This window comes from Oncorhynchus mykiss, chromosome 25 (assembly GCF_057628025.1).
Source record: "Oncorhynchus mykiss isolate SJ-2025 chromosome 25, ASM5762802v1, whole genome shotgun sequence".
Lineage (NCBI taxonomy): Eukaryota > Metazoa > Chordata > Actinopteri > Salmoniformes > Salmonidae > Oncorhynchus > Oncorhynchus mykiss.
In genome coordinates, this window is record NC_143046.1 from 19,861,716 (window position 1) to 20,005,894 (window position 144,179).

The window sequence follows — 144,179 nt, forward strand, 5'->3', positions numbered from 1 at the left end:
ACAAACCAAGAAATGTAATCATCTGCTTCGCTTCAAGTCCTTAGGAACTGTGCAGTATTGTGTTTTTGTATGTATTATTTATTACATTGTTAGCCTATAAAACCTTAAGTGTTATTACATACAGCCGGGAAAAACTATTTGATATCAGAGAGACGTCAACTTACCAGCACAACCAGCACTACGACCAGGAATACGACTTTCCCAAAGCAGATCCTTTGTCTGCACCTCCCAGGGCATTTAAGCTGATTCCAGAGGCCCCCCAAAACAACGCCGTCGGAGGAGAGGGTGCCGGAGCTGTCTTCTAGTAAGAGTTCTGATGCGCACACACCACGCACCACTTCCGAGAATATTACTCACTAATGTTCAGTCCCTAGTTAACAAAGTTGACGAAATTAGGGCAAGAGTTGCTTTCCAAAGATATATCCTGGATTGCGATATACAGTGCCTTGCGAAAGTATTCGGCCCCCTTGAACTTTGCGATCATTTGCCACATTTCAGGCTTCAAACATAAAGATATAAAACTGTATTTTTTTGTGAAGAATCAACAACAAGTGGGACACAATCATGAAGTGGAACGACATTTATTGGATATTTCAAACTTTTTTAACAAATCAAAAACTGAAAAATTGGGCGTGCAAAATTATTCAGCCCCCTTAAGTTAATACTTTGTAGCGCCACCTTTTGCTGCGATTACAGCTGTAAGTCGCTTGGGGTATGTCTCTATCAGTTTTGCACATCGAGAGACTGACATTTTTTCCCATTCCTCCTTGCAAAACAGCTCGAGCTCAGTGAGGTTGGATGGAGAGCATTAGTGAACAGCAGTTTTCAGTTCTTTCCACAGATTCTCGATTGGATTCAGGTCTGGACTTTGACTTGGCCATTCTAACACCTGGATATGTTTATTTTTGAACCATTCCATTGTAGATTTTGCTTTATGTTTTGGATCATTGTCTTGTTGGAAGACAAATCTCCGTCCCAGTCTCAGGTCTTTTGCAGACTCCATCAGGTTTTCTTCCAGAATGGTCATGTATTTGGCTCCATCCATCTTCCCATCAATTTTAACCATATTCCCTGTCCCTGCTGAAGAAAAGCAGGCCCAAACCATGATGCTGCCACCACCATGTTTGACAGTGGGGATGGTGTGTTCAGCTGTGTTGCTTTTACGGCAAACATGACGTTTTGCATTGTTGCCAAAAAGTTCAATTTTGGTTTCATCTGACCAGAGCACCTTCTTCCACATGTTTGGTGTGTCTCCCAGGTGGCTTGTGGCAAACTTTAAACGACACTTTTTATGGATATCTTTAAGAAATGGCTTTCTTCTTGCCACTCTTCCATAAAGGCCAGATTTGTGCAATATACGACTGATTGTTGTCCAATGGACAGAGTCTCCCACCTCAGCTGTAGATCTCTGCAATTCATCCAGAGTGATCATGGGCCTCTTGGCTGCATCTCTGATCAGTCTTCTCCTTGTATGAGCTGAAAGTTTAGAGGGACGGCCAGGTCTTGGTAGATTTGCAGTGGTCTGATACTCCTTCCATTTCAATATTATCGCTTGCACAGTGCTCCTTGGGATGTTTAAAGCTTGGGAAATATTTTTGTATCCAAATCCAGCTTTAAACTTCTTCACAACAGTATCTCGGACCTGCCTGGTGTGTTCCTTGTTCTTCATGATGCTCTCTGCGCTTTTAACGGACCTCTGAGACTATCACAGTGCAGGTGCATTTATACGGAGACTTGATTACACACAGGTGGATTGTATTTATCATCATTAGTCATTTAGGTCAACATTGTATCATTCAGAGATCCTCACTGAACTTCTGGAGAGAGTTTGCTGCACTGAAAGTAAAGGGGCTGAATAATTTTGCACGCCCAATTTTTCAGTTTTTGATTTGTTAAAAAAGTTTGAAATATCCAATAAATGTCGTTCCACTTCATGATTGTGTCCCACTTGTTGTTGATTCTTCACAAAAAAATACAGTTTTATATCTTTATGTTTGAAGTCTGAAATGTGGCAAAAGGTCGCAAAGTTCAAGGGGGCCGAATACTTTCGCAAGGCACTGTACTCTGTTTCACGGAGACATTGCTAGTTGTGGACATGCTGCCGGGGTCCGTACAACCAATGGGATTTTCAGTGCATCGCGCCGACAGGAACAAGACGGCCATCAAGGAACTTCACTGGACTTTATGCAAACTGGAAACCATATATCATGAGGCTGCATTTATTGTAGCTGGGGATTAAAACAAAGCTAATATGAGAACAAGTCTACCTAAATTCTATCAGCATATCGATTGCAGTACACGAGCGAATAACACACCCGACCACTGCTACTCTAACTTACAAGGCCCTCCCCCACCCTCCTTTTGGCAAATCTGACCATGACTCCATCTAGTTGCTCCCCTCCTATAGGCAGAAACTAAAACAGGAAGCGTCCGTGCTTAGGTCTATCAAACGCTGGTCTGACCAATCGGATTCCACGCTTCAAGATTGCTTCGAACATGTGGACTGGGATATGTTCCGGGTAGCCTCAGACAATAACATTGACGTATACGCTGACTTGGTGAGCGAGTTTTATAAGGAAGTGTATAGGATATATTGTACCCACTGTGACTATTAAAACCTTCCATAACCAGAAACTGTGGATTGAACACAGCATTTGCGCAAAACTGAAAGCAGGTACCACCATGGCAAGGCGACTGGAAACATGACCAAATACAAACACTATAGTTATTCCCTCCATAAGGCAATCAAACAAGCAAAGCGTCAGTATAGAGACAAAGTAGAGTCGCAATTCAACGGCTCAAACACGAGACATATCTGGCAGGGTCTACAGACAATCATGGACAATCACATCAACGTCTTGCTCCCAGACAAATTAAACAACTTCTTTGCGCGCTTTGAGGAAAATACAGTACCACTGACACGGCCTGCTACCAAAGACTGTGGGCTCTCCATCTCTGTGGCCAACGTGAGTAAAATATTTAAACGTGTTAACCCTCGCAAGGTTGCCGGCCCAGACAGCATCCCCAGCCCGATCCACAGAGCATACGCAGACGAGCTGGCTGGTGTGTTTACGGACATATTCATTCAATCGCTATCCCAGTCTGTTGTCCCCACATCCTTCAAGATGGCCACCATTGTTCCTGTTCCCAAGAAAGCTAATGTAACTGAACTAAATGACTCACTTCTGTAATCATGAAGTGCTTTGAGAGACTAGTCAAGGATCATATCACCTCCACCCTACCTGTTACCCTGGACTCACTCCAATTTGCTTACCGCCCCAATAGGTCCACAGACGATGCAACTACACACTGCCCTATCCCATCTGGACAAGAGGAATACCTATTTAAGAATGCTATTCATTGACTACAGCTCAGCATTCAACACCATAGTACCCTCCAAACTCATCATTAAGCTTGAGACCTTGGGTCTCGACCCCGCCCTGTGCAACTGGTTCCTGGACTTCCTGACGGGCCGCCCCTAGGTGGCGAAGGTAGGAAAAAAACATCTCCACTCCGCTGATCCTCAACAATGAGGCCCCACAAGGGTGTCCCCTGAAAACCCTCACTAACTTTTCAGGTGCACAATTGAGAGCATCCTGATGGGCTGTATCACCGCCTGGTATGGCAATTGCACCGGCCACAAACGCAGGGCTCTCCAGAAGGTGGTGCGATCTGCACAACGCATCACCGGGGGCAAACCAGCTGCCCTCCAGGACACCTACTACACCCGATGTCACAGTAGGGCAAAAAGATAATCAAGGACAACAACCACCCGAGCCACTACCTGTTCACCCTGCTTCCATCCAGAAGGTGAGGTCAGTATAGGTGCATCAAAGATTGGACAGAGAGATTGAAAAACAGCTTCTATCTCAGGGCCATCAGATAGTTAAACATCCACCACTAGCACAGAGAGGTGGCTGCCTACCTACAGACTTGGTCACTTTAATAAATGGAACACTAGTCACTTTAATAGTGTTTACATATCTCGCATTACTCATCTCACATGTACAGTTGAAGTCAGAAGTTTACATACACTTAAGTTGGAGTCATTAAAACTCGTTTTTCAACCAATCCACACCTTTTCGGGCTAGGGTGCAGTATTTTCACGTCCGGATGAAAAGCGTGCCCAAAGTTAACAGAAGCTAGGACATGCATATAATTGGTATAGTTAGATAGAACACACACTAAAGTTTCTAAAATTGTTTGAATAATGTCTGTGAGTATAACAGAACTGATATGGCAGGTGAAAACCTGAGAAAAATCCATTCAGGATTTAGGTTACTCTCTTTTCAATGAGGTTTCTATGGGGACCTAGATTTCTGTGGCACTTGCTTGCAGTTTATATTGCTTCCACTGGATGTCAACAGTCTTTAGAAATTGGTTGATGTTTCTCCTTTGAGAAATGAAGAAGTAGGGCTGTTCAGAACGAGGATCGAGTGTAGTGTACTGTTTGTTAGAGGCGCATGACCTGAAAGCACGCTCCACTTTGTTTTTATCCGCTATTAACGCAGTTTATCCCGTCTTAAATTTGATCGATTATTTACGTAAAAAAATACCTAAAGTTGTATTAGGAAAGTTGTTTGAAATGTTTGGAACAAGTTTACAGGTAACTTATTAGATATTTTGTAGTCATGTAGCGTGAGTTGGAACCGGTGTTTTTCTGGATCAAACACACCAAATAAATGGACATTTTGGAGATATAACGACCAAATTAATCAAACAAAAGGACCATTTTTGATGTTTATGGGACATATTGGAGTGCTAACAAAATAATATCTTCAAAGGTAAGGCATGAATTATATAGTTATTTCTGCGTTTTGTGTCGCGCCTGGCAGGTTGAAATAGGAATGTCATGTGTTTGTTTGGTGGTGTGCTATCCTCAGATAATCGCACGGTTTGCTTTCGCCGTAAATCCTTTTTGAAATCTGACACGTTGGCTGGATTAACAACAAGTGTAGCTTTAATTTGGTGTATTGTATGTGGGATTTCATGAAAGTTTATTATTTATAGTAATTTAATTTGAATTTGGCGCTCTGCCATTTCAGCGGATGTTGTCGAGGGGTTCCGCTAGCGGAATGTCTAGCTGTAACAAGTTTTAACAAACTATAGTTTTGGAAAGTCGGTTAGGACATCTACTTTGTGCATAACACAAGTAATTCTTCCAAAAATAGTTTACAGACAGATTATTTCATTTATAATTCACTGTATCACACAATTCCAGAAAATGAGACTTTAGAAGCTTCTGATAGACTAATTGATGTAATTTGAGTCAATTGGATGTGTACCTGTGGATGTATTTCAAGGCCTACCTTCAAACTCAGTGCTCTTTGCTTGACATCATGGGAAAATCAAAAGAAATCAGCCAAGACCTCAGAAAAAAAGTGTAGACGTCCACAAGTCTGGTTCATCCTTGGGAGCAATTTGCAAACACCTGAAGGTACCACATTCATCTGTACAAACAATAGTACAAACACCATGGGACCACACAGCTGTCATACCGCTCAGGAAGGAGACGTGTTCTGTCTCCTAGCGATTAACGTACTTTGGTGCAAAAAGTGCAAATCAATCCCAGAACAGATGCTGGAGGAAACAGGTACAAAGTATATATATATCCACAGTAAAAACAAGTCCTCTATTGACATAACCTGAAAGGCCGCTCAGCAAGGAAGAAGCCACTGCTCCAAAACCGCCATAAAAAAAGCCAGACTACGGTTTGCCACTGCACATGGGGACAAAGATTGTACTTTTTAGAGAAATGTCCTTTCGTCTGATGAAACAAAAATAGAACTGTTTGGTCATAATGACCATTGTTATTATGGCCAAACGGGGGAGGCTTGCAAGCCAAAGAACACCATCCCAACTGTGAAGAACAGGGGTGGCAGCATCATGTTGTGGGGGTGCTTTGCTGCAGGAGGGACTGGTGAACTTCACAAAATAGATGGCTTCATGAGGGAGGAAAAGTATGTGGATATATTGAAGCAACAACAAGACATCAGTCAGGAAGTTAAAACTTGGTAGCAAATGGGTCTTCCAGGTGGACAACTCCCAAAGTTGTGGCAAAATGGCAACAACAACAAAGTCATGGTATTTTAGTGGCCATTACAAAGCCCTGACCTCAATCCTATAGAAAATTTGTGGGCAGATCTGAAAAAGTATGTGAGAGCAAGGAGGCCTACAAACCTGATTCATTTTCACCAGCTCTGTCAGAAGGAATGGGCCAAAATCCACACAACGTATTTTGGGAAGCTTGTAGAAGGCTACCTGAAATGTTTGACCCAAGTTAAACAATTTAAAGGTAATGCTACCAAATACTATTTTTAAAAATTTTTTAAACTAGGCAAGTCAGTTAAAAACAAATTCTTATTTACAATGACTATGAACAGTGGGTTAACTGCCTGTTCAGAGGCAGAACGACAGATTTGTACCTTGTCAGCTCGGGGATTTGAACTTGCAACCTTCCAGTTACTAGTCCAACACTCTTACCACTAGGCTACCCTGCCGCCCCAGTAATTGAGTGTTTGTAAACTTCTGACCCACTTGGAATGTGATGAAAGAAATAAAAGCTGAAATAAATCATTCTCTCTACTCTTATTCTGACATTTCACATTCTTAAAATAAAGTGGTGATCCTAACTGACCTAAGACAGGTAATTTTTACTAGGATTAAATGTCAGGAATTGTGAAAAACTGAGTTTAAATGTATTTTGCTAAGGTGTATGTAAACTTCCGACTTCAACTGTATATACTTTATACTGTCTCTTTCACTATCTATTCTTTACTATCTATTGCATCCTAGCTGCTATGTCACTGCCCAACCATATATTTTATACTTATATATTCTCATCTTATTCCTTTACTAGATTGTGTGTGTTAGGTTTTGTTGTGGAATTTGTTAGATATTAGGTTTTGTTGTGGAATTGTTAGATATTACCTGTTAGATACTGCTGCACTGTCGGATCTAGAAGCATAAACATTTCGCTACATTCACAATAAAATCTGCTAACCATGTGTATGCGACCAATACAATTTGATTTGATTTGACACCGTTCTTCCTGATATCAGTGAACCCCCCCGGTCATTCTTGTTATCAGGGAACACTCTCTGTTCTTCCTGTTATCAGAGAACACTCTGTTCTTCCTGTTATCAGGGAACACTCTGTTCTTCCTGTTATCAGGGAACACTCTCTGCTCTTCCTGTTGTCAGGGAAGCACCAAACTCACCATCAAGGATTTACACAGTGGGAGGTCAAACAAGGAACTGACCGCTCTGATTTCCTTTGGGCTAAATGTGATGCGTAGGAGATTTAAAAAATGAAATGCACTTTTACTGTCTGGGCCTCTGTGACCTGAGTTTGTGTGTGGGCTTGTGTGAGTGTGTCAGTGTGTGAGTGTGCAATTAATGTGTGTGTGTGTGTGTGTGTTGCTGAGTGCTCCTTCTCCCATGCTCATTAACTCTCTCCTCCATCTCCCTCTGGGAGCAGACGGTGGTGTGGTTCTTGATGACTACTGGGAGAGAGAGAGATAAAGATAAAAGGTTATTCCTATTATACAGGAGGGGACATCAAAGACACTACCACTCCCTGCATTTCAGAGTGGTTTCATTCTCTCATTGTATTTGCTAATCCTAAAAAGTGGACTTGTCCACTAACAATGTGGCTGGGGAATCGTTTGAAGTTTCAATTGAGGCACTCAGACATGTACGAGGGCGATAGCACCGCAAGGAAAGCATCGCTTTCCCCAAAAATCTTCCGTGTCATTAACATGACTACGAGGATAGGAAACCTACAGTACCGCACAATTTCTTCCAGTCTTTGAAAGAGAGACTTGCAGTGAAGTCACTCTTCTCCCATATACGTCACACAGTGCTTCCAGGCCCTTTGAGTCTCTCTCTCTCTGGGCAGGTTTTTAGAGTATTTTTTAGCTGTAGCTCCATGGTAGTCAGGTAGAAGCAGCATTGCTCATTAAAGGGTAATGGAAACACTAAGATTTAGAACGTGAAGTATTAGTGGATTGAGTACATCTCTTTCCTTAGATTTACTTCTTAAAGTGTTTCCATTCTCCTTTAATAGCTGTATCTCAGTCTTGTTTCATGCCATCCAGCCACCCAGTCAGCTCCAACAGATAGATTACTGTCCCCTCGACAGGCAGGCGGGCGGGCGGGCGGGCGGGCGGGCGGACGGACGGACGGACTGACTGACACCTGCGAGGGTAAAAAATAAAAACGCCCTGTTAAGAACTATTTTTATTTTTTTTAAATATTTTTTATATATATTGACTTTCAACGCATAAAGGCATAAAATGTTTTGGGTGTTTAGAATTTCAAAACAAGAGTCATATACATTTAAAATTCTTTGTGTTGCAGAAGTCAAGGGCAAAATGCAGGAAATTTTAGGTGAAAGGTGCAGTGAAAATGTGTTGTTTTAACTTAAATAATATGTCACTGGGATACACACATTATCATCTTGACACTGCCTACAGACAGACAGACAGACTGCCTGCCTGCCTGCCTGCCTGCCTGCCTGCCTGCCCGCCCGCCCGCCCGCCCGCCCGCCCGCCCGCCCGCCCGCCCGCCCGCCCTGCCTGCCCTGCCTGCCTGCCTGCCTGCCTGGATAGGGAAAAGGGTGCCAATTGAGATTCACACATAGAGAGAGAGGCCCTGTCTGTCTGTCTGTCGGTCGGTCGAGGGGACAGTAATCTATCTGTTGGAGCTACAAAAGTAGTGCACTATACATTGAATAGTAGTCCAGTATGGTGCAATTTGGGATACAGACTCTCATTCACCCAGGGGAGGGGGATAAAGGAAAATCCACTGGACCGGGGAGAGGGGGGATCGGAGGGCTGCCCAGAGAGCCTCCCAAGCAGAGGGCGAGGGATCGGAGGGCTGCCCAGAGTGCAGAGAGCCTCCCAGGCAGAGGGCGAGGGTTCGGAGGGTTTCCCAGAGAGCCTCCCAGGCAGTGCACGTCTGGCAGGGTGACGGGCTAATGACAGGCCAGCAGGACAAGGCTGAGCTACTGCCTCATATCATAATAAGGCCTGCTGTTGGAGTTGCATGGATCTCCTGTCCCTACTCCGACTGGGCACTCGGCTGGGCTCCTAAACAGCGGTCCTCCTTGCATCACGGTAATTGTCCTGTGTAAACAGAAACAGCAGCTCCCCCACTCTTCCACTTCCTTCTCCTCTACCTCCCTCCTACTCTTCTTCCCCCTCTCCCACACACACACACACACAAGGCCCTCTCCTATTGTCTCCTTCATGCCCAGAGGTGAGAGGTTGGAAGTAATTGGATAGGTATCCATTGGAAACAGGCTGTGGTGTTGTGCCCATGCCCACATGGGATGCCCGCCCCCTCCCTGGAGCGCTAAGGCAGCAGGCTGTCTCCTCAACACCCTGGAACTATTGCAGCGTTTCCCTATTGTACCTGAGGGCTTAGTATACTGGTTACACAGACACACACCGGTACACACACACACCGGTACACACACACACACACACATGCCGGTACACACACACACACCGGTACACACACACACACCGGTATACACACACCAGTACACACACACACACCGGTATACACACACACACACCGGTACACACACACACACACCGGTACACACACACACACACACACACACACACACACACACACACACACACACACACACACACACACACACACACACACACACAGTATTTACAAAGTCAATCTTTTGAGAAGGAGATTTCAGCATAGCCCTTCCAAATCTGACTGAGGGTTTCTGTAAATTACTGCCTTTTCCACAAAACTTTTTAGGCCGAAATAAATCCCAGGAGGTTTCACACTGTGCTGAGGAATACCTGATGCGTTTGCCAACAAAGCACAAGCTCTAATTCGCTCATTTCTCACACATAACCGTGCATACATTCACACTCTACAGTCAAACCACCTTTGTACTGTTGTTGGTTTGTTGCATTGGTTGTTTGTTCGACCATTGCAGCAGTCAGCTCTTCTCTCCCACTGTTTTGTCCTCTTACCAAGGATGAGGGATGTAATGCAGTCTCAGTGTTTCCCTCTATTTTCATGCTAAATTCTTGCCACCTCTGAAAAATAAATATTAGATATAAAAATATATACACACACACCACCGGTCAAAAGTTATGGAACACCTACTCAAGCACTTGTTGACAGATTTTCCTTAATTCTGCGGTCCAACTCATCCCAAACCATCTCAATTGGGTCAGGTTATTGTGGAGGCCAGGTCATCTGATGCAGCACTCCATCACTCTCCTTATTGGTCAAATAGCCCTTACACAGCCTGCAGGTGTGTTGGGTCATTGTCCTATTGAAAAACAAATTATATTCCCACTAAGCGCAAACCAGATGTGATGGCGTATTGCTGCAGAATGCTGTGGTAGCCATGCTGGTTAAGTTTGCATTGAATTCTAAATAAATCACAAACAGTGTCACCAGCAAAGCACCCCCACACCATCACAACTCCTCCATGCTTCACGGTGGGAACCACACATGCAGAGACCATCCGTTCACCTACTCTGCGTCTCACAAAGACACAGCAGTTGGAACAAAAATCTAAACTTTGGACTCATCAGAACAAAAGACAGATTTCTACCGGTCTAATGTCCATTGCTCGTGTTTCTTGGCCCAAGCAAGTCTCTTCTTATTATTGATGTCCTTTAGTAGTGGTTACTTTGAAGAATCTCAAATATAAAATATATTTTGATTTGTTTAACACTTTTTGGTTGCTACATAATTCCATATGCGTTATTTCATAGTTTTGATGTCTTCACTATTATTTTACAATGTAGAAAACAGTAAATATAAAGAAAAACCCTTGAATGAGTGTGTCCAACATTTTGTCTGGTACTGGTACACTACCGTTCAAAGGTTTGGGGTCACTTAGAAATGTCCTTGTTTTCCGGGAAAACATACATGAAATGAGTTGGAAAATGAATAGGAAATAGTCAAGACATTGACAATGTTATAAATAATTATTTTTAATTTAAATAATAATTGTGTCCTTCAAACTTTGCTTTCATCAAATAATCCTCCATTTGCAGCAATTACAGCCTTGCAGACCTTTGGCATTCTAGTTGTCAATTTGTTGAGGTAATCTGAAGAGATTTGACCCCATGCTTCCTGAAGCACCTCCGACAAGTTGGATTGGCTTGATGGGCACTTCTTACGTACCATGCGGTCAAGCTGCTCCCACAACAGCTCAATAGGTTTGAGATCCGGTGATTGTGCTGGCCACTCCATTGTAGACAGAATACCAGCTGACTGCTTCTTCCCTAAATAGTTATTGCATAGTTTGGAGCTGTGCTTTGGGTCATTGTCCTGTTGTAGGAGGAAATTGGCTCCAATTAAGCGCAGTCAACAGGGTATGGCATGGCGTTGCAAAATGGAGTCATATCCTTCCTTCTTCAAGATCCCTTTTATCCTCTACAAATCTCCCACTTTACCACCCCCAAACATCACATTGCCTCCACCATGATTGACAGATGACGTCAAGCACTCCTCCAGCATCTTTTCATTTTTTTTGTCTCACGAATGTTCTTCTTTGTGATCCGAACACCTCAAACTTAGATTTGTCTGTCCATAACACTCTTTTCCAATCTTCCTTTGTCCAGGTGTCTGTGTTCTTTCGCCCATATTAACCTTTTATTTTTATTGGCCAGTCTGAAATATGGCTTTTTCTTTGCAACTCTGCCTAGAGGGCCAGCATCCCGGAGTCGCGTCTTCACTGTTGACGTTGAGACTGGTGTTTTGCGGGTACTGTTTAATGAAGCTACCAGTTGAGGACTTGTGAGGCATCTGTTTCTCAAACTAGACACTAATGTACTTGTCCTCTTGCTCAGTTGTGCACCGGGGCCTCCCACTCCTCTTTCTATTCTGGTTAGCGCCAGTTTGCACTGTTCTGTGAAGGGAGTAGTACACAGTGTTGTACGAGATCTTTAGTTTCTTGTCAATTTTTTGCATGGAATAGCCTTCATTTCTCATAACAAGAATAGACTGACAAGTTTCAGAGGAAAGTTATTTGTTTCTGGCCATTTTGAGCCTGTAATCGAACCCAGAAATACTGATGCTCCAGATAGTCAACTAGTCTAAAGTGTAATGAACACGATGGGAGACAGAGAGCTGGTTTCAAGTGCAGGGTGCAGCAAGTTTTTATTTGTAAAGGACCACAGTAGGAGGCAGGTAGCTGGGTCCAGGGACAGCCAGAAGGTCATACACAGGGGGTCCAAAAAGGCAACAGTACAGGCAGGGAAATGTCGTCCGGGAGATCAGGCAATAGGTTGAGAACAGGAAAACCGATAGGCTAAAGTACAGGCAGGGAAGAGGCAAAAGGCATCGTTAGTGAGGCAGGCAACAATTATCATACACGGGAGGAGTCAATTATTGGGCAAACCAGCGCTCTGAATAGAAGCGTGTCACAAAACAAACAATACCTCACAATGATTGGGTGCAAAGAACTGAACTAAATAGTCTGTGATAATGACATACAGGTGTGTGAACAGGTGATCAGAATTCAGGTGATTGGGATCTGGAGAGTGAGCTGCGTCCGGGGGATCTACGTGTTTGAGAGTGTGAGTTGGAAGCAGACATTACATAAAGAAGGCCAGTTGTATTGCTTCTTTAATCAGAACACGTGTTCAGCTGTGCAAGCATTATTGCAAAATGGTTTTCTAATGATCAGTTAGCCTTTTAAAATGATAAACTTGGATTAGCTAACACAACGTGCCATTGGAACACATGAGTGACGGTTGCTAATAATGGGACAGAAATACTTCTCAGTTTCATCAGCTGTCCGGGTAGCTGGTCTCAGATGATCCCGCAGGTAAAGAAGCTGGATGTGTAGGTCCTGGACTGGCATGGTTACATGTGGTTTGCAGTTGTGAGGCTGGTTGGACATACTGCCAAATTAAAAAAAAAAATATTGGAAGATGCTTATGGTAGAGAAATTAACATTCAATTCTCTGGAAACAGCTCTGGTGGACATTCCTGCAGTCAGCATGCCAATTGCACGCTCCCTCAAAACTTGAGACATCTGTGTCATTAATTTTATTGTCCCCAGCACAAGGTGTAATGATCATGCTGTTTAATCAGTTTCATGATATGTCACACCTGTCAGGTGGATGGATTATCTTGGCAAAGGAGAAATGTTCACTAACAGGGATGTAAACAAATTTGTGCACCAAATTTGAGCAAAATAATATTTTTGTGCATATGGAAAAATTATTGGATCTTTTATTTCAGTTGTTCCGTTTATATTTTTGCAGAGACACGCTTTTAAATGGATAGTAGTTGGCTCAATGACCGGACGTCTACGGGAACAGCTAGCATGTCATTGCGCTAATGCTGGTAGCAATGCAACCCCCCCCCTCCCTCCCCCACCCTTGCCACCACTGCGGAAAAAATCTTGGTGGAAACACTGCAGTCTGATTGTGCTCTGCCATGGCTGTGCCAGTTAAATAAGGACCCACACAATTAGGCCCCTCCCCGCCCTGGGCCCTGTAATGAATCCCCTCACTGATGAGTAATGTGTTGGCCTGTCTGTCGCTTGGCTAATAGAGCTTTGTCTCTTCTAGCTCTGCACCGGGGAAAATGAATGGCTGACAAATGAGCCGCGTCCTCTGGCAGAGCCCGGTCCCTCTGTGTGTTTAGTTCCCAGGACAGGGATGGGGGACCAGCCATGGGCATGAGGCAGGCCCAGTGCTAGGTGCGTAGGTCTGCAGGTAGCAGACCTAGGCCGCCAGGCCCAGTGCTGCACTGGCTGTGTTGGGCTTAGAAATGTTCCCTGATGCCCTTTTTACTTCCACTATTCCCATCCATATGGGCTGCCACACTTCATCAACAGATATCATTTTTAGGCTAGCACCGGTTGGCTGGTACTGACTGCCATTCACTAAGGTGTGTCAGCATTAGGGCTAATACCCCTTTTGTCAGCAGAAACTAATTGGTGCTGATTCATTTGTTTTGTCCATCATTACCAGAATGTATATCCTATACTGTTGGAGAACAAGCAATGTACTGTTTAGAAAATAATATGCTGTAATTCCTTCTTTATCTAGAATACCTGGATGTTGTGTTGTTATAATAATGAGTGTGAGCTCTTTCGTTTTTGTATTGGTCACTAATGACAGGTCACGTCCACCATGTTCATGCTGCTCCAATATGAGGCACCTGAGAGCTCCATATGGACCCCAGGGGAGCTGCCCAGACCACTGATCCTGTCTTCTGTCACTACAGCAACAGCCGTGGCCATTAGCACAGCCTTAATTACACAGCAGTCAGTGAGTCTTGATGCCCTCCGCCCCCCTCTCCTCCCCCTTCCCCTCCACAACCCCCTGTCGCTGCAGCCTGTTGTCTATCTCATGCTCAGCCCCCACATCCACAACAATCCATCACACAGGCTTGGCATGGGGAGAGCTCATGGATAGGCGGGCCACTGTCTCTCTCCTACCAACCTGGAGAACATCAGCTCTGTCACAACCTCAGGATCTGAGTTTCTATTTACATGTGAGCCTCTGCCACTGGCATGCTACAGAGAGAGAGAGAGAGGACGTATAATGACGTCGTAGTCCTTATGATGAAAAGAAACAGAACAGGAGGATGAGAAGAAAAGAGAGAAAAAAGCACAGCCATCAACAAACATAGTTCTCCTCCGTAGGGGTCTGGGTAATGAGTGGGCTGGTAGCAGGAGGTGGTGGTGTTCTGCCGTACCGCTGAGTGTAAATCCATCAACCTTGGAGACAACATCATGTGAAGACATTCAAATGGCGAGTGTGTGTGACATCTAGGTACTGTAGCGATGCATGCCATTCGTCACACCTGGAGAGACATGCTTCTGACAACCAATCCAAACCCGGCGCTTTACGAATTCTTGTTTTTTCTTTCTGTTTCGTGTTGGATCAATTTCTTCCTCCATATATTATTAATTTGATACAATTTGTAATTCTGAGCAGGCAATACATTTCAAATGAATTCAATCGGAGAATCAGACTTGTAGATCTGTAGATCCCCCCCCCTCCCCCCACACACACACATGCACACACACAAATATCAGCCATTGGAAGAGGAGGATCTTGAATTCTAGAAAACCGGCACCAATTTGCAGTGCATTATGAAATGTCTCCTCATAGAGACATTTAAGGCCGTATTTAAGCTTGCATTGTTTTTTTTTACCTTGTAGCAGCACTAAGCAAGTTTAACTAATGGCCTCAGATGACTAGCAATGGACATCAAACCAGCAACAAGATGAGCCTGGTGGAGAGAGGCTTTACCCCAGGGTATCGGGGCACTGTAACAGCATCGCTAATTGCCCCTCAGGCAGCCTCTGCGCAGGGAACCTCTTTTGAATAAATATGTTGAAACACTAAACAATGTAGCCAACTAAGATGTGTGTATAAAAGACACACACAGCCAGAGACAAATACAACCGCTTCTCTCCAGGTGATATTGATTTGACCTGCTGTGAGTACATGGGAATATCACCAGCATAGTGCTTGATGCTTTTAGCACCCTGCCTATGAATGTGTCCTGTATGAGTAACTTAAGTGCTCCCTCTATCCTCCAGTTCAGGGATGCTAGATGTGCTGCATGCTAGTTTATTAAAGGTACATTGCTTGATGACTATGTGGGGAATGAAAGAGGCCATATTCTATACTGTCATTCAGAAATATGCATTCAGCTTGAAGATCCCCTTTCCCTTGAATCATTGAATGATTCATGTTGTGAAAGTTTATTTGTGTTAAAGAATATTTGTGACCACGCTATATCTCAACATCTTCTGTTTGCGGAGATACATGACATTTCATCCCAACAAGGACATATTTTAGATTACAGTAACAAAACCTGATTTAATAAGATGGCGAAGGCTTCAGCTTTTCTGCTTGCTATTCACCGCACATTCCAATGCAACACAAACTGCTGCATCGCCAGATGGAATTTACACATTGTAATCAATGGTTTATTCCTGTTGAGGAGACGTGGTTGAGCCTGATATTGCCCTCCTGCTGGGAGTGAAGGAACGCCATCGATAATGCTCCGGCTCCAGTCTGAATGAGGTAACAAACGGGAGCGCAGTTCCACACTGGGATTAGGAACCATGACTCAGGCACACTAGAGAGAGGAACGGGAATGGGGCTGCCTCAAACTGACTGACTCACAGCCCCATGCAGATGTAGATTCACTGGCCAACGTGCAGTGAAAGTCCATGAAATTATGTTTGTCCCACTACTGCTAGCCCCATTGCGTCTTTTCTCTTTGTTCAGCAGCGTAGGGCCTTGAAATAAACCAGTGATCAATGTTCATCTTCTGGCATATTGGCATACAAGTTTGTCCGTTTTAATGAACTCGCTCTGGCAGTTCTATTAAATCAGAGGCGATTATTATCTTGGCTTTTTATGATTTGGTTCATTGGACCGCAGAATGAACTCTATATTAAATAGCATTCATTGAACATTTCCTATTTGTGCCAGTAACCATTATATTCAGTGTTCCAACACAGTCTACTGATGTCTTCCATTGCATGAAGATTCATCAGGGCCCTTATGAGAAAGAGATTAAAAGTTATTCACAACAGATTATGGGGTAGTTGGTTGATAGAAACCCTCTCCTCTCTGGTTTATGAGAATACTTTTGCTAACGTATGCTCTTCTATAAACACATCCACCACTGTCTCTAACATCACATGGGAGGTGAACTTTCTGAGAGCCATAGACAGAATGTGTTTAGTCACTGTATGTAGTCACATCATGAGTCAATTAATGCTCTTATTTAAGTTAAAAGACAGGCCATTTTGTAGTTATATCACACCTGTAAATGCCCATCAGGGAGCAAGCCTATGATATGGCTTGTCATGATACAGGGTTGCTTTCCCAGTTAGGGGACATTTACTGTGATCCTAACCTCCCGGTGTCATCGCTCCAAACAGAACCCTCGTAATGAGAATACGCCCAACAACAAAGATACATCTCCTGTATTTGCAGAGTGGGCGTGTGTCATACCTTTTAACTGGGATGCCTGGGTGGCTTTGATCCCCCAGAAATCAGTGGGGTTTGTTGAGCTGAATGCGGTGCGGGGAGGTTGAGCGGGCCACTAATGCGCTTTGTGTTTATGGGGCTGCTGCCATGTACTGTGCTGATGCATACTGGAGACTTGCCTGTGCCTCTGGGTGGAAGACACACTTCCCAGGCTGCACAATGGATTGGTTATGCATGATTTAAGAGATTTGGGGGATGCTCTGTGCAGATGGAAAGCTGCCTTTCTTTTCCCTGTTGAGGCTGTAAATCACCACTGGAAACGCCTCTTTGGAAAACAGCTGACCTCCACCACTCTCTGTCTGTCAGTGAATTCATTCCTCATTCAAGTTACTCACAACTGATTAGTATGCACAACTACAGTGACATGTTCTGTTCTTGAACACTGAGCGTTAATTGCTTATACTTGTGCCATGGCATTGATACATCAAGTATTTTTGGGCGCTGCAGTTCCTCTTGCAGTTCCTACTTCTCTTTTTTGATGCGTCTATCACCCTCGCTGGTCTTGTTGCCTTATTGGAAACCAACCCAGTAAGGACCTGGTGTCCTTTACGATTAAGAGCAGTGGTCTGGTGCTCCGGTCTCTCCTCTGTAGACTTTGATAATAAGTAATGTCCCCTCCTTAGTAACCTAACACAGTAAGGGGCTCTCCTCTCCTCTTCACTAACCTAACACAATAAGGGCATTGGTCATCTGAGAGAGCTGGCATCTGCTGTTGTCTGCCATCACTACAGGGGGTAGGGAGAGGGCACAGGCATGGCACCCCAGGAGTTGGGGGGGGGGGGGGGTGACTCTCACAGTGCAGCTGTTCTATTATCTCCCCCCTATGACGCAAGGACAAGACTCTGTCATGACCCCCCCCCCCCCCCCCCCCCTCGTGACCTGATAGTGCCCCCCCCAGTTCTGATGGAGTGGCAGATGATGGCCCAGATCCCTGCTCCCTGCATGGGAAAAATACATCCTACTGACACAGACCTCCTCTGGGGAGATGGCATAATGACATAGTCCCTTGTCTGAGGATGCTGTTCTGCTCCTCCCAACATGACTCACATAGAAGGAGGGGGAGCAGAGAGATGGAGGTAAAATGAGAGAGGAAGGGGGAGAAGGGATATACTGTATAGAGAGACGGAGGTATAGAGGGAGACATTTTAGCTCAAATATACAGTACCAGTCAAAAGTTTGGACACACCTACCCATTCAAGGGTTTTTCTTTTTTTGTACTATTTTCTAAATTGTAGAATAATAGTGAGACATCAAAACTATGAAATAACACATATGGAATTATATAGTAACCAAAAAAGTGTTAAATAAAACAAAATCTAGAAATCTATATATCTATATATTTTAGATTTTAGATTCTTCAATGTAGCCACACTTTGCCTTGATGACAGCTTTGCACACTCTTGTAATTGTCTCTGCCAACTTCACCTGGGATTCTTTTTCAACAGTCTTAAAGGAGTTCCCACATACGCTGAACACTTGTTGGCTGCTTTTCCTTCACTCTGTAGTCCAACTCATCCCAAAGCATCTCAATTGGGTTGAGGTCTGGTGATTGTGGAGGCCAGATCATCTGATGCAGCACTCCATTGGTCTCCTTCTTGATCAAATAGCCCTCACACAGCCAGGAGCTATGTTGGGTCATTGTCTCATTGAAAAACAAATGATAGCCCCACTAAGCGCAAACCAGATGGGATGGCGTATTGCTGCAGAATGCTGTGGTAGCAGTGCTGGTTAATTGTGCCTTGATTTCTAAATAAATCACAAACAGTGTCACCAGCAAAGCACCCGCACAACATCACACCTCCTCCTCCATGCTTCACAGCGGGAACCACACATGCAAACATTATCCGTTCACCTACTCTGCCTCAGAAAGACACGGCGGTTGGAACCCAAAATGGAACCCAAAAATCTCAAATTTGGACTCATCAGACCCAAGGACAGATTTCCACTCGTCTAATGTCCATTGCTCGTGTTTCTTGGCCCAAGCAAGTTTCTTCTTCTTATTGGTGTCCTTTAGTAGTGGCTTTTTTGCAACAATTTGACCATGAAGGCCTGATTCATGCAGTCTCCTCTGAACAGTTGATGTTGAGATGTGTCTGTTACTTGAACTCTGTGAAGCATTTATTTGGGCTGCAATTTCTGAAGTTGGAAACTCTAATGAACTTATCCTCTGCAGCAGAAATAAATCTGGGTCTTCCTTCCTCTTCCTTTCCTGTGGCGGTCCTCATGAGAGTCAGTTTCATCATAGCACTTGATGGGTTTTTACAACTGCACTTGAAGTAACTTTCAAAGTTCTTGACATTTTTTCAGATTGACTGACCTTCATGTCTTAAAGTAATGATGGACTGTCATTTCTCTTTGCTTATTTGAGCTGTTCTTGCCATAATATGGACTTGATATTTTACCAAATAGGGCTATCTTCTGTATACGACCCCTAACTTGTCACAACACAACTGATTGGCTCAAACGTGATGAGTTTCATAGCCTTTTGTAGAGTAACTTAGATACTTTTCAAAATAATCAAACAAGCCATACTTGTTGCCTTACCTTCTCTGCTATGCAATCTGCTTTCCGAGCTGGTCATGGGTGCACCTCAGCCACGCTCAAGGTCCTAAACGATGTCATGACCTCCACCGATAAGAGACAATACTGTGCAGCTATATTCATAGACCTGGCCAAGGCTTTCGACTCTGTCAATCACCACATTCTTATCGGCAGACTCAACAGTCTTGGTTTCTCAAATGACTGCCTCGCCTGGTTCACCAACTACTTCTCAGACAGAGTTCAGTGTTTCAAAACGGAGGGCCTGTTGTCCGGACCTCTGGTAGTCTCTATAGGGGGGCCGACTCACTTCTCTGTATACATCAATGACGTCGCTCTTTCTGCTGGTGATTCTCTGATCCACCTCTACGCAGACGATACCATTTGGTATACTTCTGGCCCTTCTTTGGACACTGTGTTAACTAACTTCCAGAAGAGCTTCAATGCCATACAACTCTCGTTACATGGCCTCCAACTGCTCTTAAATGCAAGTAAAACTAAATGCATACTCTTCATCCGATCGCTACCAACACCTGCCCGCCCGTCCAGCATCACTACTCTGGACGGTTCTGACTTAGATGTGGACATCCTCAAATACCTAGGTGTCTGGTTAGACTGTAAACTCTCCTTCCAGACTCATATTAAGCATCTCCAACCCAAATTTAAATCTAGAATCTACTTCCTATATCGCAACAAAGCATCCTTCACTCATGCTGCCAAACATACCCTAGTAAAACTGACTATCCTATCCTATCCTACTGATCCTTGACTTCGGCAATGTCATTTACAAAATAGCCTCCAACACTCTACTCTGCAAATTGGATGCAGTATATCACAGTGCCTTCTGTTTTGTCACCAAAGCCCCATATACTACCCACCACTGCGACCTGTATGCTCTCGTTGGCTGGCCCTCGCTTCATATTCGTCGCCAAACCCACTGGCTCCAGGTAAGGATAAGTCTTTGCTAGGTAAAGCCCCGCCTTATCTCAGCTCATTGGTCACCATAGCAGCACCCACCCATAGCACGAACTCCAGCAGGTATATTTCACTGGTCACCCCCAAAGCCAATTCCTAATTTGGCCACCTTTCCTTCCAGTTCTCTGCTGCCAATGACTGGAACGAATTGCAAAAATCACTGAAGCTGAAAATCACTGATACTCATATCTCTCTCACTAAATTTAAGCACCAGCTGTTAGCTCACAGATCACTGTACCTGTACATAGCCCATCTTGTAAATAGCCCATACAACTACCTCATCCCCATACTGTTATTTTTGTTGTTGTTGCTCTTTAGACCCCAGTATCTCTACTTGCACATTCATCTTCTGCACATTTATCACTCCAGTGTTTAATTGCTAAATTGTAATTATTTCACCTCTTTATTGTCTTACCTCCCTTATCTTACCTCATTTGCACACACTGTATATAGACTTTTTTTTCTATTGTGTTATTGACTGTATGTTTGTTTATTCCATGTGTAACTCTGTGTTGTTGTTTGTGTGGCACTGCTTTGCTTTATCTTGGCCAGGTCGCAGTTGTAAATGAGAACTTGTTCTCAACTAGCCTACCTGGTTAAATAAAGGTGAAAAATAAGTAATGCCTCTACTTAAACCACGTACTATGTTTGTAGCCTGAAGATCGAGTTTCTTCCTTTTTAATGAAAATTGTACTTTAAAGGGATTCTTTACACAAATTAAGTCATTTAGCTACAAATATAGGCTATGAAGTCAAGGAATTTGGATGCATTGTACTGTTTCACTGAAAGAGCAGGGAAGCCTTGAATGCTTTCTCACAGTACATGGCATGTGCTTGTGTACGTGTGTGTGCGTATTCCAAATGACACAGTCTCCCCAGAGGAATTGGGGTAAATCAAATTACAGTGAAAAAAGAGAGCCTGGTTGAAGTTTGAGCCTGTGAAATAAAAACATTAATCTTAATAAGCTTCCCTGAGGAAATCGCACAAGATTGCTGTGTGTTATTATATTTGATTACAGCATTGTGCGTTAGTGTAAAAAGCTCCCCTCTATTCTGTGTGGGCATGTGGAAAGAAATGGGTCTCTCTGGCTTCTGAATGCAGTGGATAATCTGGGCACAAACAAGCCGGTGTTTGAATGAATTACTCACAGCACTCAATGAAAGCTGAGTGCCATTTGAGTGACTGGTCTTGGCTGGGAGACTTGAACTCACTAGAGCCAGGCATGTGGATGCTATGCTATTAGGCTCAGTCCATAGGGTTAGGTGAATAGTACACCTGCTGCATCAGACAGACCAGTGGTATTAGGCATCCTTATCAATGTTAAATTGAGCATAACTTGATATTACAAATAAAAAAATCGTGACAGAGAGTGTGACAGAGAGATCATTGGAGACACTTTGGGATTGAAGGGCTAAGATTTTGTCCAATTTATCTCCTTGGTTGCTGAATTCTATAAGGCTCAGGACACTCGTGACAATCCTTGTGCGCTTCTCTGTGAAGAAGAGCAATGGAATAGCCAAGTTACAATTTCCCATCTCAGACGGCTAAGCTCTTGATCTGTCTGCAGAACCCTTACCTCTGAGGCTTTGATCTTTGCTCTTTTGGCTGAGTTAAAAGAAAAAGAAACACTAATGAAACCAGTTCACTTGGCCCTTTTTCTGCCAAGCAGGGAAAGAAAAAAAACGTATATTCTGTTCCGTTTCAAGGGCCCCAATGTCCTAGGCTGTTATGGAATACTAAAGTGTGTCCCACTCCCCTCCCTCCCCAGCCCTCCTTTTGGACTGAACGTCTGTATGGAAGCCAGAATTTAAATGTCTCGACTGTCACTGACTAAGTGACCTTTTCTAATGGCAACACAATGAGTTTAGCTCTTCTTAACCACACAATGAGTTGGAACACGACACCTGCTCGGTATATGAAGAACAAACTGACATAGGAAAGAGTGAAGTACACCTTGGCTTTAATTGCTCATACATACATGTTGGTGATAAGCACATGGCACATTAGGTAGTCAGGGAGTAGTGTGTTCCTCTCAGGTGCATTGCCAGCCCGGAAATCCGTTTATCATGCTGACTAGCAGCCAGGCTCCTAAAAAACAAACAAAGCTATCTCACAGGAGACTAATTTACCATGAAACCCAGTCCTGAAACTCACCTCATTCATTCTAGCACATTTCACTGACACAAAATGAAGGATTGCACTAAAACAAGTGTGCTCTCTACAGGACTACCAAGGGTAAGAGGTATCAGCTTCTGATTGAATCATGCTGGTGGATGACTAATGATATGACCAGGGCTGGCATTTGTAGTCTTGTGCCTCTATTGCAACATTCATTCTTATTTAATATGGACCCACAACACAGAGACATGTTTCTACTGCTATGTAGGCTAAGAGGTTACTCTGTCCGATCCAGTCTACCCCAAACTAAGAAACATATAGTGTCAGAGGAAGGCCCTAAAAATTGCCAAAATTGCATCCTAAGTCATAGACTGTTCTTTCTGCTATGGCACAGCAAGCGATACCGATAAACCAAGTCTGGAACCAACAGGACCCTGAACAGCATCTACCACCAAACCTTAAGACTGCTCAACAGTTAACTATATAGCTACCCGGAACCAAGAGGACCCTGAGTTTTTCCTAGCCACCGTGCTTCTATACCTGCATTGCTTGCTGTTTGGGGTTTTTGGCTGGGTTTCTGTACGGTACTTTGAGATATCAGCTGGTGTAAGAAGGACTTTATAAATACATTTGATTTGATTCTACCCCCAAGCCTTAAGACTGCTCAACAGTTAACCATATAGCTACCTGGAACATCTGCATTGACCCTTGACTGTTTTGACTCATCACTCACACTGCTGCTACAGTTTATTATATATCCTGTTGCCCAGTTACTTTATCCCCCTACCTACTGTATATGTTCATAGCTACCTCAGCTACCTTTTATTCCTGCACATCCACTAGTAATGGCAACCCATGTATATATCCAATCGTTACTCATTCTGCATTTATTCCTTGTGTTATTATTTTTCTATTATTTCTATTTTTTTTCTCTGCGTTGTTGGGAATGACCGTAAGTAAGCATTTCACTGTTAGTCTACACCTGTTGTTTATGAAGCATGTGATAGTTTGATTTGATAGTGCCACCCATGAAATGCACACTTGCTTAAGTTAAGTAACTGAGTCACTGAGTTCTGTATTCATTGGATGTCGTCTGAGATGGCTGGGGATATCTGTCTCAGGTGGACTGGGTTCTGGAGCAGAGAACTCATTCCTCTTCAGTACCTGTAGGGAGTGGATGTGGTTAAGACCAACAATCCAGGAAGACTCCATCATAGGGGGAACAAGGGTCCTGTCAATAACTTAGACACTTTTATGTTGTAGACTGTAAATACTGTATATAGAGTGGCTTGCGAAAGTATTCACCCCGCTTGGCATTTTTCCTATTATGTTGCCTTAGGGGTGGTTTGTATCATTTGATGTACACAACATGCCTACCACTTCGAAGATGGAAAATATTTTTTATTGTGAAACAAACAAGAAATAAGACAAAAAAACAGAACTTGAGAGTACATAAGTATTCACCCCCCAAAGTCAATACTTTGTAGAGCCACCTTTTGCAGCAATTATAGCTGCAAGCCTCTTGGGGTATGTCTCTTTAAGCTTGGCACATCTTGCCACTGAGGTGTTTGCCCATTCTTCAAGGCAATACTGCTCTATTCTCTCAAGATGGATGGGTTCCGCTGGTGTACAGCTATCTTTAAATCATACCACAGATTCTCAATTAGATTGAGGTCTGGGCTTTGATTAGGCCATTCCAAGACATTTAAATGTTTCCCCTTAAACCACCCAAGTGTTGCTTTAGCAGCATGCTTAGGGTCATTGTCTTGCTGGAAGGTGAACCTCTGTCCCAGTCTCAAATCTCTGAAAGACTGAAACAGGTTTCCTTTAAGAATTTCCCTGTATTTAGCGCCATCCATCATTCCTTCGATTCGGACCAGTTACCCAGTCCCTGCCGATGAAAAACATCCCCACAGCATGATGCTGCCATCACCATGCCTCACTGTGAGGATGGTGTTCTCAGGGTGATGAGAGGTTTGGGTTTGGGTTTGGAGTGTATGGCTTAAAGTGGTCCTATGGACAGATACTCCAATCTCCGTTGTGGAGCTTTGCAGCTCCTTCAGGATTATCTTTGGTCTCTTTGTTGTCTCTCTGATTAATGCTCTCCTTGCCGGGACTGTGAGTTTTGGTGGGCGGCCCTCTCTTGGCAGGTTTGTTGTGGTGCCATATTCTTTCAGTTTTTTAAGAATGGATTTAATGGTGCTCCGTGGGATGTTCAAAGGTTCTTATATTTTTTTTATAACCCAACCCTGATCTGTACTTCTCCACAACTTTCTCCCTGACCTGTTTGGAGAACTCTAAGCTCTTCATGGTGCCGCTTGCTTGGTGGTGACCCTTGCTTTGTGTTGTTGCAGATTCTGGGGCCTTTCAGAACAAGTGTATATGTACTGAGATCATGTGACCGATCATGTGACACTTAGATTGCACACAGGTGGACTTGATTTAACTAATTATGTGACTTCTGAAGGTAATTGGTTGAACCAGATCTTATTTAGACGCTTAATAGCAAAGGGTGAATGAATATGCACGCACCACTTTTCCATTTTTATTTATTTTAATTTTTTTGAAACAAGTTACTTTTTTTTCACTTCACCAATTTGGACTATATTGTGTATGACATGAAATCCCCCCAAAATCCATTTAAATGACAGGTTGTAATGCAACAAAATAGGAAAAACGCCAAGGGGATGCCAAGGGGATGAATACTTTCGCAAGGGACTGTACATATATTTAATCTCACAGCCTCAATGTGTTCCTGTATACCTCCATAAAACTATATACAGTTGAAGTTGGAAGTTTACATACACCTTAGCCAAATACATTTAATCTCAGTTCTTCACAATTCCTGACCTAGTAAAGATTCTCAGTCTTTGGTCAGTTAGGATCACCACTTTATTTTAAGAATGTGAAATGACAGAATAATAGAACAGATAATTATTTATTTCAGCTTCAATTTTTTTTCCATTACATTCCCAGTGGGTCTGAAGTTTAAGTACACTCAAATAGTATTAGGTAGCATTGCCTTTAAATTGTTCGGTTCAAATGTTTCGGGTAACCTTCCACAAGCTTCCCACAATAAATTGGGTGAATTTTGGCCCATTCCTCATGACAGAGCTGGTGTAATTGAGTCAGGTTTGTAGGCCTCTTTGCTCGCACACACTTTTTCAGTTCTGCCCACAAATTTTCTATAGGATTGAGGTCAGGACTTTGTGATGGCCACTCCAATACCTTGACTTTGTTGTCCTTAAGCCATTTTGCCACAACTTTGGAAGTATGCTTGGGGTCGTTGTCCATTTGGAAGACCCAAATGGACACTGACCCAAATGGACAATGTCATCCAAGCTTTAACTTCCTTACTGATGTCTTGAGATGTTGCTTCAATATGTCCACATAATTTTCCTTTCCTCATGATGCTATCTATTTTGTGAAGTGCACCAGTCCCTCCTGCAGCAAAGCACACCCACAACATGATGCTGCCACACCCATGCATCACATTTGGGAAGGTGTTATTTAGCTTGCAAGCCTCCCCCTTTTCCCTCCAAACATAACGATGGTCATTATGGCGAAACAGTTCTATTTTTGTTTCATCAGACCAGAGGACATTCCTCAAAAAAGTATGATATTTGTCCCCATGTGCAGCTGCAAACCGTAGTTTTGGTGCAGTGGCTTCTTCAGTCTTTCAGGTTCTGTCAATATAGGATTCCTTTTACTGTGAATATAGATACTTTTGTACGTGTTTCCTCCAGCATCTTCACACGGTCTTTTGCTGTTGTTCTGGGATTGATTTGCACTTTTCGCAACCAAAGTATGTTCATCTCTAGGAGACAGAGCGCTCCTCCTTGAGCGGTATGATGGCTTTCTGGTCCCATGGTGTTTATACTTGCGTACAATTGTCTGTACAGATGAATGTGGTACCTTCAGGCATTTGGAAATTGCTCCCAAGGATGAGATCTACAATGTTGTCTTGGCTGATTCCTTTTGATTTTCCCATGATGTCAAGCAAAGAGGCACTGAGTTTAAAGGTAGGCCTTGAAATACATCCACAGGTACACCTCCAATTGACTCAAATGATGTCAATTAGCCTATCAGAAGCTTCTAAAGCCATGACATCATTTTCTGGAAGTTTCCAAGTTGTTTAAAGGCACAGTCAACTTAGTGTATGTAAACTTCTGACCCAATGGAATTGTGATACAGTGAATTATAAGGGAAATAATCTGTCTGTAAACAATTTTTGGAAAAATTACTAGATGTAGATGTCCTAACCAACTTGTCAAAACTATAGTTTGTTAACAATACATTTGTGGAGTGGTTTGAAAACGAGCTGTAATGACTCCAACCTAAGTGTATGTAAACTTACGACTTCAGCTGTACCTGTAGGTGGCATTCTGGACAAAACCATAGTGGTTTCCTTGAGAGGAAAGCTGTATTCATACTGCAGCAATATAAGCTACTGTGCTTTTCAAATCAAATTAGCAAAACACTGCTCTGAATAATTAGCCTAATGAAAACAATTTCACAGGCCTTAACATCAATAAACAGAGGTTTGTCAACAGCGGCCATGGCACAGCATGTAATTACACCTTTTATCAGGTTCTAAGTATCTCCTTTCGCTCAATGACTTCACCCCTCACCCCTATTCCACAGCTCAAGACAGTATTCCTGTACTCTGAGAGAGAGAGAGAGAGAGAGCGAGAGAGAGAGACAAAAGGAGGAGGAAGATGGAGAGAGACATAGAGACAAAAGGAAGAGGAAGATGGAGAGAGACAGATGGAGTTGAGAAGTGAAATGGGTGTAGACAGAGAGCAAAAGAGAAAGAGAGAGAGAGACAGATCAATAGAGAGGGAGGGGTAAGAGCTGTCTAGTTAAGCAGTCATCCTCCTATAGCTGAACACCCAGATAGATCTCCCCAGCTGGACCTGGTGGATCACGTAGATCCCATCCACAGCTGTAGTATATATCTTCTACTAACATACATAGTTCATGGGGAACAAAATGAGGCCCGGCCAAAAGCAGCTTGTGACATGATAGAGAGATGAAACAGATTGACTGGTGAACTGCCCTGGGGCGACTGACATGCTGATAACCAACATGGTGTCCACACTGAGAAAGATGTAGAGGAAAACACAGTGATGGATCGGCAACGCATAAAGGGAATGAGGAATGAGTGGGGATAGACATCAACAAGGTTGTTGGACGCTATAAACGCACAGTGAATATGTAGCTTGCTCATAATTCTTACTGCAAAGCAAAGACTGTCAACAAGGTATTTCAGTAAATACGTGACAAAAGCTATTATCCGCAATGTCTTCTTCACATCTGGAATATATGAAGACCCTGGGGTGTTACTGGGTCTAAAACCAGCTAATTGAACTACATTTCAGGCCCGTCCTGACTATATTTAGCCGAAACGTAGGTTGATGCCATACTGTTCCAGGACAAGTTCTGCCTTTGTAAACAGCTGACAGGAAGATTAACCTCTTTCACAGCAAAAAGTCTCACTATGAGCCCTGCTGCCAGGAGAGCTGAGGGATCCTGGGTCCTATACGCTGCTACACCTCCCCACAATTAATGTATTCAGGTCATTAATTAAGTACAACAGAGGTCTTATGAATATGGCTTAGGTCGAAGGTCAACACTCTTGTCAGTTGATAATGATTTGGATACTCCTGAGGCACTGAGGGTATAGGTTCCAGAAGACAGCAGCAGTTAGTGTAGCAGAGTCAAGAAGGCACCTTTACTCTCCTCAACTCCACAAGGCCTCCTGGTGGGGTGGATATGTTGTCAGCCCCGTCTAATGAAGAGTAACGCACGCACGCATGCACACACACAGACATACACACACACACACTCATTTAACCTGTGTATGTAAGAGTTCTCATTCACGGTAGATATCTCATAGGTGGTTTCCTCATGACATCGTAGACGGTGCACTTTTATATTGAATAACGCTTACAGGTGATGTTACGCCTTGGTAACTCTTATCTCCTCAAAATACACGTAATGGTCGCTCGCCAGATTGTGTTTTACGTTTTCCAACGGCAGGCCTCAAAATAAATTGATAGTAAGATGTGTAGCTTTTCTGTTCTGTCGCACACCAGCAGGCTTTTTGCTGTGCTCAAGTGCATAGGGAAGAGTTTTAATCCCTATTTCTGTTTTAATCTTTGCTGTGGTAGCTACCTTGGCTCCTGCTGGATTTAAAGGCTCGCTGCAGCTCCATTCAGCCTGGTTTCCCACCACCTGCTGGCATGTCTCCTTCCTGCTAGCAGAGCAGAGCACTGAGCTCCTCACATTACATAATGAACAACACATCCCAGCTAGCATAATGACTACTCTCAGAGAAGAACACATCCCAGCTAGCGTAATGACTACTCACAGAGAACAACACATCCCAGCTAGCGTAATGACAACTCACAGAGAACATCACATCCCAGCTAGCATAATGACTACTCACAGAGAACAACACATTCCAGCTAGCGTAATGACTACTCACAGAGAACAATAAATCCCAGCTAGCGTAATGACTACACACAGAGAACAACACATCCCAGCTAGCGTAATGACTACACACAGAGAACAACACATCCCAGCTTGCGTAATGACTACACACCGAGAACAACACATCCAAGCTAGCGTAATGACAACTCACAGAGAACATCATATCCCAGCTAGCATAATGACTACTCACAGAGAACACATCCCAGCTAGCGTAATGACTACTCACAGAGAACAACACATTCCAGCTAGCGTAATGACTACTCACAGAGAACAATAAATCCCAGCTAGCGTAATGACTACACACAGAGAACAACACATCCCAGCTTGCGTAATGACTACACACCGAGAACAACACATCCAAGCTAGCGTAATGACTACACACAGAGAACAACATAAACAAACAAGGGGAGGCTGAATTAATCCGCTTTGATCTACACCCAAACAATATTCTATCTGAGGAATAGAATTGTGGAATCAATTTATGGCTGCTTTGGAGCTTGTTGTTCTTTGGGTAGGAGGCGATCTTTATCTGTTGTTTATGATCTTCATGACTCTATTGATCTGGCTACAGCCACGCCAACAGTGGAGGGGAGCCAGTGTGCAAATAGAGCTAGCTTTTGCCCATCTCTCTTTAAAAGATGGCAGTGGTAATCAAACTGGCTGCTCTCTCTGTCTCTCTGCAGCACTATAGCTGCACTGCATCTCTGCTGCTGCCTCCTCTTTCTGTTTGCCCCTCCTCCTTTTGGTTTGTCTCTGCTTATCACTGTGTTTCTTCCTTAACGAACAGTGCTCAGCTCCCCTGGCTCTTATGACACTTGGGCATTAATTTGATGAATGTTTTAATCCTCAGTGACTAGGCGCCGCAGGCACAAAAGGAAGGCGGCCCTCCTGCAGCCATCCATCACGTTGCTGCTGCCTCGCTCCCGGCTGATGCTAGATGCTGCTTCTGTTTATGGGCCCGTCGGGCCGGCAGTACTCAGCACCAGGACGGTGACAGTCCTAAAAGACCGGCTTTCTGTTTGGAGAACGTGTGTTCCCAGATTCCAGACAGTCGGCTTTATGACGGGAGACAGCAGATGATGTCCCAGGGTGACAATAGCCATTGTAATTGCATCAAAACACATTAGTTCTAATTAAGATTTGAGCGTCACAGAATGCGCAAAGACCCCTGGTCATTAAGGCTCTCTAGATGGAGCTTTTTGTTCTTCATTAAAATAATTTGAATCTGATACATGCATCAATCTGAACAATGATTCGCTCAAATATAATAGTCTGTGTTTGTCTATTTATTTAACTAGGCAAGTCAGTTAAGAACAAATTCTTATTTTCAACGACAGCCTAGTAACAGTGGCAAGGCCTTGTTCAGGGGCAGAACGACAGATTTTTTACCTTGTCAGCCCAGGGATTCGATCTTGCAACCTTTCAGTTCCAAGTCCAACGCTCTAACCACTAGGCTACCTGCTACCCATTTTGACTTATAGAAGGAATTTATTGGTTGGTTAATAAATCTTTCTATTACTTAATTCATCACTGCCAATGCTCTTTCTCTTTTACTGCATCCCGTTTCTGAAATATGAGAAGAAGAAATATGTAGAGTTATAGGAGGTTGGTGGCACCTTAATTAGGGAGGACAGGCTCGTGGTAATGGCTGGAGCAGTATTAATGGAATGATATCAAATACATCAAACACATGGTTTTGGTTTCCATGTGTTTGATGCCATTCCATTTGCTCCGGCCATTATTATGATCCATCCTCCCCTCAGCAGTATGTGTTTGACTTGCGGCTGTCGCAGGGCTGACAAGTGTTGACTGCTCCCTCACTGAATGATCTCTCAGTGGTTCCTCTCACAGTCAGTTGTGGTGTAGATAAGATCAGTTCTGGGTCACCTGATCCAAGCCTCAAGTAGTGTTTCCCTTCCCAACATGATTTCTCCAGACACTGTAGATAGAACAGTAGGTCTGACAAGTGCACCATTCTCTTAATCAGAGACTGGTAGCAGCACGGTGGTGAGGGGCCTTGTGGGCCAGGATCGTGCACGTTTTAGTGATGCTTTTCAATGAAGCTATTGAAGACCTGGGGTAGGGAGTTAAACAAACCCCTCATGAAGGAAGTGCCCAAAATCCCAATGATGACAAGATCTACAGTAGAAAGGATATGGGCTTCAGCCCAATTTAGGCAGTTTCGATACCATCCCCTCCCAACAATGATGAAACGATGAAATAACGACTTTGAACAACAAGAAGGAATCGGACAAAGCATCCTATGGCAATTGGGTTGGATGGGCTCTGTGCTCAGCTGCCTTGCACACACATCCATTTTTCAAATCAACCTGAAGATGTTTCTGCCCAGCGGCCTAACCTCCAGACAGCCACCGGTGCCCCTGCATGTTATGGAGCATCATGGGAGCCTTAGGAGCACTAATGGCTTGTGACACAGAGCTCTGGGAGGCCTCACCCCGAGCCTCAGGGGACCGACCCCTCTCCTCTCCTCCTCTCCTCTCCTCTCCTCTCCTCTCCTCTCCTCTCCTCTCCTCTCCTCTCCTCCCTCCCTCCCTCCCTCCCTCCCTCCCTCCCTCCCTCCCTCCCTCCCTCCCTCCCTCCCTCCCTCCCTCCCTCCCTCCCTCCCTCCCTCAGTCAAACCGTCTCCATGTCCTTCACATGGAAGAATAAAGCACAAACAAACTCAGGTGTCGAGGAAGATTAACTGCAAGATCAAGGAGAAAATAAAACATACAAACCCCAGAAGCAGGGGAGGGGATTTCTCTCCTCTCCTCTCCAGATTTCCCCTGAAGGAGAAGGAATTAATATTTCATGTCCAAGACAGGGGAGGGCTTTCATACAAAATACATACTTCAGGATATAAACAATGATAAACTGCAGTAATGAAGAGTCTGATCTCTCACAGTGGTGGGCCATGATATGGACGCAGCCACCTAATTGTCTGCATTACTGTGTGTTTTAAAGGACAGCTCGTCCTCACACTGTTTCAATGAGTTGATAAAGAATGTCTCTGTCAATTGGCAACTGACTGTGTCTTATACTGTAGATCAATGTTGAGAACAGCCACAGAGCTGCCTCCATTTCCAACACAGCCCACTCTTCCTCCACATTGTGTGAATAATTACACTTGATTTAATTTAGAGTTGGAAAGAAGCCCGAGTGCCACAAAGACAGCATTTTCTGCATTCATTTGAATTCAGTAATTTCAATGGAAACTCATACTCAATCCATATTGATTAAAACGTTAATAGACAGTGTATTGGTGGAGAGCACCCTAGTCATGCTTGCTTCAGCCCATCATTCAACCCCCCCCCCCCCCCCCCCGCCTCCTCCAGTGAAATAGAGCCAGTGTCATCGCTCAGGGAGAGAAAGACTCTGCTCTGAATGCTCTTGGCATGTAACATAAAGGATTACCCAACCAACCTCGCTAATTTTCAGCCGCTGCAGAGGAAAAGATTACTTCTCCAACGAGAACAATGGCCAAGTATGGACCTTGAGAATAAATCTGAAAAAATACTTTGAATGCGAGCACGATTCTGATCTTCGAGCTTTTGATGTTGTTGAAAATACAGTGCAGCAACTACCTGTACTGGAACATTGATTTCTCTGTTGACCCCTCAGGTGGGAAACTAAACGTCCCAATTTAGCAGTCTGGGCTGTTGGGAGATGGATTACGTGACATTTCGAATATATTGATTGCTTCCTGTAAAACAAGCGGGAGCAGTGAGATAAGCATGCCAGGGAGGCAGTGTGACAGAGGCTACCTGGAACGCTCCAAGCATCATCCATACGCCAAACATTCTGAGTTACCAAGTCACCAAGGTCACTGTGATTACATGTCAGTATCTTCCGTCATACGATTAGCTAGCTGTGTTAGCAGTACTGAGCATACTGATCAGCTCCCCAGACTGTCGACTGTGCAGAGCTACTGCGGGTCTCACCATGTGTCTGCTAACACAAGGTGTGTAAGGGTCTATATGGATACAGTACCTGAATGTGTGAAACACTGAGTGAATAAATGAAACTAATGTGTGCAAGCACAATATCTAATGTGAAGTAGTCCAACTGGGTGCTACAAGTCTGTGTGATGCTTCAAGGTGTGCTATTCCCCACCACATTATATGGAGCTCCAGAATGACACAGCAGAGAACTAACCCAGTTAATGGTCAGTTCTGGTTAAATAGAACCACATTCAGTAACAAGCAACGCTGGAGGATGTACAGCTAACCCAAAGCAACCTTTCTGGCAAATATAGTAGTGAAGGGTCTTTTGGCACATTTAGTGAAACATATGATGGAAGCTTACAAGACAGTGATGGAGAGATCTGTCTATGTCCAGGGTCTGTTAACTAATATGTTTTGGGGGTGTTCGTGTCAGGATCCTCAGAAGATAGAAGTCTGAGCTCAGAAAGAGTGTTCCCTTCAGTCAAACTTCGTGTTCTGTATGTGGGCTTCTCCCCGGTGAAGGGAAAGCTTTGACGGGGGCCGTGCCACCTGTAAAGATGGTCCTGAACTCTTTCATTGATCTGAACCTTTTAGAAATCCTTGTTCAGCTGCTTCTACGCCACCCGTCCCTTTCCTTCCTTCCTCACTGACAACATCTCTCTGTCTACCTGTCAGTGGACTCAAGGAGTGAGGAGCATGGAGGTGCAGAGGTATCTCAAAGGTTAGGCCTCGTCTCTGATACATGAACCAAACTCATTGGATCTCCCCATCAATCCCCTTTCCACCTCCCCAAAAATGAGCATTTCCCACAGCCAGCCTTGGATAATAGACCTCTTTCATCTGGGCTCGTTGTTAAAGTCAGATTATACATATATATTGTGCCACTCTGAGGCTCTGCTTGCACAGCAGAAAGGAGAGAGGGAAGCCTGCAGCACTCAGAAATGCCTGTGTCCTCATGCCACAATATCAAACGCTATCCATTATTCATCCGATTCCATTTAAACGTGTCCCCATCAGAGGCGTGCATTGATTGCCATGCCAGCCACCACTGCTAAACTTCAGGTAATTATGGCGAATGGGGAATCTGGGAGAGATCCGGTTTCACAGAGCTGCTGTTATTTTGGGTGTTTTATGTCATTGTCTCCCCTGAGTGCCACTGATTATACGATAGAGATTAACATTTGAAGGCATTATCAATTCCCTAATTATAATTACGGGAAGAAGGGAGAGAGTCAGATAAGAAGCTATGAAGTGGAAAATCCCTTTTCCTCTATAAAAACAGAAGAGCTCTGGCACAGGGAGAATATCAAGGTGTATGCAGAAAGATATTCATGTGTTTATGACTGTCAGTAAATTCATTGAATTTATTGAATCCATGAAAGAAAAGCCTTAGCTACCTAAAACGGATTTCATGAGTCGTGCCTCAGCGTTTCTTTTGCTGGAACCTTCACTGCTTTTGTAGTAGAATGGGCTTCTATGGGCCCACAATGATGAATTGTACCTGAGTGCTTTGGTTACCATAGTAACGCTTTATCCCCATTATGGCCGGGAAAGGGCAAAGAAAAAAATTCTGTTTTAGACACCTCTGGATAAATGGAAAAAAAATCCCCTATATTCAAAGGAAAGCCTTTGTATGACACCTTGGGTCATGACACTGGCTATACATTTAATACAGCAACACATTCATCTGGTTAGTAATTTTTTACCCGGTCTTAAACTAAACACATCTATGCACAGACAGTGTATTGTTAATTAGTGTTAGTCTGGATCCACAGCAGTGAATGCCTCCCAGCAGCCCAGAGGCAGAGCTAGAGGAAGTGTGGGGGGGGGGGGGGGGGTATATATAGAAAGGTTTACTGTGGTAAGTGAGCCCATGAGCCTAGCAGTAGCACCACCAGCCATGTTTCACCTCACTTGTACCGCCCAGACAAAACTCATGGGGGTTAGCTAGCACCAAGAAACAGGGAGGCCATGGAAAGGGAGTGTGTACAAAACAGGGAGGTCAGGGATTGTGTGTTATATATATGCCATTTAGTTTTTATACAAAGCGACTTACTTAGTCATGCAAGCATACATTTTACGTATGGGTGGTCCCAGGAATTGAACCCACTATCCTGGCATTGCAAGCACTATGTTCTACCAAGCAAGCTACAGAAGACCCCCATTCTCAATTTAAATCAAACATCTGCATTTCCATTTCCTAATATTCCCTCAACACAAAAAAGCTAGATGGTCTTTCAGGGAAGGAGTGTGTGTTTCAGGGAAAGAAAGTGTGCATTTCAGACAAGCCCTGAAACCTCTTTGCAAAAGCCATGACAATGTTTTCATTAACTCACCCAGTGTAAATCAGCAGGTTCCCCCTCTGTTCCCCCTAGTTCCTGCATGGTCAGCTGTTCAGAGTGCACAGTGCCTCAGCGTGCCAGGAAACACTGCTCAGCTTTTGTCATAGGGTGTGTCTATTATAGTGCAAAAGTTTTGACCAGGGCTGGTTTCCCAATAGACATCTTAAGGCTAAGTTAATTGTTAGAACCTTCATATGAACCTCCAAGCCTTTTCCCAAAACCATCGTTATTAAGGGATCGTACCATTTTTTTCAATTTTCACCTAAAATGACATACCCACATCTGACTGCCTGTAGCTCAGGACCTGAAGCAAGGATATGCATGTTATTGATACCATTTGAAAGGAAACACTTTGATGTTTGTGGAAATGTGAAATTAATGTAGGTGAATATAACACTTTAAATCTGGTAAACAATAATACAATCAAAAAAACATGCGTTTTTTTTTTCTTCATCATCTTTGAATTGTTGCCGAATTGGTGCAGAATTGGTCAATTGATACATTTTCAAGTACATAACTATAGAGAACATACATTTTATATTACCATATCATTTTTGTAAGTTTACACACTCCCAGGAATGTCCTACATGATGGATCATTAGCTTATACACCAACTTTCACACATCTAGATGGCAGGGTGGGTGTGGAGCCAGATACAGCAGGGGTTCAAACTGTAGAAACCAGTTCCTACATTTCAATATAAAAAAATATTTTTTCAAACAAAACAACACTACATTTTATCTCTGGGACCCTCAGAATGACAAATCAGAGCAGGATTACTGAATGTAAGTACATTATTTACTTTCAAAGGTGAATGTATCAAATCAGTTGCCGTGATAATTTTTTTGTTGTTGTTGTCACTCTCCTCAAACAATACCATGGTATTTTTTCACTATTATAGCTACTGTAAATTGGACAGTGCAGTTAGATTAACAATAATTTAACCCATATAAGACATGTCTATGTTCTGGAAAATGTTCTTGTTACTTACAATGCCATGCTAATCATATTAGCGCACGTTAGCTCAACTGCCCCGGTGGAGGGACACCGATCTCGTAGAGGTTTTAACGTTGCACTTGAAAATGCTTGAAATCTTATTCCAGCCTCAGGCCACTCGTAGAACTGCTAAGTGCGTCGTTAGATCCTTTCTTCTCTCTCCCGCGTCACTTTATACACAAGATCTTCATTAAACATAGAATCACATGATTTATCCGTCTCTCTGTTACCAGCGATAACTTCAGAACAAAGTTTATTACAAATACAAAGTTACCAATGTCTTTGCAATTGATACAAACAAGCGACGTATAAAAAAAATGCTTAAAATGAAAACCTAAATGACTGCAGTAAAATATAAAATCTAAACAGTAGGTTATAAGCCTATTTCAATAATATTGAAATACATTTCATGTTCATTTAATTTGTTCTATTTTGCTACTTGTAGGCTACTGTATTTAATGTGTCTCAATATATTTCATTATGTGTAGCCCATGTGCATAATGATGCGCCAAATCTGTGATTTTTTATTTATTACATATTTTTTATTAAATAGGCTTATTTTTTATTGGGTAAGCAGTAGAATAAGCTGCCTCAATATTTGCAGCCATATGTGGTAATACAGTATCTCTCTAGGAGCTGATCCGTCGTCATATTGTGAAATTCTTCTAACGTTAAGGAAAGATTTGAATGGAGAAAGCTGATCCAGAGCAGCGCTCCCTGTTTTTTCCGATCCTATCAGTATGGACACATGCTCCAACGACACACTTTGCGACCATTCTCTCTGTGTGGTGTTTTGGGAAAAGCATGTTACATCTTCAGCCGTTGTAAGATTAAAACAATCGTAAGCCTAAATTCCATCACGATGGGGAAACCGGGCCCAAGGCCCAAAGGGAATATGCACTATACAGTATGGAATAGTCAGCGCCATTTGGGAGTCATCCTCCTTCTCTGCCTCTATTTCCCTTCAGGAGGGAACCTACTGTCTCACTCGTCTCTCCCGTGGGTTCCAGTCCCCTGGCTGGGGTTATCGAGAAGGGGCAGGCAGTGTCTCAATGGCCAGTGGGTGGTGGGGAGCGAGTGGAGGGAGGGAAGCCGTAGAGGCAATGTAGTTAATCAAGTAGACAGCTGCTTCACTTGTCATGTTCTCCTGCACACACTCCGGCCATCACTTCATTATACTGGCCAGCCAGTGTGGGCGTGTGGGATGAATGATCTGTTACAACTGTGACTACCTACTGTTATATCAGAGTACTACGCAGTGCTATATTAAAACGCAACATGCAACAATCCCGGTATTTTTGTGCATTCAAATTGCCGTCGATAAAATGCAATGGTGTTCGTTATGCCCGCTGAAGTCAGTTACGATGTCGAACTTCAGTCCGGAATTTAGACCTTGGTGAGGACGACAAGCACAGACATGAGCTTCCATGAGACGGTTTCTGACAGTTTGTGCAGAAATTCTTTGGATGTGCAAAACCACAGTTTCATCAGCTGTCCGGGTGGCTGGTCTCAGACAATCCTGCATGTTAAGAAGCCGGATGTGGCATGGTTACACGTGGTCTGCGGTTGTGAGGCCATGTTGGACGTACTGCCAAATTCTCTAAAACGAAGTTGGAGGTGGCTTATGTTAGAGAAATTAAATGAAATTAAACATTAAATTCTCTGGCAACAGCTCTGGTGGACATTCCTGTATTCAGCGTGCCAATTGCACGCTCCTTCAAAACTTGAGACATCTGTGGCATTGTTATGTGTGACTGGCCTTTTATTGTTCCAAGCTCAATGTGCACCTGTGTAATGATCATGCTGTATTATCAGCTTCTTGATATGCCACAACTGTCAGGTGAATGGAGTGTCTTGGCAAAGGATAAATGCTCAAGAACAGGGATGTAAACAAATGTGTGCACAACATTTGAGAGAAATAAGCTTTTTGTGCGTATGGCACATTTCTGGGATCTTTTAATTCAACTCATGAAACATGGAACTTTAAATGTTGCGTTCATATTTTTTTCAGTGTGGCTTACAAAAAAGTGAATGGTGTCCTGTTGCTGTTGGGCAAGTTGGACATGGTTAGAGTTGAAGATTCATTATTGTAATATGGTTGAGAATGAAGTAGAAGTTTGGAAGTTCAGGGATGAGTTTTTGGTTTATTTATTCCTTATTGGTTTTATTATTCCTTATGAAATCCACATCACACATCACAATATATTGAAAAACTTGCCAAATAAATGTTTTTATTTAAGTGATAATGCCCGATAAGCTGGTGTTTGGAGGATATATTGGCCTGGGTGTACTTTTGCAACAGTTAATAGGGATCCTAATAAAATACCAAATACCAAACCGTGCCGATATATCCTCAAAACACCGTCTTCAAGGGCATTATAACTTTTATACAACGGCTTACCAACATATTCAAAAAATGGTTGACATATTTTCGTGAACTTTATTTTGATGAATTTATTCAACAATTCCATCCTTCCACAAGATATAGTCCCAACACAAATCTAGGGTTGCTATCCAAGCCGGCTGGTCTTTTGTTCTATTGGTTCAGTTGCTAGGGACGCAACCCAGTCGTTCAGTCTTTTTGTTCTATGTCTACAGTATGGATGCAGTATGCTTGCTAGCTAGCCAACTATGGCTAATTTACAGTCACATCAAGCAGTGCAACCAGAATAACAACAGAGTAGCTTTGTTTGCATTTGTTTAAGCTGTTTTCTAGTGAAATGTATTTGGATACCTCCATAACAATGAGCTAATGATGCAAGACTTCGCCTGGCATAGAAAATGGGCTCTCTCATCAGGACACTGTTGTCCAGAGGAGCTTGCCAACAACACAGCTAACACAATCACTTCAAACTGAAGCTGGAAAGACTGCAAACTAGCTGCACTTCCTTTCGTTTGACTGCTGATTCATGATTTCGACTGGCTGAGAAACGCTGCCTGCCTGTCTGTCGTTCCGACTCCCGAAACGTTCATTACTATGGGACAGCTGGAGATCGAATATGAATATTGAAACAATATTGCAAATGTCGGAGAGACAGAAAATTAAATGTTAGTCTAAAAGAAATGTGAGATAATGTCTAGATGCGTTTTATAGTGGAAATCAAGTTCATAAACTGCCTGGCTGGGCTGATGAGACAGTGGAAGCGCAGTCAGACGGATTAGAGTAAATAGACATTTTATCGTCATAGATTTAGCCGGTGGTAACTTGTGGAATAGACACCGGCTGGAATGCAGTTTTAACCAATCAGCATTCTGGATTACACCCACCCGTTTTCAATATTCATTAGTGTATGTACAAAAAGTTTATGAAATCAAAATACTACTCATATTACAGAGCAAGCGGAATAGCATCAAATGACACCAATTTTTTTATTTGTTGCACCTCTACGGATGAAACACTATGGCTTGAGTGAGGCCGAAAAGTCCTAAATATGCCATTTTTGATGAATTATTTGTCAAATATGCTTTTAGAGACAATATCTGTCAACAATCCTTCCTCCAAAGGACTATTCTATGAATTACATTTAGTGAACATCCCAAAAAAATCATGTTTTTTATTGTCTGGGTTTCGTGAGGAATCACTCAATACCTAATGCTCACAGCTGGCTGTCCAATTAGCTTAGGGTTGCTACAACATTTTTGCGTTGCATAGTAATCTCAGCTAATTTCACCACAAATTATAATACATTATTCATTATATGTGTCATCAAGGAAAGCTTGTCAGAGACAAATACTTTAATCAACCAAAATGAAAAGAGGAAGACAAATTATAATGGCACATTATGTAAAAAAGAAGTGTCTCCACAGATGTTTTGAACAACAAAATGACCCCCCTGCCACTAATTATAGCCATCAGTAAAGATGGAGCTCTATAACACTAATGACTAGAAAGAAAAACACTGGCCATTGGAGGACACACACTCATCCAGCTGTATATCTGGGTAGCCAGTTGGTTTCCTTGATAATGTGCTGTCATAAAGCTTACGTAATGCACTCATTAACATTTAGGTTCTGTCTTGAGAGAGAATTTTTTTTTCTGCAGAAATAGCATCAACATTCGGTTGATGGCATAAACTGTATGTGACATGCATTCAAACATGCATTTGCATGCTGAAGACTGTGCTAAGGAACTTGATTTCGATTTCCTCATCAACAACTGTCATAAACAGAGTTGACAGAACTCTGCTGGTTTGTCGGTCCTCTGTCTGACCGTGGTCTCTTCCACTGAGACGGCCACTGTTCTCGGTCTCCTGTCCAGAAGGATAATTTCCTGATCCTGCCAGTCCAGTCAACATGCTGAGACATTTCTTAGTCTCCTTATTTTATCCTTGTCCAGCTCCTTTCTTCTGTGTCAGGATTACCAGCAATTCCCCTAGCACGTTCTTCACGCTACATGCCACAATTCTGCATGCCATGGAGAGAGAGAATTGGAGCACTCCGGTTCACTGTGCCCTCAATCCGCTGCCATGATCATCCATCTTTGTCGACTGGGCTGGATCCCCTGCCAAACCCTCTAGATCATCCCAGCCGGGAATGCGTTCCTCCTGAGCCGATTCCCCTCCTGTGAAGGAGAGGCTTTCCACCTCCGGCTCCCAGTGCTTGGCATCCAGCAACAAGCTTTGTCCTATCAGGGAGCAGCTGGAGAAAGAGCAACAGGGATGAGGGCTATCCTCCTTCCTCATTTCATGTCTCACCGCTTAAGACCCTTTTCTCCCTCAAATCCAATTACCGAGCAGTCCCTCCGTCCGTCCCCCCCCTAAGAGTGGAGGGGGAAATGTTGCCTCCTGATAAATTCTTCACCAAACTTTTCAATATTTCTGGAAGTAACTTCTCAATCTAATAAGGAAATCACAGCAGGCTGTGTCACATAAGATTAAGGAGGAAATATAATAATGTATATTGGTGAAATTTATTTTTATCGAATGATACGTTGATAACAGAATTGAAGGCTATTTAGAATCGGCTTGGGGAAGAGGCGTTGCAGTGAAGAGTAGAAACCTGCCTCATCATGAATGTCTGATTGTAACATTTTGCTTGCTGGCGTGACAATGATAAAGTGAAAAATACAGAAAGAGAGAGGGTAAGAGGAGGGGGCATAATAAGTCTCGGCCTGTCTCTCTCTCTCTCCCTTTCCCACTTCACCAAGGAGGACCTAAATCCTGACCCAGATACTCCTTCCTCCCTACCTCTACTTCCATGCTCTGCTCTGATCATAGGCCTCATCCAAACAACACTCTAGGTGAGCCTTTGATAAGAGCCAACACCCACATAAACCCAGCTGGGAACAAACGACCATGACCCCAGCTGGGAAGAAATGACCATGAACCCAGCTGAGAACAAACAACCATGAATCCAGCTGTGAACAAACCACCATGAATCCAGCTGGGAACAAACCACCATGAATCCAGCTGGGAACAAACCACCATGAACCCAGCTGGGAACAAACTACCGTGAATCCAGCTGGGAACAAATCAGCATGATTCCAGCTGGGAACAAACCACCATGAATCCAGCTGGGAACAAACCACCATGAACCCAGCTGGGAACAAACCACCATGAACCCAGCTGGGAACAAACCACCATGAACCCAGCTGGGAACAAACCACTATGAATCCAGCTGAGAACAAACCACCATGAATCCAGCTGGGAACAAACCACCATGAATCCAGCTGGGAACAAACCACCATGAATCCAGCTGGGAACAAACCACCATGAACCCAGCTGGGAACAAACTACCATGAATCCAGCTGGGATCAAATCAGCATGATTCCAGCTGGGAACAAACCACCATAAATCCAGCTGGGAACAAACCACCATGAACCCAGCTGGGAACAAACCAGCATGAACCCAGCTGGGAACAAACCAGCATGAACCCAGCTGGGAACAAACCAGCATGAACCCAGCTGGGAACAAGCCAGCATGAATCCAGCTGGGAACAAACCAGCATGAACCCAGCTGGGAACAAACCAGCATGGACCCAGCTGGGAACAAGCCAGCATGAATCCAGCTGGGAACAAACCACTATGTACCCAGCTAGGAACCAACCACTATGAACCCAGCTGGGAACAAACCAGCATGAACCCAGCTGGGATCAAACCACTATGAACCCAGCTCGGATCAAACCACTATGAACCCAGCTGAAAACAAACCAGCATGAACCCAGCTGGGATCAAACCACTATGAACTCAGCTGGGAACAAACCAGCATGAACCCAGCTGGGATCAAACCACTATGAACCCAGCTGGGAACAAACCACTATGAACCAAGCTGGAAACAAACCACTATGAACTCAGCTGGAAACAAACACTATGAATCCAGCTGGGAACAAACCACCATGAACCCAGCTGGGAACAAACCACCATGAACCCAGCTGGGATCAAACCACTATGAACCCAGCTGGGAACAAACCACTATGAACCAAGCTGGAAACAAACCACTATGAACCCAGCTGGGAACAAACCACTATGAATCCAGCTGGAAACAAACCACCATGAACCCAGCTGGGAACAAACCACTATGAACCCAGCTGGGAACAAACCACTATGAACCCAGCTGGAAACAAACCACTATGAACTCAGCTGGGAACAAACCAGCATGAACCCAGCTGGGATCAAACCACTATGAACCCAGCTGGGAACAAACCACTATGAATCCAGCTGGAAACAAACCACCATGAACCCAGCTGGGAACAAACCAGCATGAACCCAGCTGGGATCAAACCAGCATGAACCCAGCTGGGAACAAACCAGCATGAACCCAGCTGGGATCAAACCACTATGAACCAAGCTGGGATCAAACCACTATGAATCCAGCTGGAAACAAACCACTATGAACCCAGCTGGGAACAAACCACCATGAACCCACCCGGGGAACAAACCACCATGAACCCATCCCGGGGAGCAAACCAGCATGAACCCACCTGGGGAACAAACCAGCATGAACCCACCCGGGGAACAAAACCACCATGAACCCACCCGGGGAACAAACCACCATGAACCCACACGGGGAACAAACCAGCATGAACCCACCCGGGGAACAAACCACCATGAACCCAGCTTGGAACAAACCACCAGAGAGAGATAGAGGGAGATGTCAGTGTGGAGCACAGCTGGGCTGGGAAGCCCGGGGGGGAGGGAGAGGTAGGGAGATGGAGAGATTGAGGGAGAGGGAAAGATTGAGTGAGAAAGAGAGAGATGGAGGGAGATATGGAGTGAGAGAGAGGGAGAGTCACCGTTGCCCTAGAGCACACCAAAAACAGAACATAACTTGGCCTAAGCATCAGAGCCTCCGGTAACTTCCACAAAGCTGTGAATGATCTGAGAGACAAGACAAGAAGAGCCTTCTATGCCATCAAAAGGAACATCAAATTTGACATACCAATTAGGATCTGGCTAAAAATACTTGAATCGGTTATAGAGCCCATTGCCCTTTATGTTTGTGAGGTCTGGGATCCGCTCACCAACCAAGAATTCACAAAATGGGACAAACACCAAATTGAGCCTCAGCATGCAGAATTTTGCAAAAATATCCTCAGCGTACAATGTAAAATACCAAATAATGCATGCAGAGCAGAATTAGACCGATACCTGCTATTTATCAAAATCCAGAAAAGAGACGTTAAATTCTACAACCACCTAAAAGGAAGCATTTCCCAAACCTTCCATAACAAAGCCATCACCTACAGAGAAATATACTGGAGAATAGCCCCTTAAGTAAGCTGGTCCTGGGGCTCTGTTCACAAACACAAACAGACCCCACAGTGTCCCAGGACAGCAAAACAATTAGACCCAACCAAATCAAGAGAAAACTAAAAGATAATTACTTGACACATTGGAAAGAATTTACCAAAAAACAGAACAAACTAGAATGCTATTTGTCCCTAAACAGAGAGTACACCGTGGCAGAATACCTGACCACTGTGACTGACCCAAAATTAAGGAAATCATTGACTATGTACAGACTCAGTGAGCATAGCCAAAGGTAGACCTGGCTCCCAAGAAAAGACAGCCTATGTGCACACTGCCTACAAAATAAGGTGGAAACTGAGCTGCTCTTCTTAACCTCCTGCCAAATGTATGACCATATTAGAGATACATATTTCCCTCAGATTACACAGACCCACAAAGAATTTGAAAACATATCCAATTTTGATCAACTCCTATTGGGTGAAATACCAGTGTGCCATCACAGGAGCAAGATTTGTGACCCTGTTGCCACAAGAAAATGGCAACCAGTGAAGAACAAACACCATTGTAAATACAATCCATATTTATGTTCATTTATTTTTTCCTTTTTACTTTGACTAATTGCAAATCATTCCGACATTCCAACACTGTATCCAACACTGTTTGTTCCTATATACATAATATGACATTTGAAATTTCTTTAGTATTTTGGAACTTGTGTAAGTTTAATGTTTACTGTACATTTTACATTTTTTTAATTTAACTTTTGATTATTATCTATTTCACTTGCATTGGCAATGTAAACATATATTTCCCATGCCAATAAAGCCCTTAAATTGAATTCAAAAATTGAGAGGGGGAGAGATGAAGTGAGAGAGAGATGGAAGGTGATTTGAGGTGATGAAGGGAGGGATGGATGGATGGGGGGGTACACAGCTGGACTGATTCCCATCTCTCTGAGGCTTTGTAGTTGACTAGGAGTGTGGGATCATGGACCCTTACAGAGTTGAGTGTTTGTGCTCGCTTGCCTTCATCCTCCTCCTCCCCCTCCTCCTCCTCGTCTTTAGCCAGCCAGAGCATATTGTGGTCCTGATTCAGAATGCTTGGCAGCAGACAGACCTAGTTGTTTACCGCCATTGTCATTGGGTTCATTACCAGGTCACAGAACTCAGAGAAGAGAGAAGAGCGGTTCATTGACTCCAGAGTGTAGTTTTCCCTCCAACCCATTCCAACGAGACTCTAACTGACCCTACAAATGCATGAGAAACAGAGTCCTGTCTACTGAGACACTGTCTGTCGATTGTCATTAGAAGTGGCCTCACAACTTCAGGTTCATTAATTCAACTAGGAATTGTCAGCGTGTCCACAGAAACAATATTGATGGCCCTTCCTGTAAAAAACAAGGTCTGAATTATTTTCACGGTGTCTCATAGGAACTGGTGCAGTGTAGGAATCATCTTACGGTGTCCGGCGTCCAGCGTCCAGCTAATAAAATATGGGTTAACTTACAGACCAGACAGTTTGAGGTCTCGGTTGGAGAGGATTTGTCTTGTGTTGAGACAAAGACACTAAAAATGACTTCTGGGCTGCTTTCTAATGTTGCATTCTAGGGCAGCTAGGTTCTTACCTAACAGGAGAAAAGGGTAAAAAGACTCCTGAAAAGAGGCCAGGGGTATTTCACTGCCAGTCCCAGTGCACCATGGGGAGCACAGAGTACCCACAACCACTGCCTTCTCAGACAATAAACCTGGCGTCCTCCTGGTTAAACTCAGCGCTGACGTCTGTTCAACACAGGCAACATTAACATAATAGACAATAAAGTCAGATTTACTGCTTGCCATGTCTGGGCTTCAGAGACGGTGGTCATTATGGCCGCCAATAATGTTCAACATTATGCTTGCTCAACTCCGTGCTTATTGGATGAAGGGCCTCTGGGGAGGGGGGCCCGAAAATCTAGAAAATATTTTAGAGGTCTCAAATTCTGCAGAAAACAGCATTTACCACAGCAGTGGGAGGGGAAATGCATGGCTATCCTGTAGTTATAGTCAGACGTTATTGAAGCTGGATGCATGGCCGCCGGAAAATGTGTGTCGGGGCGGCATTTGCCAGGTGTGGCAGCACCTGGAAAATGACTTAGTTGAATAAAACATATCGATGCAAAGTGTTAAAAATAAGGACAATTAACCAATTTGCCTCATTGTTTGTCAATTCGCACACAATTTCTCTGTCCTTCACATCGGAGTGCTGCTGCAGGCTCTTTGCATGTCTTCACCAATCAGATTCACGGAAATCGCAGGTCACAGGGGAGGGCACAACACACAAAGCTCAAGGCTCTCCACTTTCCTCCGGTACTTATTTACTAAACATGATAACACATCACTCCCTACAGACACAAGCAAAAACTCTTCCATAAATGTAGTAGCCTATTCACCTACACCCATAACTGTAGCAGCTTATACACCTAGACACTAGCCATCTGACATGATGTATTCCATGGAAACAATAAACAAATTCAGTCTGATCAACCGGCTACTAACAACAGCAGCTACATACAGCAATATGCGCCCTGTCCCTCTGGCCAAGGTAAAAGATGCAGTAACTTAACGTAGCAGGCATAAAAGAAAAGCCTGAAACTAGATCCCCCTATATACTGGTCTCAACAAGAAGAAAAAACCTGTCGGGGGAGGTTCTCTTCTGCACTGTTCAACCTATCTAGTAAATGTGGAGGAGGAGTTAAGTGTTGCCTTGTTAACTAAAAGCGGAAGATGCATCCCAAGCTCTCTTTCCATTTCCCCTGAAAACATTTGCAAGGGGCTAACGTTGTGTATTTATAGTCCATTTGTTTGCGAGAAAATGTGAATGAGAACAAATCTGGTTTAAATTCAAACATAGGCTCACTAGGCTACCTAGACTTTTTCAATGCAAAATGATTAACTGGAATGAATCAATAAAACAATAGCTGACATTTTTATTTATGCTTACAAAGTTGCATAAGGCAGGACTACATGATGCAAACCTGCATAAAGCAAGCTCAGCCCTGTGAGTTTTATTGTCCAATCATGTTGCTTTCTCTGTGTCTGTATATAGGAAACCCACTTAGTCCTTCTTTAAAATATAATTCATAAGGTTGCTGCAGTTTGACTGGGTTTTCATCCCCCAAGGCCAGGAGTTTTTCCAGGAATTTTTTTGAAAACCATGTGACTTGATAATAAAAACTGGTCCCATCATAGCCCATATAAAACATTTTTTTTAAACAGATTAATCACGTCACTGTATTAGGTCCAGAGTTTTATCTGGTTAGTTTACCAGGTCAGGAAAAACTACGGGCCCCAGAAAATTTGTCGGCACACTACTCTGGGACCTGTGGTGCCTCCTCTGGCTAGATGGTCCATAGGATTCGTGCTTTGCAGTACATATAAGCTCAGAGGGAGTGGAGCGTCACTCCCTGTAAGATCAGGCAGCTCGGCTGCAGCACGGTAACACAGCCAAACCACCAGAGGGCACTTTAGTCAAACTGAACCATCACACTTGTGGATGTCTGTAAACCCTACAGTCCCACTGTTGTTTGTTATTGCTCACGATAGGTCCTCATCATAACAGGTAACATAATGACTGTTTGTAATAATGCCTTCTGCTGGCAGTAGAGACCCTGTTTCCCCCCCATTCTTGATCTCTCTCTCCTTTTTTGCAGTCGGAAAAAAATGGATGAAAATCAATGGGGATGCCCACAGAGCACATTCCATTTCAATCTCCCTCTGGGGGGAAATTAAACCATTTATGAGATGAGTATTGAGCGGCGAGATAATAGCGGGATCGCCACGGAAACGCCTTCCCGTGACAACTACCACACAGATGGATGGTTATTGGTCACGGCAAATTAAAGCGCTGTTGGCCCCGGTCCTCTAAATGATGTGACAGATTCACTGGTCTGCTTCCAGTAAAGCAGCAACACACAAGAGTTCCCATTCTACAGGCTGCTGGGATGGAGAATCTGAGCTGCTCTTCTCCAGGTATAGCTGCTGCTGCTACTGAGTGGGCACGGTGAGGCCAGGCAGCTGGGGGGAGTAGCTGAGGGGAGTAGCCTAGTGGTTAGAGTGTTGGAACAGTAACCAAAAGGTCACTGGTTCAAATCCCTGAGCCACAAGGTGAAAAATCTGTTGAGGTGCCCTTGAGCAGCTTCTTAGTGTTTGCTCCTTCCAAATGAGTGAGTATTGCTGTGTGAATGAAAGGAAATATGAAAGGAAATATGGTGTGTTAGTATTTCAGGCAGTGGCTTATTCAAAACTCCATAAGGAGTCTAACAGATGTTGTATTGGGTCACTTGTTTTAAACGTTACTACTGTAGTGGTCACCTACACCATGTCTCAAGGGTGTTTCTTCTCACCTGGTTATAGAGACATTTGGGAGGCAGATTATCACAGATCTCATAGACTTCCCGACCTTGTCTGTGCCAAGACACAGATAGAAACACACAAATCCCTGTGCCTTCATTAGTTATACAGCATCGGTAAACCAATATTATAAATCCCTTGTTGTCCATTCCATGAATTATGCATGTTTGTGTACCATACTTCTGTGCAAATAAATCCACCTCAGGCTCTAATATTTTAAGTTATCAAAGACAACATATGCATGCATGCCCTTGGCATAAAAGAGGTGGTGTCAGAACCACCATTCATCTCAATCCTTGGGCTAAGAGCAGCCATCACATTTCACAATTCCAGCAAGATGCTGTTGCCTGGGTGGCTTACGGGAAGAGATCATTGGGCCTGTTTCTCCGTCAGGCTCTGCTCTCTCTATACATCCGACAGCTAGAAATCTTCACATGCAAAATGTATGCAGTGTCTTTCTCTCTGTGAATGACTATCACCTTCGATTGGGCGTTCAGGGGATTTTCAATGACACAGGCTCTCTTGGGGAAAAAAAACAAAACAACTAATATTGTAGAAGTTAGAAGACACATGTTGTGTTCATCTGTCAGCACTGGGACCTCTGGAGGATGAGGTACAAACCTAGGTCACATGACGAGGTTTGTGGAGTCCACAGTGGCTGAGGCAGTGCAGTGGGGGATGTCCTGGCCCACATGATGGACTGGACACGGAGACAGTGAGCTCTCCCTCCTGTGACTGATTGGAGCGGGAGGTCGAAGCAGCATTTAATCAACTGATTGCATTGTCTGGTGCATAATGGCCCCTATCTTTAAAGATAATGGGCTTTCAGGGAGAGGGGGAGAAGGGAAGAGTTAACGGATGGAAGAGGGTGAAGAGAGAATGAGTGACAGTCCGAGAAAAACCGGGATTGAGGAAAACGGGATACAGGGAGAATGGATTAAGTGAATTTGACAAATGAGGTTGAAGTAAGTTACGCACATATAAATAGCAACCCCATTTCTTATGTCCTGCTTGTAGAGGAACCCCTCAGTCCCTATTGACCCCCATCCACCCTCACACTCCTACACACACCCCTCCACCCTCACACCCCATACACCCCATTCATCCTGAAACCTCTACACACCCCCATCCACTCCCACACCCCTACACTCCTACACCCCCCCTCCACCCCCACCCCCTACCCACCCCCTCCACATCCACACGCCTACAGACTCCTACCCACACCCACACCCGTACACACCCCCTCAACCCACACCACTCCACCCCCACACTCCACCCCCATCACTTCACTGTGTTGAACAATACTACAATGTGTATACTGTCTGTACTACAGTATGTAACTTCTGTGTATGGAAGTATATTGTAGCATCTCTTGGGGGACTGAACATTGTTAGGTGGCTGTCACCTTCTACCTTCAAGACCAAGACTGGTTTGGTAGGGGGACGCATGAGGTCACTAGGGACCGTTCTTCAATCACCTGTTCCCCACTGTAACCGCTTTCAAGAGGAGATAAAAACATCCTGTTTCAAAGACCGTGCATCGATCCAACATCAACACCATGGAGTGGTAGGGGGGCAAGGCTGCCAAAATGCTGAAAAACGGTCTGCCTGGAAAAGGTCAATCTTTAAAAAAATCCTTGTCCTCTATTCACAGCCTGGCCTCGAAGACTAGACGTAACATAGTAAACATACATTTGTGCCATCCAATTATTATGATATGTTACATTTGGTATGGTTATATAATGGCTACATATGGTTGTTTAAGCCAAAAATGAAAGGCGAGGGGGGGACGGGTGTGCATATAACTAGAATGTCTAGCAACCCGAAGGTTACTTGTTCAAAACACATCACAGACAACTTTAACATTTTAGTTAATTAGCAACTTTGCAACTACTTGCTACTTGCAACTACTTAGCATGTCAGCTAACCCTTCCCTTAAACCTAACCTTAACTCAAACTACTAACCCTAACCTTAACCCTAAACATTAACCCCTAACCCTAACTCCTAACCTTAATCCCTAAACCTAACTTTAACCTCTAAACCTAATCCCTAGCCTAGCTAATGCTAGCCACTGAGCCACCTAGATAACGTTAGCTGGAACAAATTGGAATTTGTAACATATTAATTCACACCATACGAAACGTAACATATCATACTAAATGGAGGGAGTCAAATTTGCATGTACTGTGATGCGTCTACTCCTGAGTCCAGGTTGTTATTCAATTCACACACTACCATACTTTAGAAAGGTCCTGCATTTTAATGTAAAATAATGATGTTCTATAACTATTTTCACTCTGCAAATATTTGACCAAGTAATTTCGGCAGTGCTTGTTTTTCCAGTGACTTTGATGGAAAGTTTGGGTAGTGTTGAAAGTTTTCAAGAAGAAAAATGATTATACAGACACTTGGCCATAGTTGGCTGGCCTGGGAAAAACAATAATGGTTCCAAGGAATTGGAAGAAAGCACTGCAAAATACACAATCATTCAGACGATATTGAAGGTGAGTGAAGCAATACACATGAAATATAGATGTTACCTTTGAGCAGTGGGGGTCAAAGTAAGAGGTTTATAAGATATCGCTTACTGGAGTTTCTCTCATGAACTCTAACACATTTCTTTCATTTAAAAGGTGACTGGTTGCTTCACCACTGACCGGTATTGGACCATAAATATAATATTTGCCACAGCTTCTACTTGTGGGTGACTCAGTATCTGGAGAAGTCCCAAGAACAACAGTAGACTGAATTTAAGTAACAGTTTATGAGATTTCCAAACACATTTGCAGTAAATTATAAAACATAAAGAGCTGACGAGAAAATACACTCTCTGACATGAAAAATATGGCGACCCCTCTCCCTTCCATTAACATTACCCTTCAGGAGTATTTAAGTCGAGGCCTGTTGGTAGCCGGCCATGAATCAACACTAAGATTTCTACAAGGTTGGTGGTGAGCTCCCAAGATTGATGCCTGGCCTGGCTGTCTTTGTCAGAACAGAGGAGTGAAAGGAGTAGTTCCACCTCTTAATATACCTGTTGCCATGGAGTTTAATACAGTTTAAGTGAATAAAATGCTTCAATTTGCTCCCTACGACCGTTACATTTTTCATGGAGTCTATCAATATAATGCAGGTGCTCCGTTTTAAATGAAACAGCCAAACCTGGTTTAATGCATCAGAGCGTGAGAAGGAACATTGGACATATTAATCAGGAACATCCACATTATTAACAAGACTGATAGTTTGAAGATACCAATATTATTACAGGAGAGACGGCTTTCTTATAAAACAAAACTATAATTAGTCCATCAAAAGAGACATTATTAGGAGAATCACCCTTTGAAGTGGTCAGATGTGCTGCTTTTGTGCTCCATATTTCTATGACAAGGTAATTGGGAAATAATTTGCAATGGACAATGATTAAGTAAAGGCTTTCAGAAACTCTAACCATAAGAGTCCCCACTCAGGAGTTATCTAGGGTTTTTAAATGAGAAGAGGTATTGAAGTGTTAAATACACTAGATATTAAGACTCATTGGAGCTCTGCCACCTCCCTCTCAAAGGTGGAACATCACAACTCCTCAACAGTTTCCTTTTTCAATTCCATTGTCTAAGCAGGAATCAGATCGTCCATTTTAATAACCGACAATGTCATCTATTTTTTGTTCGTTCAATTGTTGTGTGCTTTAAGGTGTAAAGATGACTTGCTTGGCAAATCTTCCACTAGTAAATGTGTGTCTTTATCATGAAAACACAGCACAGCGCTGGTTGTGGCAATTTTGCTTTACTATGCAAATGCTTCTTCGATAAAGGCCATGGCTTTGTATGCCATTCATTTGACATTACAGGCACTTCCAAAATCTATTACTGAGAGACAACGTGCAAGAGTGATCCCTGTATTATTGGGTATGGGTTGGGAACAAAGTAAATCTTTGCGGTGGCTGATTGGTTGCGCTTCTCAGATTGGCTGTCAGATCTTTAAGATCAATCCCAATCATCTTCAGATCCTGAAGTTATTAATGGTTTCATCTCGCGTGGTCAGATCCTCGTGGACAGATGAAACGGCGAGAATCTTTCAAGGCCAAGTATAATAATGTGATTATGAGCAGCAGTAGTTCCTGGTTTGGGATTTTTGTTGTTGATTATTTGGACGAATCAGGATTGGGCAAAGGCGGTGCCTAAACTGGTGCGGTGATTTTCAAGTCTGTGTGCATATGTTAAATTGTTTTCACTAGTTTCCACAGCTACAACGCCAAAATTGTCTGTATCGTAAAAATGTATGAAAACAAAAATGTATGTTTTGGCCATGATAAACAAAGGTGAAATTAGTGGAATGGGTTTGGCCGAGTTTTCAGTTTTCGAGGGAGGAGTCTTTTTTTCCTTCTTTTGCACAAAGGTAAAATAAGTAAAACAGGAAATGACAAACTTTTGCAAGATAATTGCACTTCTGGGTAACCGATATTTAGGTTATGGTCAAAGCCTCTTTCATATAATGTGAAAACTCAGCAATGTACTGTATTTCACAACTACAGCCAAGCCATTGAGTAGGGTGGCTGGTGGCAGCACTGGAATGGATAGAGATTAGAGTTTGACACAAAGGGGAAGTGACATCATCTGAAGCTATTGACCCTCTCTGAAGTATTTATTGTTCGGGAATTGGTTTTTCTCCCGCAGGGGGATAGCTTGACACCTATCAATGATCTCATCCATCTCTCTCCACACGTGTAACCTAATGACCAGTGCTTGACTTGGACTGAAATAGGTGCCGGTACTGTTTATATTTAGGTGCAGGATCTCCACAATAGTTTTGAACTAATATTCTATAAGAGGAACAGTCAGTAGAAAATGTGAGGTGTGCAGTCTACTTTTGGTAATGACCATTAGGGCTCTGGTCAAACGTAGTGCACTACAGATGTAGGATCTTAATTTGAGTCAATTTGCTATCGAAGGAAAATAATGCTGCAGCAACAGGAAATGTAAATTATTATTTGGTTTTTGTAGGGGTTGATCCGTTTTCTGTAAGGGACAATCAAGTCTGAAATGTCAAAGTGGAAATTACAAACTTCAGAAGCCCTTTTAAAACTCATACACTACACATTTTACATTTCCTCAATGCAGGAATATTCTCCTGCAACAGGGTGATCAAATTAAAATCCTACATCCGCATGTAGAAAAATAGGGTGCCATTTGGGATGAAGACACTGCTTCCAACTGTCACATCCAGGTACACTACCTGCTCCTATTCTGCTACCCTTACAATCAACTAATCCTGCATGTCACTCAAATTAAGCCCTGAGAATTGATTAGGACTCAGATCTACTTATGAACACTGATTACTTTTTTTGACAAAAACATTTGTTCTGTGTAGGAACACCTATCCTCCATTTTCCCAATTGCTAATTAAAAACCTAAATATTCCTTGTTAGGCAATTAAATAAGTAATAACAAACTTATTTTCAGCTTGAAGAAACACTGAAAATTTGTTTTAATCAGTTTCTCCTTAGATGTGTGTAAACAAACTGGTAACTTGGGCATAGTAATTATTTTAAAGTGCAAGCAAAAGGTAAATAGGGGTCAGGACAGATGTAGCATCTTCATTTGAGACAGTTTGCTAGAGAAGGAAAATAATCAGGTAGCAACATGAAATGTGAATTATTATGTGGATTGTATTCAATGGGCATTTTTGTACGAGTTGATACATTTTTCGTAAGGGAAAGTCAAGTCGGAAATTACAAACTTCAGAGGCATTTTTAAATCTCAAATACACCAGAAGTTTAATATTTCCTGCAAGTTCTCCTGCCAACAGGGTAATCAAATTAAGATCCTACATCTGTATCCTTATCTTATTGAAATTTCTTTTCACACATTTCTTCATATTATAACTTATTTTTCATTTTATTTGCATGTATGTGTGCATGTGTGTGTAGAATTCTGTGGATCTCTTTTTGATGCTTAGCCAGAATCCTCTGACTGCCAAGTCAGTTCTCTAGGTGATGTTGTGAGAATCTTTCCAACATTACGCATATCAGACAGACATGATTCTAGATCAGGTTGCCAGGGAACAGAACAATACAATCTGTGAATAAGCTGAGCACAAGACCATTCACTGGACCATTCTCTCGCTCTCTCTCTCTCTCTCTCTCGACTAAAAAGATGTCTGATGCATTTTAGGGCTGGTTGTACTACATCCTCTCTACATCTCTTCATAAGTAGACATTTTGTTTGAAAGCAGGGTTTTTGTAAATGTGCAGCACATAATTCATAACCCCCAAGCCTACAAGCTGGAATATGACTCTATACTGTTAATATCCATAGCCAGCTCATGATAACTGTAATGTTTAAGAATAGTTTAACAGTTTTGAACGTTAGATCTCCACAAGGCATTTGATACAGTGGATCTTGAGATTCTGTTAATCAAACTAAGAGCCATGGGCTTTAACAACTTAACAGTATAATGGGCTAGCTCTTATCTGCAAGAAAGAAAACAGATGGTGAATGTGGATGGGACCCTGTCTAAACCCAAAATCTTGAACTGCAGGGTACCTCAAGGGAGCGTACTGGGTCCAATTTTCTTTCTGTTGTATATACAGTACTGTGAAAAAGTTTTAGGCAGGTGTGAAAAAATGCTGTAATGTAAGAATGCTTTCAAAAAATAGACATGTTAATTGATTACATTTATCAATTAACAAAATGCAAAGTGAGTGAACAGAAGAAAAATCAAATCCATATTTGGTGTGACCACCCTTTGCCTTCAAAAGTGCATCAATTATTGTAGGCACACTTGCACAAAGTCAGGGATTTTGTAGGCATATAGTCAGGTGTATGATTGAACAATTATACCAAACAGATGCTAATGATCATCAATGCAATATGTAGATTGAAACACAATCATTAACTGAAACAGAAACAGCTGTGTAGGAGGAATAAAACTGGGCGAGGAACAGTCAAACTCAGCTAACATGGTGAGGTTGCTGAAGACAGTTTACTGTCAAAAGTCATACACCACGGCAAGACTGAGCACAGCAACAAGACACAAGGTAGTTATACTGCATCAGCAAGGTCTGTCCTAGGTAGACATTTCAAGGAAGACAGGGGTTTCCAGATGTGCTGTTTAAGCTCTTTTGAAGAAGCACAAAGAAACAGGCAACGTTGAGGACAGTAGACACAGTGGTCAGCCAAGGAAACTTACTGCAGCAGATGAAAGACATCATGCTTACTTCCCTTCACACACTGAAGATGTCCAGCAGTGCCATCAGCTCAGAATTGTCAGAAAACAGTGGGACCCTGGTACACCCATCTACTGTCCGGAAAAGTCTGGTCAGAAGTGGCCTTCATGGAAGACTTGCGGACAAAAAGTCATACCTCCAACGTGGAAACAAGGTCAAGCAACTCAACTATGCACGAAAACACAGGAACTGGGGTGCAGAAAATTGGCAGCAGGTGCTCTGGACTGATGAGTCAAATATTTGGCTGTAGCAGAAGGCAGTTTGTTTGCTGAAGGGCTGGAGAGCGGTACACGAATGAGTGTCTGCTGTCAACAGTGAAGCATGGTGGAGGTTCCTTGCAAGTTTGGGTCTGCATTTCTGAAAATGGAGTTGAAGATTTGGTCAGAATTAATGGTCTCCTCAATGCTGAGAAGTATATGCAGATACTTATCATGCAATACCATCAGGGAGGCATCTGATTGGCCCCAAATTTATTCTGCAGCATGACAACAACCCCAAACATACAGCGAATGTCATTAAGAACTATCTTCAGCGTCCAGAAGAACAAGGAGTCCTGTAAGTGATGGTATTGCCCCCACAGAGCCTTGATCTCAACATCATCATGTCTGTCTGGGATTACATGAAGAGAGAGAAGCACCTGAGGCTGCCTAAATCCACAAAAGAACTGCGGTTAGTTCTCCAAGTTGTTTGGGCCAATCTATCTGCCGAGTTCCTTCAAACTGTGTGCAAGTGTACCTAGAAGAATGCTGTTTTGAACAGCTGATGCTGTTTTGAAGGCAAAGGGTGGTCACACCAAATATTGATTTGATGTTGATTTTTCCTCTGTTCACTCACTTTGCATTTTGTTAATTGATACATCTAATCTATTAACATGTCTATTTTTGAAAGCATTCATACTTTACAGCATTTTTTCACACCTGCCTAAAACCTTTGCACAGTACTGTGCCGTGTCTTTGGCTATGCTGGATTAAGTGATATGACATGCTATTCTATAAAATAATTTATCCGTAATTAATATTACCTGATTGAGCTAATCATGTAAATGTAATTAACTAGAGAGTCGGGGCACCACAAAATAATATTAATAGAGCTGTTATCTTCTGAATAATCTCTTAAAGACCTAGTAATATTTTACATCAATAGCAGTCAATATTAATCGTCACCTTAATTCAGTCTCATCTGAAAGTTGTAATTCCTTGGTTATCTTCACAAACCCTGGCTAACAAGTTGAACTAGCAATACAACATTGGGTTTAATTATTTATTTACTAAATACCTAACTAATCACACAAAATTACACATACACATAATTAATCATAACTTGATTACAAATTACGTCATAAAGGAAAACGTCCCTAGCGGGCGGAACAGATATGATAGCTTGTTACACCAAAGAAAAGGGGCTGGGTTTGAGTGAAAGAGCGGGAAGACTGAGTAACAAAGGAAGAAGCTGTGCTATCGTAAATACAGTATCTTAAGCATTCTAAATTACCGCCCATTTGGAAAAGGAAAATGTAATAAATATTTACTCTGAGCTGCGCTTCAGTAGGTTGGTGGTAGATGGAAGGTCGTGTTGCCAAACCTAGTCCTTTGCCCTTTGAAGAATGTCTCTGGTGGTCAATTGGTAACGTTGTTGTGTAATAGACGGGATACTCTGTCTTTTCCTTCCTACCCCTCGTTTGCAGCTGCTGTTGCCAACTCAATGGTTAGGAGGTATCACTTCTGTAGTGAATAAGAGTTCAAAGTTCATACTATTCGCAACCAAAGCTCACGCTGATGTTGGCTTCGTTCTGTAGTTATTATCTGAACCATTCTCACATCGGACCGTCGTCCTCATATCCTCGGAACAGGAGGTTGTCGTCAAGGCTTTATACAGGAAGGGAGAGGAGGGCGTGTTTGAAAAGTTTTATAGCCCATGTCCCTTTTACAGGTGCGGGCCACTGATTGAGCAGAGCCCTACCTCATGAAAACCCAAATCTCACATTTTAGAAACTAAAATCACATTTCATCCCATCACGAATAATTTCATATTCAAACATTTAAATTGAACAGCAATTCCATGTGAATCCGATAACTCTGACGTGTAGACTTTCCACTGTAGAGTTTATGTCATCTTATCATTGATGAGAATGTCTCAGATGACAACCGAACTGACATCATATTCATTAAGTACCACCTCATATGTTCAATTGGTCGGATTACCAGAATATAGTTCATTTCCCCCCACCTTCTGATGTTCCCAGAATCTTTATGTTAACCAAGGGGTTTGCAAATGTAACATCAGTAGGGTAGAGAGAGGAAAAGGGGGGAAGAGGTATTTATGACTGTCATAAACCTACTCCCAGGCCAATGTCATGACAACTGTAAATTATCTGAAATCTGCCTGTACAAGTGACCTTTTCCTCTATGCCGATGATTTTGCACAGTTGGTATACCACAAAGACAAAAATGTGGTTGAGAAAGCCCTCAGTGCTGAACTTCTGAATGTCAGTAAATGGCTATATGACAATAAGCTGCCACTTCACCTTGGAAAAACAGATTCCATTTGTTCTGGTCCAAAGTGAGACTGAAGAAATTCTCTGATTTTAAGGTGGTTGTAGGTGACTTGGTAATCACAGAAAAATTATGTTAATTATCTTGGATGTGTGCTAGATAACATCTGACACGGAGAGCATGGCATAAAAAGTTATCTCCAAATTGGACCATAAAATTAGGTTTCTAGCAAGAACCTCCAAGTATCTGGATAAGAATGCAGTGGTAGCATTGGCAGTGGCTCTAGTTCAGTGGCACTTTGACTATATTTGCTCTTCCTGGTACAATAGTGCCCCCAAGATCATAAAAAATAAACAGCAGACATCTTGGAACAAATTATTCAGGACTATTCTTAAAATTCCAGTACATATTCATCTTGACCATTCCTACTTTGATAGCCCCAGATGGCTCAAAGTGGAGGAGAGAGTCTCTCAGATTACATCGTGTCTTGTTCATAAGCTTGTCCACAATATGGTCCCCAAGGACCTATGTACAGTGGGGCAAAAAAGTATTTAGTCAGCCACCAATTGTGCAAGTTCTCCCACTTAAAAATATGAGAGAGGACTGTAATTTTCATCATAGGTACACGTCAATTATGACAGACTATTTTGGCCCATTCTTCCATGCAGATCTCCTCTAGAGCAGTGATGTTTTGGGGCTGATGCTGTGCAACACGGACTTTCAACTCCCTCCAAAGATTTTCCATGGGTTTGAGATCTGGAGACTGGCTAGGCCACTCCAGGACCTTGAAATGCTTCTTACGAAGCCACTCCTTCGTTGCCCGGGTGGTGTGTTTGGGATCATTGTCATGCTGAAAGATCCAGCCACGTTTCATCTTCAATGCCCTTGCTGATGGAAAGAGCTTTTCACTCAAAATCTCACGATACATGGCCCCATTCATTCTTTCCTTTACACGGATCAGTCATCCTGGTCCCTTTGCAGAAAAACAGCCCCAAAGCATGATGTTTCCACCTCCATGCTTCACAGTAGGTATGGTGTTCTTTGGATGCAACTCAGCATTCTTTGTACTCCAAACACGACGAGTTGAGTTTTTACCAAAAAGTTATATTTTGGTTTCATCTGACCATATGACATTCTGCCAATCTTCTTCTGGATCATCCAAATGCTCTCTAGCAAACTTCAGACGGGCCTGGATATGTACTGGCTTAAGCAGGGGGACATGTCTGGCACTGCAGGATTTGAGTCCCTGGTGGCGTAGTGTGTTACTGATGATAGGCTTTGTTACTTTGGTCCCAGCTCTCTGCAGGTCATTCACTAGGTCACCGTGTGTGGTTCTGGGATTTTTGCTCAACGTTCTTGTGATCATTTTGACCCCACGGGGTGAGATCTTGCGTGGAGCCCCAGATCGAGGGAGATTATCAGTGGTCTTGTATGTCTTCCATTTCCTAATAATTGCTCCCACAGTTGATTTCTTCAAACCAAGCTGCTTACCTATTGCAGATTCATGCTTCCCAGCCTGGTGCAGGTCTACAATTTTGTTTCTGGTGTCCTTTGACAGCTCTTTGGTCTTGGCCATAGTGGAGTTTGGAGTGTGACTGTTTGAGGTTGTGGACAGGTGTCTTTTATACTGATAACAAGTTTACAGTGCCTTGCGAAAGTATTCGCCCCCCTTGAACTTTGCGACCTTTTGCCACATTTCAGGCTTCAAACATAAAGATATAAAACTGTATTTTTTTGTGAAGAATCAACAACAAGTGGGACACAATCATGAAGTGGAACGACATTTATTGGATATTTCAAACTTTTTTAACAAATCAAAAACTGAAAAATTGGGCGTGCAAAATTATTCAGCCCCCTTAAGTTAATACTTTGTAGCGCCACCTTTTGCTGCGATTACAGCTGTAAGTCGCTTGGGGTATGTCTCTATCAGTTTTGCACATCGAGAGACTGACATTTTTTTCCCATTCCTCCTTGCAAAACAGCTCGAGCTCAGTGAGGTTGGATGGAGAGCATTAGTGAACAGCAGTTTTCAGTTCTTTCCACAGATTCTCGATTGGATTCAGGTCTGGACTTTGACTTGGCCATTCTAACACCTGGATATGTTTATTTTTGAACCATTCCATTGTAGATTTTGCTTTATGTTTTGGATCATTGTCTTGTTGGAAGACAAATCTCCGTCCCAGTCTCAGGTCTTTTGCAGACTCCATCAGGTTTTCTTCCAGAATGGTCCTGTATTTGGCTCCATCCATCTTCCCATCAATTTTAACCATCTTCCCTGTCCCTGCTGAAGAAAAGCAGGCCCAAACCATGATGCTGCCACCACCATGTTTGACAGTGGGGATGGTGTGTTCAGCTGTGTTGCTTTTACGCCAAACATAACGTTTTGCATTGTTGCCAAAAAGTTCAATTTTGGTTTCATCTGACCAGAGCACCTTCTTCCACATGTTTGGTGTGTCTCCCAGGTGGCTTGTGGCAAACTTTAAACAACACTTTTTATGGACATCTTTAAGAAATGGCTTTCTTCTTGCCACTCTTCCATAAAGGCTAGATTTGTGCAATATACAACTGATTGTTGTCCTATGGACAGAGTCTCCAACCTCAGCTGTAGATCTCTGCAGTTCATCCAGAGTGATCATGGGCCTCTTGGCTGCATCTCTGATCAGTCTTATCCTTGTATGAGCTGAAAGTTTAGAGGGACGGCCAGGTCTTGGTAGATGTGCAGTGGTCTGATACTCCTTCCATTTCAATATTATCGCTTGCACAGTGCTCCTTGGGATGTTTAAAGCTTGGGAAATCTTTTTGTATCCAAATCCGGCTTTAAACTTCTTCACAACAGTATCTCGGACCTGCCTGGTGTGTTCCTTGTTCTTCATGATGCTCTCTGCACTTTTAACGGACCTCTGAGACTATCACAGTGCAGGTGCATTTATACGGAGACTTGATTACACACAGGTGGATTGTATTTATCATCATTAGTCATTTAGGTCGACATTGGATCATTCAGAGATCCTCACTGAACTTCTGGAGAGAGTTTGCTGCACTGAAAGTAAAGGGGCTGAATAATTTTGCACGCCCAATTTTTCAGTTTTTGATTTGTTAAAAAAGTTTGAAATATCCAATAAATGTCGTTCCACTTCATGATTGTGTCCCACTTGTTGTTGATTCTTCACAAAAAAATACAGTTTTATATCTTGATGTTTGAAGCCTGAAATGTGGCAAAAGGTCGCAAAGTTCAAGGGGGCCGAATACTTTCGCAAGGCACTGTAAATAGGTGCCATTAATACAGGTAACGAGTGGAGGACAGAGGAGCCTCTTAAAGAAGAAGTTACAGGTCGGTGAGAGCCAGAAATCTTGCTTGTTTGTAGGTGACCAAATACGTATTTTCCACCATAATTTGCAAATAAATTCGTCTGTCAATTTGTCTGTCATAGTTGAAGTGTACCTATGATGAAAATTACAGGCCTCTCTCATCATTTTAAGTGGGAGAACTTAAACTTAAACTGAATACTTTTTTGCCCCACTGTAAATACTTTAACTTGGTCCGGGATAAGCATAACTATTCCACTAGAAGGAGTAAAACTGACATGGTTCCTTTTAGATTTAATAGTGGTATGGGGAAAGAAGCATTTTTGTCCTCAGATGCCATTCTTTGGAATAGTCTTCCCAAGAATTGGAAACTTATACCTTCAATTGGTAGTTTCAAGTTCTCACCCCAAAAATGGCTAAATAGTAGCATGTCTCAAAAGTGAGTTAAAAGATTGTAGTACGTGGCTGAGAAGGAAATGCCCGGGATAGCATATGGTCTGCCTTTTTGCTGCCAATTGTGTATCATATTATGGTTATATTGTATATATTAGGGATTAACTGTTTTATATATTAAGGGTATATGAGACAAGGGAGATATATATGTCCATAGTTGTGTATTAGGAAATAGAACTGTACTATTTGGCTATTTTATGAAACAAACAATAATTTTGTCTATCATTGTCTGTTGCCACTACAATTGCCCCCTAACCTTGCTGCATCCTCCTTACAAAAGGACCACAATGGAAATAAGCTTTTAAACTTTACTGTGTTTTCCTTGATGATTTCCTTAAATTGTACGTGGAGGCGTGCGTCACCGGCTGGAGCACCCTTATGTATGATTTATAAAATAGTCTAATAAATGTAATCATTCAATCCACGAAACCAGTTACATCAGTACAACGGAGAAACAAAAGAAACACAGAAATAGACGATAGGCCTCTCTGCCTGCTTCTCTGTGTTTGAAAGCTACTATGAGTCAGGTTGAATGAAGTGGAATGCTAGAGGGCCATGGTGAATCCGAAAGCAGTTGTAAATAACCCAATGCAGGGGAGGGACAGGGGAACAAGTCATTACCATTAAAAATGCAGCCCTGGCAGAGAGCTAACTATACACATGGATGGATGAGTGTGAATACCAATTGTAAGACAGAAAGACAGGGCTCTGGAGTGCGGGGCCACATGTTGGCAACAAACCTGGTGTGTGGCAGAGTGTCAGACGTCAAGTGTTGGAGTATATTCAGTCATACACACACACGTGTGCAATTACAGTGCATTCGGAAAGTATTTTGACCCCTTGACATTTCCCACGTTTTGTTACCTTACAGCCTTATTTTAAAATTGATTCAATATGTTTTTTCTCATCAGTCTACACAAAATACCCCAAAACGACAAAGCAAACCAGGTTTTTAGACATTTACGCAGAAAACACAGAAATACCTTATTTACATATGCATTCAGACCCTTTGCTCTGAGACTCGAAATTTAGCTCAGGTGAATCCTGTTTCCATTGATCATCATTGAGATGTTTCTACAACTTGATTGGAGTCCACCTGTGATAAATTCAATTGATTGGACATGATTTGGAATGTCTCACACCTGTCTATATAAGGTTCCACAGTTGACAGCGTATGTCAGAGCAAAAACCAATCAATGAGGTTGAAGGAATTGTCCGTATAGCTCCGAGACAGGATTGTGTCGAGACACAGATCTGGGGAAGGGTACCAAACAATTTCTGCAGCATTGAAGGTCCCCAAGAACACAGTGGCCTACATCATTGTCCTTGAGTGGCCCATCAGAGCCCGGATTTGAACCCGATGGAACATCTCTGGAGAAACCTGAAAATAGCTGTGCAGCAACGCTTGGGCCTAAGCTCTATCGGCTTGGATGGGGAGCAACCCCCCAAATACAGGCGTGCCAAGCTTGTAGCGTCATAACCAAGAAGACTTCAAAAAATGGCATGAAAAAAAAAGTGTACTTTTAGTTTACGTAAACGTGACAAGACGAGAACTTCACATGAGACAAATGGACTAATCTGTTTTGTCCAATCATAAGCATCCATGGCTTTGCATCATATTCAACGCAATCCTCTAATATACAGAATTAACGCCTTCAGTCGCGTGGTCTGATTGAGCCGAATTGCCCGACTCTCACACAAAGCTCCCTGGTGGTCACTTCAGCCACTCCTCAAACTTTTCAACTGATGGGAAGTCAGGACACATCAATTGTAACTAACCTAAACTGGGGCGGCAGGGTAGCCTAGTGGCTAGAGCGTTGGCCTAGTAACTGAAAAGTTGCAAGTTCAAATTGCCGAGCTGTCAAGGTACAAATCTGTTGTTCTGCCCCTGAACAGGCAGTTAACCCACTATTCCTAGGGTGTCATTGAAAATAAGAATTTGTTCTTAATTGACTTGCCTAGTTAAATAAACTAGAAATAATAGTGTTCACCCTCTCTTACTTTCATCTAGGCGGTGTTGCCGCTCTCACAGTCTGGAAATGCAAGGGCGGTTGTTTTTTCCAGATTGGAAATATTCATGCTATTTGCTGAATATAAGGATTGCTGTAGTATTGCTGGAATTGTTGGAAAGTTCGGATTCTCCCCTTTTTAAGGAAATCACTGTAATTTACCCCCATCCTAATGTTAGGATGGGAAGAAAATGGCTGTATGTCTAAATTGTTTAACCTATAGCCAAGGCTTTGTAGCCTACAGTTGAAGTCGGAAGTTTACATACATCTTAGCAAAATACATTTAAACTCAGTTTTTCACAATTCCTGACATTTAATCCTGGTAACAATTACCTGTCTTAGGTCAGTTAAGATCACCACTTTATTTTAAGAATGTGAAATGTCCGAATAATAGTAGAGAGAATTATTTATTTCAGCTTTTTTTTCTTTCATCACATTCCCAGTGGGTCAGAAGTTTACATACACTCAATTAGTATTTGGTAGCATTGCCTTAAAATTGTTGAACTTGGGTGAAATGTTTTGGGTAGCCTTCCACAAGCTTCCCACAATAAGTTGGGTGAATTTTGGCCCATTCCTCCTGACAGAGCTGGTGTAACTGCCCAAAAATGTTCTATAGGACCGAGGGAGGGGCTTTGTGATGGCCACTCCAATACCTTGCCAATGTTGTCTTTAAGTCATTTTAGCACAACTTTGGAAGTATGCTTGGGGTCATTGTCCATTTGGAAGACCCATTTGCAACAAAGCTTCAACTTCCTGACTGATGTCTTGAGATGTTGCTTCAGTATATCCACATAATTTTCCTACCTCATAATGCCATCTATTTTGTGAAGTGCACCAGTCCCTCCTGCAGAAAAGCACCCCCACAACATGATGTTGCCACCCATGTGGTTGGGATGGTGTTCTTCGGCTTGCAAGCATCCCCCTTTTTCCTCCAAACATAATGATGGTCATTATGGCCAAACAGATCTATTTTTGTTTCATCAGACCAGAGGACATTTCTCCAAAAAGTACGATCTTTGTCCCCATGTGCAGGTGGTTTTGGAGCAGTGGCTTCTTCCTTGCTGAGCGGCCTTTCAGGTTATGTCAATATAGGACTCGTTTTATTGTGAATATAGATACTTTTGTACCTGTTTCCTCCAGCGTCTTGACAAGGTCCTTTGCTGTTGTTTTGGGATTGATTTGCACTTTTTGCACCAAAGTACGTTAATCTCTAGGAGCCCGGACGCATCTCCTTCTTGAGTGGTGTGACGGCTGCGTGGTCCCATGGTGTTTATACTTGTGTACTATTGTTTGTACAGATGAACGTGGTACCTTCAGGCATATGGAAATTGCTCCCAAGGATGAACCTGATTGCTCCCAAGGATGAACCAAGGATGAACCTGAAGTCTTGGCTGATTTCTTTTAATTTTCCCATGATTTCAAGCAAAGAGGCACTGAGTTTGAAGGTAGGCCTTGAAATACATCCACAGGTACACCTCAAATTGACTCAAATTATGTAAATTAACCTATCAGAAGCTTCTAAAGCCGTGACATAATTTTCTGGAATTTTCCAAGCTGTTTAAAAGGCACAGTCTACTTACTGTATGTAAACTTCTGACCCACTGGAATTGTGATACAGTGAATTATAAGTGAAATGATCTGTCTGTAAAGAACTGTTGGAAAAATTACTTGTGTCATGCACAAAGTCGACTTGCCAAAACTATAGTTTATTAACTAGAAATTTGTGGAGTGGTTGAAAAACGTGTTTTAATGACTCCAACCTAAGTGTATGCACTTCCGACTTCAACTGTATATAGTAAATCATGGCTGGCATTGGTTACAATCTGCCACAACAGCAATGTGCCAGCTATACAAGGGATAGTAGGCCTAGTTGGACAAGGCTATCTGAATGTGCACATGATGGAATTTAAAGGCAAAAGTGTATTATTTCATGGGGAAAAATGCACTGACTAAAATGACTGTGACTAAAACTTAAACAAGTCATAACTAAAACTAAGAATGATGAAATGACTAATTTGGGACTAAGACTAAATGGTATTTTAGTCAGAAAGTCTAAGACTAAATCTAAAATAGCTGGGGTAAAAATGAACGCTGACACATATACACACACTGCACAAGTGCAGAAGTAGACACACACACACACACACACACACTTCAGAACAGTCATCCTATCTCACCCATTAAAGCCTAATGAAGACAATATTGTGTGCCACTTATCAGAAAAGCAGGAACAGTTGCTTTCTCCAGCCCTCTCTCTTATTCTTATTCCAGCTGTATCTGTAGCTGAGACCCCATTACAGAGGAACATTCAGATAACTAAAACAAGAGAGAGTGTTTGGTTGCAGAGCCTTATTTCTCGGGGCCTGTTCTTTGAGAATGTCTTCTCTCCTTTGGTGAACACCAAGATCAGAGTGTGTGCATGTTGCTGTGATGTCAGGAGGAGAAGGATACTCATTTTCTTTCATTCCTGGAATCAACGGGGGTCTGACTGACTGACTGCTACCCCTCAGATAGGAGGGTTATTGAAGTAGATGTGGCCTGTTGTTTCAATAGTAACCAAGGTGGAACATACCGGGTGGTCTATAAATAGCTTCAACTTTGCTTTTTTTGCTGCTAAGTTTTGAATTTCCATAAAACACAATATCCCAAAGGTCACCATATTTCAATCTCATAAACACATCATCTGTGATTGTCATTATAGCAACCATCCCCGTCTAGGTTTCTCTCTTTTTATGATTCAGATGCATCCAATTATATCTAAATGGCACATTCAGCTGAAAACTACCTGAGAAAGAAACTCAAATAAATAGGACTGATGTCAAAGCTTGATTACTTTTGTTTGTGGAATTAATGTCAGATGGAAAGTATGTGTTGAATATTTTCCAGATCCACTCCAGCCGATGTTTGGTAGATTGAGCCCCAGGCGGGTAGGTGAGCGCAGGAGTTACCCCACTCTCCCCTACATAAATAGCTTTTCAAAAGGACTTTGAGAAAGGTCACCAGTGCTACATGGGGATAAGCTATTATTATATCTACATTGTTCGGTAGACAAGCCTACCCGATGAGCATGGGAGAATCTTTTTGTAATTTAATTTTTTGGCTGAGGAACTCCCCTGTGACCTGGCTGTAGAGAACATATACTGAATCGGACCGAAATCAAATGGATGTGATGACAAATCAAGTGAATGTGATGACAAATCCTTTGTGGTGATTGTAAGGATGCAGGGGTATCTGGCCAAGCAGGCAATCCTACAGCTGGCAAAGAAGAAGGGAGCAATGTACTTTGGTTGAATGAAGATAAAGATCTACCCAACATGACTGTCGAAATGACCAGAAATAGAGGTTTGTTCAGCAGGGAACATTCTCATTACTGGCAAGTACGAACGTGATGACTTGTCCTTTTGCTAAAGTGTGGCTGAACTCATCGATTTGGCCTGAGGCTTTTCTGCTACTCATAAAAAAATAAGATTAGCATCTTGGGGGTGTGGGAGACACTCTTATCCAGAGGAACTTATAGGAGCAGTTCACTTTAAGTGCCTTGCTCAAGGGCACAATGACAGATTTTTCAACTAGTCGGCTCTGGGATTCGAACCAGCAATGTCTTTGTTATTGGCCCAACGCTCCCTGCCACGTTGTTTTAAAAAAAATCTCGTACCCTGTCAGTTATTGTTGTTGTTTGTTTCTCTTGAGTCACCATAGTAACAACACTACCACTTCCGCAAAATAGTCAGCATCAATCTAATAAAGATACATCAAGAAATCTGTCATTCATTTTGCAATTTTACATCTAGCTAAGGTGTTTTGTTCAATATTCCTCAATTTTGTAATACTGACAAGTGGGATGGGATGCAAGTTGTCTCAATTCTCATTTTGTCCAAAACAGATAGACTGGAGTGATCAACATCCAACATATCAACAAGTGACACCATTCCATAAATGGCTCAGGGGCCAAGTGTTCTTTCAACATAACATTGGTGACGTGTTGTCTAATGTAAACTGGTCTGAGGCTGGACAGGTCTGTCTCACTGTCTGTGGTTTCTGCTGCTATGACTGGATAGAGCGTAATCAGCGCAGCTGTTTCTATGTGCATGATAATTCTCCCCAGGCATTACCATCCCGTGTTAGAGGACAAGTGGGCATGATTGAAATCAAAATCCAACCCTAAAATACCCAAGGAATCTAGCAATGTAACAGCTTCTCTAAATCTTGCATGTCTCTGTTTTGGAAGATACTGACTTTATGACCAAAACGATGCTATTTACACTTTGAGGTCAATTGCTACACTAAATCAAATCAAATTTTATTGGTCTCATGTACATGGTTAGCAGATGTTAATGCAAGTGTAACGAAATGCTTTTGCTTCTAGTTCCAACAGTGCAGTAATATCTAACAAGTAATCTAACAATTCCCCAACAACTACCTAATACACACAAGTGTAAAGGGATAAAGAATATGTACATAAAGATATATGAATGAGTGATGGTACAGAACGGCATAGGCAAGATGCAGTAGATGGTATTGAGTACATTATATACATATGAGACGAGTAATGTAGGGTATGTAAACAAAGTGGCATAGTTTAAAGTGGCTAGTGATACATGTATTACATAAAGATGCAGTAGATGATATAGAGTACAGTATATACATATACATATGAGATGAGTAATGTAGGGTATGTAAACATTTTATTAAGTGGCATTGTTTAAAGTGGCTAGTGATACAGTTTTTACATCGATTTCCATTATTAAAGTGGCTGGAGTTGAGTCAGGATATTGGCAGCAGCCACTCAATGTTAATGGTGGCTGTTCAACAGTCTGATGGCCTTGAGATAGAAGCTGTTTTTCTGTCTCTCGGTCCCTGCTTTGATGCACCTGTACTGACCTCGCCTTCTGGATGATAGCGGGGTGAACAGGCAATGGCTCAGGTGGTTGTTGTCCTTGATCTTTAGGTCCTTCCTGTGACATCGGGTGGTGTAGGTGTCCTGGAGGGCAGGTAGTTTGCCCCCGGTGATGCGTTGTGCAGACCTCATTACCCTCTGGAGACCCTTACGGTTGTGGGCGGAGCAGTTGTCATACCAGGCAGTGATACAGCCCGACAGGATACTCTCGATTGTGCGTCTGTAGAAGTTTCTGAGTGCTTTTGGTGACAAGCCGAATTTCTTCAGCCTCCTGAGGTTGAAGAGGCAGTGCTGCGCCTACTTCACAACGCTGTCTGTGTTGGTGGACCAATTAAATTTGTCCGTGATGTGTACGCCAAGGAACTTAAAACTTTCCACCCTCTCCACTACTGTCCCGTCGATGTGGATAGGGGGGTGCTCCCTCTGCTGTTTCCTGAAGTCCACAATCATCTCCTTTGTTTTGTTGACATTGAGTGTGAGGTATTTTCCTGACACCTCACTCCGAGGGCCCTCATCTCCTCCCTGTAGGCCATCTCATCGTTGTTGCTAATCAAGCCTACCACTGTAGTGTCGTCCGCAAACTTGATGATTGAGTTGGAGGCGTGCATGGCCACGCAGTCGTGGGTGAACAGGGAGTACAGGAGAGGGCTCAGAACGCACCCTTGTGGGGCACCAGTGTTGAGGATCAGTGGGCTGGAGATGTTCTTACCTACCCTCACCACCTGGGGGCGGCCCGTCAGGAAGTCCAGTACCCAGATGCACAGGGCGGGGTCGAGACCCAGGGTCTCGAGCTTGATGACGAGTATATACACAGCTGTGAAGATAACTGACGAGAATTCTCTTGGGAGATGATATGGCCGGCATTTGATTGTAAAGTAATTCTAGGTCGGGTGAGAAGAAGGACTTGAGTTACTGTATGTTGTTATGATTACACCATAGGTCATGAAGGAAACACCCCCGCCCTCTTCCAGAGAGGTGTTAATCTCTGTCAGCGCGACGTATGAAGAAGCCCGGTGGCTGAACCGACCGACAACATATCCTGAGAGAGCCATGTTTCTGTGAAACAGAGAATGTTACAATCTCTGATGTCTCTCTGGAAGGCAACCCTTGCTCTAATTTCATCTACCTTGTTGTCAAGAGACTGGACAATGGCGAGTAGTATCCTCGGAAGAGGTGGGTGGTGTGCACGCCTACGGAGCCTGACCAGGAAGCCGCTCCGTCTGTCTCTTCTACGGCGATGTTGTTTTGGGTCGGTTTCTGTGATTAGATCCACTGTCCTGGGTGGTAGTCCGAACAAAGGACCAGCTTCGGTAAAGTTGTATTTCTGGTCATAATGTTGGAAAGTTGACGTCGCTCTTATATCCAATAGTTCCAATATTTCTTCCCGGCTGTATATAATAACACTTCTGGTCTGACAACGTAAGAAATAACACATAAAAAAACAAATACTGCATAGTTTCCTAAGAACTCAAAGCGAGGCGACCATCTCTGTAGGCGTCATCTTGCTGTTACCTAGAATCAATGTTTCTGACTAATATTGATGCCACAAAGGCCATTTTCAACCCGAGAAGTAGTTTTTTTTTAGTTCAGCTGCCCTGTAAAATACAGCCCCAATATGGCTAATTGTAGCTAAGTACTTTGGCACCTGCACCAGTGTTTTTGGCCCCATAGCAGCCCCACTTTTCAGCCTGTTTGTGCTCGTTGACACGCCATTAGGAGAACTGACGGATAACTATTATATTTCTGTTGAAACAATAGAGTAAGACAGATAACCTCTCCCATACTGTTTCAACTCAGCAAGGGAGATCTGCATGCTGCTCATGTCCATTTCTCCAGCATTCAGCCACACACATGGTAAAGTGAATAAAGAGAATTCTAAATATGGTAGCACAGCATACTCCAGAAAATAAAACAAACACGAAAGGAGCAACCTCTCCAATTTTTTGGTTGCGTTTTGACTTAATTCTGATTTACATACAATCTCAAATATATTTCAAGAATGTGTGAGAAAGTGGCAAGATGAAGAACACATGAAGAGATAAACATATGACTACAAATCAAGTGTATTAAATATCTCAACAGGCAGGCACATTGCTGAAATGCCTTGCATTACCATCAGTCTGGGTGGGACCACAGAAATGAATGAATAGAACAGGCTTGGAAGCGCTAACCCTGGCAATTTGACTGGTAAGCTCAAGGGTACATTCAAAATGGCTGCCAGTCCACCCATTATGCCATCAATGTCTTGAATGGGGACGGCCGTTCTATTCATCCAATTTCTTTTGGTGGGACACTGTATAAGTCAGAGTATATTTGATATTGCCCATAAAATAAACTTGTGTCAATGCCAGGGGCAGAAGCAAGATAAAAAGACTGTGGCCTGGAACTTCCCAGCCTGCTGAGTGGCATCCTCCTAGACACAAAAGCCTTGGGCGAACAAAACCATTTGTTCTTTTTTTGGGTGGGCATTCAGCGCAAAGGCTTTCATTGACATGGCACTTAGAGAGGGAATTGAGTGCTGCTGGGCCAAAAGGAGGAAGAAGACATTTACCACCCTGACTCAATAACATTGACAGAACAGGCCAGTGTAAGCTGGCTGCAGTAGGGCTTTTCCAACCCAGAAGTGATCCATAACTAAAGCTCATGTGGCAGTAAGTCTTATACCGCAGGCCAAGTAAGACGAGGTTAGATCCATGAGGGAATTCCAGCTTCAGCCGTCCAGGAGACAGGAGGCAACCTCAAACCTCGGAGGCAATGCCTGCTATCCAAAGAGTAGTGGGTTAACAGCCGGGGCACAGAATTCTGTCTCTTAACTGAGCCATCTCTTAACCTTTTAGTCATAGCCATTTTATTCAAACTCTGCAATGGACATTTAAAAAAACATCCTCACCATAATGCTTACAAAGAACAGTGTTACAACTTCATTGAAGCATGCGGAAAACCTCCACACATTTTAACATACTTTATCGTCTTCTTTACATTCGTAGTTCCTCCTCAGTATGGTGTTATGAATCTCTGTTTATCCCTGGTAGTGTCAGAGAGAGAGAGGAGCTGAGGGTTGTTGATCCTCAGGGGCAGGTCCATGGTTGAGAGGCCAGGGTAGTGGTCAGGAGTCTCATGTACAATTTGACCTGTGCCTTCCTGGGAGACATTTCCAAGCCAATAGCAGCAGAGCTACATGAGTCAGAGACCACAACAAGATACCAGGCTTCTCATGCACTCTAAATGGAGCTGGCAGGGCCGTGCACAGAACTTATGAGCTCCAACAAAAAAAAGGGCACCTCAAAATGTTTTTCCTGCAACAGCGGTCACAGACTGAGCAATTATTACAAGAAGAGGGAAACAATTTCAGTCCAAATAAAAGATTAGCCAGCCGGGTAGCCCTGTCCTGAAGATTAGCCAGCCAGGTAGCCCTGTCCTGAAGATTAGCCAGCCGGGAAGCCCTGTCCTGAAGATTAGCCAGCCGGGTAGCCCTGTCCTAAAGATTAGCCAGCCGGGTAGACCTGTCCTGAAGATTAGCCAGCCGGGTAGCCCTGTCCTAAAGATTAGCCAACCGGGTAGCCCTGTCCTGAATATCAGTCTACCATTACTACTGTATATCCAACCAACTCCATTTGTTTCCACGATCATGTATCCCAGTGGTTTTCAAACTTTTTGACCCGCAAACCCCAAAAAGGAGTGGTACCAAACTTGCACCTGTGCACAAGCTAACATGCGTGCACAATCGCTGCGCAAATGTATCATGTCATTACAGCCATAAATGGTGATAAGCAACAGAAATAAACTGCGTTTTTCACCTGAAAGGCATTAACGTTAGCAGCCAATATCAACTAGGGATAGATCACGTCACATCTCTGGAGTCCAGAGGAAGCAGAATCATATGGCCTAATTGTAGCAGAGGTTGTAGGATTGGATGGAAAGCATGTTCTGTCTGCACCTCACCATCACTTTGGAGGGCAGCCTTCCTGCAGAGTGCTTGTTGCCAGCCGGGTAGCATTGTTCTTCAGCACAAATATTGTAATAAATCCTCTAGAACATGTTACATCGTCATCCCGTAATATTAAAGGCAGTGCGATGTTACAGCTGCTTACCTTAGACATACTTATATAGCCAATAGCCACCCAAACAGGCCTATCTGAAATTTGAAAGATGTAGATCGAATCACAAGGTAAGCCTGTAGTTCTGGCAAAGATGAGTCAGTAGTAAATTAATAAACTATTTTATACGGATGATAAATATAGACCTACTCTGCTTTTGCCAGGCAAAACTGGGAGGAAATTAAACAAGTTCTTTCTGGTCATCTGGATATGAACACCCACCTTTGGGCACCAATGCTGATGACAATCAACAATCAAGACGTGGTACTTTTTGCTTCTGAAGCATAGATTAGAATTTAATGACAACTTGTGGGAAGTGGGTTCAATTATATCACAACCGAAAAGGGCACTTCAGAGACTGTGTTCTGCACAGGTAGAGCCCTATCTGTGCATGTGACTGGGAGCTGGGAATAGGGACTTTGATATTCCCTCACACTGGAAGTCAGAAATACTACATAGTCTAGAAACCCCAATCACCAATTATTTTTTAAGTGAAAACCTAACACCTCAAAAAAGACATCACATGGGTATTAGTCCATCACTATAATGAGTTGCTACACCACAGGCGTCCTTGGTACTTTCAGCATGTGCTGTGGAAATGCCCAGGGGTGGTTGAATTCTGTTGACTTTCCACAAATGTAATCTCTGTACTTATAGATAAAATATTGTCGTTAGATCCAGTAGTGATGTTGCTTTGTGATGACTCTGATTTGCGTGAACAGAGTGTGTGGTTGGCAGGAACCACAGTTGCTAAGAAAATGATTTGTACAAAAGATGGATTCCATCTCATCAGTTACCATTGCAACAATGGCTGCTCACATTTAAGGAAATTGTACTTATGGTTCTCTCCATGGCCAGGATCCACTCGGGACACATGGAAAAAAGCAGCAGCGGACATTTCTTAAACGGGCCTTTACAGCCATGAATGTTAAACAATAATGTGTCACTATTTCTGAGGCTATATGATGTATTAGTCAGTAGATTTAATATGTAATACTCATTTGTTTATCACATGATCTATTTTACATGCCATCAGATTACCAGTGGGCCTTTAAAAAGATAACTATACATGTATTTTATGAATCTGATGACTGGAATTAATAAAAATATACATACACACTACATAGTCACCTTGGTTATCTGCGTCAGGTGTGACCAGGCTGGATTAAAAGTGGCTTTGCCAAGCGTTACGCACGCCTCTGGGAGGAGGAAACGCAACACCCTGCTACACGCAACTCCCGGTGGAGTGATAGAGGTATGTGACTGTAGGTCCGGGTAAGGATGACAGAGGCAGAGAATATTACCGTTTACAGGGAATTTATTCTTCCTTCACACGGTAATTTGGGGAAAAGGGGCTGGACGGAACCAAAGGAAATAAAGTAAAATTTAGAGCCCCTCTCCTACTTATTCGTAAAACCTGTTGTAACTAGGGGGCACTATTTACATTTTTGGAAAAATAACGTACCCAAAGTAAAAGGGCTATTTTGTCAGGACAAGATGCTAGAACATGCATATAATTGACAGCTTAGGATAGAAAACTCTAAAGTTTCCAAAACTGTAAAAATATTGTGAGTATAAAGAGAACTGATATTGCAGACAAAAGCCTGAGAAAAATCCAATCAGGAAGTGACTCATGTTTTGAAAGCTCTGCGTTCCGATGCGTCCCTATTGAGCAGTGAATGGGCCATCAACCAGATTCCCTTTTCTACGTATTCCCCAAGGTGTCTACAGCATTGACGTAGTTTCACGCCTTTATGTTGAAGAATGAGCGTAAGCGACTACATTGCGTAAGTGTCCGGCTGAGGGCTCTGAGTAATTCTTGCATAATAGACAGAGGTAGCTATTTTTCCTCCCGGTCTTACTGAAAATACAGCTGTCCCGGTGGATATATTACAGAATAGATATTTGAAAAACACCTTGAGGATTGATTATAAAACAACGTTTGCCATGTTTGTCGATATTATGGAGCTAATTTGGAATATTTTTCGGCGTTGCCGTGACTGCAATTTCCGGTCGAATTCTCAACCAAACGTGACGAACTAACGGAGTTATTTCGACTACAAAAATAATATTTTGGGAAAAAAGGAACATCTGCTATCTAACTGGGAGTCTCGTGAGTGTAAACATCGAAGCGCAAAGGTAAGCGATTTAATTTGATTGCTTTTGACTTTCGTGACCAGGTTGCCTGCTGCTAGCTAGGCATAATGCTATGCTAGGCTATCAATACATTTACACAAATGCTTGTGTTGCTTTGGCTGTAAAGCATAATTTCAAAATCTGAGATGACAGGGTGATTAACAAAAGGCTAAGCTGTGTTTCACTATATTTCATTAATATTTTTTCGAAAAGATTTGTCAGTTTTTTGTCCGTTGCGTTATGCTAATTACTGTAGTTGATGACAACGCTCCCGGGATGGGTAGTTACGCCACCTGGCACGCTAACCAAAATACAGGGGGTAGTCCACCCAGGTCTTACCTAGTTTGCATAGACAGAGTACATACTACGGGTATATGTATGCCTGCAGGCCTCTTGCCTAAACACTCCCAAGGTGCCTTCCCCTTCACGGAACAAAAACGGAACAGTTACTAATGTAAAGTGAGCATTTTCAAATAAAAAGCACAGCCCTTTTGACATAAACATACCTCTGCAGGACCAGCTACAAAATACTTTACAACAAATTATACAGACCCACACCAACCCACATGACATACAAAGAAGCTCTCTCTTCTCCTGACAAAGGAACACTGGCTTTTATCCAGCTGCAGAAGGAGTTTGTAATTGAAGACAGCTGTATCCCTTGATGAGAGGGCGGAGTCAGAGTGCCAATCTGCAATGGGGCCGACCAATCAGCTGCTTTGGACTTCAGGAAGCCATTTCCTGAAATACAAACATACAAACCCAAAACAACACAGAAACTGGGGAACGTAACACCAAGCTGCCGCGAGGATGGAATCTTTCCCGGAATGGTACTGGGAAAACGGTCCTCTAAATTTTGATTTCATCATCCGATTTCACTGAACTGGAAGCTACATAATAAAACAACTATCTACGTATATTGGGATACTTTTAAATATCCTGGACTCTGTGGACAGCCTGGCATATTTAGTTAGTTAGCTAATAGTCATAATGTATTCACCATACACCTCCAGAGTACATCCTCTTGATCGTTTGCTTAGTTGGGCTGAGATTTTCTGGAACATTCTCTTTTTCCTGTTGTATAAAGGAGAGGACACCATGCATCGGTTCTGATTTGGGACTTTACTGTGTCATGTTGCTGTGAACTCATATAGCCCCTGTCTCATTTCACCCAGAGATCAAACCAGGCAGCCATGACTTCTCCTAGGTGGGCACCGATAGCTCTTACTGGAGGATTCAGTAAAGAGATGTGGACTCAATCATTTTAGTAAATCTCAGTAATTGGTGGACTCAGAGCTGATTAATGCAAATTGGGATGATTCTTATGACCCTGTCAGTGCTACATCTCAATCATGTTTCCCCTTCGATAGTTGGCACATTGTTTTGGAATCCTGATTTAAAGCCGGGAACTGACTTTCTGAATTAATAATGTTGCAGGGAATAACGGTTTCTGTGCTGGATGTAACTCTGCATGTCAATGACGCATAAAGCAGGCAAGGATTTTTTTTGCCACTGAGAAGGTATTCTTCGTTCTCTGCCAGAGAGAAGCCAGGGCTGGTAGACGGCAACGGGAAGCCCTATTTCCTCCCCTCTCCCTTCGGATAATGGGCTCTAAAAGCTGGCGTGGGCCAGCACTCATTTAGCCCACAAACAGGGACAGTAGTGGGGAAAGCCTCTGTGACCTTCAAATTGGTACTTCCAAGGAGAAAATAGTCCATCCCTCTCTTCCCTCATGGTTTGGGCTCATGTTGTGAGAATAAAGGTGGAACAGGCAGATGGGATGCAGGCAGGCATGTTTTGTAGGAGTAATGGGCAGGGAACATGATTCTCATGTGTTGGTAGCAGACAGATGCTAGAGTCCAACAGTATTATCTGGCCCTGGTTCAATGAATTGATAGTTTACTAGAGTAAAACTAGAGTCAAAGCTCATAGACTCCATTCTGGTCTCTATTATGAAGCAACTATTAATACACTATTAGTTTGATTTATAATGTGTCAATGGCAAATATGTTGACATGCCAAAACACTGTTCACAAACTGTTTAGTCACCCTTGTTGTGTTCTTACACTAGCGGCTGCTTTTGCAAGGGATGCAACCTTGGTTTTAGAAGTGGGGGGGACAGAATTGTTTTTATTTTTTATTATTATTTTTATCCAGTCGGATAAACACTCCAAACAGCCTACCCGATGCTCGGAGGCTTCTGCATGGTCCTAAAACACACCGGGGGGGGGGGGGGGGGGGGGGGGGGCAAAAATGCAATTTCAGAATGTGTGTGTGTGTGGGGGGGGACACTTGTCCCCGCCCCAGTGAATGTTGCGCCTATGGCTTTTGCAGTTAATATTGTGTGCATTTTGTCTACAGGAGTGGTTGCATGTGCTAGATATAAAATCAAAACTGACAGCCTATGGATAGTTTCCACCTACATATAATCCATAGGGAGTTTCTTGAGTGAATATAGGCTGGTAACACACAGCTTAATGGAGAGGCAGACATGTATCGATATAGGAAAACAAATTGAGTTATGATAGGATTTCAGAATTTCTACAAAAATATATTTCTATCAAGACCTCTCTAACTTCAAGTTACGATTGGTTTTGGCAAAATATCCAAACTTAGAATAGAGTCTATATTCAGAAGTGAGAAACTGTGTACCACCATATCAGACCATTATTCTCACTGCAGAAGCCAGACAGGGAACAGCAGAAAACTCACATAAATAGTCCAGCTCAGGCCAAGGGTAAAATTGTGTGATATTTCCCTAGAAAAGTATTTTGGGAAGTCATGACTTATGAGCAAAATACTAGCAAAAAGTTCTACATAAAATTGAGATCAGCTCTCCATGGGCTATTTTTCCTCACAGTTCACTTTTTATTCCATCATAACTTTCTTGTATCTGACTCCAAAGGGTGCTCTCTCTATCAATCATTATTTTGACAGAGTTGGATGACAAACCTTTGTGGTTACATGGTAACTTCTCAATCTTGCACTCAATCAATAACTATCAATTTGATAAAGTACAGGTGATTGTCTCCAGAGAGAGCCCTAATAGCAAACTTCACTGCTGTTGACTACATTCAGAAAACGTAGAATAACAGATTTGTTATGATTTATCGTGTTAGCATATTGGTAACGCTACATTTTAAGGGGTCCTTATTACAATGTAATAACATATGTAATAACACTGTAATTACATTGTAACAAGTATTGTAATTAATTGTAACACGTAGTTACATTGTAATAAAAACGTGTAACTGATGGTAATTGCAGTTTGTAATTAGAGAGGTGTGACAATGAGTGCTTGTTACTATTCTTGTTACAAATGTTAAAGTTTCCAATAGCATCCCAAGCATATATCCCAACGCACCATATTTCAGTGCCTGCACATTTCAGCTTGCACAAACCATGTGATAAGTGTTAGCCAATTGAAAACCGACCACCTCATTGACACAACTCTGTAATAAACTAATAACTGACTTGCCTAGTTAATTAAAGGTAAAATAAATACAAGTGTGCAAAGAACGGGTCGAGAAGAAGGTCAGTGTGCAAAATCCAGACGAGAGATTGCTGCAAAAGAAACAAAGTGTCATGGACAATACAAAAACGTCAACACAGGATATAGAAAGTCAGTTTCCATGCAATTTGTTTTGAATTTTGCAGAGGTAGTTAGCTAGCTAGCCTAGTGTTGTCTAGCTATTCAACTGTAGCTAGCTAACGTTACCTTTTCTGAAGTTTTAGTTAGGCCTATCAACTAGGCTAACTAGCTAACTTACGCTAACCCCATTCCGTACAAATGTGCGCAACCGCGACATTCAAACAAGGCTGCAAAGAAAACTAATGGGACTATAGTGACTGTGTTGACATCAAAATCTGGGGTGTGAACTATGTTTCTATTCAAGCGTTGATTGACATGGTAATGGCTCTATAGTATTGGAGAAAAGTTGAAAAAACGTACGTCATGACGTGTAATTGCGTAATGTGCAGCATGCATAAAGCAACTAATTCTGTCTTACAGCCTCTCTCCACCAGGTGTAGCACTGCTCTCAACATTTAAAAACAAGAAAGGGACAGGGACAGGGTAAGGGGGGATACCTAGTCATTTTTTTGCGTCATCACTGCAAGCGGTCATGACTCTCAAAACCACTGTTTACTTTTGAAGATCACTTTAGCGCCGCCCTAAAAACCTGATTCAAATTTGACACAAACCTTCAATAGGTATGTAATGACACATTATATAAACTCTTTATAGTGTTTTATTTACATTTTAGAGGCGATAAGGTGATAAGTTGGACAGATCGATTGAAAAAAAGTGTTTCCCCACACGACATCTCTCCTTCTCACAATCACGCTATAGGTTTCGCTTCCCCACCCGCCATTAAAAAAAAGACCCGACGGAGCTCATTGCCTTCTTGAATCATGCAGAGATGGGCATCATGAAGGACTCGTCATTGATTTTGTTGAAAAGAGGAGAAATTGTGCTTTACAGTGGTATTGATATTACAGTTGATCTGGAAGATTCACGTTTTTTGGGCGCAAAAATAAGGTCAATTGTACGGACCAGCGCGATGTACAAAAGTGAGTTAGTTTACATTAGCTAGTTACCATCTACGGAATAGAATTTCCATGCAATCTGTTGAGTTTTTTTTAGATTAGCTATCACACTGACTAGCTAGCTGGTTTTCTAACCTTGAATAGCTGGCTACTGAAAGCGGACAAATAGCTATGCTATGGTCGCTACTCGCTAGATAACTATCTAGCTAACGTTAGCTGGACTCGATGGTCTAATCTTCCCTGATCCTAAGCCCAAAGGGTATTACGTGAAACACACCCAGCATGCTGACGTTAGTTATCTAGCTAGCTACTTGTGTCAACACACTATGAGTAAGTTTCAATGTAGCTTAACACAAGCAAGTGTATTAGTTTCAGTAAACACTATTATTGCTATCTGGATAACACAACAACTAGCTAGGTAGCAGGCCTAAACTATAGAAAGCATGATGATAATAGTATAGAGTCATTGAGGATGAGGATGACCCCAGTCTGTGATGTTGAACTACACCACCTCGTTCACAAAAATGGATCACTACAACAGAGTCACAAACCCCGTGGCTTGTTATATAGAGCAGACAGGCACGCATCAAGGCTTTCAGTGTCTACGGTTTTCCGAGAATGGTGCAAACAAACAAACAATATCCAGTTAGCGGCGGTCCTGTGGGCGAAGACACCTTGTTGATGAGAGAGGTTGAAGGACAATGGCAAGAGTCTTTCAAACTAACAGGCGTGCCACAAACAGACAAATAAAAGCGCAATACAACAGTGGTGTGCAGAATGACACACGTTAGGTCTCTTGATACCAATTGAGCAACAAACGTTTCCGACACCTTACACAATCCATGCTCTGAAGAAGTCAGGCTGTTCTGGAGGCAATGGGGTGTCTGACCCGGTGCTGATAGGTGTACCTAATAAACTGTCTGGCGAGTGTAAAAGTTTGGAGACACCTACTCATTCAAGGGTTTTTCTTAATTTTGTACTATTTTCTACATTGTACATTGTACATCAAAACTATGAAATAACACATGGTATCATGTAGTAACCAAAAAAAGTGTTTAACAAATCAAAATATATTTTATATTTCAGATTCTTCAAAGTAGCCATCCTTTGCCTTGATTTGCCTTGGACAGCTTTGCACACTCTTGGCATTTTCTCAACCAGCTTCACCTGGAATGCTTTTCCAACAGTCTTGAAGGAGTTTCCATATATGCTGAGCACTTGTTGGCTGCTTTCACTCAGCTGTCCAACTCATCCCAAACCATCTCAATTGGGTTGAGGTCCGGTGATTGTGGAGGCCAGGTCATCTGAAGTAGTATCTCAAATAGCCTTTACACAGCCTGGAGGTGTGTTGTTCATTGTCCTGTTGAAAAACAAATGATAATCCCACTAAGCACAAACCAGGTGGCATGGCATATCGCTGCAGAGTGCTGTGGTAGCCATGCTGGTTAAGTGGGCCTTAAATTCTAAATAAATCACAGACAGTGTCACCAGCAAAGCACCACCACAACATCACACCTCCTCCTCCATGCGTCACGGTGGGAACCACACATGCGGAGATAATCCGCTCACCTACTCTGCGTCTCACAAATAGACGGCGGTTGGAACCAAAAATCTCCAATTTGGACTCATCGGGCCAAAGGACAGATTTCCACCGGTCTAATGTCTAATGCTTGTGTTTCTTGGCCCAAGCAAGTCTCTTCTTCTTATTGGTGTCCTTTAGTAGTGGTTTCTTTGCAGAAATTCCACCATGAAGGCCTGACTCACGCAGTCTCCTCTGAACAGTTGATGTTGAGATGTAACTTGAACTCTGTGAAGCATTTATTTGGGCTGCAATTTCTGAGGCTGGTCACTCTAATGAACTTATCCTCTGCAGCAGAGGTAATGCTGGGTCTTCCTTTCCTATGGCAGTCCTTATGAGAGCCAGTTTCATCATAGCATTTGATGGTTTTTGTGAATGCACTTGAAGAAACTTTCAAAGTTCTTGAAATGTTCCAGATTGACTGACCTTCGTGTCTTAAAGTAATGATGGACTGTCCTTTCTCTTTGCTTATTTGAGCTGTTCTTGCCATAGTATGCACTTGGTCTTTTACCAAATAGGGCTATCTTCTGTATACCACCCCTACCTTGTCACAACACAACTGATTGGCTCAAACGCATTAAGAAGGAAAGCAATTGCACAAATGAGCTTTTAACAAGGCACACCTGTTAATTGAAATGGATTCCAGGTGACTACCTCATGAAGCTGGTTGAGAGAATGCCAAGAGTGTGCAAAGCTGTCATCAAGGAAAAGGCTGTCTACTTTAAAGAATCTTAAATATAAAATGTATTTTCATTTGTTTAACACTTTTTTGGTTACTACATGATTCAATATGTATTATTTCATAGTTTTGATGTCTTCACTATTATTCTACTTTGTAGAAAATAGTAAAAATAAAGAAAAACCCTTGAATGACTGGTGTGTCCAAACTTTTGACCGGTACTGTATATTTAATCTGTTTTTGTAAACTCAAGTTAAGTCAGTTAGTACGGTTTTTGCAGCAAGTGCTAGCAACAACATTGAGTGGAAATCTTTAAAGAGTGTGCATTCACGGTTAGGTAATTAGAGACTATGTAATCTAAGACACCCAGCACATCTGTCCATAAGAGATAACAACATTTAGATAGTTATTACTGAATCGGATGCAGCTGAGAGGAAGTGAAACACTAAATTGGTGAATTTAGTGGAAACTTGCCCATTTGTAACAAGCATTGCAGACTGCAATTACATGTTGCTATTACAGTGTAACTATAAGTTATTACAATTAACTACAGCACTTGTTAGTGTCATGGCACATGTCATTACACTGTAATGAGGACCCCTTAAAATGAAAGGTTACCAGCATATATTCTATGGTTGATGTTGCAGATAATTGTGTCATTATGCATTTCTATTAATGTCTTTTTTGCATTTTATTTATGTCAGACACATTCATTTCTCCTTCACAGATTGATCACTATTTAATTCATCACAATTTTTCCTATTTTTAACTCTGCATCGTTGGGAAAGGGCTCATAATAATTTCACAGTCAAATCTACACCTGTTGTATTTGGGTCATGTGACAAATAAAATAACATTTGATTGGTTGGTTAAATACAGAAAACATGACATTGCATACCGTACCTGGCTCCATATACAGTACCGAGCTCCATATACAGTACCATACAGTACCTAGCTCCATATTAGCAGTGTCGAACACAAACTGATGTGGTTGAAAATGAGTGAATATATGTCTAAACGTTTCTGTGTAGCTTGCTTTTGCACAAGCTATACAAGTGGTCAGTCAATTTAGGGACAGAGTACCATTGTGGTAGCCTTGGGAACGATGGGAAAAATGAAAGTCTATTCATTGGCAGTTAAAGCAGAAGTCATTCAGCCCAGTTGCATTGATGCACAAAATGACAAGAGTCGCAAGCTTTTGTGATGTACTGTGCAATAATTACCTAAACAATTCCAGTCCAGGTTGTAATTCAAACACACTCGTCATCTCCAACGTAATCCTGTGACCAATCATCCTCGCTCTACGGCCCGTTTCAGATAATTGACTATTCACATCACAATGCAGCCCATTTCTGACTTCTCCCAGGGCACAGACGGTTTGATCTTCAATAACCATGCATTTTCACAATGCTTTGATTAGAAGTATAAGCAACAACTTTTGGATGGGTCCCAAACACCCTCTCATCCCCCATCTTCCCCCCTGCCCTGATGTATTTTTGATCTACCCAAAAGGTTGAGTTTTCAGAGTGAACCCGCCATATCGTCTATATACCAGACCGTTGGAATATGAGGTTGTAAATCTAAAATATATTATCCCTCAGGGAGGGGTGGTGATTTCATGTTTTATTAAGCCCTTAAGCTAAAATGTAGGCCTACATCTCTTAATTTTGACAGGGTTTGATGTAGGAGGGTTTGAATGATGGGGGTTTGCTATTAAAGGGTGGTGAGTTTCCAACATCTGAACATCGGGTACATGTCAACAGCCCCCTGATGTTTAAAGATACAGTGCATGCTCTCTTTGTACAGGCATTACTGAGTGATGTTTTGTGTATTTAGTATAGTACCAAAGTATAGTAAGGTAATTATAATGCTGTTCCTTGAGTTGACCTTATTCTGAAATATGATGAGTGATGCAACTGTCAGGTGGGTAGGTGGCTGAGACCATGTGAGAAACTTAGCTCGCCTTACTTCCTGGTATTATGAGATGCTTGAGCAGGCTCCCATTATTTTTAAACAATTGATTAGGTTATTTTTTCCAATTTGTCTGGTTAGTTTTAAATAATTACCCCGGGTTCACTGCTCAGCTAAAACTGCATTACGTTAATTAGGTGATGGATCTAACCAGGAATAAAGCCTGTATCTATCATGCAGGGAATTAAGTTACATTATCCAATGCCGCAATCCCCTGAAAACCAGTGCATGTTATACGTTTTAATTGACTTGCTACAAAGAAAGTTGAATGGATGCTTTTGACAATCTATCTTCTTTCAACTGACAGCAAACTCAAAGATAGCACATTTCAATTGACAAAAAAACAACAACTGCGTTTTCGTCTTTTGAGCTTCTAGTCATGAAATCTATGCAGCCTACTCAGTCACTTTTTATAGCTACTGTTTACAGGCCTCCTGGGCCATATACAGCGTTTCTCACTGAGTTCCCTGAATTCCTATCGGACCTTGTAGTCATGGCAGATAATATTCACATTTTTGGTGACTTTAATATTCACATGGAAAAGTCCACAGACCCACTCCAAAAGGCTTTCGGAGCCATCATCGACTCAGTGAGTTTTGTCCAACATGTCTCCAGACCTACTCAATGCCACAGTCATACTCTGGACTTACTTTTGTCCCGTGGAATAAATGTTGTGGATCTTAATGTTTTTCCTCATAATCCTGGACTATCGGACCACCGTTTTATTATGTTTGCAATCGCAACAAATAAAATGCTCAGACCCCAACCAAGGATCATCAAAAGCCGTGCTAGAAATCCTTGGACAACCCAAAGATTCCTAGACTTCCAGACTCCCTCCACCTACCCAAGGATGTCAGAGTACAAGGATCAGTTAACCACCTGACTGAGGAACTCAATTTAACCTTGCCTAATACCCTTGAAGCAGTCACACCCCTAAAAACAAAAAACATTGTCTCTTTCTGCTGTAAAGTGAGTATCAACAGGTATAATATACAGATATATATATAGAGTACAATCCAAGATGGCGTAGCAGTCAGATGTCTTTGTCCTGTCGTGACCCTTGTTTGTGTATATCGTTTTTTACATATTTTTCTTCAAATATCTTTTAAAATATTTTGCTAAACCTCAACATCTAAATACTCTCCTGCAACCCGCCTCACCCAATGTGGCGTGGATCTGCTTTTTTTCTCTAAAGTATCTATATTTACTTCGGATCTGGAATCCCTCAGCTGAAGCTAGCTAGCTAACTACCAGCTATCAGTCAGCAAACCATTGTCAGCGGTCATCAGCTAACCTTCAGTTCAAATAGCTCTCGCCAGTTCGAACAACGTGACTCTAACCAGAGCATAACGGACCTATTATTTTTATCCCCGGATTCCCACCGCAAACTGAACATTTTCATCTGCATCTTCACAACTAGTTAAACCGCAACCCCGGATGACTACCGCTAGCGTTTCCATCCACTTAGCTTGAAGCTAGCCCGGCCAGAGCTCCTGTGCTACCACCAGGAGTATGCTTCATACTCCTGAGCATACAATATCCTGACCCCTTCTACAGCCGGTACGGGCATGGAACCCCGCAGATCCCCTATGACTGGAATACCGACATAATCTGCCCGAGGACTCCAACAGGCCCCTCAGGCGCGACGCCCACTGAAGGCCCATTATGCTAACCACTTAGGCCTGCTAGCTACCTAGAGCTACTTGGAACCCTACTAATTCCACAACTGGTCTATCGACGTCATCGACGGCAAAAACAGACTTAACCCCATCGCGACGTCCCCCAAAGGCTAACTTTCTAGCCCCTGTTATCTGCTTGCTTGCTAACCCGGTCTGCTAACTGCTAGCCTGCCCCGGTCTACTAACTGCTAGCTTGTTTAGCCCCGGCCTACTAACTGTTAGCTTGTTAGCACAGGCCTGCTAACTGTCTGAATCGCTGTGTCCCCAGCCAGCCCAACCACTCACTGGACCCATATTTATTTTCTTTATTTTATTTTCTATCTCTTTTCGATTTTTAATTCGATTATACCTTCCGGTAACCTACCTCACCCAATGTGATACGGAATCACTATTATTTTTAATTTTAGAATACATTCAAGAACCTACAGAAGCTAACCAGCTAATTAGCTACAAGCTGTTTAGTCTTTGTTAGCCACTGCTAGTGGCTTTTACCTTCTGCACAGCCAGCCCTGTTTTTAGCCTGGATAATACTCGCCAGTCTACCAGAATCGAACTGTCTCTCCACAACAACGCCGGATTCCTGCCATAATCCCTGGACCACTACTTCTGATCTTCACAGCTAGCTTACACCCAGTACCGAAGCTATCCCTGAGGCCCACCTCCTGGTCTATTCAGCTGTTCACCCGAACCCCACTCATACACGGCTAGAGCCCAATACTCCACCGGATCCTTGCTGTAAACTCTGGACCTTGGCTAACACCACTGCCACGAAGCTAGCACCAGTTAGCCGTGAGCCAGGCACATCTCCGTGCTAGCAAACTAAATTCTACAATACCTCTTTCGCCATCTGGCTTGGATTCCCTGTCGACACGGCTCCCCGCCGCACCACCACGACTTGTCTGACTGGTCTGTGCCTTCAACCGGCCTCCGTCTGAGCATAACCCCCCTACCACCCCCGGGCTACTAACTTTAAACGCTGTGTCGCCCGCGTGCAAGCGTAGTGGCGGCTTCCCTGTTACATCTACTGCTGCCCCCTGGACACTATGATCACTTGGCTACATTGCTGATGCCTGCTGGACTGTCCATTAATCATGGTACTCCATTCTGTTTATTTATGTTTTATCTGTCGGCTCGAGCCGCGAACTCAGGCTCTGTGTGTAGTTAATCCAACCCTCTCTGTCTAGTCATCGCCGTTTTACCTGCTGTTGTTGTGTTAGCTGACTAGCTGTTGTTGCCTCACCTGTTGTTTTAGCAAGCTCTCCCAATCAAGACCTGCGATTACTTTATGCCTTGCTGTATGTCTCTCTCAAATATCAATATGCCTTGTATACTGTTGTTCAGGTTAGTTATCATTGTTTTAGTTCACAATGGAGCCCCGAGTTCCACTCCTCACACCTCTGATACCTCCTTTGTCCCACCTCCCACACATGCGGTGGCCTCACCCATTATAACCAGCATGTCCAGAGATACAACCTCTCTTATCATCACCCAATGCCTGGGCTTACCTCCGCTGTACCCGTACCCCACCATACCCCTGTCTGCACATTATGCCCTGAATATATTCTACCACACCCATAAATCTGCTCCTTTTATTCCTTGTCCCCAACGCTCTAGGCGACCAGTTTTGATAGCCTTTAGCCGCACCCTCATCCTACTCCTCCTCTGTTCATCGGGTGATGTGAAGGTAAACCCAGGCCCTGCATGTCCCCAGGCACCCTCATTTGTTGACTTCTGTGATCGAAAAAGCCTTGGTTTCATGCATGTCAACATCAGAAGCCTCCTCCCTAAGCTTGTTTTACTCACTGCTTTAGCACACTCTGCCAACCCTGATGTCCTTGCCGTGTCTGAATCCTGGCTTAGGAAGGCCACCAAAAATTCTGATATTTCCATACCCAACTATAACACTTTCCGTAAAGATAGAACTGCCAAAGGGGGAGGAGTTGCAATCTACTGCATAGCCTGCAAAGTTCTGTTATGCTTTCCAGGTCTATGCCAAAACAGTTCGAACTTCTAATTTTAAAAATGAATCTCTCCAGAAATAAGTCTCTCACTGTTGCCGCCTGGTACCGACCCCACTCAGCTCCCAGCTGTGCCCTGGACACTATCTGTGAATTGATTGCCCCCAATCTAGCTTCAGAGTTTGTTCTGTTAGGTGACCTAAACTGGGATATGCTTAACACCCCGGCAGTCCTACAATCTAAGCTAGATGCTCTCAATCTCACACAAATCATCAAGGAACCCACCAGATACAACCCTAAATCCGTAAACAATGGCACCCTAATTGACATTATCCTGACCAACTTCAAATCCAAATACACCTCTGCTGTCTTCAATCAGGATCTCAGTGATCACTGCCTCATTGCCTGTATCCGATACGGGCTTGCTTTCAAACGACCACCCCTCATCACTGTCAAACGCTCCCTAAAACACTTCTGCGAGTAGGCCTTTCTAATCGACCTGGAAGGATATTGACTTCATCCCGTCAGTTGAGGATGCCTGTTCATTCTTTAAAAGTAACTTCCTCACCATCTTAGACAAGCATGCTCCATTCAAAAAATGCAGAACTAAGAACAGATATAGCCCTTGGTTCACTCCAGACCTGACTGCCCTCGACCAGCACAAAAACATCCTGTGGCGGACTGCAATAGCATCGAATAGTCCCCGCGATATGCAACTCTTCAGGGAAGTCAGGAACCAATACACACAGTCAGTCAGGAAAGCAGAAAGGCCAGCTTTTTCAAGCAGAAATTTGCATCCTGTAGCTCTAACTCCAAAAAGTCCTGGGACACTGTAAAGTCCATGAAGAACAAGAGCACCTCCTCCCAGCTGCCCACTGCACTGAGGCTAGGTAACACGGTCACCACCGATAAATCCGTGATGATCGAAAACTTCAACAACCATTTCCCTACGGCTGGCCATGCCTTCCTCCTGGCTACTCCAACCTCGGCCAACAGCTCCACCCCCCCCCCCCCCCCCCCGCAGCTACTCGCCCACGCCTCCCCAGCTTCTCCTTTACCCAAATCCAGATAGCAGATGTTCCGAAAGAGCTACAAAACCTGGACCCATACAAATCAGCTGGGCTTGATAATCTGGACCCTCTATTTCTGAAACTGTCCGTCGCCATTGTTGCAACCCCTATTACCAGCCTGTTCAACCTCTCCTTCATATCATCTGAGATCCCCAAGGATTGGAAAGCTGCCACGGTCATCCCCCTCTTCAAAGGGGGAGACACCCTGGACCCAAACTGTTACAGACCTATATCCATCCTGCCCTGCCTATCTAAGGTCTTCGAAAGCCAAGTCAACAAACAGATCACTGACCATCTCGAATCCCATTGTAGCTTCGGTTTCCGAGCCGGTCACGGGTGCACCTCAGCCACGCTCAAGGCACTAAACCACATGGCTAGACTGCAAACTCTCCTTCCAGACTCATATCAAACATCTCCAATCCAAAATCAAATCTAGAGTCGGCTTTCTATTTCGCAACAAAGCCTCCTTCACTCACACCGCAAAACGTACCCTAGTAAAACTGACTATCCTACCGATCCTCGACTTCGGCGATGTCATCTACAAAATAGCTTCCAATACTCTACTCAGCAAACTGGATGCAGTTTATCACAGTGCCATCCGTTTTGTTACTAAAGCACCTTATACCACCCACCACTGCGACCTGTATGCTTTAGTCGGCTGGCCCTCGCTACATGTTTGTCGCCAGACCCACTGGCTCCAGGTCATCTACAAGTCCATGCTAGGTAAAGCTCCACCTTATCTCAGTTCACTGGTCACGATGGCAACACCCACCCGTAGCACACGCTCCAGCAGGTGTATCTCACTGATCCTCCCTAAAGCCAAAACCTAATTTGGCCGCCTTTCCTTCCAGTTCTCTGCTGCCTGCGACTGGAACGAATTGCAAAAATCTCTGAAGTTGGAGACTTTTATCTCCCTCACCAACTTTAAACATCTGCTATCTGATCAGCTAACCGATCGCTGCAGCTGTACATAGTCCATTGGTATATAGCCCACCCAATTTACCTACCTCATATTGTTTTTATTTTATTTACTTTTCTGCTCTTTTGCACACCAGTATCTCTGCCTGCACATGTTCATCTGATCATTTATCACTCCAGTGTTAATCTGCAAAATTGTAATTATTCACTCCTATGGCCTATTTATTGCCTTCCTCCTCATGCCTTTTGCACACAATGTATATAGTTTCTTTTTTTTCTACTATGTTATTGACTTGTTTATTGTTTACTCCATGTGTAACTCTGTGTTGTTGTCTGTTCAGACTGCTATGCTTTATCTTGGCCAGGTCGCAGTTGCAAATGAGAACTTGTTCTCAACTAGCCTACCTGGTTAAATAAAGGTGAAATAAAACAATTTAATCAATAAAAATAAGAAACTAGCTCCCTGGTATACAGAAAATACCCGAGCACTGAAGAAGCTTCAGAAAATGAACAGAAATGGAAAGACAGTACCGTGCAGTATCGAAGAGCCCTCACTGCTGCTCCAACTTAATTGAGGAAAATAAGAACAATCCAAAATGTATTTTTGATACTGTCGCAAAGCTAACTAAAATGCAGTATTCCCCAAGAGAGGATGGCTTTCACATCAGCAGTGATACATTTCTTCTTTGACGAAAAGATCATGATCATTCGAAAGCAAATTACGGACTCCTCTTTAAATATCCGTATTCCTCCAAACCTCAGTTGTTCTGAGTCTGCACAATACTGCCAGGGCCTAGGCTCAAGGGAGACACTCAAGTTTTATAGTACTATATCTCTTGACACGTTGATGAAAATGATCATGGCCTCTAAACCTTCAAGCTGCATACTGGACCCTATTCCAACTAAACTACTGAAAGAGCTGCTTCCTGTGCTTGGCCCTCCTATGTTGAACATAATAAACGGCTCTCTATCCGGATGTTTACCAAACTCACTAAAAGTGGCAGTAATAAAGCCTCCCTTGAAAAAGCCAAACCTTGACCCAGAAAATATTAAAAACTATCGGCCTATATCGAATCTCCCATTCCTCTCAAAAAATGTTTTAAATCTGTTGCGCAGCAACTCACTGCCTTCCTGAAGACAAACAATGTATACAAAACACTCCACTCTGGTTTTAGACCCCATCATAGCACTGAGACTGCACTTGTGAAGGTGGTAAATGACCTTTTAATGGCGTCAGACCGAGGTTCTTCATCTGTTTTCGTGCTCCTAGACCTTAGTGCTGCTTTTGATACCATCGATCACCACATTCTTTTGGAGAGATTGGAAGCCCAAATTGGTCTACACGGACAAGTTCTGGCCTGGTTTAGATCTATCTGTCAGAAAAATATCAGTTTGTCTCTGTGGATGGTTTGTCCTCTGACAAATCAACTGTAAATTTCAGTCCTCCCGGGTGGCGCAGTGGTCTAAGGCACTGCATTGCAGTGCTAGCTGTACCACCAGAGATTCTGGGTTTGAGCCCAGGCTCTGTCGCAGCCGGCCGCGACTGAGAGGTCTATGGGGCGATGCACAATTGGCCCAGCATCCGGGTTAGGGAGGGTTTTGCCCGGCAGGGATATCCTTGTCTCATAGCGTACTAGTGACTCCTGTGGCGGGCCTGGTGCAGGTGTACGGTGTTTCCTCTTACACATTGGTGCACAACGTGCGTTGTGTAAAGAAGCATTGCGGCTAGGTTGGGTTGTGTTTCGGAGGACACTCTCAACCTTCGCCTCTTCCAAGTCCGTACAGGAGTTGCAGCGATGAGACAAGAATGTAACTACTTCCAATTGGGGAGAAAAAAGCAACATAACCTGGTTTCTTCCTAGGTTCCAGCCTTTCTAGGGAGTGCACACCTGCATTGCTTTCTGTTTGGGGTTTTAGGATGAGTACAGCACTTTGTGACATCAGTAGGCTTTATAAATACATTTGATTGATTGACAGAATAGAAATGAGTTCTTTAGGCATGTGTGTGCATGTGTAGGCTGGAACCTATGAGCATAGAACCAAGCTCTTTATTGTTCAGACGTGGATGAAAGTGCTCACACACAGATCTTTGTAGTCATGGTCTGAAATTTGGATCTGGTGAACTCTTACAGGGCCTACCAACATCACAGTCTTGACTCATTGTTGACCTTTAATAACAGGGACCAAAGTCCCTCCCCACACCACAGCAGCCAGTCCAGACCCCATTCTGTCATCACTTTAGAATGAGAATCATGTCTCTGACACTTCAAAGCCGTAATACAATAACAAGTGAAACACCTGTCGACTGCTGTGTTCTGCAACTCCATTATGGGGCTCCATTAGCAGTTCCACATACGGCATTGATAATAACCATCCTTCATTATTAACTGCCTTATCTCTGGACAAACCTTACAGGCAGATGGCAGGCGAGGCACCAAAGACTGTCATCTTATGTAATAGAGCAGCACGGCCTTGTGATCCATATATTCTTCATTATAAGCTGGAGGTCCTACATATTGCAATCAATGGCTGGCTACATATTATGTTACCCTCTCAGTGCTTATGGTAAGTCTGATACCAATAGGCTGAGCACTTCTATACAGAACACAGGGATTACTGCAAAGCAACTGTATGTTTAACAGTAGTACACTATGAGGTTGTGAACAGTAGCTGGAACACCACACAGTATAAACCTTAGTGTTGGGTTGATGCTGGAACACCACCCAGTATAAACCCTAGTGTTGGGTTGATGCTGGCACAACACCCAGTATAAACCCTAGTGTTGGGTTGATGCTGGCACACCACACAGTATAAACCTTAGTGTTAGGTTGATGCTGGCACACCACACAGTATAAACCCTAGTGTTGGGTTGATGCTGGCACAACACCCAGTATAAACCCTAGTGTTGGGTTGATGCTGGAACACCACCCAGTATAAACCCTAGTGTTGGGTTGATGCTGGCACACCACCCAGTCCTACATCTTTATAGACTCTTGTAGATACTAATTTATTAATTTGTTTACCATCTGTAGAATTGGTTTAGCATCTGGTGTTTGAGACCCCACAGTTCTTCATGATCTCACAGTGTATGATGTCTAACACTGTGAGACCTGAAGGTGATAGTATATGATGTCTAACACTCTGAGACCTGAAGGTGATAGTATATGATGTCTAACACTGTGAGACCTGATGGTTATATTGAATGATGTCTAACACTGTGAGACCTGAAGGTGATAGTGTATGGTCTGTGGTCTGTAGCGATACATCAATATATTGCCTCCAGCCAAATTGAAACCCTAGTTGCACAGTGGCACAATAACAATAATATCACAAATATTTAGAAAAGATGTCGCTGATTAAAATAATGTTTCATATGAGAGAAGAAACTGAATTTATTATCTGGGTACTAGCTTATGTTCTAGTTATCTGGGTACTAGTTTATGTTCTAGATTCGACTGAGATTCACAGATCTCCAAGGTGACAGCCACATCCCACAAATACACACACGTTCTCCCACATTCATGCTATGGGACCTTTCAAACAATATCAGTGAAAATGACATCACCTGGAAAGAGGTCTAAAGCTTGTGACGTGTCAGACACAATAAGCTTAGGGATTAGAGTCAAGCAAACAGATCCAGATATCTGGGAGACATTATGTATACAGCAGGGTAAGTAGCAGAATGATGCTTAGGCTTACATTTCTCACTTTAAATTGTATGTCAAACAAAAACCAATGATAGCAAAGTTAAACAAACCATACAACTCTATGCCCAAGTACTACATTTCACAATTTCCGCTAGAAAGTATACAGTACAAAAACACATTTACTTGAAGAACAGTGCAGATGCACATTTTGGTAACAGGATGACGGTTTGTGCTGTTCGTGCCGTCTCAATACCATGACATGAATATAATAGCATCTGTTGTTTTGGATTCTGATTGAACTGCAAATGGAGATAAGCATTAACAAGGTTGAAGTCCTCTTACCATGTTCCTATTATTGTCTTTGCAGAAGAGGAAGAAAACCTGCAGAGAGACGCCACCGATGACAGTGGATTACGTATATGGGGCATTTGTGTTGTCGTTTAAATGATCAACCATCATCGCTGAGTCCATAGAGGGTATTCCCCAGTGGCCTTGGCTACCATGTTAGCCTGGATAATAAAGGAGAATAGTTGATCTGTGCTCACTGGCCACGGTAAAGCAGAGGGCGGCTGACAGGTGGTCAGGAACACAGGCCCCAGTGGACAGAGCAGCGTTAGGCTTACAGGATAACTCATGCAGACCACAAGCCCCTGGGACCCGGAGAGCCAAGCAGCTACCACAAGCCCTCGGGACCCGGAGAGCCAAGCAGCTACCATAAGCCCCCAGGGCCCAGAGAGCCAAGCAGCTACTGGCAGGGACACAAACAGACAAGTAATTCTGTTGAACATATTCAAAACACTAAGAAAAAGAGACAAAAGAATATCCCTGCACTGCATTGGACCTGTATAATGAGGCCTTTGTCTTCTTGAATTCAAGTGGTATACTGTATCTGGAAATATGCGCAACATACTGTATGTTCTCTCAAATATCAATTAGAGCTTCACACAGAGGAATGAATCTATTTCCTAACCACTTCCAATGAGTTATTGCTCTTAATATAAGTTTATAATGTGAAGCTCTACCTCAAGAGACTAGTTTATCATATTTCCATTTCATAATCTCTTCTCTCACAGTGGCAGCAGCCACATGAAAGAAATGCCCGAATGTAGAATTTAAATGTGATACATATTCTACAGCATTGTGAATGTTCAGGGGAGGAGGTAGTTCTCGTTGAGCGGGAGACAGTTCTCTGTGGAAGTCAGGGAGGGAGCGTCAAGGTCCTGCTTGACGTGAAACAATGAACTGAGCCTCCAGTACTTATGAGAGACACAGAGAGAGAGGGAAATAGAGACAAAGAGAGAGAGCCAGGGAGAGATCCAGAGAGAGACAGAGCGAGAGAGAGAGAGAATGTGGGGGCAGAAGAGGGGGCCACAGAGAGACACTGAAAGCGGGGGCAGAAGAGGAGTATGAGGAGCTTCCTGCAGTCAAACCACTAAATCGCCCCCTAGTGGCCTCATGGGTGGAATGTTATTAATATTTTTCATAATTAATTGTATTTATTTTTTGCAGAAAATCCGGTGTTTCTACGTCAAACGGTTTTGTTATATTTCAGTCTTCTGCTGTGTATTTATATTGTAATACTGGGATGCAAACCCAAAATTGAATATATTGCAACTCTATGTCTGGCATGGTACAGGTGTCTTCTTTTTTTAAGACCATAACCATGTGTGTGAGGTTTATACTTTTGATTCAAAGTAGATTTGTTTGACTACCAAGAAACACTCTGTGTCACCCTGATTTAGCCCACTACAGTAAATGAATAGTGGAGGAGTGTTTCAGTCATAAGGGAACAAGTCACCAACACCCACCTCCGCAAAACATTTTCTGAATCTTTCACTACCACCTGTTTTCACTACCACCTGTTTTCACTACCACCTGTTTTCACTACCACCTGTTTTCACTACCACCTGTTTTCACTACCACCTGTTTTCACTACCACCTGTTTTCACTACCACCTGTTTTCACTGCCACCTGTTTCAGCTCTGTTTTAGGTTGTCTGCCACAAGCAAACAGTCCAAAACATGAGCTACAATCTAGTAAGGGTCACAGTCACTAGCTAGTAATTTCATTCATCACAGCAATTCTGCTGGACTTGGGAATTGTATACATAGAACATATCAGCTTATCCATCCAAGACATACATATTAGAGTGGAGAGATGTCGACGGAACGGTGAAATTGCATTACAAACTGGCCTGCTGAGAAATGCGACCAGTATGGAATCTGAAGAGGAATTCATTAACATCCTTGCAGTTTGGTCTCCCTTTCAACAAACAACCCACTTCGAAGGCAGATGAGTAAAGTATCTGGGATTAGGTTTGTGATAATTGAATAATCCAATCAATTGCTATGGCACTAAAAAAGCGCTAGCTGCAATTATCCTGTTCTGCCAGCAAGGATTTAAAGCATGGGAACACAGATAAAGCATTAATTGCTACTCGTTGTTTATTATCTATACATAGTCACTTTACCCCTACCTACATGTACATATGACCTCAATTACCTCAACTAACCTGTACCCCCCCTGGTACTGGTACCCCCCCTGGTACTGGTACCCCCTGTCTATAGCCTTGTTATTGTTATTACATTGTGTTTATTGTTTTACTCTAGTTTGTTTAGCAAATCATTTCACTGTAAGCTTGTTGCATTTTATTTATTTGACTTGCTTTTGCACATCTCTTTTCCTCTCCCTTTGCTCACCCCCACCCACACACTCTCTCTCCCCTTTCCCTCTCTCTCTCTTCCTATATCTTTCCTCTTGTAACAGGTTTGTAATCAACAGGGCTTCTACAGTCCACCACCGTCTGTTGTCTCTGTTCAGCTCATGCTCAAACAGCGGGCAGACGAGGCAGATGAAAGGCAGCCATGAGTAAAGAGGCCCACTTTGTCCTGCTGCACAGACTACCTCTCCTCACAGCATCAGCCATGCATCACATTCACTGTCTCTTTACAGACTCTCCTCTCCTCACAGCACCAGCCATGCATCACATTCACTGTGTCTTCACAGACTCTCCTCTCCTCACAGCATCAGCCATGCATCACATTCACTGCCTTCACAGACTCTCCTCTCCTCACAGCACCAGCCATGCATCACATTCACTGTCTCTTCACAGACTCTCCTCACAGGACCAGCCATGCATCACATTCACTGTGTCTTCACAGACTCTCCTCTCCTCACAGCACCAGCCATGCATCACATTCACTGTCTTCACAGACTCTCCTCTCCTCACAGCATCAGCCATGCATCACATTCACTGTCTCTTCACAGACTCTCCTCTCCTCACAGCACCAGCCATGCATCACATTCACTGTCTCTTCACAGACTCTCCTTTCCTCACAGCATCAGCCATGCATCACATTCACTGTCTCTTCACAGACTCTCCTCACAGCACCAGCCATGCATCACATTCACTGTGTCTGCATATCTATGTCTCTTCACAGACTCTCCTCTCCTCACAGCATCAGCCATACATCACATTCACTGTGTCTGCTTATCTCTGTCTCTTCCGTGGCCAGTGGCAGGGATATACTCAAATATTCTGTCAGCGCCAGTACAACTCTGGCCTCTTGGCTACTCTTTTAAAAGAATGGAACAGCCACAAGTGGATTATAGTGCAGTTGCAAATGGAACAATGACATTTGATGTTTTCCTTCCTATCCCTGCTCATAACTTAGCATTGAGCTAAGTACGGTTGCGAATTTGGCCGATGCATGTGCCGGGTGGGACACATAACCAATAAGCTGTCAATTGAACATTATATCTAGAGGTCAAAACCTCATGCTGCCGTTGCTGTTGAAACAAGGCCGTGGATGCAATAATACTGTATACTGCTGCCCTACACAGAGGAAATATTCATTCTAGTGAGTCATGCAAAATGAATAATGGCTATGATAGCCATTTCGCAATGTGAAAAATAGCAATATGAGCTATAACACCAAAAAAGTTATCAAATTACATAACATCTAATCATCTCATTTGGCCTGTTCTGCATATTAAGCTAATTGTATTATCTCCTGTCCCTTAGATAAGAGACAACAATGAATGTGTGAAGCGAACGGACACTTTGTGAATCCAGGCCATTATGATGTTTACCATCAACCACTGTTGATTCAAAAAAGCTTTCATGAACATTTAACAAACTATTATGCGTGTGGATCCTCAGGGATCCAGATACTAATTTGGAAGACTAATGTTTTCACTTCATAAAGTGTCCAGTCATGCACGGTTTGAGAAGGTCTTTCATTTCATTAGGTTTGTCTCGCACCACTGAAATTTACCCCAGTGTTGAACAGCTTACTTTGTATTCATATTTAAAGCTGACACTTCCTCATACACAAACTGTGTTGATATTTATCAAATGTATGATATACAGTGCCTTGCGAAAGTATTCGGCCCCCTTGAACTTTGCGACCTTTTGCCACATTTCAGGCTTCAAACATAAAGATATAAAACTGTATTTTTTTTGTGAAGAATCAACAACAAGTGGGACACAATCATGAAGTGGAATGACACTTATTGGATATTTCAAACTTTTTTAACAAATCAAAAACTGAAAAATTGGGCGTGCAAAATTATTCAGCCCCTTACTTTCAGTGCAGCAAACTCTCTCCAGAAGTTCAGTGAGGATCTCTGAATGATCCAATGTTGACCTAAATGACTAATGATGATAAATACAATCCACCTGTGTGTAATCAAGTCTCCGTATAAATGCACCTGCACTGTGATAGTCTCAGAGGTCCGTTAAAAGTGCAGAGAGCATCATGAAGAACAAGGAACACACCAGGCAGGTCCGAGATACTGTTGTGAAGAAGTTTAAAGTCGGATTTGGATACAAAAATATTTCCCAAGCTTTAAACATCCCAAGGAGCACTGTGCAAGCGATAATATTGAAATGGAAGGAGTATCAGACCACTGCAAATCTACCAAGACCTGGCCATCCCTCTAAACTTTCAGCTCATACAAGGAGAAGACTGATCAGAGATGCAGCCAAGAGGCCCATGATCACTCTGGATGAACTGCAGAGATCTACAGCTGAGGTGGGAGACTCTGTCCATAGGACAACAATCAGTCGTATATTGCACAAATCTGGCCTTTATGGAAGAGTGGCAAGAAGAAAGCCATTTCTTAAAGATATCCATAAAATGTGTCGTTTAAAGTTTGCCACAAGCCACCTGGGAGACACACCAAACATGTGGAAGAAGGTGCTCTGGTCAGATGAAACCAAAATTGAACTTTTTGGCAACAATGCAAAACGTTATGTTTGGCGTAAAAGCAACACAGCTCATCACCCTGAACACACCACCCCCACTGTCAAACATGGTGGTGGCAGCATCATGGTTTGGGCCTGCTTTTCTTCAGCAGGGACAGGGAAGATGGTTAAAATTGATGGGAAGATGGATGGAGCCAAATACAGGACCATTCTGGAAGAAAACCTGATGGAGTCTGCAAAAGACCTGAGACTGGGATGGAGATTTGTCTTCCAACAAGACAATGATCCAAAACATAAAGCAAAATCTACAATGGAATGGTTGAAAAATAAACATATCCAGGTGTTACAATGGCCAAGTCAAAGTCCAGTTTGAAATATCCAATAAATGTCGTTCCACTTCATGATTGTGTCCCACTTGTTGTTGATTCTTCACAAAAAAATACAGTTTTATATCTTTATGTTTGAAGCCTGAAATATGGCAAAAGGTCGCAAAGTTCAAGGGGGCAGAATACTTTCGCAAGGCACTGTAAGTCTTGAATGTATTGTATTGGCCGCTAAAGTGAGTTCTCTGAATGTCTTCTCTGGGTTTAGGCTTTAAGCCTGCCAGTTCCACTGAGCCCCTAAGTTAATGAATTGTTGGTGTCTTTGATGTTAACTTCGCAGCTAAGGGGTGTGGGATAGGATGGGGTTAGCATTGATTTTGCTCACTCCATGTACTACAGAGCACCTGCATAGGAGCATGGATTACTACAACCATAGGGGGTGAGGGGGATTCGTTAAGCATACCCTAGTCATTTATACCTGGAACCATAGAATTACATACAGTAATATAATATGTCATTTAGCCAACGGTTTTATCCAAAACTACTTAGTCATGCACACATACAAATTATGTATGGGTGGTCCCGAGAATCAAACCCACAACTCTGGCGTTGCAAGCGCCATGCTCTATCAACTGGGGTACAGAGGAATATATAGAAGATATAGGCCTAGTAAATTAATAGGATCTGTGTGCCTGAAATAACATTAATACATTCCTAAATTAGTCACTATTTGATTAAAAATCTAGCTTTTATAAACTGCTACTGAAGAGACATATGGAATGAAATCAGAAATACCCATGAAGTACTCTTTGATAACAATTCACAATCAAAAGTATCTACCAAATGACTAGAGGAAGCTGCAAGAGCCTCCTATCTTTTATCTTCCCCTCTCTTCCTTCTTTCTCCCCCATATTTTCTTCTATTAGTGGCACATGGCACGTTGCTACGGGAGCAAATGTTTCTTTGAAACATCATAGTCAGTTCTTCACAGGAGTCTGTGGCTGGGATGAGACACAGGACCCATAGGAGACTTCCTCCACAATCAGTTAAGGGTTTAGGCAGAGTTTAACTGTAGCATCAACACCCACACGGAAAGGAAGGAAACTGCCTCCTTCTGAGCGGATTCTCCATAGTAGAGGCTGGTAGTAAAGAGCACCGGCTCTCCCGCAGCTCACCTTCGTACTCTTTCCAGTATTAGCATATTCAGGACACTACAGTAAATCTGCATTTTAACGGTAGAAGAGGGATGGGAGCCCTTTAAAATGTGCTGAATGTGTGGGAATGTGGGGCAGAAAGACTGGAGAGACTGGAGCATACCCAAGACTCTGGAAGAGACACAGAGATGTGATATAAAGGAACATGCAAAATAGGAATTGATTATCGTTTAATTGTCTAGAGTTTTAAATGGCAGGGATTTAAATAGGAGTAGTACTGAATGCCAATTTCCAGATAAAATGAAGGAAAAGATAAGCTCAACATGCAGTTGATATCCTTTCTGCCTAGTAATGTATAGCTCTCAAACTCTCACTGGGGTATTCTATAAGCCCGATATTGCTATGCTTGATAGTGGAGGTATGAAGCTAGAATTACCATGTGTTCTCATTCTGTTTGAGTCGAGTGGATGATCGTAAGATATATCTACCGGTTCTCATCCTATTCTCTTTTCTACTCTCGTTCAATGACTCCTCGCTGTTCCTGCCCTGTTTCTTTTCTGTGTCAAATGGTTAAAAATAACTTTTTCTCTGAAAGTAGATGGACCATGTCTGAGTCCCCAGTCCACTGACGCCAACCTGCCCTTGGATGATCCACAACACACAATCCCACTACCTCTTCTGGTACCGTTACAAGAGTTACACATACTGTATATTGTACGCTAATCAAACATAGAAAGTACATACAGGTGTAGGATCTTAATGTGAATTATCATGTGGATTATAATTAATGGACAATTTTTTGTAGGGGTTGATACATTTTTCGTTAGGGAAAATCAAGTCTGACATTTGAAGTGGAAATTACAAACTTTAGAAGCCTTTTTAATCCTGGGATACACTACAAGTTCTCAGCAACAAAAGAGTGATCAAATTAAGATCCCACATCTGTACTTAAAGTTGCAGAAACTAAAATAGGTGATATGAAACAAGAAATATGAACTTTCTCTGCCCTCATGAATACTTCACAGGCAATGATTTTGTAAGAATTCCTTTTCACCTCATAAAACATAACCACAGTTTCCACAGCAAACCCTGGGCATACTAGTGGAGAAGTCTCCATTAAATTAAATATTGAAGACAATCCCTTCGTAACTGGCTCCTGTGCTGTGCTGTATGTGGAAGGTACTGAAGCTGAATGAACACTGAGGGAAACTCCACTGGGTGGCTCTTTATGGGGGCAGTTCATCCACAAAAGGACGCTGATTATGGATTTACTAAACAACAATAACAAACGTCAGTCTACCAGTGTTGCCGACTTCGTATCAGTTACATGTCTAAATGTAGACAAACACAGTGGAATATTACAATGTTTTATGGTGAGCACTTCCATGACAACATGTTAAATGTATTCCTGATCGCTATGTACCACTATATCAGGTCTGGCACAGCACCTGCCCTTTCTTTCACACATTCATATGTTGATTGACAGTTGACTGAATGTAATCATTTAAGCCCTTATCTCGTTCTGTGAAACAGGGGTCAAAAGGACAGACAATGTGGTTATTATCTGTGGCCATTCATGTTTGAGCCAAATGCATGAACTAACTGGGTTGTGGGTGGGTGAAATCCTCCAGACTCACTGCTCTTGTCTCATGTAGTTGTCATTCCACCCATCACCTTCTGACTTCAACCTTGCAGCCCATTTCTACTGCACAGTTTGATCTCCAGTCATATCCTGGTCAATGACAGTGGACTTTGCCATCATATTTTGGTCTCATTGCTTATTAGACATTGAAATGAGTGGGTAATACATATATACAGTAGAAAGGCATATACTTGTGGATGTGTTCAGAATCTATTTCAGGGTTTTTATTTATTTATTTATTTCACCTTTATTTAACCAATAATACAACAAGTTCTCATTTACAACTGCGACCTGGCCAAGATAAAGCATAGCAGTGTGAACAGACAACAACACAGAGTTACACATGGAGTAAACAATAAACAAGTCAATAACACAGTAGAAAAATAAAAAAAGAGTCTATATACATTGTGTGCAAAAGGCATGAGGAGGTAGGCGAATAATTACAATTTTGCAGATTAACACTGGGGTGATAAATGATCAGATGGTCATGTGCAGATAGAGATACTGGTGTGCAAAAGAGCAGAAAAGTAAATAAATAAAAACAGTATGGGGATGAGGTAGGTAAATTGGGTGGGCTATTTACCGATGGACTATGTACAGCTGCGGCGATCGGTTAGCTGCTCAGATAGCAGATGTTTAAAGTTGGTGAGGGAGATAAAAGTCTCCAACTTCAGCGATTTTTGCAATTCGTTCCAGTCACAGGCAGCAGAAAACTGGAAGGAAATGCGGAGGTGTTGCCATCGTGACCAGTGAACTGAGATAAGGCGGAGCTTTACCTAGCATAGACTGTAGATGACCTGGAGCCAGTGGGTCTGGCGACGAATATGTAGCGAGGGCCAGCCGACTAGGTCGCAGTGGTGGGTGGTATAAGGTGCTTTAGTAACAAAACGGATGGCACTGTGATAAACTGCATCCAGTTTGCTGACATCGCCAAAGTCGAGGATCAGTTTTACTAGGGTAAGTTTGGCGGCGTGAGTGAAGGAGGCTTTGTTGCGGAATAGAAAGCCGACTCTAGATTTGATTTTAGATTGGAGATGTTTGATATGAGTCTGGAATGAGAGTTTACAGTCTGGCCAGACACCTAGGTACTTATAGATGTCCACATATTCTAGGTCGGAACCATCCAGGGTGGTGATGCTAGTTGGGCGTGTGGGTGCAGGCAGCGAACGGTTGAAAAGCATGCATTTGGTTTTACTAGCGTTTAAGAGCAGTTGGAGGCCACGGAAGGAGTGTTGTATGGCATTGAAGCTCGTTTGGAAGTTAGATAGCACAGTGGCCAAGGAAGGGCCAGAAGTATACTCACAGTGGTAAAATATCCCAGTTGTGCTGAAGCAGTAAAATTGTAAAAATGTAAAACTGAAGACAGCCTCAGGAAACATTGATCAAGGCTGATCCATGGCAGAGCCCATGGCTTGTTATTCTACAACTCAGGCTGTTCCTGTGTAATACAGCCAACATAGTGCAAGTTTCACTCTTTAATAGCCAGTCCTGTTTTTCATCTAGCGGCTCTCATGGCAAGAGAGACTGAATGTAACTGTCTCCTCTGAGAGAATGCTTTAGGAATGGTAAAATGTTTTTCTTTCCTCAGTCCCCTGTGAAGGGACACTGGGTCTTTCCTGGTGTCAACACTGTCTTTGAATCAGTTACAGTACACTGCTTCCTTGGAGAGAGCGTTTTTTCTTCCTCCCTTCCTGCTAGTATGAAAGGGATTAGATTGGAAATGTGTGTCAATAAAGCAACACCTTTCTGTCCATTCTATAGGTAACTGCCAAAAATAAAGGAAACACTTGAGTAAATGAGGGATACAAAGTATATTGAAAGCACGTGCTTCCGCACAGGAAGTTTCAGACACTTTCAGAATCTTTGCCAAGGTGCACTGAAGCTGTTCTGGCTCGTAGTGGCCCAAAGCCCTATTGAAACACTTCATTGTTGGTGATTCCTTTAATTTGGCCGTTACATGCAGCAGCAGCAGCAGGCTGGAATAGCTGGATAGGGGAAACGTCTCGAGTCGCACAAAAGGGAATATAATGTTGTGGATGAAGTTCGGAATGACACAATTTCATGTGTACAACAGCTAAAGACCCGCGTCACTTCACTGAGAGCTTTGCCATTTCTAAAAGGACGTATTTGGGTGTTTTTGGAGCCTTTGTTCATGTTTTTACAGGGCCCCAATACTGCACAACGAGGATGAGGAAGTGATTAGCTGTTTGGGATAAGTTTCTCAAACACAAGTGAAATCACAAAAAAGGTGTCTGGACCCTTCTATAACATGCCACTTACATCAAATATAGAGATTTGGTTGTAAAAAACAAAACTTCTCCTTTAAGTTTGCTATCAATCAAAATCAAGGTGGTAGAGTGAAAATCGAGAATTGTGGCAGATTTTTTAATCAAGAGAACATCTGTCTATCTGTTACTGTCAGTCTGAATGGGGAGAGTGTTTAAGGCAGGCTGGTTTGCAGGGGAAATTGCCCTTGCCTTGATAAAGGATGTGCTGGGAGTGGGGGACTGGCGTGTGTTAGGGAAGGGGGCACTGCGGCTTCTTTCTGTTGGACAGAGTCATTATGAAGATTGGCACGGGGCCTTTAACCAAACTCACACAGAGTGGGCTCCACTTACACCCTTCTCTCTCTCCCTCCCTCTTTTTCACTTTCACCTCTCTCTCTTTCTCTCGCTCTCTCTCTGTCTCTCTCTCTCTATTTTTTACACCTCTATTTTTTACACCTCTCTCTCTTTCGCTCTCACTTTCTTTCTCACTTTCACCTTTCTCTCTTTCCTACATCTCTTTTTCTCTCTCTTTCTTTACACACTCATTCTCTCTCTGTCTCTCTACCCTTTCAATCTTTCTCTCTTACACCTCATTTGTCTCAGAAACTTCCAACCACTCAAGTGAATAAAATACTACTTGCCATGCTTGTATTCCATGAGACAGCTTTTTCAAATATTTAAACTTTTCTCATGTAGCCCCATATGTTTCAAATTAAAAAGCTGTGTTCATTCTCTTCCCCTAACTTGGCTATATACCAGAGATTTCTCTAGAACATTCTCTTCTTTACAGCACACGCTCATTTAGAGCATGATCAGCATGACGTTTTGGATAACTTGTTAATTTTCACTTCTTAATCATAATGCAAAACAATTTAATATGCTTATCTTTGGTGTGATATCATGGTGGAACATCTCCAGTGACTCATATCAGAATGCGTGCGTGACACCACAAAAGGCCGTTTTTTTACAACGCCTGCAATCATGTCCCCAATTTTTTTAAAGGGGTAGATCAGCTTTAATATTGTAGATAGAAGCTACAATCTATCTATGTAACTATCTGCATCATTTCCAATCCCCCATATATTTTGGGGTACAGTACCAGTCAACGTTTTGGACACACCTACTCATTCAAGGGTTTATCTTAATTTTAATTGTTTTTTTACATTGTCGAATAATAGTGAAGACATCAAAACTATGAAGTAGCACATATGGGATCACGTAGTAACCAAAAAGTGTTAAACAAATGAAAATTCGATTTTAGATTCTTCAAAGTAGCCACCCTTTGCCTTGATGACAGCTTTGCACACTCTTGGCTTTCTCTCAACCAGCTTTGGTTAATTAAACAAATTAAAATTTTATTTTAGATTCTTCAAAGTAGCCACCCTTTGCCTTGATGACAGCTTTGCACACTCTTGGCATTCTCTCAACCAGCATCCCCTGGAATGCTTTTCCAACAGTCTTGAAGGAGTTCCCTGCTTTTTCCCTCTGCGGTCCAACTTATCCCACACCTATCAGGTATGAAGGTAAAAAACCCAGATGCAGACCACATCAACTAAACAATAGTTTAATATTCCAACAGGGGCAGACAATAGACAGGTCAAGGCAGGCAGGGGTCAGTAAACCAGAGGTGGGGAATGGGTACCGGGTGGCAGGCAAGCTCAGGGTAAGAGTAAGGCAGAGGTTGGTAATCCAGAGGGGGACAAAGGTACAGGTCGGCTGGCAGGCAAAAGGTCAGGAAGAGTGGTCAGGCAGCCGGGCTCGGAGTCATGAAAGGGTCAAAACCAGGAGAGCGAGACAAAGAGAGACTGGAAAAAGCAGGAGCTGAGACGCAAAACGCTGGTTGACTTGAACAAACAAGACGAACTGGCAACGAACAAACAAGACGAACTGGCAACAGACAAACAGAGAATACAGGTATAAATACACAGGGGATAATGGGGAAGATGGGCAACACCTGGAGGGGGGTGGAGATAATCACAAAGGTGAAACAGATCAGGGAGTGACAACACCATCTTAATTGGAGGCCAGGTCATCTGAGATAAGGGAGTTAAGGCAATAAATAGGCCATGGTGGCGAAGCAATTACAATATAGCAATTAAACACTGGTATGGTAGATGTGCAGATGATGAATGTGCAAGTAGAGATACTGGGGTGCAAAGGAGCAAGATAAATAAATAAATAGTGTATGGGGATGAGGTAGGTAGATAGATGGGCTGTTTACAGATGGGCTATGTGCAGGTGCAGTGATCTGTGAGCTGCTCTGACAGCTGGTGCTTAAAGCTAGTGAGGGAGATATGAGTCTCCAGCTTCAGAGATTTTTGCAGTTTGTTCCAGTCATTGGCAGCAGAGAACTGGAAGGAAAGACAACCAAAGGAGGAACTGGCTTTGAGGGTGACCAGTGAGATGTACCTGCTGGAGCGCATGCTACGAGTGGGTGCTGCTATGGTGACCAGTGAGCTGAGATAAGGCGGGGCTTTACCTAGCAGAGACTTGTAGATAACCTGTAGCCAGTGGGTTTACGACGAGTATGAAGCGAGGGCCAACCAATGAGAGCGTACAGGTCGCAATGGTGGGTAGTGTACGGGGCTTTGGTGACAAAACTGATGGCACTGTGATAGAGTGCATCCAGTTTGTTGAGTAGAGTGTGGGAGGCTATTTTATAGATGACATCACCGAAGTCGAGGATCGGTAGGATGGTCAGTTTTACGAGGGTATGTTTGGCAGCATGAGTGAAGGATAATTTGTTGCGATATAGGAAGCCAATTCTAGATTTGATTCTGGATTGGAGATGCTTAATGTGAGTCTGGAAGGAGAGTTTACAGTCTAACCATTACAGTCTAACCAGACACCTAGGTATTTGTAGTTGTCCACGAATTCTAAGTCAGAGCCTTCCAGAGTAGTGATGCTGGACGAGCGGGCAGGTGCGGTCAGTGATCGGTTGAATAGCATGCATTTACTTGCGTTTAAGAGCAGTTGTAGGCCACGGAAGGAGAGTTGTATGGCATTGAAGCTCGATGTCTTCACAATTATTCTACAATATAGAAAAATGTAAACATAAAGAAAAACCCTTGAATGAGTAGGTGTCCAAACTTTTGACTGGTACTGTATATATACATTTTTATATATATTCCTTCTTTATTATTTTCCCCTAATCCTACCATCCCTCCCATAATTGAAGTAAACTAATGGACAACAATACTTAGACTTCTACTTCCAGCTTATACATCCTATGTGTATATACGCACATTGTATAACATGTCAAATGTCTTATTTACTTGTTTAAGATGTATTCATAATTTAAGAATGACATTCAAAGCAAAACAATGTTTAGTGAACTGACATAGTTAAATCTATTAATTAAAAACCATGATTACCACCCTTACAAGGAATATGGCTGCCAGATGAAAACATGGTGAAAATAGTCTTGTGAGATTTACCAAAGTATATAAACCTCTTAAGACAAAGAAAAGTATACTTTAAATTGGAATCTCTGCCCAAAGGCCCATTGCAATTGATTTGTTCTGTGACTCAACACAGGACTTTTTGGTATTCCACACCTTAGATATGTCGAGCTCTTTGAAAAATACAACAAATACAACTATATGTTAATTTAATTTAAGATGTAAGGTGTGTTTGATTTATTGGGGGGTAGGGGCTGACACATGTTGGCACAAATTGCCTTACATTACATTTCATTTAATTTCTCTGTGATGTGGCTTCTCTTCTCTCCATCGTGCTGTGTGCTTTGTGCTGCTCAGCAAATCATTTCAAAGGTTCAGCTCCATTGAATACAGAAGCTTCCACATCTTGGTGGCTGCAACAGGGATAGTGTCATACATGATTCATACTGAAATTGTCTAGCTCAGATTTTAGAGCAGCTAGCACTTTACTATGCCTCTGCACGTCCTACTGTCCACATTGTCGCCGGCCCCAACTTCTCAAGTATTGACAGGAACTGAAGAAAAGAGAATCTGAACATCTGACTTATCAGTTTAGAAGGGAGCACACAGAAAACACTATGCTATGCCCATCTGTTAGTACTATACTAAATGCATGAGTCGCTGTCTGGTCTGAAAACACTATACTAAATGCAATAATACTGTCTGGACAGAAAACATAAGGTTGAATACAGAGCTGCTGTTTGATCAGGTGCTCCCAATGTCTGATTAAAGCTCTACAATTTACATTTTAGTAATTTAGCAGACCACTTATCCAAAGCGACAGGTGTGCTGGAGTCAGAGAAGATCCCCGCCAGCTGCAACCTGTTTCATAATCAAGACCTCTACAAATACTCAGTCCTGCCACTTCCACACAGACAGTGTGGAATCTCTGCCCAGTCAGTCCATGGTTCTAGCCATTTGTTCCTGTTGTGCCTGGTTCCCCTTGCCTGATGCTGTTTTCCTCTCCACTACAATTCTGCCCGCTTTGACTCTGGTCCCTGTCTTCAGTCCGACATCTCGTCAGTCCTGCTACTCTGTCCTGGATTCCCCAGACCACCCTACGCTGTCTACTTTGACTAACCCTTCCTCCTGGAGTGCTCAGCTACTCTGGGTGGAATATGCCCACAACATCCTCATCAATGCCTCGTCAGGTATGTTACCCTTTGAGTGTGCTTTGGGCTATCAACACCCCTTGTTCCCTGCCCAAGAGGTTACGGTAGCAGTGCCCTCAGTCCATGTCCACATGCGCTGTTGTCATCGCACCTGGAGGAGGGCCCGGGCTGCCCTTCACCGTGCCTCCACCAGGACCCAAACCCAAGATAACCGTCATCGTGCCTCAGCTCCAGTCTACACTCTAGGCCAAAGGGTATGGCTCTCGTTGAAGGACTTGCCCTTGAAAGTGGCTTCCAGGAAACTTTCCCCCTGATTCATTGGTCCCTTTGAGATTGATCGTGTCATTAACCCCTCTGCTGTGCACCGGAAACTCCCAGACTCTCTTAAAACTGGTTGGGGATAGGGGGCAGTATTTTCACTTTGGATTAATTGCTTGCCCATAGTGAACTGCATCCTACTCTGTCCTAGATTGCTAATATATGCATATTACTATTGGATAGAAAACACTCTGAAGTTTCTAAAACTGTTTGAATTATGTCTGTGAGTATAACAGAACTCATAGGGCAGGCAATCTTCCAAACAGGAAGTGAAATTCTGAATGCGTGTCTAATTTAAAGTCATCTATTCACTTCCAAATAAGATATGGATCTGCTAGCACTTCCTACGCCTTCCACTAGATGTCCTCATTCAGTAGTACGTGGAATGTAGCTTCTGGTGTGAACTTTGACCGAATGGGAGGGGAAATAGTCACTATCTTGGCAGAATGCAATTTCCCTGTGGCGCATTTGTCTGTGGATGTCACCATCGTTCCATTTGGCTGCAGATGAAAACGTATGCTCCGGTTGGAACGTTATTGGATGTATATGAAAATAACATCCTGAAGGTTGATTCTCTACTAAGTTTGGCCAGTTTATTCGACCTGGAATATATCTTTTTGAAGTTTTCGTCTGAGTTCTCCTGGACCAGCGTCAGTTTTTGGGCACGTGAGCTGAAAGTGCTAGCAAATGCAGCTAATTGGACACTAGTATTGGACATTATGGAACAAAACAACGATTTATTGTGGAACTAGGACTCCTTGCACTGCATTCTGATGAAAGATCATCAAAGGTAAGGCAATATTTATGATGTAATTTCGTATTTCTGTTGACTCCAACATGGCGGAGAAATATATTTACGTCTGAGCGCTGTCTCAGATTATTGCACGGTAGGCTTTTTTCGTAACGTTTAAAAAAAATCTGACACAGCGGTTGCATTAAGAACCAGTGTATCTTTAACTATATGTAGAACATGTATCTTTAGTCAGTTTATGATGAGTATTTCTGTTATCTGGCGTAGCTTTCTATAATTCCTCCGGATATTTTGGAGGCATTTCTGGCGTCAATGTAAACCGAGATTTGTGGATATAAATATGCATATTATCGAACAAAACATAAATGTATTGTGTAACATGTCATAGGAGTGTCATTTGATGAAGATTTTCAAAAGGTTAGTGATTCATTTTATCTCTAATCCTGCTTTTGTGACTATCTTTGGCTGGGAAAATGGCTGTGTTTTTTATTTTATTTGGTGGTGGTCTAACATAAATATATGCTGTGTTTTTGCAGTAAAATATTAAAAAAATCGGACATGATGGGTAAATGAACAAGATGTTTATCTTTCATTTGCTATATTGTTAATTATTAACTGATACCATTGTTCAGTTAAATTAGCCATTTGACAGGTTAACCATATGACAGCCACAAAGTCAAAATTGCTTTTTGGTCTTAATTTAAGGTTAGACATAGGGTTTGGTTTAAGACTTTGTGGCTATGGAAGCTAGTGATGACCCTGCGTTTGGATCATCAGGCTCTTACATGACTTCATGCTGGAGGGTTATGTCAGGATGAACCTGCAGGAAAGGGTACCACATGAGGGAGGAGGATGTCTTCCCTGTAATGCACGGCGTTGAGATTGCCTGCAATGACCGCAGTCCATTGATGCTGTGACACACCGCCCCAGACCATGACGGACCCTCCACCTCCAAATCGATTCCGCTTCAGAATACAGCCTCGGTGTAACGCTCATTCCTTCGACGATAAATGCGAATCCGACCATCACCCCTGGTGAGAAAAAACCGCGACTAGTCAGTGAAGAGCACTTTTTGCCAGTCTTGTTTGGTCCAGCGACGGGTTTGTGCCCATAGGCGACATTGTTGCCAGTGATGTCTGGTGAGGAACTGCCTTACAACAGGCCTACAAGCCCTTAGTCCATCCTCTCTCAGCCTATTGTGGACAGTCTGAGCACTGATGGAGGGATTGTGCGTTCCTGGTGTAACTCGGGCAGTTGTTGTTGCCATCCTGTACCTGTCCCGCAGGTGTGCTGTTCGAATGTACCGATCCTGTGCAGGTGTTGTTACACGTGGTCTGCCATTGCGAGGACAATCAGCTGTCCATCCTGTCTCCCTGTAGCGCTGTCTCAGGCGTCTCACAGTACGGACATTGCAATGTATTGCCCTGGCCACATCTGCAGTCCTCATGCCTCCTTGCAGCATGCCTAAGGCACGTTCACGCAGATGAACATGAACCTTGGGCATCTTTCTTTTGGTGTTTTTCAGTTAGTAGAAAGACCTCTAGTGTCCTAAGTTTTCATAACTGTGACCTTAAACAGCTTACAGCCTACCGTCTGTAAGATGTTTGTGTCTTAACGACTGTTCTACAAGTGCACCCTTTACAATGAAGATCTGTGAAGTTATTTGGATTTTTACGAATTATCTTTGAAAGACAGGGTCTTGAAAAAGGTTTAGTTTAGAAGGCATAATAGACTTGAGAACGGAGACAAGAATACACAATAGTGTGTCAACTCAGGTATTGATAATTCATTTTAGGTAACTGCATGTTAATTCCACAATAGAGGAACAGGAGTGAAATACATCTGAATTCTGACATTTCTGACAACGCCTCTGTCACCTCTCTTCCCCTTTGATGGATTCATCTGAGGCAACACATGGTTTACCTTGCTACCAGGACAGAATACATCTACAAGCTAATGAGCCAGCAAAGCCTTGCCTAGTGGAGAATACATTTCCTAACGTATTTAAAACACTAGCCTGATAATGAACAAACCAAAAAAAGCAGGAATAGTTCAATAATATGATTCTACAACGCTACCTTTCCAAGTTCGTCTTTCCTGAGATTATGAGTTAAAACTTCTTAACTAGGGACGGTATTTTCACGTCCAGATGAAAAGCATGCCCAAAGTAAACTGCCTGCTACTCAGGCCCAGAAGCTAGGATATGCATAGTATTAGTAGATGTGGATAGAAAACACTTTGAAGTTAAAAACTGTTTGAATGATGTCTGTGAGTATAACAGAACTTATTTGGCAGGTGACACCCCGAGGACAAACCAACCAGGATTTTTATTTTTTTGCTGTCACTCTCTTTTCAATGGTTTTTCTATGGGGATCTGGATTTCTAAGGCACTTGCTTGCAGTTCCTATCGCTTCCACTGGATGTCAACAGTCTTTAGAAATTGTTTGATGTTTTTCCTTTGTGTAATGAAGAAGTAGGGCAGTTCAGAACGAGGATCGAGTGTAGTGTAGTGTTTGTTAGAGGCGCGTGACCTGAAAGCACGCTCCACTTTGTTTTTGCCCGGTATTGAACTCAGTATACCCCGTCTTAAATTTGATTGATTATTTACGTTTAAAAATACCTAAAGTTGTATTAGGAAAGTTGTTTGAAATGTTTGGACAAAGATTACAGGTATCTTATTAGATATTTTGTAGTCATGTTGCAGGAGTTGGAACCGGTGTTTTTCTGGATCAAACGCGCCAAATAAATTTACATTTTGGATATATAACGACGGAATTAATCAAACAAAAGGACCATTTGTGATGTTTAAGGGACATATTGGAGTGCCAACAGAAGAAGCTTGTCAAAGGTAAGGCATGAATAATATTGTTATTTCTGAGTTTCTGGCGCCTGGCGGGTTGAATTATGATTGTCGGTGTTTGTTTGATGGGGTGCTATCCTCAGATAATAGCATGCTTTGCTTTCGCCGTAAAGCCTTTTTGAAATCTGACACGTTGGTTGGATAAACAAGTGTAGCTTTAATTTGGTGTATTGCATGTGTGATTTCATGAAAGTTACTATTTATAGTAATTTAAATAAAATTTGGCGCTCTGCCATTTCACCGGATGTTGTCAAATCGATCCCGCTAAAGGGATTTGATCCCTAAGAATTTTTTAAGGAAAGCTCTTTGCTTTGTGCTGTTTTTTTGTTCTTTTGAATCCTTGAGTTCTACGCAGTGGGGCCTTAGAAGTTTGATATCGAGATAATAAAAAAAGCTTCAATACAAACCTGAAACCCACACACTCAATGCGTTTGATATGACATATTCTTTACAAAATCTCTCCACAGCAGAAACTGACAAACGCTGAAAAAATAATAACATACATTTCTGTGGAGTAGCCCGGCTTTATTAGGCCAACAGCTATGTAATAAAAAGCATGTAATGAAGACAAAAAACACACACATGGTCACTGCACTTCAGCAGCAGCTCCATCGCAAAATAAGAAGCACTGTCATTGGTTGGCTGCCATAACAAGCTCACTGGGGACTATCAGTGTAACCTGTTTCCCCATAAATCGCTGGACAATTAGTGATGCCTTTCCAACTCAATCAAACACATTGCTCCTGGAGGGACCCGGTTTTAGCCGTGTTTAATAAAACCCTGTCACTGAAAGCATGTGTCCCATTGTGCAGCACGGGCACATCTGCTGCAGTGGAATCCGCAGTGCCACACACAACCCGGGCAGGGCAGGAGGCAGGACACACCTTTTCCCCTCAGGGAGAATGCACAAAAGGGGGCACAATGAGTGCCTGGCACAGGGTGGTGTACCCTGCCAGGTCTGGGCGTAATGGCTGTGTTAGGCTGGTGTAGTCCTCCTATCAACACAAAAAAATGGCTCCAGGCAGCTGCTGTCATCTCAGCATGCTGTCTGCCTTAATTAAAACGGGATCTATTCAGAGATGCAATAATGTTCACCGTCTCTCACAATGGAGATCATTAGGAGGTGTTTACATCAAACCTTGCTTTTTGGGGTACAGCCTCCACTGATGATGCATGGCAGGGAACTTTAGAGAATGGCATTAATTTTCCTCTTGTTTTTCAGGGATTTTGTCTGTGGCTCTTTTCATCTGCAGCATATGTTCAACCCCTCTTCCCTCTAGTGCTTTAGCACTGTTGTGATTCAGAAGACAAAGTCAAACAGCACCAGAACAAAACAGTAAAGTAAAAATGAATGTGGTTGGAGACGGAATCTATAGGCTTTAGGCATGTGGCTGAACTTTCAAGGGGTGCAAACATTTGAGAACGTCTTTTGTGCCTTTGTAAGAGTGAAAAAGTCTGTAGTGTGAGAATGCATAGTGCAACCCCCACAAACACTACAGGAATAGTGCTGATCATTAGTTTCATTGTTGAGAGAAACTTACATTTATTCAGAGTACATTTGAATAGAAATGAAATATTTAGAAATTCATCAGAACAAGCCTTGAAGTGCTTTTCTATAAGTTATTTGCTAGTTCGGGTGCATCGACTTTCAGACTATTCTGCTATGATGACCTCACACATAATGAATATGCAAATGTAAATGAATATAGTCATTAAATATGAATTTGACTGGGACATTTTTAGAGACAGAGCCACATGCTATTCATTGGATATGTAGGATCCAGAGAGTGAAATGGATCTGATAAGCAATAATGTTTTTGGACCCTTCCAGATTAATGTCTTTATGGTACCACCACAGTAGCTCTCAACCCCACCACTGCCCAGTGATGGAGCATATCGGAGGGGGATATTTAGAGGAGGGAGTACGTTGGAGCACTCCCTGTCTGACAGTTCAGTCCATACCTCAGCAACTAAGAGAGAAATGATGGCACGTTGCACTTCACTGTACCGTGTGCCATTTTGTCAAAGTGGTTGAAGAAGACACAAGACTCACAAGGTGAGTTTTCTGCAAACGAAGCACCGGCCTGCCAACCTGCCAGTGACAGAGCTGCACCACTCACCAAACTTCACACAAACAGACGCCACAGCAAAATGTTCCAATTCCCTAATTCAGCTCCTAGTGTCCTTTTCTTTTCTCATGTTTCAATATTTGCTGAACATTTGAACACTATTGTTTTGTTCCTTTAAACAGCTCTAACATCTTCAGAGGACAGAGATGATATGGTACACAACAGAAGTCCAAGGTTTATTCTCTGCCATTACTATGGAAATACAGGATTAGGATTCTCCCTCAGCTTTTCTCTGGACTCTAGAGACCCATGTGTGTGTACTTTCGTACTTTCAGGTTAAGGAACAACAGTTGGAAGGCAGAGACGTCTGTTTGTCTCAGAATTTCCCCTTTATTGGTATGACTGAGGCTGTCAGTTTTTTTCTCTCTCTCCTTTGCCTCCCTAAACTTGGCTGGTGATCACTGGCCTTCTCCCCCTTTTATTTACTCAGTGAAGTTTCTCAGCGCTTCACCGTTTACTTTCAAAACTTTACCATTAAGATTTTATCAGAAGTTCACAAAGATAGTATCCTTGAGTGCAGTCGGGGTGTATTTCCATGAACTAAAAAGCAGGAAAGGTAGAGTAGGCTACCCACAAGGTGAAGAACTAACCTCTCTTATTATTAACTCTCCTGCTGCGTTGTGGTCGAATTGTCCAATTTACACGTTTTCTCTCTGAAAAATTAGAGTTAATTTAATCTGATTGTCATAAGGTTCCGTGACTTTGTCCACACAGGGCATCTGAACACACAAAATACATTTAGATTTTTTCATTACATTTTTTTAACTTTTCTCACAGCTCTGGTATATAAAGCTTTTTTGAGGCCTTGCTCACAATTCATTATGTGGCAACACAATGACCAAATGATATACTGTACGTGAGGCTCTTGATCATATCTTTGATCATGACACTGGTGAGGAGGAGAGAGTCCTTGTTAAACTTTGACACAAAGTAGTCTGTGATAAATAGCACTATGTTTCATCTGAGTATTTGATATAGTCAAAATGATCCATACATTATGCTTTTTTTTAAACTCAAAATCGAGTTGTATGAGCTCTGGTCAATGAGTCCTACAGACCATAAATAGCAAATCAAAGTTCAAAACTTGCAATGTTCACAAGAACTTAAGTTGATGAAAAGATCTAACACAACATTAGGTGATAATATATGTATTATTATGGATTTATAATCAGCTATAATGGGGTGGTCATTTTGGACCTTGAACACAGAATTAATTAACATGAAACGAACACAACAGGAGGGTTAACTTAACTGACTTGAGAGAGAGAGAGCAGCACACTGGGATGAAGAGTCAGGGAGGAACTGGGGCAGGTAAAGGGATAGGGAGAGAGAGAGAGAAATTTTATCCTGAGTGTCCAAAGACCCGACCGCCTTTTCCATCACAATGCACAATAGTAAAATTCCAACCCAAGCACTTTCTCTAAACAAAGGTCATGTTTCACTGCATTTTACAGCATGTCTTCCCCTCTGCAGTTCCTCTATACTGCAGCATTAATCAAGCCTTGTTCTCCCAGCTCCAGCCCAGTGCTCATTGCAAAATTGACTGATTTACTCACTCTACTAACCCACAGAGAGGAAGGGCGGACGCCAACGTGGCTCCGTGTCCTTTCGCTGGTTCTGCCCCATGAGAGCATTTATTATTTCAATTATTTATGAGTGACACATACATGTCTCTCGCGCATTGATGCATCTGCCTTCCATTTGGTATCTATTAAGGTATGGTTGGAAGATTTATGCATCCTCATTGGCTGTTAGATTGGTATGGTTGTGCTCTTCATTGGCTGTTAGATTAGTATGGTTGTGCTGCAAGCTGTTTTATAGATTTATGCATCATCATTGGCTGTTAGATTGTTATGATGGTGCTCCTCATTGGCTGTTTGATTGATATGGTGGTGTTGGAAGTTGTTTTATATATTTCTGCATCCTCATTGGTTGTTAGATTGGTATAGTGATGTTGCAAGCTGTTTTATAGATTTTTGCATCCTCATTGGCTGTTAGATTGGTATGGTGGTGCTCCTCATTGGCTGTTAAATTGGTATGGTGGTGCCTCAAGCTGTTTTATAGATTTTCTGTAAGTCTCTCCAATGGGCATTTCATGATGGGGGATTGCATTGCTGATGTACTGAATGCAAATCAAAGTTGGTTTGACACAGCATTCTGTCTGTAGGCCTCATAAAACAGAATATACTTGCTTCAGCAAAGTATTTCACCATATGCAGTCGGTTTTAAGACCAACTTGACACCTCTAAGTCTCAAGGCTCTGTGAACCTGTCATTACAGCATTTTAATTGGTTCATGTGGCAGAACCACTTTCTATCACGTCACTGTTACTGTACAGTATGCCGACATGTACAATATGTCACGAACAATGTTACTGTAGGTCTTAGAGTTTCAGTAAGAGTTTCAGAGTTTTTCTTTGCTTCTGAAAACATCACAACACCAAGCTAGTAATGAATTGGAAATCAAAACAGGGACAATGTCCTTCAGTTGGCAAGAATGCTGCAGACAACAAGTGATAGGACTTCAAGCATCCTCCCCTGCTTCTAAAGTCATCTATTGAGACACCCAGCAGAATACCACCTTTCACACAGTTAATAATGGCTATTAAAAACTTGCCAGCAGAGTTTCCTGAGCTCTAGCCAAGGAACAGAGCTTCATTCTGGGACAACCAGCCTCACTTTTACTTCCTCTTTCAGTGGCTCGTCCTTCCGAGTCGCTGCTTCATTTATATTAGCTGTCTTCCCTCTGGGTACTCAGTCTAATTCAGCAGAATGTTCCACCTGCTAGTCTGTCAAGATTTGACACATTTTATAAACATCCACTAAAAGGTCTGTCACAGCCGTCCGACCAGAACCATTTCAAGCTTTTTCACCTTAAATGGAAAAGGCTTTTATTTCTGTCTGGAGGCTGAGGAGAATCTGTTAGCACCTACAAGTATCCTGGTTCCAGGGAAACTGTCTGGACATCTCAACCCTTACCGGGATGTTTGATTGTGTTCTAATGGATTTAGCCTCAGATGGATGATAGTGGTATTTTTGTATTTTATTAGGATCCCCATTAGCTGTTGCGATGGCAGCTCCTACTCTTCCTGGGGTCCACACAAAATATGAAACATGACATAGTACAGAACATTAATAGACAAGAATAGTTCAAGCACGAACTACATATAGTTGAAGTCGGAAGTTTACATACACTTGTATACAATTATTTACAGACAACATATTATTTCACTTATAACTCACAATTCCAGTGGGTCAGACGTTTACATACACTAAGTTGACTGTGCATTTAAACAGCTTGAAAAATTGCAGAAAATTATATCAAGGCTTTAGAATCTTCTGATGGGCTAATTGACATAATTTGAGTCAATTGGAGGTGCACCTGTGGATGTATTTCAAGGCCTACCTTCAAACTCAGTGACTCTTTCCTTGACATCATGGGAAAATCAAAAGAAATCAGTCAAGACCTCAGAAAAAAATTGTAGACCTCCACAAGTATGGTTCATCCTTGGGAGCAATTTCCAAACATCTGAAGGTATGACGTTCATCTGTACAAACAATAGTACGCAAGTATAAAACGTCATGGGACCACGTAGCCGTCATACAGCTCAAGAAGGAGATGCTTTCTGTTTCCTAGAGATTAACATACCTTGGTGCGAAAAGTGCAGATTTTTTTAAAAAATTTTTATTTTACCTTTATTTAAGCCAGGCAAGTCAGTTAAGAACAAATTCTTATTTTTATTTTCAATGACGGCCTGGGAACAGTGCCTGTTCAGGGGCAGAACGACAGATTTGTACCTTGTCAGCTCGGGGGTTTGAACTCACAACCTTCCGGTTACTAGTCCAACGCTCTAACCACTAGGCTACCCTAGATCCCAAGATCAATCCCTGAACACAGCAAAGGACCTTGTGAAGATGCTGGAGGAAACAGGTACAAAAGTATCTATATCCACAGTAAAACGAGACCTATATTGACATAACCTGCAAGGCCGCTCAGCAAGGTAGAAGCCACTGCTCCAAAACCGCCATAAAAAGCCAGACTATGGTTTGCAACTGCACATGGGGACAAAGATTGTACTTTTTGGAGAAATGTCATCTGGTCTGATGAAACAAAAATAGAACTGTTTTGCAATAATGACCATTGTTATGTTTGGAGGAAAAAGGGTGAGGCTTGCAAGCTGAAGAACACCATTCCAACCGTGAATCACGGGGATGGCAGCATCATGTTGTGGGGGTGCTTTGCTGCAGGAGGACTGGTGCACGTCACAAAATAAATGCCATCATGAGGTAGGACAATTATGTGGATATATTGTAGCAACATCTCAAGACATCAGTCAGAAAGTTTAAGCTTGGCCATCACAAAGCTTTGACCTCAATTCTATAGAAAATGTGTGGGCAGAACTGAAAAAGTGTGTGTGAGCAAGGAGGCCTACAAACCTGACTCAGTTACACCCACTCTGTCTGGAGGAATGTGTCAAAATTCACCCAAATTATTGTGGGAAGCTTGTGGAAAAATATCTGAAACGTTTGACCCAAGTTAAGCAATTTAAAGACAATGCTACCAAATACTAATTGACTGTATGTAAACTTCTGACCCACTGTACATGAAAACATATCATACAAAGCCTACATACATACATACATACATACACACAAAAAGCATTATAGTGCTAATGAATATCTAGTTGTAGTGCTAAAGAATATCTAGTTGTAGTGCTAAAGAATATCTAGTTGTAGTGCTAAAGAATATCTAGTTGTAGTGCTAAAGAATATCTAGTTGTAGTGCTAAAGAATATCTAGTTGTAGTGCTAAAGAATATCTAGTTATAGTGCTAAAGAATATCTAAATTGCCAGCAAATCAAGTTGTATTGCTATATTTGGTCATTTGAGGACAGAAACGAGAAATTAAATGAAAAAATGATGAACCATCATAATGTTGTATTGTTAGATTACTATGTTAGTCACCACAGAGAGAAGTCCCTCAGGACTCATGACTGAAGACATGTTTGAAGCCAGACGGTGGTGTTGTGGATGGCAGGAGAGGGAGATGGAGCCATCATAGACTGACCTAACCAGCAAGTGCGGACTATTGTCTGGAGATCTGAACCCCTGAACATTCCCTGGGTTATGTCTGAAATGGAATCGTATTCAATATTGAGTGCGCTACTTTTGACCATGGTCCAAAGTAACACACTATATAGAATAAGGAATAGGGTGCCATCTGGGATGCAACACTAGTGCCTGCGCCACTCCACACGGCAGTCAGCTAGCTCTTATTTCTATTATCTCCCTAGCATCACCAGCCACCAGCCAGGCATTCAGGTGAGGGACAGCGAGCACTCCTACAGACCCTCATACAATATTAATCAGCAATTAGAAGTTGAGGCTGACCCCGGGCCAGCCCTCTGTGATGAGAAGCAGTGCTGAAGAGAGCGGCCTCTGTGTGCTAGCCCCGTATCGCGACAGGGACCTTTAAGACCTCCCATTTATCACAGAGCACAGGGAGTCAATGTTCGAAGATAAAACAGCGAGCGCCTCACCTCTTGTGCTTCGGCTGTGTTTTTCCTCTCCATCCCCGGCATTTGTCTTCCTCCTTGTTCATACCCCAACGCAATTATCAGTCTTTTCCTGTGATTGGTGTATATCGCCTATCGGGGGTTAGCCACTAAACATGGTAATGAACAAATCCAAAAACAGCTACAATATTGGAGCACATTTGAATTCTTTAGCATAGGGAGGAACAGTGAGGGGTGCCATACCTTTAGCATAGGGAGGAACGTTGAGGGGTGCAATACCTATAGCATAGGGAAGAACAGAGAGGGGTGCCGTACCTTTAGCATAGGGAGGAACAGTGTGGGGTGCCATACCTTTAGCATAGGGAGGAACGTTGAGGGGTGCAATACCTATAGCATAGGGAAGAACAGAGAGGGGTGCCATACCTTTAGTATAGGGAGGAACAGTGAGGGGTGCCGTACCTTTAGCATAGGGAGGAACAGTGTGGGGTGCCATACCTTTAGCATAGGGAGGAACAGTGTGGGGTGCCATACCTTTAGCATAGGGAGGAACAGTGTGGGGTGCCATACCTTTAGCATAGGGAGGAACAGTGTGGGGTGCCATACCTTTAGCATAGGGAGGAACAGTGAGGGGTGCCGTACCTTTAGCATAGGGAGGAACAGTGTGGGGTGCCATACCTTTAACATGGGGAGGAACAGTGAGGGGTGCAATACCTTTAGCATAGGGAGGAACAGTGAGGGGTGTCATACCATTAACATGGGGAGGAACAGAGAGGGGTGCCATACCTTTAGCATAGGGAGGAACAGTGAGGGGTGTCATACCTTTAACATGGGGAGGAACAGTGTGGGGTGCCATACCTTTAACATGGGGAGGAACAGTGAGGGGTGTCATACCTTTAACATGGGGAGGAACAGTGAGGGGTGCAATACCTTTAGCATAGGGAGGAACAGTGAGGGGTGCAATACTTTTAGCATAGGGAGGAACAGAGAGGGGTGCCAGACCTTTAACATGGGGAAGAACAGTAAGGGGTGCCATACCTTTAGCATGGGGAGGAACAGTGAGCGGTGCCATACCTTTAGCTTGGGGAGCAACAGTGAGCAGTGCCATACCTTTAGCGTGGGGAGCAACAGTGAGGGGGTGCAATACCTTTAGCATGGGGAGCAACAGTGAGGGGTGCCATACCTTTAGCATGGGGAGCAACAGAGAGGGGTGCCATACCTTTGGCATGGGGAGGAACAGTGAGGGGTGCCGTACCTTTAGCACCGGGAGGAACAGTGTGGGGTGCCATACCTTTAACATGGGGAGGAACAGTGAGAGGTGCCGTAAAGTTGTTTACAGCAACAACCTATTCAACCAAGACAGGGGAATCACATGATGATTTGGGGATACAACAACCTCACAACTTAAGGGGGAAAAAAGCTCATATAAACCATTTTTTTTGTGGGGTAGGGAATTGCTTAGTTTGCGACCGCAAGGCCCTCCAGCGAGTGATGAAGACAGCCCAGTGCATCACTGGGACAGTGCTCCCACCTATCCAGGACAGCTACTCGAAACAGTGCCAGAGGAAAGCCTGCAGCATCATCAAGGACCCCACACAGCCCAGCCATGAGCTGTTCACTCTCTTACCGTCAGGCAGATGGTATCGGTGCATGGGGTTTGATACCAACAGGTTCGGAGACAGTTAAAATGTTTGTATTATTATTTTATTTTACCCACCCACTTTCTCTCCCCAATTTCAATCTTGTATCATTGCTGCAACTCTCCAATGGGCTCGGAGGGGCGAAGGTTGGGTCATGTGTCTTCCGAAACATGACCCGCCTAACTGCGCTCCATAACACCCACCAGCTTAACTCGGAAGCCAGCCGCACCAATGTGTCGGAGGAAACACCTTTCAACTGGCGACCGGAGTCATCCTGTAGGACCCGGCCCGCAATAAGGAGTCGCTAGGGTGCGATGAGCCAAGTAAAGCTTGACTGTAGTGGAACAAGTTGAGAGCTTCAAGTTTGTTGGTGTCAACATCACCAACAAACTATCATGGTCCAAACACACTAAGACAGTCGTGAAGAGGACACGACAAAGCCTATTCCCCCTCAAGAGACCGAAAAGATTTGGCATGGGTTTTCCATTCTCAAAAGGTTTTACAGCTGCACCATCGAGAGCAACCTGACTAGTTGCATCACTGCCTGGTATGGCAACAGCTCTGCCTCTGACCGCAAGGCACTACAGAGGCTAGTGCGTACAGCCCAGTACATCACTGGGACCAAGCTTCCTGCCATCCAGGACCTCTATATCAGGCGGGGGGTGTCAGTGGAAGGCCCTAAAAATTGTCAAAGACTCCAGCCACCCTAGTCATAGACTGTTCTCTCTGCTACTGCACGGAAAGTCGAGGTCCAAAAGGCATCTTATGTCTACCGCCAAGACATAAGACTACTGAACAGCAAATCTAAGGGCTACCCAGAACCATCTTTTACACTGCTGCTACTCGCTGTTTATAATCTATGCAAAGTCACTCTACCTGTGTACATATTACCTCAATTACCTTGACTAACCAGTGCCCCCGCACATTGACTCTGTACGGGTACACCCTGTATATACAGTTGAAGTCGGAAGTTTACATACACTTAGGTTGGAGTCATTAAAACTCATTTTTAATGACAAACTATAGTTTTGGCAAGTCTATTAGAACATATACTTTGTGCATGACATAATTTTTCCAACAACAGACAACAGATTATTTCACTTATAATTCACTGTGTCACAATTTCAGTGGGTCAGAAGTTTACATACACTAAGTTGACTGTGCCTTTACACAGCTTGGAAAATTGCAGAAAATGATGTCATGGCTTTAGAAGCTTCTGATAGGCTAATTGACATCATTTGAGTCAATTGGAGGTGTATCTGTGGATGTATTTCAAGGCTTACCTTCAAACTCAGTGCCTATTTTCTTGACATCATGGGAAAATCAAAAGAAATCAGTCAAGACCTCAGAAAAAATTGTGGACCTTCACAAGTCTGGTTCATCCTTGGGAGCAATTTCCAAATGCCTGAAGGTACCATGTTCATCTGTACAAACAATAATACGCAAGAAAAAACACCATGGGACCATGCAACCATCATACCACTCAGGAAGGAGACGCGTTCTGTCTCCTAGAGATTAACGTACTTTGGTGCAAAATGTGCAAATTAATCCCAGAACAACAGCAAAGGACCTTGTGAAGATGCAGGAGGAAACGGGTACAAAAGTATCTATATCCACAGTAAAACGAATCCTATATCAACATAACCTGCAAGGCTGCTCAGCAAGGTAGAAGCTACTGCTCCAAAACCGCCATAAAAAAACCAGACTATGGTTTGCAACTGCAAAATATTGTACTTTTTGGAGAAATGTCCTCTGGCATGATGAAACAAAATAGAACTGTTTGGCCATAATGATCATCGTTATGTTTGGAGGAAAAAGGGGGAGGCTTGCAAGCCGAAGAACACCATCCCAACCGTGAGGCACGGGGGTGGCAACATCATGTTGTGTAGGTGCTTTGCTGCAGGAGGGACTGGTGCGCTTCACAAAATAAATGGCATCATGAGGAACGACAATTATGTGGATATATTGAAGCAACATCTCAAGACATCAGTCAGGTTAAAGTTAAAGCTTGGTCGCAAATTGGTCTTCCAATTGGACAATGACCCCAAGCATACTTCTAAAGTTGTGGCAAAATGGCTTAAGGACAACAAAGTCAAGGTATTGGAGTGGCCATCACAAAGCCCTGACCTCAATCCCATAGAACATTTGTGGGCAGAACTAAAAAAGTGTGTGTGAGCAAAGAGGCCGACAAACTTGACTCAGTTATACCAGCTCTGTCAGGAGGAATGGACAAAAATTCACCCAATTTATTGTGGGAAGATATTGGAAGGCTTCCCGAAACGTTTGACCCAAGTTAAACAATTTAAATACAATGCTACCAAATACTAATTGAGTGTATGTCAAATTCTGACCCACTGGGAAGGTGATGAAAGAAATAAAATAAATAATTCTCTCTACTATTATTCTGACATTTCACATTCTTAAAATAAAGTGGTGATCCTAACTAACCTAAGACATGGACTTTTTACTAGTATTAAATGTCAGGAATTGTGAAAAACTGAGTTTAAATATTTTTTTACTAAGGTGCATGTAAACTTCCGACTTCAACTGTATATGAACTTCTTAAAGCATTGTTGGTTAAGGGCTTGCAAGTATGCATGTCACTTTAAGGTCTACCTACACCTGTTGTATTCGGCACATGTGAATTTCATTTGAAAGCCCCCCTGGCCAAACCCTCCTGGGCCAATTGTGTGCCATCCTATTGGACTCCCGGCCAAGGCTGGTTGTGGTACAGCCTGGGAATGAACCCGGGTCTGGATTAACACCTCCAGCACTGCGACACAGTACCTTAGACCACTGCGCCTTGGGAGGCCCTCTGAGACTGTTTCTATCTACAAGCCATCAGACTGCTGAACACTTGAACTGGACTGACCACCTGCTCTGATTCTCCGTTCCTTAGCACACATCACAACTACTGCTACCAGACTAGTATTATACTGCTCAATTTATACACTTACCCCCTATCTCCACTTCTCCAAAACAAGTGTAAATATTGGACTCTAAATTATGCCTTCCTGTACTCTACTTATGCTAAATTGTTTATTCTATTCTACTGAGCCATTTACTTCATTTTTATATTCTTATCTTTTATTTTTTCATTTTCTTGTTGCATTGTCGAGAAGGGACCTGCAAGTAAGCATTTTGTTGGACGATGATGTATGCCGTGCGAATCCCATAAATATGACTAATAAAACCTGAACTTGAACAAGGAGGCATCAAGCACAGTAATTTCCCTTTTCTGTTCAGTTTATGTCAAGACCTAATGCTGAGGTCCGGAATAAGGCATGGGAATATCGACTTCTCATACGGGCATAAGGGCATTATCTGAGTTTGGAGACAAATCTCCCCTCTCTCCTTACAAAGTTAAACTGTTTTCCCCCATTATTGTATCATTGGGTTCTAATGAATCCACTATCATACTGTATATGACTGGCCAAACATGTTTCTTTGAAAGTTGTTCAAGGGAAGCATGGCTACAGGGGGAGGAGGATGGCACACAATTGGCCCAGTGGGGCAAAAAAGTATTTAGCCAGCCACCAATTGTGCAAGTTCTCCCACTTAAAAAGATGAGAGAGGCCTGTAATTTTCATCATAGGTACACTTCAACTATGACAGACAAAATGAGAAAAAAAAATCCATGAATTTATTTGCAAATTATGGTGGAAAATAAGTATTTGGTCAATAACAAAAGTTTATCTCAATACTTTGTTATAACCCTTTGTTGGCAATGACAGAGGTCAAACGTTTTCTGTAAGTCTTCACAAGGTTTTCACACACTGTTGCTGGTATTTTGGCCCATTCCTCCATGCAGATCTCCTCTAGAGCAGTGATGTTTTGGGGCTGTTGCTGGGCAACATGGACTTTCAACTCCAAAGATTCCTCCAAAGATTTTCTATGGGGTTGAGATCTGGAGACTGGCTAGGCCACTCCAGGACCTTGAAATGCTTCTTACGAAGCCACTCCTTCATTGCCCGGGCGGTGTGTTTGGGATCATTGTCATGCTGAAAGACCCAGCCACGTTTCATCTTCAATGCCCTTGCTGATGGAAGGAGGTTTTCACTCAAAATCTCACAATACATGGCCCATTCATTCTTTCCTTTACACGGATCAGTCGTCCTGGTCCCTTTGCAGAAAAACAGCCCAAAGCATGATGTTTCCACCCCCATGCTTCACAGTAGGTATGGTGTTCTTTGGATGCAACTCAGCATTCTTTGTACTCAACACAACGAGTTGAGTTTTTACCAAAAAGTTATATTTTGGTTTCATCTGACCATATGACATTCTCCCAATCTTCTTCGGGATCATCCAAATGCTCTCTAGCAAACTTCAGACGGGCCTGGACATGTACTGGCTTAAGCAGGGGGACATGTCTGGCACTGCAGGATTTGAGTCCCTGGGGGCATAGTGTGTTACTGATGGTAGGCTTTGTTACTTTGGTCCCAGCTCTCTGCAGGTCATTCACTAGGTCCCCCCGTGTGGTTCTGGGATTTTTGCTCACCATTCTTGTGATCATTTTGACCCCACGGGTGAGATCTTGCGTGGAGCCCCAGATCGAGGGGCTACCAGACTACCATTTCCTAATAATTGCTCCCACAGTTGATTTCTTCAATCCAAGCTGCTTACCTATTGCAGATTCACTCTTCCCAGCCTGGTGCAGGTCTACAATTTAGTTTCTGGTGTCCTTTGACAGCTCTTTGGTCTTGGCCATAGTGGAGTTTGGAGTGTGACTGTTTGAGGTTGTGGACAGGTGTCTTTTATACTGATAACAAGTTCAAACAGGTGCCATTAATACAGGTAACGAGTGGAGGACAGAGGAGCCTCTTAAAGAAGAAGTTACAGGTCTGTGAGAGCCATAAATCTTGCTTGTTTGTAGGTGACCAAATACTTATTTTCCACCATAATTTGCAAATAAATTCATTAAAAATCCTACAATGTGATTTTCTGGATTTTTCTCTCATTTTGTCCTGTCATAGTTGAAGTGTACCTATGATGAAAATTACAGGCCTCTCTCATCTTTTTAAGTGGGAGAACTTGCACAATTGGTGACTGACTAAATACTTTTTTGCCCCACTGTATCCATGAAAAGTCTATGGAATTACGCAGAAAATATCCATCGTGGACCGTATTGGCGTAAGGGGTTTGTATAGTGGGTCTGTTCAGTAGCCATTGTTGTCCTGTCACTTCTCTTAAATATCAGACTGTTTGGTGATGGGGGTGTGACTTCAAGCAGTTCTGGAAACTAAATCTGAAATAGGCTTCTGTCATGTTCCTTTACATAATGCCTTCTTCTCAGTGTGGCGAACGTCTAAGTCACTTCTTATTTTCCACAGTGAAAAATGTAACATAATTGTGCCTATGTAGTTTAGTGACAGCATGCTCTTTGTTGACTGGGACACGGAGTGGCGGGCCGGGGTGGTGTAGCGGGCTGGGGTAGCGGGCCAGGGTGGGGTAGCGGGCCGGGTGCGGTGGTGTGGCAAAAGAGGCCTTTCTGAGTGCCGACAAACATGCAATTTCAAATATGTCATCATATCCTTATAGTTTGGGAGTGACTTGGATTATTCATAAAAAGCCTTATGCTGCCAGAAAGAATACTGCCTCACATATTACTGCCACAGCCCCAGTGGACCCATCCAAGTGACTTATTCCACCCTTTTTTTTATTTTATTTTTCACCCCCTTTTCGTGGTATCCAATTGTTAGTAGTTACTATCTTGTCTCATTGCTACAACTCCTGTATGGGCTCGGGAGAGATGAAGGTCGAAAGCAATGCGAAACACAACCCAACCAGCCGCACTGCTTCTTATTAACACGCGCATCCAACCCGGAAGCCAGCCGCACCAATGTGTCGGAGGAGACACCATGCACCTGGCGACCTGGCTAGTGTGCACTGCACCCGGCCCGCCACAGGAGTCGCTAGTGCCAAGCCCTCCCTAACCCGCACGACGCTAGGCCAATTGTGCATCGCCCCACGGACCTCCCGGTCGCGGCCAGCTGCGACAGAGCCTAGAGCCCTAGACCACTGCGCCACCCGGGAGACCCCCACTGCACATTTCCAACGTAAACACTCCAATAACGTAGCTAAAGTTCCCCTTATTACTCTCCCCCTACCTACCACCTCTCGTACTGTAGGTGGCTGCACAACAGTGGATTAGAATTCTCTGGTAGATGACCCTACTCTCAGCCTACTCTAACACTCACCACATGGCCCTTTACAGAGTCAATAAGGAATCATTTATTGCACAAGGAGGTTTAACACAGGAAACAGCCCTGGGTCTGCTCTTACAGCCCTCATTATTTAACACACACACAATATTGCCATGGCAACAATACATCCAAAACATACATATTTTTGTGACAAAAGCCTCAAATGCAATTATCTTTCCGAAATGAATTAACATTTTTAGGGATTAAATACAGAATATTGAATGTTATCAGCTTATGTTCACTATAAATAAAATCACTTTTCTTTGTGTGTGCTGCTAATTCCACTCATGATTATAACATTGTTGTTATGGTGATAATAAATACTTTAAAACTTCAATTAAACTCAGAGTCTCAAAGAGCCACCTGTCCCTTTTAATAGCCGGGCATCGGCACACATTTCAACAAATAAATGCCTATTTCAAATAAATGCCTATTTCAAATAAATGCCGGTTCTAAATGAAATGGTTACGAGTGAACTTCAGCAAAAAGGAGATAAAGAAGAGCAACATCATTACCATGGACGAGACAGCAGTGGGGTTTGACATGGTTGCCTCAACTACGGGGATACAAGACACAACAAGGCGCAACGAGTTAGAGGATGGTGCTGAAGCGCAAAATCTGGGGTGTATGATAGGCAGCCTAGTCTTTGCAAGTCTGATCTGCAATGGATTTGTTACTGGTCATACAGTCACAGTTAGTGTGGTAGTCTTTTCAACATTCTATTGAGCAAAGGCTGTGTACGTTAAGGAAAGGAAAATGGAGTCCTGGATTCAAATAGAAGCCCGTCTCTAATAATCACCAGTTGTGTTCAGTGATGGAAGCAATGAAATACCTGGGCTATTCAATTAAGTTTTTACGTGTAAGGACATTTTACAGAAGCCAGTCGCTCAAAATTAAGTGAAGTATGTCTCCCACCCCAGATGAAATGGGAATTCATGACTTCTTTACCAAATTAACTGAATGCTGGAGGGAAACCATCTTGTTGCTGTCTTTCATTTCGTTGATTGAGCACCTGAAACAAAAGATGATTTATCAACTGGATATTTCGTTTCCATAATACGATGATAATCTTTCCCTCACTGACAAATATAGAACATGTGGTTGTCTTGATTAGGAAGTGATAGGAACTGGTTTTGGACCCTGTGTGTTTTGTGACGGTAGGCCTCGTATCATCGGTAGACCTCATGTCATTATTTAACCCATACAGTACAACAGCAGCACCTATAAAGATGGAGGGGACCTCACTTAGACGACTCCCAAGCTTAGATCCACACTACATTAATTCTAAGACACCAAGAGACAAATATCTCTTCAGCAAATGGCACAATAACTTCTACGCTTATTAGCGTGTGTACCTTAAAGAATGTTTGGCTTCACAATTATTCCAAGATATCCAATTAAAAAGGGAAAAAGCCCCTTTTATTAATTAGACTGATGTAATGCGTCCCTGCCCTAACTAACGCAGGCTTTACACACAGCCTTGGACGACAAGGACCTTTTTAAGTTCTGGGTAATATGATAACTCATTAAAATCCCACTAGTGCATCATAGACCCTGCCCTCCTCTGCTCACCACCCCACCCCACCTCCCTCCATCATCATGAGCCTTGAGGGTCCCTTATCGTGGGCCTTGGCACTAAGCAGACGTCCATAGAGGTATGGAGCAGCCTAGGAGCCTGCCACTGGTACCAGCTTGTCATTAGCTGCCAATAAGCCCTTAGCTGAAGGCCATGGTCAACCTTTAGCCTCCAGATGAAGTTCCTATGGCAATTAAGGAAAATTATGAGGATATTTAAGTATGTAGGATATACATAATTGTCTCTTCCTCAAGCTTATGAATGTATTTAACTTTCAGCTGCTGTAACTTTTTGGCCTGCATTGGCATGATGTTATCATGGAAAGGCTCTTTGAGTTGTAGTAGTAGTACCATACATTGATTATTGAGGGTGCAGTTGCATCTGACAATGCTGAGTGTTGAATGTAACGCCCTAGAGTCGATTGATGCACCGGTGCATCAATCTTAGTAGCATAATCCTAAAATCCCCATAGAAATCTGTCAGTTTAAACTAGAGATACGGTATCTGTCTCAATCCACCGCATCCGCCTATGTAACACTTCTGCATCTGCGGTGAAAGGTGACAGAGTTAGAGCCGTGTTTGTCAGACCATGAGACATCCCAAAAATTGGTCTTCTCACAAAGACGTCTGCAGTCTCCAAACAGTTTCTCTTACAAACTCTCTATGGAAAGGGGAGACTCTCACAAACACGATGGTGATCTCCGTTTTGCTCTACGATCCCCACAAATATCAGGGGACTCGTCTGAAGTCGGCACTGTCGATGTGCCAGCTTCTGTTTGTATTGTCTGAACCGTTGAGGCTACAAACTAATGTGACCCCACTGTGGAAAGGGATGATTCTCACGAACATAATGGTGTTCTTTGTTTAAAATTAATGGAAGGATCAAGGTAGTTTTGTGCCTACCCAAAAAAGGGGTTAAATATGATTTATTATTTTTTGCCATTTATGAATGTGTTATCCAATGCATTTCTCTGGGCTATAGTAGTAAAGGCCAAGTTCAATATTTTAGCAAAAAAATATTAATACCTAAAGGGGACCGAAAATTCTAAATCAAATCGCTAAATTATCCATAGTATGACCATCTTAAATCCATCCCCGGCTTACACTTTTAAGAATTAAGGTATTGAATTTACATTTATCCGATTTAAATTAAGAATAAGGAAACCATTTTCTGTCATATCAAGATTATGATAATAATATTCCATATCATGATACCCCACAATAACCTGAAAGTACCCTACATTTTCTGTACATTTTTGCTGCTGTCATTTATTAACAAAAACATAAATATGAGATGTAAGATGAATACAATTGCCATTGAAATAAACTTTATTTATAATTGTGCTGTCGATGCAATACTGCAGAACTAGTATGTTCTGCCAAAGCAGAAATGTTCTAGTCTCTCCCCATTCACAGTGCAGGCCAGATAGTCGGCCTCTCTAAGCTGATTGAGAGGCAGCCTCTAATTTCCTGAGCACCCAGCTGATTTCTCTGTTTTCTGTAATTGACTTCATCTCAGTAGTCAGAGAACAATGCTGTAGGCTAAAGCTGTTTCTCTCTCTCTGTCTCTCTCTCTCTGTCTCTCTCTCTCTGTCTCTCTTTCTCTCTCTCTCTCTGTCTCTCTCTCTGTCTCTCTCTCTGTCGCTTTCCAAATCCTGTCTGTCTGTCTGTCTGTCTGTCTGTCTGTCTGTCTGTCTGTCTGCCTGCCTGTCTGTCTGCCTGTCTGTCTGTATCTGCCTGTCTGTCTGTATCTGCCTGTCTGTCTGTATCTGCCTGTCTGTCTGTATCTGCCTGTCTGTCTGTCTGATTGTATCTGCCTGTCTGTCTGTCTGTCTGATTGTATCTGCCTGTCTGTCTGTCTGCCTGTCTGTCTGTCTGATTGTATCTGCCTGTCTGTCTGTCTGCCTGTCTGTCTGTCTGATTGTATCTGCCTGTCTGTCTGTCTGCCTGTCTGTCTGTCTGATTGTATCTGCCTGTCTGTCTGTCTGCCTGTCTGTCTGATTGTATCTGCCTGTCTGTCTGTCTGATTGTATCTGCCTGTCTGTCTGTCTGTCTGTCTGTATCTGCCTGTCTGTCTGTCTGCCTGTCTGTCTGCCTGTCTGTATCTGCCTGTCTGTCTGTCTGCCTGTCTGTCTGTCTGCCTGTCTGTCTGTCTGCCTGTCTGTCTGATTGTATCTGCCTGTCTGTCTGTCTGCCTGTCTGTCTGTCTGATTGTATCTGCCTGTCTGTCTGTCTGTCTGATTGTATCTGCCTGTCTGTCTGTCTGTCTGATTGTATCTGCCTGTCTGTCTGTCTGATTGTATCTGCCTGTCTGTCTGTCTGCCTGTCTGTCTGATTGTATCTGCCTGTCTGTCTGTCTGCCTGTCTGTCTGTCTGATTGTATCTGCCTGTCTGTCTGTCTGTCTGATTGTATCTGCCTGTCTGTCTGTCTGCCTGTCTGTCTGTCTGCCTGTCTGTCTGTCTGATTGTATCTGCCTGTCTGTCTGTCTGTCTGATTGTATCTGCCTGTCTGTCTGTCTGTCTGTCTGATTGTATCTGCCTGTCTGTCTGTCTGCCTGTCTGTCTGTCTGATTGTATCTGCCTGTCTGTCTGTCTGCCTGTCTGTCTGTCTGATTGTATCTGCCTGTCTGTCTGTCTGCCTGTCTGTCTGTCTGATTGTATCTGCCTGTCTGTCTGCCTGTCTGTTTCAGATGTGTACGGGAAATATCACTATGGGTGTGAAAGGAATCAACATCCTTTCCTGATTGCTGGGTTGGTAAGAGTTACAGGCCTTGGTAAAGTATGATATGTATACAATGAACGATCACAAGCAAAAAGAGACTCAGTCATTACAGAACTCTTACATTGACATTCCCCCTACACATATGGAGATGAAACATCTATGCTTGCCTCTAAATACTGAAAAAGACATTACAGAGAAAATCAACTTTCTTTCCTTGTGAATATAACGGAGTGGACATTCCCCACGGTGTCTTCAACTTGATTCATCTTCAATAATACCCTCTTCCACCAACATACTGGATTAAGCCATTAATCAAAGTCATACTCAGACCACCTGATGTTTAAACATGATTCAATGAGAATCAGACTCAACGTTTGATGGAATATTTCATTGATACACAGGCCAGCTTTTAAAAAGTAAAGAAATCATGAACAGATGGTAGACATCTCAATCTAAAACTAGCCGCCCGGGAGTAACCCTTTACGACAGTAAAATCCTCCATCCAGTTAAGGTAGGAAAATTATAGTGTGTATAGCAGTGCACTGATTGATCAGTTGTTCTTGTATTGATTTGTTGTCCTGACTAAATCTAAAGTACTTTGTTGAGCACATGTAGCCTTAATCAAGTAATTAAACATATTGGTTTCTGCTGAGAGAAATTATCTTTCATTCAGCGTGTAACTCCCTCAATATAGGCTATATGAGAGTTAGTCTGGAAAACCCGACCCTAGGCAACACAGTGGCCAGGGTTTGGTTTCATTGATGGACTCTTTTGGAATAGAGGACCTACGTCACTGCCTACGTTGATAATGGGAAAATAAATCAGGGGACTCCCAACAAATCATGAGGCAAACAAGTCGGAACGTCACGATTCAAAACCAAAGTTCGCAGGCAAAACCTTTGCAGTGGTTTTAGTGAAGGTAGTTGATGCAAACTAGCCACCTGTGAAATGTACTCATAAAAAAATAGCTTTTGTGATTTCCATCTTGCTAGATATTACTTAGTATTTTATTCAAAACGGTTAGTGCCTAATCACTGTGTTGCCTAGGGTCGGTTTTTCGAGACTATATGTTAGTCCTAGATAGATCAGTAGATTGCATGGCATTTCCAATTTCACCCTTGAGACAAAACCGACTGGCATTTCTCCCTGGGCTGTATTAAACCCCGAGCTCAGGGTATTTATGTGGCTCTCTGTATGACTGGCTCCCTATTCTATCATGGTAAGTAAATTAACTTAAAGTAGTTCAGTTTCATATGAATTTTTCAACATTAAATTAAGATCTTAAAATTATTTTTAAACTTTTAAATTGAAATTCCAAAGTCAAATAGTGAGAACATTTAATTGCCAAAATGTAATTGTCTTATTACTTGTTTTTTTAATGAGTTTCTATTATATCATTGCTTAGCCATCATCACATCTCTGCTCAGGGAGTAGCACCCTAGCAGCCAGCCAAACAACCATCTAACTTTATCTCTGTGTTCCCCAACGAGTCATCCTATTTAGCTAGGCTAGAAGCTAGCAAGCTGGCTAGCTAGTAGCTGCCTATGTTGCAGATCTATCTGATTAAATCACTATTTTATTAGTTTTGAGTAGATAGGGAATACTTTCAAGACTGCTAATTAGATCATTTCACAGAATAAGTGCCTTTTGAGTCCATTTGATAATTTTGAGTAGAAATTGTGCACTAATATTGCATTTTTAAAAGCCTATGATGTTAAATGAGTGCACTTTAATATAGACCACGTGGAGAATTCAATACATCAGATTTTTTTTATATGAAAAAAGGCTTGCTAAATTGCAAAAATTCTGTATTTTGTCATGTCCCTCCTTCAACTCTTTGTCACTTCTAGGAAGAGTTTTACCCACTTGATCCCAGCATTTCTCCCAGTTCCCCCATCATTGTAAAGTCCTAGTGTTTTTATTGCTTTGACAGCCAATATCTGAAGATTTTTATTTATTTAATGTGATTACTGATTAATTTATGTCTGTTCCTTCCACTCCCCTTCCATTCTACCTGTCACAAGGGGATTTATGGCTGATTTAAGCAAGAAATTGTCAACCCTGTTACAGTCAACACTGTTACTTTATTTTCCCACTTAATAGGCACTTATTTTACTTTAATCTTGAGATGGGAAAACATGTTTTTATGAAGTTGAACATGTGCTCTTGATGACAGAATGTAAACATTTGGGGAAATCATTTTTATAATTTAAAAAAATGTATACTTCTCAAAAGGCACGGAATTGGTGGAACGACCCAATTATCAACCACTACAACTATCATTTGGGTAGAGCCACCTCACGAATTGTCTCTGTCCCTATTGTCAGTGTCGTTTACGTTCCTCTCTCTCAGCCAAGCCTGAATTGAAGCCATAATGATAATAATACATTGTTTGTATAATAAGTTGATTATAACTCCCATCCAAATGGCCTGCGTGATATATACTCACGTCATAGTCATCAGTCAACTCCATTACACTGAAAAGTTACTTCAACCACTGTGTGCTAGTGATTCTAGCTATTCTACCAGTCTGTCTGTGTTAGCATGTTAATAGCACACACAGTACACAACATTTCGATTTTTTAACGGGGTATGCAGTAGGTTGATAACGATAACACCAAAATATGTTGAATCGGACATTTCAAACAACATTCCCAGCAAATGAGAAAACAGTCATGGTATTTATTTTCAGAAAATAAAAAATACTTAACAAGGCAACCTTGGGGCTAATTTGAATGGCAGATTTTAACATCTATGCCCCAGTATGACCCTCGTGACCTCAGTAAAATGTCACTCCATGTCTGTCCGTCCGTCCAGGGAAGAAAAGGACAGGCAGAACCGGCGCAATGGATTATGGGCATTGTAGTTAATTACCACATTTTTTTTGTGCTGATCTAGGTTGAATATTTTTCTGTAGAAAACAACAATTTCCTGTAGCATCTCACAGTTCGTTCTTGATCTGATTTCTCTAGTGCTTGTTTTGATTTTTCTTCATGAAAAAAACAAACTAAATGGATTTCAAGTAATTTAACCGATATCGGCCAATTAGTTGTTTAACTGAAATTCCACCTGAAATTTCGGTTAATCGCTCAACACTAACATAAAGTTAGTGTAGGCCATCTGTGAAGGGGAAAGTATGGCTAGGTGGTGTCTATTAAACTGAAAGCCTATCTCCCCTGATTTACAGTACCTATTTAAACCTGAGCCATTTTGAAAATGGGCAGAGGTAATATGAATACCTGTTGTATCACACAGAGAGAGGCCAGCTAGGATACCAGCCACTCGCACTTCATTATCCCACTGTACCACTGTATCCGGATAGCTGGGGTGAGGTGGTTTCACCATCTCTTAGCAATAAGGCAAGAGGGTTAATGACTGCAACTACAAAAGGTTATATTTCTTTGTCGCTGTAGAGAGCAGGATTGATCTGAGCTGGCCCAATGTCAGGTGCTGTCAGTAGGGGCTGAGTTTTCACCGACAGCCTGACAATGAGAGTTGACCCTGACTCTAATATTTAAACAAACAGTGTTTTTCCCCTTTCTCTTTCTCTCTCCCTGGTTGTTTGCAGAATGACAGTCTATAGTAATGATGTTGTGTAAGGACTGGGACCTGAGGGTCACCTTTGTGGCATGTTGTTATTGAGTGGCTGATAGGATAGAAAGGATTTCTACAATTTTTTTGTCTCTCATGAAAATCTCAGAGTGCCTTGAGCACAGAAAAAGAATACACTTGCACACACATTTCTTTTAGGCTTCACGACAAACAATCCAGTACAGTACAGTGCATTCGGAAAGTATTCAGACCCCTTGACATTTTCCACATTTTGTTATGTTTCAGCCTTATTCTAAAAAGTATTACATTGTTTAATTCCCTTCATCAATCTACACACAATACCCTATAATGACAAAGTGAAAACCGGCTTTTAGACATTTTTGCTAATTTATTACAAATAAGAAACAAAAATACCTTATTTACATATGTATTCAGACCCTTTGCTATGAGACTCGAAATTGAGCTCAGGAGCATCATGTTTCCATTGATCATCCTTGAGATGTTTCTACAACTTGATTGGAGTCCACCTGTGGTAAACTCTATTGATTGAACATGATTTGGAAAGGCCCACACCTGTCTATATAAGGTCCCACAATTGACAGTGCACGTAAGAGCAAAAACCAAGCCAAGAGGTTGAAGGAATTGTCCTAGAGCTCCGAGACAGGATTGTGTCGAGGCACAGATCTGGGGAATGGTACCCAAAAAATTCTGCAGCATTGAAGGTGCCCATGAACACAGTGTCCTTCATCATTCTTAAATGCAAGAAGTTTGAAACCACCAAGACTCTTCCTAGAGCTGGCCACCCTGCCAAACTGAGCAATTGGGGGAGAAGGGCCTTGGTCAGGGAGGTGACCAAGAACCTGATTGTCACTCTGACAGAGCTCCAGAATTCCTATGTGGAGATGGGAAAACCTTCCAGAAGGGCACATGACAGCCCACTTTGAGTTTGCCAAAAGGCACCGAAAGACTCTCAGACCATGAGAAACAAGATTCTCTGGTCTGATGAAGCAAAGGTTGGTCTTTGGCCTGAATGCCAAGCGTCACCTCGGGAAGAATGCTGGCACCATCCCTACGGTGAAGCATGGTAGTGGCAGCATCATGCTGTGGGGATGTTTTTCAGGGGCAGGGACAGGGAGACAAGTCAGGATCGAGGGAAAGACGAATGGAAAAAAGTATAGAGAGATCCTTGATGAAAACCTGCTCCGGAGCGCTCAGGTCCTCACACTGGGACAAAGGTTCACCTTCCAACAGGACAACAACCCTAAACACACAGCCAAGACAACGCAGGAGTGGCTTCGGGACACATCTCTGAATGTCCTTGTGGCCCAGCCAGAGTCCAGACTTGAACCCGATCGAACATCTCTGGAGAGACCTAAAAATAGCTGTGCAGTGACGCTCCCCATCTAACCTGACAGAGCTTGAGAAGATCTGCAGAGAACAAGGGGAGAAACTCCCCAAATACAGGTGTGCCAAGCTTATAGCATCATACCCAAGAAGACTCAAGGCCGTAATCGCTGCCAAAGGTGCTTTAACAAACTACTGATTAAAGGGTCTGAATACTTATGTAAATGCAATATTTCAGAGTTTTTTTTTATACAGATGAAAAAAATTCTAAAAACTTGTTTTTACTTTGTCATTATGGGGTCTTGTGTTAGATTGATTAGGAAAACAAACCATTTAATCAATTATAGAATAACGCTGTAATGTAACGAAATGTGAAAAAAGTCACAGGGTCTGAATACTTTCCGAATGCACTGTAGTATACTTGAAATATGTTTAGTCTTTGATAAAAAAAAAAAGATATGTAGGTATGATAAGATCAGACCATTTTGACTGTCGAACTGTAGATCATTGCAGAAACATGTAAACTCTAGATCAATGTGATGTTTTAAATGGTTGGGATTGGGATTAGATTTATGTTGTTGTATTAAAATCCAGACGGGAACACCAGCAGTTCTCTTTTACAGGCAGTAGCTATGCTAAACCCTCCAGTGAGTCACCTTGCCCTGTGGATAGAGGTGGACAATACTGGCAAATCAGTGTAGGCCATATCCAAACCAGAAATGTGAAAGTACAATTTTAATGCAAGTCTCTCAATGAAATCTGCAAAAGATCAAGTTCTGCATTTGAATATCATTTTAAGATTTCGTCATATTTGGTCCTAAGTGCCCCTCCAAGTTGAAGGTCCCCCAAAGAGCTCTTGCTATGTGTAAAAAGGCAGAGTTATTGTAAAAAAAACTGGTAACATTTTAAGCAGGCGAAACCAAGGTTTGGAATACTGTGGCTCAGTGTTGAACATGCATTGTATACTGTATATTAACTGTTTGCTTGATTATATGATTATATGCTTCTTTGACAAGTCCACACCCAATGAAAGTGTGTAAACCTAAATTATAAAATTGCTAAGGTCCCCCATGTTCCCTTATTGCGTCACCTCTATTCAGTGCACCTTTCTGCGCTCAGGATATAGCATAGCTACAGGTAACTTCCAAAATAAAGGAAACGCTTGAGTACCTGAGGGATACAAAGTATATTGAAAGCAGGTGCTTCCACACAGGTGTGGTTCCTGAGCAATCCCATCATGCTTAGGGTCATGTATAAAAATGTGGGCAGACCATTATTTTGGCTACCTTGTGCCATAGGATGACAATGCCCCCATTCACAGGCCACTAGGGGTCACATAATGGTTTGATGAGCATGAAAACAATGTAAACCATATGCCATGGCCGTCTCCGTCACCAGATCTCAACCCAATTGAACACTTATGATGGAATATCTCATGGAAGAATGGTGTTGTGTCCCTCCAATAGAGTTCCAGACACTTGTAGAACCTTTGCCAAGGTGCATTGAAGCTGTTCTAGCTCGTAGTGGCCCAACGGCCTATTAAAACCTCTTAGAGCTACTTTTTTCAATTTCCGCCTGAAGACATACCCAAATCTAACAGCCTGTAACTCAGGCACAGAACCAAGGATATGCATATTCTTGGTACCATTTGGAAAGAAACACTCTGAAGTTTGTGTTAATGTGAATTGAATGTAGGAGAATATAACACAATAGATCTGGTTTAGATAATACAATGAAAATAACCATAATTTTTTTTTTTTATTGTTGTATCATCATCTTTAAAATGAACAAGATAAAACAAACATTCAGATAGGATGATGGGGACAATTTCAGTGAAGAATATATAAGAGGGCAACAGTACTTGTGCAAAGTTTCAGAATGATAACTTCCAAAATGAGTGTGCTACATGACATTTATCATGAAGTGACCCAGGTGTCCCACACAAGTAGCCCAAATGTACCCAAGTGGCCAAATTGGTGAAGTTATACATATTGAATGGAATGACTATATACAAAATACCAAAATGGTATTTTAACACACCCCCCCAAAGCATGGAGAAAAAACATGAAGAAAAAAATATATACATTTACAAAATAACACTTTTGTGTTACAAACAAACCAGTTGATTGCAATGAAATCAAACATGACTGGAAAAGTCACGTTCTGTGTGTGTATTTACCTCGAGTGTGTCGTCGAAAATGGAATGAGACGGAATTCACAACAGAAGATGTTCACGACACAAAATGTTTCGTGTTAGGCTATAAAAATAGATTTTATCAAACAATAGACCATTCATTGTGTAACAATGAGCATTGGGATTGCAACCAGAGGAAGATCGTCAAAGGTAAACAATTTATTTTATTGCAATTTGTGATTTTGTTACGCCTGTGCTGGTTGAAATAGTTGTTTTTTATCGGGCTCTATCCTCAGATAATCGCATCGTATTCTTTCGCAGTAAATCCTTTTTTAAATCTAACAACGCAGTTGGATTAGCAAGATTATAGGCTTTCAAAGCATGTGAGAAACTTGTATTTTCATGAATGTTTAATATTACTATTTATGTAGTGATCACCGTATGTTGTCGAATTTCATCCCGCTACCGGGTTCCGTGCGCAGAGAGGTTAAGGCACTTTATGTTGGTGTTTCCTTTATTTTGGCAGTTACATGTACATTGTGCTATACAATTGTTAGGGACACATTTCAAGGCCAGCTTTCATGCATTAGAAGAAGCTGTGTGTGTCAGGAGTTTGTTGACCTGCCACTCACCTACAGTCTTCTGAGGCAGGTTGTCAAGCAGTTCGAGGCTGAGGAATCAGACATCAGTATGTCTGCTTAAACTAAACTCAGCCCCCATGATGATTGCTACCTCAGCTGCTGACAACATTTAATGTTTCTCACGTGGCTAAATTAGCAACAGAAGAGGCGACAATGTCAGAAATGTTGTTCTTCACAGCTGTTAAGTGGAGCTCTTTTTGACCTAGAGTGAAGCTACGATCTGGAGAACATGTACTTTGCGAGGCACCCGGGGGAAGGCTCATCTAATTAACGCAGCATCTGCTTTCAATGGCCACAGACTTCAACCTCTCAGACAGCATGCTGCGTGCTCCGGCTGTGCTTGAGTAAGAACACTGAGGTTATAGGGGAGAAAGGATTCAGCTGTAATCTTCTCTGTCCACGTCATCACTGATCCTATTCACCTTCGACCTAACTATGTCATCAATGTGAAAGGTTGTGACAAACACTAGCTGTAGATCACATTAGTGACCTTAATTCATCAATCAAGTACAAGAGTTCTCCACGGAGGGCCGAGTGTCTTCTCGTTTTTGCTCCTCCCTTGTACTTGATTGATGAATTAAGGTCAATAATTAGTAAGGATCTCCCCTCACCTGGTTGTCTAGTTCTTAATTAAAAGTGAAAAAACAAAAACCAGCAGACACTAGACCCTCCATGGAATAAGTTTGACACCCTGATGTGAGCCGTTGCTAAACAGAGTATTGCTCTGCTCTACCCTCTCCATCCATTCAGCCAGATATTAGTTTTAGATGACATATGAGGTGAGCTGTAATGGACCTTCTATCTGAGCATACTTCACACCTTGTCATGCACTGCGTCCTTATCGCTCTGACATTCTGCCTCAGGATGCCAGAGGACATGGGCCGGTGTTAAGACGGTGGTTTCCGTTTCAATTTCACCTCGCCAATCAATTTCACAAATAAATATGGCAGAGTTCTCGGTGGAAAGTGTTTGAAAACAAATCTTGGGTTGAACAGAGCCTGTGGCCTAAACAGCAGCTGTACGCTTCAGAAAGCAATTTAAGAATCCACCAAATAAATTGGAAATAAACAAATTTACAGCCACATCCTGAAGGTTCATGATTGATATTTGTTTGTGGTGCTTTGGGCCAATGATAGTGTGATATTCCTAATTATTTTACATTAGTAATCAAAACAGACCTTGCATCTCAAGACACTCAAAGAGGCAGAGACTTGAACTGGAATCTTTTTTTGACACTCCAATGGTATATTTTATTCAGAAGGAATGCCAGTTATTTAATGTAAAATGTTGAGCACCTAAGACCTTAGACTGCAGCACCACAATGAATCATGCCCTCTCGTGTACTATTGCTTTATTAACGGTCGAATGAAAGTGACTTCGTGATATTTGTTTTTTATTATAGCTGCTCGTGTCACAAAATAAATGTCTTTAGTTTGCTCACAAAATTTATAAAAACAAAGGTTTTAACACAAAACCCAATATGGTCTCTTAGAATCATGTGTAGCATTGCACACACAAAATACAGTATAGTTTTAAGCCTTAAATAGGAGTACCATAATACTACTAAATCAATGTATTGGTTCATAGTAACATTAATTATGAGCAACATTTCACAAAAATGTTATCAGTGAATATTTGGGTAAACAGCAATAATTGAGTATGTTGTATATTCTAGAGAATATGGCAGATTGATGCGCCTGGTTTCATCAATCTTCTAACACTTAACATAAAATATGAAATTGGAAGACATTTAGAACGAAAAACCTTGAGTTCAGTGAAGCTGTATCTTTCCCCGTCAGACCTCTCACTAGCAACAGTGTTGTTAAGGAGGACACTCTGCAGCTACGAGGGTTTCCTCATCAAAGGGCTGAAATGTCAGCTCGTTGGCGCAGGGCGCAGGCACACAGAACAGGATCAAGAGGGAAAGTAACCTTAATAATTGGGTCGTAGCACCGCTTTTCCAGAGCTACGGATGGACCCATATTCATACTTATCAGCTACGGACCGATATTTATAGGTATCAGGCTCTGCTTGTGAATGAAAGACATAATGACGGTTTCATGAGGTATTGGTACAAAACTCGGGAGTGTAGGCTGAGCAGGCATTGGAAGCACATGGGTGGAGCAACAAAACTGAATTGGTTTCTTGGGGTTGACACAGGAATAGAAAGCATATTAGGTTATAATATGCTGTTAGCTAAATCTGGTGAAATGCATCAGTTCTCACTTCTGAGATAAAATGTTCTGTTGTACATTGTTCCTGTCCAAATAAAATGAATAAATTAAATAAATTAAAATGGATCTCTGTGGTTGGTAGTTTGTTGTTACATTCTTGTTTCTCACTGTATCAGCTAAACAAGTCAGTTGGATACCTTAGCTGGAGATTGCTGTCTGTATCCAGCAAGTATCAATCAAACTGCATTGGCTGAGCCGTGTAGATAAAGTGGATTTGAAAGTCCCCCCTCAATCTCCAGGTGCTTGTTCATAAATCAGCATTAAGCTACTGTTTAAATCACCATTAGTGTACTGTCTAAGCCCTGTCACCAGTAGGCTACTGTCTAAATCACCATTAGGCTACCATTAACCTACTGTCTAAATCACCAGTAGGCTACTGTCTAAATCACCATTAGGCTACCATTAACCTACTGTCTAAATCACCAGTAGGCTACTGTCTAAATCACCATTAGGCTTCTGTCCAAATCACCATCGGGCTACTGTCTAAATCACCATTAGAATACTCTCTAAGCCAGAAGGCTACTGTCTAAATCACCAGTAGACTACTGTCTAAATCCCCAGTAGGCTACTGTCTAAATCACAATTAGGGTAATGTCTAAATCACCATTAGTGTACTGTCTAAGCCAGAAGGCTACTGTCTAAATCACCATTAGGCTACCATTAGTGTCACGTTTGTGAGGTGAGACGGACCAAGGCGCAGAGTGCTCTGAGTTCCACATATTTTATTAAGTGAAACATTGAACAAAACAAATAAAGAAACAACGAAACGTAACATAAGTGGTGCAACTAGCACACACACAAACGATATCCCACAAAACACAGGTGGAAAAAAGGCTACCTTAAATATGATCCCCAATTAGAGGCAACGATTACCAGCTGCCTCTAATTGGGAACGATACCAGGCACACCAACATAGAAATATGAAAACTAGAACACCCCCCCTAGTCACGCTCTGACCTCAACACCATTGAGAACCAAGGGCTCTCTATGGTCAGGGCGTGACAGTACCCCCCCAAAGGTGCGGACTCCGGCCGCAAAACATGAAACTAGATGGGGAGGGTACGGGGGGTGACTAGTGTCGGTGCCGGCTCTGGTATGGGTCGTAGCCCCCGCCCAGACCCCGGATCCGGCCATCTCGTCGGGTGAACGCCGTGCTAGGCAACGGCGCGGAGGAAGGCTCCCGCCACAGAGCTGGACTGGACGCCGTGCCTGGACTGGCCACCGGCGCAGAGGAAGGCTCCTGCCCTGGAGCAGAACTGGACGCCTTGCCTGGAAGTTCCGGACCGTTGACCGTCACAGGAGGTTCCGGACCGTTGACCGTCACAGGAGATTCCGGACCGTTGACCGTTGCTGGAGGTAACAGACCGTTGACCGTCGCTGGAGGTTCCGGACCGCTGACCGTCGCTGGAGGCTACGGACTGTTGACCGTTGCTGGAGGTTCCGGACCGTGGACCGTCTCCGGAGGTTCCGGACCGTGGACCGCCTCAGGAGGTTCCGGACCGGGAACTGTCGCCGGAAGCTCCGGACTGGAAACCGTCGCCGGAAGCTCCAGACTGGGAACCGTCACCGGAAGCTCCGGACTGTGAACCGTCGCCGGAAGCTCTGGACTGTGAATGCGCACTGGAGGCCTAGAGCGTGAAGCCGGTACAGGTGGCACCGGACTGGTGACACGCACTTCAGGGCGAGTGCGGGGAACAGGCACAGGACGTACCGGACTGGGGAGGTGCACTGGAGGCCTCATGCGTGGTGCCGGTACAGGTGGCACCGGACTGGTGACACGCACTTCAGAGCGAGTGTGGGGAAGAGGCACAGGACATACCGGACTGGGGAGATGCACTTCAGGGCGAGTGTGAGGAGGAGACACAGGACGTACCGGACTGGGAAGGCACACTGAAGGCCAGAAGCATGGAGCCGGTACAGGTTGCACCAGCCTGCAAACCAGATCCTCTGGTCGGATGTTGAGCAGAACACACTTGCACAACATCTCTCTCATCTCTTTCTCTCCCAACTTCTCCATTGCCACACAAACAATATCCCACAAAACACAGGTGGAAAAAAGGCTACCTTAAAAATGATCCCCAATTAGAGGCAACGATTACCAGCTGCCTCTAATTGGGAACCATACCAGGCACACCAACATAGAAATATGAAAACTGGAACACCCCCCTAGTCACGCTCTGACCTCAACACCATAGAGAACCAAGGGCTCTCTATGGTCAGGGCGTGACAATTAG

The 144,179-nt window shown here is 42.7% G+C and overlaps 2 long non-coding RNA genes across 2 annotated transcripts; one reads left to right on the forward strand and one right to left on the reverse strand.

Annotated features, from left to right (window-relative positions):
• Nucleotides 1–12,127: 12,127 nt before the first annotated feature.
• Nucleotides 12,128–86,569, reverse strand: LOC149971558 (uncharacterized). Its single transcript, XR_016492103.1, has 3 exons — nt 86,425–86,569; nt 12,779–12,904; nt 12,128–12,309 (listed from the first exon to the last, which is right to left on the reverse strand). It is a non-coding gene; the product is annotated as an uncharacterized LOC149971558 (long non-coding RNA).
• Nucleotides 84,734–94,805, forward strand: LOC149971559 (uncharacterized). The gene is made up of 2 exons (XR_016492104.1): nt 84,734–84,879; nt 93,550–94,805. It is a non-coding gene; the product is annotated as an uncharacterized LOC149971559 (long non-coding RNA).
• Nucleotides 94,806–144,179: the final 49,374 nt, after the last annotated feature.